Below are 144,179 nucleotides of genomic sequence, written 5' to 3'. Positions count from 1 at the left end.
ACTCTTCATTGCGACGCACGGGCTTCTCACTGCGGTGGCTTCTCTTGCTGTGGAACACGGGCTGTAGGCGCACGGGCTTCAGTAGCTGTGGTGCGTGGGCTCAGTAGTTGTGGCTCGCGGGCTCTAGATCGCAGGCTCGGTAGTGGCGCACGGGCTTCGTTGCTCTGTGGCACGTGGGATCTTCCCGGACCAGGGCTTGAACCCGTGTCCTCTGCAGGGACACAGGGACACAGGAGGATTCTTAACCACTGCGCCACCAGGGAAATCCCTTGGTCACAGTTTTTTTTTTTTTTTTTTTTTTTTTTGTGGTACGCGGGCCTCTCACTGTTGTGGCCTCTCCCATTGCGGAGGACAGGCTCCAGACGCGCAGGCCCAGTGGCCATGGCTCACGGGCCCAGCCGCTCCGCGGCACGTGGGATTCTCCCGGACCGGGGCACGAACCCGTGTCCCCTGCATCGGCAGGCGGGCTCTCAACCACTGCGCCACCAGGGAAGCCTGGTCACAGTTTTTAAAAGGAAAGTGCCCTGTAAACAAATGCAGGGCATTTTCGTACTACAGATGGTGACACTGTTCAGGGCCCTCAAACAGAACAGCTCCTTTTATTGTTTTTGTTTGTTTGTTTTTTTGCTTTTTTATTTGGAAATGATTTCAACCTTACAGAAGAGAAGTCCAGTATATAGGAAGGTCATGAAAGCAAAGATTCACCCATATTCACTGTTAACATTTTGCCACATTTGCTTTGTCATTTTTTTCCTCTCTCCGTATATTATCTATATTTTTTGTTTGAGGTTTAATTGTAAATATCATGCCCAGTACCCCTAAATATGTCAGCAGATATATTCCTAAGAGAGCGACCTTCTCATTCACACCCCCAGTAGAATTATCAGATGCAGGGAGTTTAACGTCCTTAAAGCATTGTTGTCTCATACACAGTCCATTTTCAGATATTCTTTATAGCAACTTCCTCCTGTTCCAGGATCTAATCTAGAATCATGAGCACTGCATGCAGATGTCGTTTCCCTTTAGTCTCCTTTAATCTGGAAAACAGTTTCTCAGTCTTTCTCTGCTTTCATGACCTTGACATTTTTGAAGAGTACAAGCCATAGGGCACCCCCTCTTAAGTGTTTCCAAAGTCACTTACTCAGCCATTGTTTTAAAACCCAAGAAGAGGCATGTGGCTGGTTCATGAGTGCTAAGGGCCAAAGTTAAGCATTTCTGGTTGGCAGAAGAGATTTGATGGAAAGGGAGGCTGCTGGTGTTGAAACAGCCAAGCATCCATCAGATCCTTACTCAGACTCAGTAATCCTTTCAAATGGGAAAGAAGTGCCCATTTGCAAAGCTGGAGATGTTTCCTCTCATATCTTTCCCACATTATCAATATTTTCTATAATTGGTGAAACAATATTTAATCCTATTTCCACTTAATCTTATAGCTTGTTTTTATAGCTTGTTTAGAAATCCCTTTTTAGAGGCTTGCAGAGATTTGACCTAACTGAACATGATAGTGGGATTTAGTGTTTTTAATATGGAGTGCTTTAGAAATAATATAGTCCGACTCCTATTTCCCAGTTGATAAAAATCAGTGCGTGAGATTTTTAAGGGGGTTTTAGATGTTCACTTAAATGCTAGGTGAACCAAGATGTTTCTGTTTCAAGCATAGTTAATTTTTTAAAATATCTCTATAGCTTATAGTCATATTAAAGAGTATCTCAGTCTCTGTAGCCAATGTAGTCACTGCAGAGGTTCTGCACTGCTGAATGTTAGCTCTGGCACAAATGTGTCCAGGCAGAAAATTCTTACTGCGTTACCCATTTTCAGCATCTTGCTTATTCTCAAAAAATATGTCAGTCTGGGCAGAAACCATAGGTTTTAAAAAAACAAAAAAGACGATTATAACTTTTCTGAAACAGGGGATGGGAAGGCCACACCCTGAGTGGAGACTGTCACACAGGGTAGTGAAGCGGGGCAAGTGGCCATTGTTACTCCGTGGCTCCATCCGCCGGAAGCCTGAGTCACCCAGGACTTTGCTTGGAGGTAAAGTAACTCAGCCGTCAGCATGAGTTTTTGGTATTTTCATGTTTGAAAATTATATTGGTTTTCTTCTCATTGCTGTAAGAATACCATCTCCAGAAAAATTCAGTGAGAGATGACAGACCAAGAGACCAAGGTTAACGAATGGAAGCATAAACAATGGTTTGGTCACATGCATGCTGAATATCATATTTTAATTTTGTAACAGGTTTGGCTGACTTTGAAAATCCCTCTTCTACTATTAAACTTTAAAAAAGTCATTTCTGGGCTTCCCTGGTGGCGCAGTGGTTGAGAATCCGCCTACCGATGCAGGGGACACGGGTTCGTGCGCCGGTCCGGGAAGATCCCACATGCCGCGGAGCAGCTGGGCCCGTGAGCCATGGCCGCTGAGCCTGTGCATCCGGAGCCTGTGCTCCGCAACGGGAGAGGCCACAACAGTGAGAGGCCCGCGTACCGCAAAAAAAAAAAAAAAAAAAAAGTCATTTCTGGGGCTTCCCTGGTGGCGCAGTGGTTGCAAGTCCGCCTGCCAATGCAGGGGACACGGGTTCGTGCCCCGGTCCGGGAGGATCCCACGTGCCGCAGAGCGGCTGGGCCCGTGAGACGTGGCCAAAAAAAAAAAAAAAAAAAAAAAGTCATTTCTGTTTTCTTCTAGTCAGTACTAGCTACAAACAACTGCCTGTGACTCTCAGCCAGTTATTAAAACTATCTCTGTGTCCTTGCCTTTTCTCAGCAACCCATGACCCATCGAGAACCTTCGCCTATTCCCCAACCTGAAAACAAACCAGAAAGCAAGCCAGGCCCAGCTGGACCAGATCTCCCTCCGGGACACATCCCGATTCAAGTGATCCGCAAAGAGGTAGATTCTCAACCTGTTTTGCAGAAGCCCCTGCCTCCCTCTGAGAAAGTGGAAGTAAAGTTTCCCTCTGCTGCGGTGCCCTGTCCTCCCAGCCCGGCCCCTTCTGCTGTCCCCTCTCCCCCCAAGAACGTGGCTGCAGAAGAGAGAGCAGCCCCCAGCCCTGCCCCTGCAGAAGCCACACCCCCCAAGCCAGGAGAAGCTGAGGTACCCCCAAAACATCCAGGTGTGCTGAAAGTAGAAGCCATCTTGGAGAAGGTGCAAGGGCTGGAGCAGGCTGTGGACAACTTTGAAGGCAAGAAGACAGACAAAAAGTATCTGATGATAGAAGAGTATTTGACCAAAGAGCTACTGGCCCTGGATTCGGTAGACCCAGAAGGACGAGCTGATGTCCGCCAGGCCAGGAGAGATGGCGTCAGGAAGGTTCAGACCATCCTGGAAAAACTTGAACAGAAAGCAATAGATGTCCCAGGTCAAGTCCAGGTTTATGAACTCCAGCCCAGCTCCCTTGAAACCGATCAGCCACTTCAGGAAATCATGGAGATGGGTGCGGCGACAGCAGACAAGAGCAAGAAAAGTGCTGGAAATGGAGAAGATCCCAATACTGAAACCCAGCAGCCAGAAGCCAAAGAAGCAGCAGCTCCAAACCCCAGCAGCACGACAGACACAGCTGCTAACCCAGCAGCACCATAGTCTCCACTAAATAAAAAAGCAGCCCTGGAGACTGGGAACTGATTGTGTGCTTTAGAGAATTTTCAGTTGCATGCATTTCAGGGACTTAAAAATCAGTTGGTTTTTACTATTCATAGCCGCTTGGTACGCAGTAACTTGGGTGGAGGTAAAACACACTAATAGAAGGGCTAAAAGGAGAATGATGCTTTTCTTCTGTATTCGTATTCTGTACAAATAAAGGAGTTGCTTGTTACAGAAGTTTAATAACCCCATAGCTTGTCGTTCTGGAGCCCTCTGTGTATGGGTCCTACATGTTAGTCATAGATGTGAACTGTCTTTCTGCAGCTCTGGACTGAAGGAGTTTTTGCGGGGGTAGATGGGGAGTCAATTTCTCATCAGTAAATATGAAACCCATTTTTCAGAAGTGTTGCCATTTTAATGGGATGATTTTTGTCATCTCATAGCTAAAATACTTAACTTTAGATAGAATAAAATGTGTAAGGAGCCGTAGGAATATCTGTATGTTGGATGACTTTAATGCTACATTTAAAAAAAGGAAAATAAAGTAATATGTAACTCAAAATGTCTTCTGTGGTTTCTAAATTTTGAAGAGTGACAGCATCAAGATGGTCTTTCACTGGCTTCAGGAAAAATAAACAGACACGTTTACAAGCCTGCTCTGGGGTTTGTAACATCTCTACTGGCCCGACCCCATGAGAAAATGAGTCTTGGTCATTTTTCCTTCTCAGGTTGCAGCTGCAACCTGGGAAGACTCAGAGCTGTGAACCCAGGTAACGGGAACGTGCCCATCACACCTCTTCAGATTGCCCCGGCAGAGGTGCATCTCTGCCCACCTGGCCCCAGGCCATCCACAGGCCTCACCAAAGGGCTGAGTGGGTTCAAAAGTGCACAGTTCCCAGTGTTCTCTGAGGCTGGCCCAAGCGTTCCCTGGAGTCCAGGTCACTGGGGGTTGGGCACATGTTCTATGAGAGACTTGGGGTCATCTTTATCTGACACTCCTCTGAGTCACCAAGCCAGTCCGAGACCAGGTTTATCTTCCCAGATTGGGTTCCTCGAAGTCACTGGGGTCAGGGATCAGATGCACTGCGAAGCCACTGGGGGGAAGAAGATTGTTCTGGGCTAAGGTTTTTTTTTTTTTTTTTTTTTTTTTTGCGGTACGCCGGCCTCTCACTGTTGTGGCCTCTCCCGTTGCGGAGCACGGGCTCCGGACGCGCAGGCTCAGCGGCCACGGCTCACGGGCCCAGCTGCTCCGCGGCACGTGGGATCTTCCCGGACCGGGGCACGAACCCGCGTCCCCCGCATCAGCAGGCGGACTCTCAACCACCGCGCCACCAAGGAAGCCCTGGGCTAAGGTTTTTTAAGAGCTTGGGAAGGACCACCGCCCAGAGTGTGGAGATGTGCAAGATTCTGTTTTCTTAAGTCCTTTGCCAAATAAACCTGAAATTGAGAAGGAAGAGAAAGAGGGGTCTGAGATCTTGGAACTCCAAGGGAGCGGAGCGCTCTGGCTTAAGAGCGCCTGAGCTGAATTCCTCATGACTGTACTGAGTTTAATATTGGTGCCTGACGATGCTGCACAAAAATACACGCCGGTGTGCTTGCCACTCTCAGCTTCGTGAGAAAGGTTGAAGCCATTCCGCTGGGAATCCGCCAACGTCTTTCCGGGGTGAACTCATCTGAAGAGTAAAAGCTGACTGCTAACGACACCACCGATTCTAGAAACGCAAATTTGTAAAGAGGAAAAGCGCTGACTGGACTATTTCTTAGATGAATCAAAGATAAAGAATGTGACCATCCTTTTGGTGACTTGGGCATCTACTCTCAACGGACCTCAACGTTAAGCCTTCTTAAGTGGTTACTGAATCAGGTTGATGTTTTATCACTGAAGATCATCAACAGCTAGCCCTTTAACCTAGTTAGAATGTTTTCAATCATCCAAATTAGATGGTACGTGGATATCGGGCAGGAGTTACCCGACCTGTGTTGGTGGTTCCTGGGCCTCGCATGGCGGCCACCGGCTGGGCGTAGGGCTGGCTGCAAGGCTCTTGTTAATGTGCCTGTCTGCCCCTGTAGGAGTCGGGGGACATATATCCACTGAGTGTCTCCTAGTGTCAGGGGAGTTGGGCTTATTTAATCATCCCAGTGCTCTTTAAGAGAACATTAAAAAAAAAAAAAAAACATTATACTTTAGAACACAGGCTTGATTCAGAACTCCTGGGTTCAAATCAGAGCTTCATGGAAAAGCTCTGGGACGGTGGGCAAGTTACATAGCTTTGTCTTTCCTAGTTTCCTCGGTTGTAAAATGGGGCTGGGGGAGTGGTAATGATTAAATGAAATCAGACATGGGAAGCAGTGAAAGGAGTGCCTTCCGGCACAGTAGCTGTAATTAACGTCCTCGTGTAATGGGCGAAGGAAGTGACGTGCTGGCCGAGCCAGGAGCAGGGGCAGGATTGAATCCAGGCCCAGGAGACACTGAAGTGCACGCTGGTCTCACCATCGTCTTTGCCACCGAGAAGAAAAGGACTCCGTGTGAGGTACCACAGAAATTTGAGAATAACCTCTCACCTCTTCCTTGGTCAGAACGTCGGTTCTTTTTTTTTAACATATTGCGTCCAAATCCTATGAGATTAGTCCTGTCCCTCAGATAAAACAAGTGACTTAGAACTATTTTTTTTCGGCTGCCCCACGCGTCTCATAAAATCTTAGTTCCCCCTCGGCAGTGAGACTGCCAGGGAATTCCCAGCTTGGAACTATCGAGTAATGGCGTCTATACTAGAGTCACCTGCAGACTCAACGCTGGCCACCCAGACCCCTGGGTTTGGTTTCCAGAGGTTCCTGGAGCTCCCCTCCCCCTCTCACCTTGCCTCTGCTCCCCTCCAGCCATTCCCACCTGAGTCTGCGCCCACCCTTGAGGCCTCTGTGTCTCTGAGACCTTCCTGGCTCAGCCAGTACCCTTCTTCTCAAACTTCCATTTCCCGAGATTCACAACAGCCTTCAGTCTGTTTGCCAGGAGACAGTTGTCTTCTAGCTGTTTTAACGCCTTTAGTCACTTCCCAAGCAAGACTGTAAGTCCCCTGAGGGCAGGTCCATTCTGACACCTTTTTCCCACATTGTTGTCCAGACCTGGCACGTGGGCACCCTGGACGGCCAAGGTCCCTTAAAGTTCCTTTGACTTAAGGTCTTCGGATTCCAAGGCAAAATTGACGTTTACTCAGAAATAAACATCAGTATTAGTTGACGAGAGTTTAGAGCCAGCTCTCCCACCAGCTTTCTCTTGTAATCCCCAGAATGTAAGTTTAGGCAAATTGATTCCCTCTCTGGGCCTTTTTCTCCCCATCTATGAAAGGTAGGCGTTGACCCAGGCCCTGATTGGTGGTCTGGATGATTCCGGCAAGTTGGCACTTCTTCCTGTTGTGGTCTCTGTGCCTCCTTTCTCTCCAGCCATGCAGCACGGAGCTCCGTCGTGGGCTGGGCATTCCTGCAGCGCCCGTGTGAGTGTGGCCGCCGCTCTGTAACGTTATACAAACGTAATCATATGCCAAGGGACAGGATCCAGGGGTGCAGTTATTTTGGGACGTGCAGGAGCCTGTGGGAAAATGCTGGAACATGTCTGAGTCACCCAGGCAAATACCTTTCTTTCCATGTTCCAGCATGTTTTGAACTTCCAGGCAGCACAAAAGAAGCCCCAGCAGGGCACACATGCCCTTTGTGTCTTTGTGCCCTTCCTGGGCCGCGCCTCTGTTTCTCGGCTGTGCCCCTACATCCCCTGAGCACTGAGACGTTTGCACGTGGAGGGGTGCGAGGCGGGGCTGGATTAAGCCCTTGGAGGTCCTAAGCGTGGAAGAAATTGTGGTGCCTCACCACAGTGTAATTCAAAATAAAAAACAACCGTAAGCCTCAAAAGAAGAGTAAGGATGATCTGAGTTTGCCCCGCTCTATACTCTTGTCGCTTTTTTAAAAATTAAAAAATTCCTCCAGCTGTGTGTGTCTGAGGTTGGGCGTGTCCCTACTTTCCCGATACTCTAGCTGCATGTTGTCCAGCGCTGCCCACTAGGAACCAGCGGAGACCAGGAAGGGCTGCTTCAGTCCCGGGGGAGAGTCCTGAGCAGGGCGAGGAGGGTCCAGGAGCGGAGGAGAGAGCAGGAGAGGCCAGAGCTGGTGCCATCCGCTCTCAGTGGGAAGGAGGGGAAGGCAGCCACGGGTCATCCGCCCAGGTCCCCATACTCAGGTGCCCCAGGACGGTGGGGGGCAGAGTTCCCAGAGCCTCTGGAAGGCAGTCTTTCTTTTTTTTTTTTTTGTATTGCTTTAATTTTTATAATAATTTATTCTCATGGCAATAATTTGTGTGGCTCAAAAGGCAGTCTTAAGGAGGTGGGGAGGGCATGGGAAAAAGAATTCCAGGCAGACGGGGCCTTTTTCTAGAACACTCCCTTTCCTGTCCTTTCCTGCCCTAGCCAGCGCTCCACCCGAGGTCCTGGGTTGTCCACAGCCCTGTTGCTGAGGGAGCAGGTCTCCTCTGATGCAAAGAGAAATCCTACCATCAGCCCCTCCCTGTTCCTGTCCACCTCACCTCTCTTTCTCTCTCACCTGGCTCCTTCCTTCTCCTGAGCCCACAAAGTGCAAACCAAAAAGAGGCATTTCCTCCTCGATCCCCGGTTTACCCCCCCCCATTATTATTAAATACCTGGAAGGAGCTGCTGAAGTCGCCACCTGGCCTTCCAGGCTCTGCTCCTCCTGCTGCAGTCGGCCCCCTGCCCGCGCCTGTGCCCGGGCTGCAGTCCCGCAGAGCGGCCTGACTCGCCCCCTCCCCTGCGCACTCTTACGGTGAGGTCTCCCAAGCTCCCGTCCTCATTCGCACTGCTCCTATCACTGTGTGACGGTCAGTTTTCTGGGTCGGCTTGGCTTGGTGACGGTACCCGGCTGTTAAGCAGACACTAGTCTAGATGTTGCTGTGCAGGTATTCTGTAGAAGTACAGGACATCACTACCCTCGTTAAGGTGGATGGGCCTCTTAAAATCAGTCGAAGGCCTTAAGACCACTAACAGATTTCTTGGAAAAGAAGACATCCTGCCTCAAGACTGCAGGGTCAGCTGCCGGCCGAGTCTCCAGCCTGGGGACCTGACCCACAGATTCCCCACTTCCCTGTCCCTGTAATCGCCAATTCCTTAAAAATCTCTTTTAAACACACACACACACACACACACACACACACACACTTTCTGGAGAACCCTGACTGATGATACATACTGTTTACATTCTCTCTGGGTCACTGGCTTCTACTCCCCAGACCCCAGTCACCTCTGGGTCTGTGTTTCTGGTACCCACTTTCTCCTGAGCACCAGACTTCTATGCACAGTTGCCTTCAGGGCACTCAGGGAAGTGAGCAGTCACTTGATACCCTCCGGGAACCTAGAATCTAAACTCCAGGGTTCCTTCAGCACCATCAGCGCTGTCACAGCACAAGCCTTCCGTGGGCTCAATGCCAGATGCTCACAGAGGCCACCAGCTGGAGAAGCTGCAGAGCCAGCCATCCCGAGGGCGCGGGGCTGGGGCCAGACACCACCCTCCCCAGTCCCAGCCCATGGTCGCCATGCGAGGACACGGGTCCAGCGTTATAAGAGCTTTCCAATTTTCAAGCAAGACCAGAAATCTGTTTCTGTGAAGTCTCTCAATTTTTAAATATTTTAAAATGTTAAAACCCCCCAGCAGGCCCAACAAAACCCATCTGCATGCCAGATTTGGCCTTCAGCTGCCAATTAGCAAGGCTCAAGTCCAACTGTGCTATAAATACTTAATTCTGTCTCGGTTCCTCCGTCCTTCCATCTGCCCCTGGGAGTTGAGAGAGCAAGGCCTGTGGGCCCAGGTTCTGGGACCACTGTGCCCCGCCTGGGGTGGACCACGTGACCGGGAGAAGCGGCAGCAGGGAGGCAGGGCTCAGCTCCCTGCTCCCCTTCGCCCCGTCTCGTGGAAATCCTGCTTTACCCTCCACCGCATCCACGGCTTTCATCCTGCCCCACAAGACTGCCGGCAGCTCCCTGTGGTGTCTGCTTCAGAGCTGGCCTGCCCGCGAGGTCTCCAGCCCCGACCGCTCTGAGCCAAAGGAGTCGGGGGGCTGTCTCCTGGCCCCCTCGTGCAAGCACATTCAAGGCCCCCCTCTCTTCCTGGCTTGCACTCTTCATGCACGGTTTAAGGGCAGCGGTTGGGAGTCGGCGCTGGCATCAGATAGGCTGAGTCCCAATCCCAGCCTCATCACCCAATAGCTCTGTGGCCTTAGGACAGGTTCGTTAACCTTTTTGAGCCTTGGTTTCTCCCTCAGCTAAATGGTGGCAATAAGAGCACCTCACTCTACGTGCCTTAACACGTTTAATCCTGGGGACAACAATTTGTCCAACTGAGAACATTGTTTCCACCATCCTTCCCTACATACCACCCAGTGACAAGGAGAAGGGGCCAAGGAACAGATCCACAGGTCCTTCTGGTCTCCAACCTCAAGATGGTATCTGGGCAGAGTTCAGGGGAGGGGTAATCATACACACCTCAGTTTCTTCTCTCCCTGCCATCACCATCCATCTCTGCAACCCCCCGCTCAGGCCTGGATTGTGTCATGTTACAGTGCGTTCCAGGCAGGGGTTTTACAGTTGCCAGGAACAGGGGACAGAGACTCCCCTCCCCGCATAAGATCTCAAGCAACAGGGTTTACTGCAAAGATCTTTGATCCCCAGAACCCAGGAAACACCCAGGCCAGGTCTTGAGAGGATCAGGGGCTGAAGGAAGGCTGGGATCCAGAGTGGCCCAGGGTCTGCCATCGGACAAAGCTGCCAGCTCTTCCCGAAATTGCTCTGCTCTTCTCTACCCAACAGCCATTAGGACATAAGAATCAGGGCACATTATGCCATCAGGGAAGCACTCAAGTTGGCAACTACTGGCCATTCCAATTGCCGTGAGATGGAACCTTTGGGGAGAATGACCTTGGCAAAGAGACCAGGCAACAGAGTGGTTCCTGGGAGCTGGAATCTGCTCACAGATTCTGGAATCTACACACAGGAATATAGAAATGGGGGTTGTAAGAGCACACCGACCCTTAATGCCCTTGGCAGTTGGTATCTAACAATGGCAGTCACCTTTCAGGGCCCCTCAACATTATGTATATGGAAGGGTAACGTTTAAGGGGACAGTCCAATTCCAAAACTGAGACACAAAAACGATGCCCCTTTATATATTTCTAAACAAAATGTAAGCAAAGTCAATCCTAGGTGGTGGGATGTTGAGCCAGACAGAGCATGTGTGAGGGCCAGCTCGTGACCTAGATCCTCAAAGGCGTACACGCCCGGCCTCACAAAACCCCCCACGTGCCTTCCTAGCGTCCTCCCACTGATACAGGAAGGGTGTGACAGAATAGACAAACTGCTATTCTGCCCCTTCCCGACAGAGGCAAGAAGGCCTCTGTCGGGAATCAGTCCCATGGAAATTCACAGTGGACAAGCTCCAGGAGGAATACCTACAATGTGGCTCTTTATGACGTATAGATTCTTGGAACTGCTTAGCTTCAAATGACCACGCCAGTGCGGGAATAATGTGAAAAGCAGTGAAATCACGCAGCTTTAGGAGACCTTATCACCTTCCTCCTCCTTCCAGCCCTCCTAGAGATATAGCTTCTATACACCCAGAACTTCAGTTTACATAGGCTCCTCATGGCCACATGGTCTTTCTTCATATCTGAACCATTTAGCCTCCTCTCCCATTGTTCACTGTCTCATTATCTACATGTCTTTTTGTTTTAACTTCAGCCTTATTGAGATATAATTCATATACCATACAATTGACCCATTAAAATGTACAATTCAGTTTTTTTAGTATATTCACAGAGTTGTGCAACCATAACCACAGCCAACATTAGAACATTTGGGACTTCCCTGGTGGCGCAGCGGTTAAGAATCTCCTGCCAGTGCAGGGGACACGGGTTCAATCCCTGGTCCAGGAAGATCCCACATGCCGCAGAGCAGCTAAGCCTGTGCGCCACAACTACTGAGCCCGCAGGCCTAGAGCCCGTGCTCCACAACAAGAGAAGTCACCACAACGAGAAGCCTGCACACCGTAACGAAGAGTAGCCCCTGCTCACGGCAACTAGAGAAAGAGTGTGCGCAGCAATGAAGACCCAACGCAGCCATAAATAAATAAATTAATTAAAACAAACAAACAAACAAACAGCAACATTAGAACATTTTCATCACCCCCTAAACAAAACTCCACAAAACTCCATTAGCATTTGCTCCCCATTTCCTCGTAACCCTCTCCCCACCCCCAGCCCTTGGTAACCATTAATCTACTTTCTGTCTCTACAGATTTACCTGCTCTGGACATTTCATATAAACGGAAGCATTCAGTGTTTGATCTTTTGTGACTGGCTTCTTTCACTTAATGTAATGTTTTCAAGGTCATCCACATTGTAGCATGAATCAGGACTTCACTCCTTTTCAGTGCTGAAAACCATCTATTGTGTGGATACGCCACACTTTTATTTATCCATTCCTCGGTTTATGAGTATTTGGGTTGTTTCCACTTTTTGGCTATTATGCATAATGCTGCTATGAAAATTTGTGTGTAAATTTTTGTGCGGACATATGTTTTCATTTCCCTTGAGTATATACCCAAGTGAATATACTTGCTGGGTCACATGGTAACTCCTACGTGTAACTTTTTGAGGAACTGCCAGACTGGTTTCCAAAGTGGCTGCACCATTTCTACATTCCCACCAGCAGCGTAGGGAGGTTCCAATTTCTCCACAACTCATTCTTTACATATCTTAGTTAAAACGTTTGAGTATAGATTTGGCTGACAGCTCATCTCTTAGCACCAGGAGACACAGTTCACTGACTAGTCCACGGATTGTCTGCCTTGGGTTGGATATTCAGCCTTGGTCAACTCAGCTAGGGCCAGGGTGATGGAGCAGAGAAACACGTTCAAAGCAAGGCTGCAGAACGCCCATACCTTCAGCACAGTCCGTGGGGAGGAGAAGAGGTTTGAATGACGCAATTCCCTAAAGGCAGAGTGCTCGAGGATGAGACCAGCTTCATCTCAGGACCACACACACCCAGAGGGCAGCTGGCTACAGTAACAAAATGGTATTGCTTTGTTCTTGGGACTCTAAACAAGGCAAATTAGGAGACCTTGTAACCAGTTTTATCTGCTTCAACCAATGCTTTGGGGTCCACATAGAGTCAGGTCTCTAATTTTTCCAATTAGTTGCTGGAGCACCTACGTGCCCTCATGGGCAAGGAGGGCACGTGTCTTCATCACAAGGCCTCTCCTTTCCTCCCTGAGTTATCCAAGAACCTCAGGAGGCACTCAGGTCAGTGGGCTCCATCCTGCTGCAGGTATGGAAAGAGAGAGAGAACAGGAGGTGAGCTTTTTTCACCAGCTAGTGCCTCAAAGTCACCCGGTGTTGCCATTGAAAGCAGGCCCTTCCTTGTTGGGTAGACACTTGCTCCTTTTGCAGAGACCTGGCCTGGATCCCTAAGGCCACCACCTTGGGGCCATATTCCAGGCTCCAAGTTCAAGGCTCTAGTGGATCACACGGATACAGCCAACAGTTGGATCCAGAACTTTCTCCTCAGCCATTTCCTGTGCGGGAACCAGCATGTGGTCCCCATGAAGATTCAGCCCAAGCTTGCAGCCTAGGAGTAATGGACATGGACATTTCCAGCTCATTGGGTCACAAAGTCACACACCTGTTAGCATAAGCAGATAAACAGTTTACTTAACATAGAGAATATGGCTGCTGAGAGGGGTTCACAGTTCACCTTCCTTCCCAGGTGTGATGCAGAACAGGTGTTTATATCACCTTAACAAGACTCTTCTGAACACGCGTCTTAGCCAACTTCAACAGAACACGGCTGAAACAGTCAACCAATTTTTACCCATGGACCTCCACCTTTGGGCCTCCAGGTATGTCCTCCTGTGAACCTTCGCTAAGCTCCTTGCTGCCCCCCAACAATCTCCCCACTTTCACACCCCACACCCCTGGTCTCCAGTTCAGATTTCTCTCACAGAATCTCCCTTGGGGCCTTTGGTATCCTTTTCTGTCAGCAACCTTTCATCTATCCCAACAGGTTTTACTGTCTTTGAATCTCAGAGAGAAAGGCCTGGGATCTGGAGATTTTGCCTTGGCCGAACTCCTTAACTGTTAGGCAAGTTTGTATTCTTTCTCCCTGGCAACCGGATTTACTTATCAAGAGGTATTAAGGGAGACACAGGCTTCATCAACCCTTTAAAAAAAGTTTACCTCACCTTCCACTCATGGCAATGAGTGCCTACTTGCACAAAATCTTCATAACTAAAAGAATCTACACGGAGACTCTTGCCTGAACAATGAAAGTTCTAAGATGACTCTGGGTCCACCCTCCGACACAATCATAATTATGGCGTAATTTATAAATTTATCCCAACAGGTGCCCAGTTCGATTTTGAAAAATTTTGAGATAATTTTGGTGAATTATTGGGTCACAAAGTTCTTTCAGACAAAAAGAGACAAAATGGGCTTCCCTGGTGGCGCAGCGGTTGAGAATCCGCCTGCCGATGCAGGGGACACGGGTTCGTGCCCCGGTCCGGGAAGATCCCACATGTCGCAGAGCGGCTGGGCCCATGAACCATGACCACTGAGCCTGCGCATCCGGAGCCTGTGCTCCACCACGGGAGAGGCCACAACAGTGAGAGGCCCGCGTACCACACACACACACACAAAAAAAAAAGAGACAAAATGATCATTATCCCCAATATATTTTTAAACCCTGAGGGTTTAGAAATACTAAAAATATGGTAACTCTTCCATTTTGTTCATTATATTTCACCCTAACGATCAAGATTTTATAAAATACATAGTTTAAAAATAAAGTAACATTTCATAGTCATTTCATGAATGGTTTTAAGGATTAAGTTTCTTCGAATGATAAGAGAAAAGAGGAAGTAGGTGGTAGGGGGAAGGAGGGAGGAGGAAAACGAGGAAGGAAGGGAGGGAGGGAAGGAGGGGTTCCCAAGAATAACATTATCAATTAGTACAAAAGGTATGGCTGAGGTGGTTTATTTTATTATAAATGTGATTTTGTCTGTGATACTTTGGAATGTGAAGCTTGAAATATTTCTTTAGAGCTAAAGCTTTACCAAAAGCTATTTGAAAGTTGGAAATCTCCAGTGGAGTTAATTTATGAGCACAGACTAAAGCTGGCAGCTTCCGGCCTGGGTGCACTGTGGCTATTAAATTAGGCCCTGGGGTCCTGAGATCCTGGCTCTTCATCGCAGCATCCCCAGTAACTCACTGTGTATATTAGCAAGCCGCTTCCCCTTGGACTCACGAAGTACAGCTTCAGTTCCATGATTGCTAACAGAGGACTCGACGCCACAAATAATTAAAATCTGAGGTCAGGGATTTCACCCCATTGAGCGGTAGGGGGCGACTCATGACTGTGCTTTCCGTTTTTACCCCAGCCCGAAGAAATCCTTTCCTGCCTTCTCAGGAAGTCATTCTTGTGACTGTGGGCTGCATTTCAGAATGAACTCCTTCTTTCATTATTTTTTAATTTCTTATAATACAAGTGATACACTAACAGAGGCCAAGGCCTTCCTTGAAAACCAAGTAAAAAAAGCAAGTACAGGATGTGGTGCTGGTCTAAGATTAGAACACAGCCATGCATTCATTCATGCTTTCATCCCATGAATAAAGGAGACACCCCCATTTTCTAAAATTGGGGAGATTTGTGAATCAGAAATAATCTAATTCACAATCTGATTAGAATTCTATTCCAGTCATGGAAACTGACCATGCCCATTGAGATGAGATGATACGGCCCACTCATATCTTGGTTGGTTTCCTAGCAATATGAGCCTGACTTTGGGGGGAAAAGGCAGATGGTCTTAGCACTTAATGCCAGGCTTATTCTTTCATAAGGAGCAGGGTCAAGATAAAATTTCCTCGTACAAGACAGAGCTATTTTATCCCTGTCTGAGAAGGGAAAAATTAATGATGAGTCATGTTTACTTCTTAGATGACTAGTAAGAAACCCCACCACCCTACAGCCCTCTCCCGTTGCTCTTGATGGTGGCGGTAATTATGGGAAATCAGAGCAGCCATCATCAGTCCTGCCACTGGGACTAGAGCTGCCCCTCTCCAGGCAAAATGCGCAGAGAAGAAACTCAGCATCGTAGTAAGGCCTAAAGCCTGCCTTTGAAAGACTTGAGAAAAGAGTCAGAAGCAACTTCCTCCCTCTGTGGAAAGCGGTGGTTCCATAATGGCAGATCGGCAGATCAACCCTCCTATCGAGAACAGCTAGAAAAGCTGAACAAAACATCGAAGACGGGCTTCCCTGGTGGCGCAGTGGTTGAGAATCCGCCTGCCGATGCAGGGGACAGGGGTTCGTGCCCCGGTCCGGGAAGATCCCACGTGCCGCGGAGCGGCTGGGCCCGTGAGCCATGGCCGCTGCGCCTGCGCGTCCGGAGCCTGTGCTCCGCAACGGGAGAGGCCACAACAGTGAGAGGCCCGCGTACCGCAAAAAAAAAAAAAAAACATCGAAGACGTGTGTTTGAAGGTGAGCTACCAAGATGGTGAGGATTTGAGGGCCAAGATCCTAGAGAAAAGGGTTAACAGAGAAGTTAGTTTTGAGATATTTTCCCATTCTTAAGAGGCAGAGAAGTTTCCAGCATCTTATGCTAAGGGGACAAAAATTGGAGCCCAAGTATGAGGAGCCCAAGTAATCACCTTAGGCTTTCAGTTGGGACTTCCAAAGGGCTCCATCAAGGAGTGGGGTGAAAACAGAGAAACCCTCACAAAGACTGAAGTTCAGCTTCCGATCAGCTCTATTTTTGGTTGGCAAGTTTATATTCTTGCAAGGTTTCTCAACCTGAGTGCTATTGTCATTTGGGGGCAGCTAATTCTCTGCTGGGGGGACTGTCCTGTGCTGTAGGATGTTTAGCAGCGTCCCTGGCCTCCACCCACTAGAGGTGCCGGTAGTACCCCCTCTCCCAAGTTCTGACAGCCAGAGCTGTCTCCAGGCATTGCCAGTGTCCCCTGGTGAGCAGGATCACCTCTGGTTTAAAACCAGAGTGTAAGGGTATCTGCCCAGACCCTACTGCCTGCCAGAAGCAAAAATAAATCTTACCATCATCCAGAGCCTCAAATTATACCTGTAAGTTTTCCTACGTGATATCCAGCACCTAATAAAAACATCACTTTAAAATAGATGACAAAGTTGACAGACATAAAAAGAAATAGACACAACCACAATCATAGCGGGAGATTTTAGGACACATTTCTCAGCAATTGATGGAATAAGCAGGAAAAAAAATCAACAAGATTTGGGCAACAGGGTTAATAAACTGTGAAGAAGGGAGAGAGTTTCTAGAAGGAAAGAATAGGGCAGCAGGTCCAGTTCCACAATGGTGGGGTGCGGGGGCTGGAGGAAAGGGAGGCATTAGGGGAGATGGACAGAGATGGGGAGAAAAGGAGTGTCTTTGTGGACGCCCTTATTCTGAAGGCCTAATGCTATAAGACCTCTTCTCTGTGGGTGGTACAAGGGAACTGCCTAAGTGCAGACATTTCTTTTGTTCCTTCCTCTAAAAACTGTACTGGCTGCTCTGTGAGATCTCCCGGCATCTCAGTCCACAACTGTGGCCTCCATCACATTTAGTGATGTTTGTGTTAGCAAAGACTAGTAAGGCAGGCAAAGGAGTGGTAAGCACTTTCTGATCAACTGGGAGTGTGTCTCCAACAGAGGAGAAGCTGCTATTCTCCTCCTCCCGGACCCCTGCCATTGAGGTACCGCTGGATATCACCAGACTTAGAGTGCTATTGTCTGAGAGCAGTTTCCAAATTGGGAGACAGTCGGACTATCTGATTCCTGTTACCACTCTGCCCTCAATATGTTAGCAAGAAAGCACTCCAGGACACAGAAGAGGGGCCTGTCCCGCCTGGGTTACGCAGGTATTGTTGATACCTGCTGTATGGCAGATGTTATTCTAATTGCTGCCAAGACACAGAGAGTATAGTAAGACTGGGATACAGAAATGGATGAGACCGATCCTTTGCCTCCAGGGACCTCCTCCCAATCTAGCAGCAAAACAAGCAAACCAGTAGTTTGCACACGGTGTGCTGGGGCTGTGCATGATAGAACATAGTTTGCTAATAAAATGCAGGTGTAATGGGACTCGAGTGGTTCGTGGAGAGAGAGGACAGTAGATTAGGGGAAGCTGGTTTGAGCATCTTCTGGGGAGCAGGAATAAAGAGAACAAAAGTCTGCAGGTGGAAAAGTATGAGGTTCATTCAGGGAAATTTTTACTCAATAATTATTGAGTGCCTACTCTATACCAGGCATCAGGCTAGGAGCTAGATGTACATCAGCAGGCAAGACTCAGTCCTTCCCTCTCAGGTGCTTAGGGCTGATCCAGTAGGGGAGTTTGAAAAGGAAACAGGTGATTTCTGGGCCTTGCTGGGGAGAAATTCTGCAGTGAGCTGTCTGAAGTAGCTAGAGCATGGAATGTATGCAAAGAAGTAGTGGGAAATAAATACATCTGTCAGGTTACCTAGGGGCCGTATTATGCCTTAAAGCTCAAGGTGAGGCCTTCTTTGCCAAATTTGATTGGTAATAGGGAGCTACTGAAGTCTATTGAGCAGAGAATTGGTGTTTTACACATGTGGACTCATGAGGCAAGATGCTGTCTTGTCCTTTGATTCCTGCCTTCACCAGGGCCAAATCAGAGGTCAAGGTGGAGTGGACAGCAGCATGTGTGTGATTGATAGGATGGATGCTGAGGCCTGAGTTCAAGCTTGTGGGGCATGGAGGTCCCCTGTTAGGATCCATCCTACCCCCACTGCCTGGGCAGATCAGGTGCCTGGCCTGATGGAGGGGGAAGGCTCAGCAGCTGACACCCTCAGTTTTTTTCTGGAAAAAAAATTTTTTTGTTACACTGACTCCTTATAGCTGGAAAGGACATTAGAGATTTTGGGTACAGCCCTGTCATTTTCAGATGTGGACATCAGTGTCCAGAGAGATTGGGTGACCTCCCCACAGGCAAGGCAGAGCTCAGAATAAACCTGATCACCAATACGGGCATCTGACGTTGTTGCCTGCGCTCTGTTTCCCCTTCTGCTAACAGAAGAGCCGCAGTTTTACTTTGGGAAAACTCTGATCCTCCACTCTCAGGCCACCTGGCTCAGCTGGGGCCTCTTTCCTTTCTGTACCATTTCTGAGGCTTGGCTCATCAGGGCCCCAGCATCAGCTCTGTGGCTTTTGCTGAAGCTATGAGAATCTTTTTCTGGAGAACCTGGAGCTTCCAGGGGTCACTACGCAGAGAGAACACGCCACAAAACCGTCAATCAGGGGAAAACAAAACTGAGAGGTGGAGAGAGTGAGACCAAGGTCTCATAACATAGTTTGAACCCCTGGATCCAGCCATGCCTGATGGATATTGACTCCTAGACTTTTCAGTATGTGAACCCATACATTTTCTTATTTGTTTTGTGTTGTGTTTCACTTGCAAGTGTGTCTGAACTAAGACATTCCTGCCTTGCGTTCCTTTTTCCTTTTGAGCCACAAATGCTAATCCTTGGGTTTCTCTGGCAGGGTCACTTAGGTCTGTGACAGAATTACTTTCCCCATCTATTATTGCCTTCTGCTGTGGAGAGTATCCAAGCAAGACAGTGATGGCAGCAAGGAGTGAGTGAGGCAGTTAGCCATGGGCCAGCAACACGGAGAGGAGGCTTGGTTTCTACAGAGTTGGGCCTAAGGAGTTCCCTGGTGGTCCAGTGGTTAGGACTCAACGCTTTCACTGCCGTGGGCCCGGGTTCAATCCCTGGTTGTGGAACTAAGATGCTGCAAGTGACACATGGTATGGCAAAAAAATAAAAATTAAAAAAAAAAATAAATAAAGACTTGAGCCTGCATTTCATTCATCTCAGTGGATTTCTGTAGTAACATCAACGTTAGCAGAAATACAGACAACTTGTTCAAATGAGAAACTAACCAAGATATAGATAATTCATCATTTTTGTCTCTTGTTTTCAAATTATATGTATGTGTGTGCATGTGTGTGCAGGTATACATATTATACATATATTAATATGTGTGTATATATGTATGTTTATATAGATTATACATATATGAGTAAGTGATTATATATATATATATATATACATATTCTTATTTTAGAAGTAATATACTACTTCCATTGAAGAAAATTCAGAAGGCAAAAAACATATGCAATGAAGAAACCCTTCCATAATGTTAACACCCAGGGAATACTGCTATTGGCATTATGTTATATTTCCCTTTACTATTTTTTCTATACATGTATAATTTACAAAATTATCAGGTGTACATTCAGTTTTGAGTATTGTTAAATGAAAAAGCAAGCAGTAACATGTAAAAGAATGAACTTAGAATACTCCCTAACACCATATACAGAAATAAACTCAAAATGGATTAAATACCTAAATGTAAGGCCAGACACTATCAAACTCTTAGAGGAAAACATAGGCAGAACACTCTGTGACATAAATCACAGCAAGATCCTTCGTGATCCACCTCCTAGAGAGATGGAAATAAAACCAAAAATAAACAAATGGGACCTAATGAAACTTCAAAGCTTTTGCACAGCAAAGGAAAACATAAACAAGATGAAAAGACAACCCTCAGAATGGGAGAAAATATTTGCAAATGAAGCAACTGATAAACGATTAATCTCCAAAATTTATAAGCAGCTCATACAGCTCAATATCAAAAAAACAAACAACCCAATCCAAAAATGGGCAGAAGAGACCTAAACAGACATTTCTCCAAAGAAGATATACAGATTGCCAACAAACAATGAAAGGATGCTCAACGTCACTAATCATTAGAGAAATGCAAATCAAAACTACAATGAGGTATCACCTCACACCAGTCAGAATGGCCATCATCAAAAAATCTACAAACAATAAATGCTGGAGAGGGTGTGGAGAAAAGGGAACCCTCTTGCACTGTTGGTGGGAATGTAAATTGATACAGCCACTATGGAGAACAGTATGGAGGTTCCTTAAAAAACTAAAAATAGAACTACCATACGACCAAGCAATCCCACTACTGGGCATATACCCTGAGAAAACCATAATTCAAAAAGAGTCATGTACCACAATGTTCATTGCAGCTCTATTTACAATAGCCAGGACATGGAAGCAACCTAAGTGTCCATCGACAGATGAATGGATAAAGAAGATGTGGCACATATATACAATGGAATATTACTCAGCCATAAAAAGAAACGAAATTAAGTTATTTGTAGTGAGGTGGATGGACCTAGAGTCTGTCCTACAGAGTGAAGTAAGTCAGAAAGGGAAAAACAAATACCGTATGCTAACATATATATGTGGAATCTAAAAAAAAAAAAAAAAAAAAAAAGGTTCTAAAGAACCTAGGAGCAGGACAAGAATAAAGATGCAGACATAGAGAATGGACTTGAGGACATGGGGAGGGGGAAGGGTAAGCTGTGACGAAGTGAGAGAGTGGCATGGACATATATACACTACCAAATGTAAAATAGATAGCTAGTGGGAAGCAGCCTCATAGCACAGGGAGATCAGCTCAGTGCTTTGTGCCCACCTAGAGGGGTGGGATAGGGAGGGTGGGAGGGAGATGCAAGAGGGAGGAGATATGGGGATACATGTATACGTATAACTGATTCACTTTGTTATAAAGCAGAAACTAACACGCCATTGTAAAGCAATTGTACTCTAATAAAGATGTTAAAAAAAAAGAAAAAAAAGCAAGCTGTAGAAGAGAAGGTGAATGGCAGCATTTTGGTTGTATTTATGTGTATATCATATGTTGGTACTCTCAGGTCTGGGAAATATATGTCATATTATTGATATAAATAGATTCTCTCTGGAATTGAAACACAGGAAACTTTTACTTTGTAAGCTCTACATTACTATATTCCCTGAACTTTTGGGAAAAACTATGGGTTTCCCTTTTTTTTTGTTTTTTGGGGTTTTTTTTAAAGCATTTTAAAACAATTAATTATTTATTTTTGGCTGCATTAGGTCTTTGTTGCTGTGAGCGGGCTTTCTCTAGTTGCAGCGAGCGGGGGCTACTCTTCGGTGCAGTGTGCAGGCTTCTCATTGTGGTGGCTTCTCTTGTTGTGGGGCACGGGCTCTAGGCGCTCGGGCTTCAGTAGTTGTGGCTCAAGGGCTCTAGAGTGCAGGTTCAGTAGTTGTGGCATGCAGGCTCAGTAGTTGTGGCGTGCGGGCTCCAGAGCACAGGCTCAGTAGTTGTGGCACATGGGCTTAGATGCTCTGTGGCATGTGGGTTCTTCCCGGACCAGGGCTCGAATCCGTGTTCCCTGCATTGGCAGGCGGATTCTTAACCACTCTGCCACCATGGTAGCCCCTAAGGGTTTCCTTTGTTATCTAAATAAAGGTAAATAGCAATTTCTTTAGCATTAACTCCTCATTCTTTGTTTAATATCATTTATGCAGCTGAACAGTACTATTTATTCCCCAACTCATTTGCTAAAACCAGTGTTTAAGTGAGCTGTATCAAAACAGCCAGAATATAACCAACTCCATCATTTTTTTTTCCTTTGGCTGCGCTGGGTGGCTTGCAGGATCTTAGTTCCCTGACCAGGGATTGAACCCGGGTCACCTGTATTGAAAGCACTGAGTCCTAACCATTGGACCACCAGAGAATTCCAACCAACTTCATCTTTGAAGCTCTTTATTAGATCCGGGTGCTGATAAAGTCCAATGGGAAGCAATCACATACAGCAGTCAAATGTTACCAGGTAGTGTGACTTAGCAAGTCTGTGAGGCATTTGACATGACATATTATACATGGAACCCAAGCTGCTAAAGCCCTGATAGAATGACATGGTGGATTAAGACAGAGCACAAAGTCTTTGTGGCTCCTCCCTTACTAGGAAGCATGATCAGTGGGGCAGCTGAGAAGAGACCCACTCTGACCTGGGGAGCAGATGCAGGTCAGATGTATCAGTGCCAATGACACTGGGCTCATGGGCTCTGTTTGAGGATGATCTCACCACCCACCTCTTCTGAGACCTTGCTTTATCCACTATCTCAGCTCTCCCGAGTGTCCAACTTCTCTCTCTCTCTCTTTTGATTTTCCCATCAGCATTAAAATATCCTTAAGTCATTCTCATCACTCTATCCAGTTAGTGTCCCATCTCTCTCCTCCCTTGCAAAACCAAGGTTCTGGAGGGAGTTGTCTACACTCACCACCTCTACTTCCTCACTTCCTGTTTTGTTCAAGTTCCTTTGGAATAGAGACCCTTCTGGCTGGCACAAGGGAGCTGCCTCTTGCAGGAACACACTAGAAACCATGTGCAAATCTACACATAAGACACTGAAACAAAGCTGGTCCCATAGAAACTTGGAATAAGAATTGCAAGCCCATCAGGATCAGATGCTCCTCATCTTTCCTCCCTTCCCCTCCACTCTTCTACCTGCCCCTTTCCTCCTCTCCTCTCTCTCTGTTTCTCTCTGACCATCTCTTCCATTCTCCCCTCTCTCTACTTCTCACCTAGCACCATCCCATAATGACCACTCCAACTCCAGTCAACCTCAGAATCTTTAACCCAGCTCTCCCACTGTCAACAGACAGATGCCCAAGAGAGATGGAACCTAATTAGCCTGGTAATTTCCTCAATAGAGGAGAGGAGTCAGGTCTCTGACCTCATATTACAGGGTGTGGCTATTTAGGGCCAAAGGATCATGCACAAGGGAGCCTCCCTTACAAGGGGCTGCGGAGGGGGAGAGCAGGCCATTAGAAGCATCTTTGTTTTCCTCCCATTCACTCTTCAACCCAAGGCAATTGGCTTATGTGCTCAGCAGTCCAGAAGCTGCTCTCACCGAGGTCATAAACAAGGGCTTTGTGGTTGAATCCAATGGCTAGTATTCATTTCTTTCTATGAACATTCCGTGGCTTTTAAAACTGTTGACCCTTTTCCTGTTCCTTTGCATACAACTTCCATGACATTTACACTCCTTAATTTCTCCCCCTACCTTTCTGGCTGCTTTCTTCCAGCCTGTCTTGTGGGCTCCTCTTTCTCTAGCTCTCCTTTCTTTTTTTTTTCCTTTTTATTTATTTATTTATTTTTGGCTCCATTGGTCTTCGTTGCTTCGTGCGGGCTTTCTCTAGTTGTGGCGAGCAGGAGCTACTTTTTGTTGCAGTGCGCAGGCTTCTCATTGCGGTGGCTTCTCCTGTGGAGCACAGGCTCTAGGCGCTCGGGCTTCAGTAGTTGTGGCTCAAGGGCTCTAGAGCACAGGCTCAGTAGTTGTGGCACGCAGGCTCAGTACTTGTGGCGCACAGGCTTAGTTGCTCCACGGCATGTGGGATCTTCCCGGACCAGGGCTCAAACCCATGTCCCCTGAATTGGCAGGCAGATTCTTAACCACTGCTCCACCAGGGAAGTCCTAGCTCTCCTTTCGAAGTCAGCCTTCTTCTAGGCTCAGATTTCCTTTCTTCTCCGGAGTCCTTTCTTCCTGCTGGTCCCTCTATAGGCACCCACACGGCCTTAATCACCTGCTCTATACTAATAGCTTTCTCTACCTTCCTAACTTCCTCCCAGACCTCTTAACCAACTGGACAGCTCCACCTGGGTGCCCCAAAGGTACCTCAAAGTCATTGTGTGTACATTTGAACTCACCACCTTCTCCCTCAAACTTTTTCCTCCCTGGATGTTTTCTTTTCTTTTTCTTTGTTTTTCTATTTATTTGGCTGTACCAGGTCTTAGTTGTGCATTCAGGATCTTTAGTTGCAGCATGCAGGATCTACTTCCCTGACCAGGGATCAAACCAGGGCCCCTGCATTGGGAGCACAGTCTTAACCACTGGACCACCGGGGAACTCCCTCCCTGGATGTTTTCTACTTCAGAAGATGGCACCACCCCCTTTCTCAAACCAAGAACTGGGCCTCATACTTTACGCCTCTCTTTCCATCACTCTCCACACCCAACCAAATACCAAACAACAAAGAATTGACAGTAATTCCTTAATATATCAAATACCTGGTGCTCCTCCTTCTAAGTGTCTCTTTGTTTTTTTCTTTTTCCCTCCCGCCATCACCATTACTCCTAGGGTCATTCAAACAGCCTCGGGCTTCCCTGGTGGTGCAGTGGTTGAGAGTCCGCCTGCCGATGCAGGGGACGCGGGTTCGTGCCCCGGTCCGGGAGGATCCCCCATGCCGCGGAGCGGCTGGGCCCGTGAGCCGTGGCCGCTGAGCCTGCGCGTCCGGAGCCCGTGCCCCGCAACGGGAGAGGCCACAGCAGTGAGAGGCCCGCGTACCGCAAAAAAAAAAAAAAAAAAAAGACAAACAGCCTCTAAACCGGGCTCTCCACCTTCAGTTTTCCAACCCCTCCGATCCAGTTACAGCACTATGGCCAGAGTATTCTTTCTTCTTTTTAAAAGAAATATAGTTTTAGTACGTTTACATATACACAAAAACTCAAACCACTACGGAAAATGGAGTCAGGCCTGCTTTCATATAAATATATACTTTTATTACTTTTAACCTTTTTGCAGAATTTTGAATGTGCATTAAAGAAGACAATACCGTGATGTTCCTGTGTTCCTATTCCCCCAGCCCTAAAAACCATCAACCAGACCAGACCTGCTGCGTCCCGATCCCAATCTGCTCCCCACTCACACCATATTTTGAAGCAAATCCCATATGTCCTATGATTTCATTCATACATATTTCAGTACGGATTTCTAAAAGGTAAAGACTTTTAAAATACCATTATCACGATTTAAAATAATTAACAGCATAACTCCTTTTGCATCCCCATGGTGTCATTTCACTACATCCTCAGTCTTCTGTATTTGCTATGTTTTGGTAGTTGGACGTAGGAGATGTTTTAGTCAGGTCAGGCTGCCATAACGAAATACCATAGGTTAATTGGCTTAAACAAGAGAAATCTATTTCTCACAGTTCTGGAGGCTGGGAAGCCCAAGAGTAGGGCGCCAGCTTTGCTGAGTTCTATGAAGGCTCTATTCCTGGCTTGCAGACAACTGCCTTCGTGCTATGTCCTCACAGGGTAGAGAGAGAGCTCTATCTCTTGTCCTCTTCTTATAAGAATATAAATTCCATCATGGGGACCCCACCCTCACGGCCTCACTTAAAACTTAATGGGCCCACCTCCAAATACCATCACATTGGGAGTTAGGGTTTCAACATCTACATTTTGGGGTGGGGGGGGCACAAACATTCAGTCCATAACAGAGAGTATCTTTTTTTATTAACAGCATCATTGCATCAGACTCTTAATATTCGGGTCTTAAGGTTAATTGGTTTTCCTTAGCATCAATAGTTTGAATTTCCTAGACAAGTAGATGTTTCTAAATCCAATTATGAGGACTTCCCAGGTGGTCCAGTGGGTAAGACTCTGCACTCCCAATGCAGGGGGCCTGGGTTCAATCCCTGGTCAGGGAACTAGATCCCACACACTGTAGCTAAGACCCAGCACAGCCAAAATAAATATTTTATAAATGAATCAATCAATCTGATTATGTCCCCCCCTACTTAAAATCCTTCTGCAGTGCTCCCATTTTCCTCAGGCTAAAGGCCAAAGGAGTGATCATGTGATTATTCTCTGGCCACTACAGTTGGCCAAGGGGTGAATATGTGACCCAAGCTAGACCAATCAGAACCCTTTATCAGCTTTTTCTGCCAGAGCTGCTGGGACTCTCTTTCGCTGTCCCCTGACTCTGGGTGAGGCTCAGAGAAGTTCCTCTGGAACTTCTCTTGATTCCATGAAGGGACCTCTGCTAGCACCTGGTTCTTAACCCTGGCTGCACAATCAGAGAGATTTTTTAAAAATACAGTAGCCCATGAAAGAAGCCAGACACTAAAGACCACATATTGTATGATTCCATTTTATGAAATGTCAAGCAAATCCGTAGAGAGAGAAAGTCAATTGGTGGTTATCAGGGGATAGAGATAAGGAGGAATGGGCAGTGACTGCTAATGGATCTGAGGTTTCTTTCTGGGATGATGAAAATGTTCTGGAATTAGACAGCAATCATAGATGCACAACTTTGTGAATATACTACAACCACTGAGTTTTACACTTTTAAAGGTGCGTTTTATGGTTTATGAAGTATTTCTCAAAGAAGCAGTCCACGAGTCCAGACGTCCCCCCAGGCATGGACAATTTTAGAAAGCTCCCCAGGTTATTCTAATGAGTAGCAAGGCTTTCCATCCACTCTTAGACTAACACACCTGCTCCCTCCCTTCCCCACTCCCTCATCTCTAGGAGAAGTGGAGAAACTAGGGAGAGAGCTTTTAGCATGGCTGCTTGACTTGTGTCTCTGTCTCTCTCCCTTTCTCTTTCTATTCCCTCTCTCAGATCAGCTCCACTGGGAAGATATCAAGATGCCCAGTTATGGCCTGAGTCTCTGTTGTGGACTGAATTGTGTTCCCCCCGTTTAAATGCTGGAATTCTAACACCCGGTGTGAATTTCTTTGGGCATAGGGCCTTTACAGAGGTAACCAAGGTAAAATGAGGTCATAAGGGTGGGAACCTGTCCTCATCAGAAGAAGAGGACACACCAGGGATGAGCTCACACAGAGCAAAGGCCATATGAGGAAAGAGAGAGAGTCTCAGGAGAAACCAAAACTGCCAACACCTTGATCTTGGACTTCCAGTCTCCAGAACTGTAAAAAAATAAACTCCTGTTGTTTAAGCCACGAGTCTATAGTATTTTGTTATTGCAGCCCTAGCAGACTAATACAGTCTCCAATCCAGCTGTTCTGGTGGTAGAGCATGAGGTAGGCAATCATATCTGTATATAATGATAATTTTGTCTTACCTTTTCTAAGTGTTATGCCTCTTTATTTTTATTTTTTATTTTTTTGCGGTTCGCGGGCCTCTCACTGTTGTGGCCTCTCCCGTTGCGGAGCACAGGCTCTGGACGCGCAGGCTCAGCGGCCATGGCTCACGGGCCCAGCCGCTCCGCGGCATGTGGGATCCTCCCCGACTGGGGCACGAACCCGCGTCCCCTGCATCGGCAGGCGGACCCTCAACCACTGCGCCACCAGGGAAGCCCGCCTCTTATCTTTAAAAATTGTGTTATTGTGGTGTCTAGAACTTCCAGGAAAAATGCTGAATAATATCAGGAATAACAAACTTCCTTGTGCTGTCCCTTGACTTAATGAGAATGCCTCTAGTATTTCACAGATAATATGATGTTTTCTTTTCATTTCTGATTGCTGAGTCAGGTTGCTATAACAAAATATCACAGACTGGGTAGCTTATAATCAACGGATATTATTTCTCACAGTCCTGGAGGCTGGAAGGTCGGGTGCCAGCATGTTGGTGTGACGTCTCTCTTCTGGGTCACAGACCTCTCGCTGTATTGTGACGTGACAGAAGGGATTAGAGGCCTCTCTGGAGCCTAAGAGCACTAACCCCATTCATGAGGACTCCATCCTCATGACTTAAGCGCTTCCCAAAGGCCTCACCTACTAATGTCATTACATTTGGAGGTTAGGATTTCCACATATGAATTTGGGGAGGTTACAAATATTTAGACTGTAGGAGACACTTTTCTTCAAATTAATCCAGCTTGACAAACCACCTTGTTCCCGCCCAGCTGTCCAAACACTTCTGGCGTCTCCTCTACACACTCACTAGGCTATAAACAAAATGAACTACAGACCATTTTTTGGACTTGCCATTCTCTTTTGTGGCTCCATGCCTTTGTACATCCTCTTCTTCATCCCAGGAACACCCTTCCCAACCTTCAAATATTTGGCAGCTTAAAGAGAACCAGATAAAATTTTAATTCCTCTTTAGCCCCAGGACGTAAGGAATAAGATTTCTCCTTCTCGGGCTTCCCTGGTGGCGCAGTGGCTGAGAGTCCGCCTGCCGATGCAGGGGACGTGGGTTCGTGCCCCGGTCCGGGAAGATCCCACGTGCCGCGGAGCGGCTGGGCCCGTGAGCCATGGCCGCTGAGCCTGCGCATCCGGAGCCTGTGCTCCGCAACGGGAGAGGCCACAACAGTGAGAGGCCCGTGTACCGCAAAAAAAAAAAAAAAAAAAAGATTTCTCCTCTCTTCCCATTTGGGAGAATATCAGAGGACACATTCGTATCACCCTTGCTCTCTCCTATGGCAGAGGTGGGCAGTCTGATTGCACCACTCTCAACAGTGGGTGGGGTGACTGATCTTAAAGGCAGGGCCCACGCTACACCCTTCTTTCGCTTCCTGAGTTCACATATGATGCTGACCACATATGTGTGGTTAGCACTCCTTGACAGGGCCACCCTCCTCAGGGTGGGCCAGGGAAGCAGGGATCTGTCTTTCTCTCTTTTCCAAAATTTCCACTGTGATTGAATGGGTAGATCCCATGACCCTTGCCCTGGGGTCCTGCTCTCTTCAGTTCAGCAGAGAGAGAAGAGGACTACGTCTCCCTTAGGCCTAGGTTTAAGCAAGTTCAAGTCAGCTTTTATTGGAGCTTGGCATGAAGTTTGGTTTTCTATTTCCCATTTAGCTGGAGATCCTCGGACGTGTCTTTAGTTGGTGTATATCCCGGAGTACGGGGAAGGTGAGAGACTCTCACGCTCTCATCAAATGTTTGCCAGGTAAATGAGGGGACTTGTTTATGTACCCAGCCTTTCCCCGCTCTGGTAATAGCTACTGTTTACTGAGTACCTTCCAGGAGCCAGGCCCTTACATGATCTCACTGCATCGTCCCAACGACTCTATCAAGTATGTATCATTATTTCCATTTTATAAAAGAAGATATCCTATATACCACGACCATATTAACTCTCCTGGAGAAAATCTCTGCTTCAAAAAATCGATCCCCATTCCTCACAAAATCCAGCCCCAGTGTGATCAGTCTTCACTTCGGCTGACTCCTTGGGAGCTCAGAACCCACCACACCTCTGTGTTGCCCGTATGTGTTACTGATCTTGCTGAAACATGCACTCTCCTCCCTAGTTCCTGCATTCATTCAATCACACATATTTATTGAGCACCTACTATGTGCTGGGTGCGGAATCAGGGGCTGGGGACATGGCGGCTGATGAAGACAGACATGGTCCCTGCCCTCAGGGGGCTTTCCTGTACCAGGTCAAGACTTGAACAAGCCCAGTGAGTGTTGCAAAGGAGAACTGAGGCCTGAGTGGGTGTGTGAGACAGAGAGATGTAATCTGATTTGGGGAGCCAGGGAAGGCGTTTGTGAAGAAATGATGGATTTAAGCCTACGTTTCTGTGTGGTTGCTCAGGCCGCCCCTTGGGCTGGAACACCCTTCCTGCTGATTTTCTCTGATCCCCTTTCATTATTCAATATCCATGTCCATTGAAATCTCCAGAAGTCTGTCCTTGATCTTTTTGTTAAAATATAAAGTAAGAAGATGATAAGAAGTGAAAAAAAAAACACTTTAGAAATAATTTCATCATAGAAGTGGAGACTGTTCATTGTCTTCCAGTATCTTTTCTCCTCTTCTCTTTGGTAATAGAAACCTAAATTTTAGCTGCAGACTATTTCCCCACCTCCTCTGCAGCTACACTTGTCTGTGGGATGTAAGTGGAAGGGGCAGGTGCTACTAATAGATGTGCCCTGAAAAGGAGGAACGAGCTCCTTTTATTCTCCTTCCCATCCTATTGCTCAGTGGACATGAAGGCTGGATACACATCTTGGACCATGATAATGGGACCACCTCCTCAGGATGGGAGAAAGGAAGCCAGAAGTAGCCTGTGTCCCAGGTGCCTGGAGAAACACTGTTTCCTGTGGCTGCCATAACAAATGACTACTAAGTGTGTGGCTTAAAACAACAGAAATTTATTCTCTAACAGTTCTGGAGGTTAGAAGTCCAAAATCAAGGTGTTCGTAGGGCCAGGCTCCCTCTGAAGCCTCTAGGGAAGAATGCTTCCATGTTTCTTCCACCTTCTGGTGGCCTTAGCTGCTCCTTGGCTTGGGGCCGCATCCTGCCAATCTCTGCTCAGTGTTCACATAGCCTTCTCCTCTGTGTGTCTCTCTGTCTTCTCTTATAAAGACACCCGTCATTGGATTTAGGGCCCACCCTAAATTGAGGATGATTTCATCTTGATATCAACATAATTACATCCACAAGGACCCTATTTACAAATAAGATCACATTCTGAGGTTCCATGTGGACATGAATTTGAGGGAGACACTCTTCCACCCACTATACCCACTATCCATCTCCAGAACTTTTTTCATCTTCCCAAACTGAAATTCCATATCCATTAAACAGTAACTCCCCATTCCCCCTCTCCCCAGCCCCTGACAACCACCATTCTATTTCCTGTCTCTCTAAGTTTGACTCTTCTAGGTACTTCATATACGGGGAATCATACAATATTTGTCCTTTTGTGACTGACTTATTTCACTTATCGTGATGTCTTTGAGTAGGGCAACATCACTCTTAACTGCCTCAGCCTAAAAGTGACATATGTCGCAGTCCATTGGCTAGATTTAGTTACATGACCCCAGAGGAACTACAAGCAAGGCTGGGAAATGTAGAGGAGGACTTGGAATATTTGGTGAGTACTAAGTTCCAGGACATACACCCATGTCACATGATAAATCATCCTTTTACTTAAGCTAGCTTGAGTTGGTTGCTGTTACAACCAGGGAATTCAAATCATACCCATTCTGTACATGCATCTCAATATCTGGTGAATGAGGAAGCTCAAAACTGGGGGTTCTGTAAACAACAAGGTCCTACTGTACAGCACAGGGAACTGTATATTCAATATCCTATGATAAACCATAATAAAAAGAATATATGTATGTATAACTGAATAACTTTGCTGTTCAGCAGAAATTAACACAATGTAACTCAACTGTACCTCAGTAAAATTTTTAAAAATTAAAACAAATTTTAAAACTGGGGACTCTGTTACTAGCTGGTAATATTTTTGTGCTGCTATTCAAAATCAGAGTGATAGGTTGTTGATGTTAAAAGAACCCTGAGTCCAGAGTTAAGGTAATCTTCTAGTTTGACTTTCTGTAGACACGTAGCAATTCGACCAGCATTTATTAGACAAAGTGCATTGAGCACTTATGATGGATGCGTCAAGAACTAAGAGGACTGTGGTGACACCACACCGAATAAAATTTGGCTCTATTCTAGTTAATGGAAAATATTGTCTTTCCTCTGTTGATTATAATTACTTGCTTGACCTCTGACCCACATGTTTTATTATTAGACTGTGCTCTTGAGGGAAATTTATGAGTATACCATGAGTATATTTTTGAGTTGTATAATTTCACTTCCTTCTTCTTTCTCAACACTTTTACTATTGATAATACTGTGTAAAAATTTCCCCTTTTTTCTTTTCTTTGTATTTCTCTTTTTTGTGACGTTAACTAATAACAATGCCACATTTCAGAAACTTTTATGAAATCTTCTGCCATCTAACCAGGAATGACTTCTCAAAAATTTTAAGCAATGGAATAACTTTTCTAAATCTGTACTTGATGACCCAGAGCCTGTGACTTGACATTACTGCACAGCGTAAGAGATCAGCCAGCATGGCAGTGATATGAAAATTTCTTATATGAATGTAGAATTAGGTACAAAGAAGGAATCAGTGATGTGTTGAGGTGATCAAGACACCTGGGTTCTAGTCCTGGGTCTGCCCACAAATTAACTGCATCACTTTGGGCAAATTCCTTGAATTCCCTAGACTTTGGCCCTTCATCTGTAAAACAAAGCTGTTAAACTAACTGGAAGTCCCTTTTCCCCTTCAATTTCTATGCTTTTATGATTCTAGAGAGAACCATAAGGAAGAGGGAGTGAAACAGCTGGGACAATTAGGAAACTGTTTGGAGAAAGAAAAAAGAAAATGAGGGGAAAGGAAAATTCCAAGGACAAAGAAGCAACATAAAATAATTCAGAACAGCAGAAAGCAAAGGAGTAAAGTAAAACAAGGTGAAAAGGAGGAAATAGAAGCTTAAATTTTGGGGGGAATTGCAAAAGATAAATCACGTGAAGTTTTAAGCCAAAGAGGAAGAAGAAATCTGTGTATTTATATTTCTCTTCCATAAAGACGAATTCTTCAGAAGTTACTCTGAATTGCCTCTCTAGGGTTTAGCAATTCTAAAGAAAAAAGAAAAAAAAAAAAAAGAGCTGGACTTCCCTGGGGGTGGTGCAGTGGTTAAGAATCCGCCTGCCAATGCAGGGGACATGGGTTCGAGCTCTGGTATGGGAAGATCAGACATGCCGTGGAGCAACTAAGCCCGTGCGCCACAACTACTGAGCCTGCGTTCTAGAGCCCGCGAGCCACAGCTACTGAAGCCTGCATGCCTAGAGTCCGTGCTCTGCAACAAGAGAAGCCACTGCAGTGAGAAGCCCGCGCACAGCAACAAAGAGTAGCCCCTGCTCGCTGCCACTAGAGAAAGCCCGCGCGCAGCAACGAAGACCCAGTGCAGCCAAAAATAATAAATAAATAAAACAAATAAATTTATTTTCAGAAAAGAGCTGATATCTAGCAGTGACTGTGAGCTATCAGCTTGTTAATACTAGCGCATTGTCATTATTGAGTGAATAAATGCTTTTTAAGGAGAAGGTAGACAGAGAATGTTGTGGGCTAAAGTGAGACAAAGTGGGGTCACCCATGAATGAATCATTCAATTTTGTTGGTTCTCCTCCAGACTAAGAAAGAACGATTACATTTCATGACTTCCTCCAGCCTTCCAACAAAGCACAGTACAGAGGAGGAGAACAATGCTTAGCTCACAGCCACCTGACTCACAGGACAACGGGACCCTGTTGTAAGGTGTTGTATGAGTGGCTTATTCTGATTCTGTTGGTCGGTCAGAGGCAACACTGCACAAACAGAAACAACAGCCCCTAAACAAACCATGGCTTAGTACACTAGGAGGAAGGAAGTGTCTGTTCTTGGCTTTTCCCATCCTCTCTACACCTCTTGCTAGTCTCCGTTGTCTTGCTCTTGTGGTCAAAAGTAGGGTGCATCTGTCCGTCCCCTTTATCCTCTGAGGGCCTCTGAGATGTTGGCAACTTCCTGTGGGCTCCGCCTCTTATCTTCCTCATCCCTAAATAGGGACGATCATGTATGTCATGATAAGTAGACTGATGGTGCCTACTACAGAGTCTCACGCAGAATGAAAGCTCAAAAATGTCAATCATTCTTATAATATGCTTTCCCTCCATGGATAGTCTTTTTCCTTTCCAAAGAGTAGATGAATTGTTGAGAGCAGAATACCACATTTCAGAAGAAGTTTCTTCTGAAAAATGATGTCACGAGCTTTAGGGGTGGGAATGTGACATTTTTGTAATGGAAAAGTCACACAAGATATTACAGATAGAGTCCATGGGACAATAAGTTTTAAGTCATAAAATCATGGATCTCGGAGATGGAAAGAACTCCTAGAGAGCTTATTCAGAAAGGGATTCTGGCCTATTTCACCAATAAACACGTTGTTAATCTCCCTTTTTGCCTGGAGAGTCATGGTTTTTGGTGGTTTTGAGAATATTTACCACTAGGTAGCAATATCCTGTTCTTAAAATGACCATTGCGGATTGAATTGTATCCCCCCAAAAGATATGTTCATATCCTTACCCCTGGTATCTGTGGATGTGACCTTGTTTGGAAATAGGGTCCTTGTAGGTGTGAGGTGTGATTGAGTTAAGATGAGGTCATACTGGAGCCCTAAGCCAATGACTGGTGTCTTCATAAGAAGAGAAAAATTTGCACACAGACATACAGACCCATAGGGAGAACACCACGTGACAATAGAGGCAGAGATTGGAGTGACGCATCTACAACCTGAGGAACGCCAAGGATTGTCGGCCACCAGCAGAAGCTGAAAGAGGCAAAAGGGAAGATTCTCCTGTAGAGCTTTCAGAGAGCATGGCCCTGCCAACACCTTGATTTTGGACTTCTAGCCTTCAGAACTGCGAGAGGATAAATTTCTGTTGTTTTAAGCCACTCAGTTTGTGGTAATTTGTTATGATTAACAAATCGTGTTAGCTACGATTAGCTAATTCCTGTTAGCCCCAGGAAACTAACACATTGACCAAATAACATCTCTTTGTCCCCTCTCTTATCTGTAGAATAGAACTAATTCTTGCTCTCAATAGCTTTGAAATTTCTGATGGAGATAATGATCAATACACAGTATTTTATATTAAAATAATATACATTTGGACTGGGGAAGTTTTCTGATGGCTGAGTTGGTAAGCTCCTAGGAGAAAGAGAGACACTCTCTCTACAAGTCCTCTTCTGTGCTGATCCATCAAGGGCAGGAGATCCTGTTGGGAGAGGCCAGGCCCCACCAAAATCACCTGTGAATGCTACTAATATTTACTCCCTGCTACCTCAAAATAAAAACACGTCTTTTAAGTATTTTGAGCTCTGTAGAGGCTGCTGTGGAAAATTAGAGGTAGCAGTAGCTTCCTTTGCCTCCTTTTTTAAAAAAACTGGATTTCCCTTCCTCAGAGCTTATTATTCATATCTTTTCCCTCAGGACATCTTCTCCTTGGTACCTGATGATAAATAATTCTTGTTCTGATGTCATTGGTGATTCCACGCCTGAGCAAGGTATTATTTTTCCATTCTATCAGGAACTCAGCTATTTATTTCCATGCATTCAGAGACTTGTAGCCGAGAAGTATATTTTGGTTTAATATATTCCCTTACATGTAAGGTTGTAAAAATGAGTTAAATGGAATATGTCCCTAGCACTGTGGGTTGTTTTTTTTTTTTTTTTTTAATATGTGAAACCCTGCTTTAATAGGTAAACCCTGTTGACTTCATGCTTTTTTATTTTACATCTCTCCCTGCTACAGTGAGTAGCAGGAACTGCTACTAAGCAGATGACTGGAACTGCCACTAAGAACCTGGAACTGCCACTAAGCAGATGACTGGAAAAGGATCTGTTTCTTAATTGCATCTTCATTAGTGATAAGCTCTCTGGTCTCATACTTTCTAACTCCAAAAAAGGTTTTGTTCTGGCTGTTGAAAGAGGAATCCTCTGTCCTGGTGTTGGGAATATTTTTCTGTGCTTACTTTCTGGCTTCAGTGTTAATCTTCTTCTAGGGCATTACTAATATTCTTTTTCTTCAAGCCCTAAAGAGAAATACGAATAACTATTTGGTTTTATTTTTTTCTCCAAACACAATCCTTTGGCTCTCATTGTGTCTCTGAAATGTAGGCTTTTTCTTTTGCCCATCATTCACCGTTTTTCGTGTGCTTTAAGAAGAAGACACTTTCTCACATTAGGGGTTGGTTATAGTTGAGGTTTTTATGATTTAAGAAAAAGTGATTATTCTCAGTCGTCTTACTAATTCACACTCTTGATGCTATTTTTAGCATACAGCAAATCTGTTGTTTTAGATTAGATTAATAATGGAACTGAATTTCTCAACTCTGGTTTTTTCCATTTTCTCAGTTAATGAAATACTTGTAATATGTCTCTATAATTTTTTTTTTTTTTTTGGCGGTACGCAGGCCTCTCACCGTTGTGGCCTCTCGCGTTGCGGAGCACAGGCTCCGGACGCGCAGGCTCAGCGGCCACGGCTCACGGGCCCAGCCGCTCCACAGCATGTGGGATCCTCCCGGACCGGGGCACGAACCCGCGTCCCCTGCATCGGCAGGCGGACTCTCAACCGCTGCGCCACCAGGGAAGCCCCTGTAATCATCATTTTTAATAGGTACTTTCGTTTATCCAATAACTTTACGGAACATATCACTCATGGGTAAATTGTGAGTATCTGGTTTATATGTGTCTATATTATTTCATATATTTCACATTATACTTAGATAAACGATTGCACATCTTGTAGGGTGACTGGATGGATGGACCCCAAGAATGGGTAGGGGGTGATGGGAAGAAGAGAGAAGAGTAGGTAAGCTGGTGATCAGCTCTTTGGCTGGTGTTTTTGCCTGAATTGTGTTCCTGCCAAATTCTTACGTTGAAGTCCTCAGACTGACTGTATTTAGAAATAGGGCTTTTTTTTTTTTTTTTTTTTTGGTATGCGGGCCTCTCACTGTTGTGGCCTCTCCCGTTGCGGAGCACAGGCTCCGGACGCGCAGGCTCAGCGGCCATGGCTCACGGGCTTAGTTGCTCCGCGGCATGTGGGATCTTCCCGGACCAGGGCACGAACCCGTGTCTCCTGCATCGGCAGGCGGATTCTCAACCACTGCGCCACCAGGGAAGCCCTAGAAATAGGGCTTTTAAAGAGGCAGCCAAGGTAAAAATGACGTCATCTGGCTGGGCCCTAATCCCATGTGAGTGGTGGTGTCCTTATAAGAAGAGGAGATGAAGACATCTACAGCACACAACAGAGAGAGACTCATGGGAGGACACAGCAAGAAGCTGGCCAATTGCCAATAAGGAGAGAGACCTCAGAAGAAATGAACCCTGAGGACACTTTGATCTTAGCCTTCCAGCCTCCGTAACGGTGAGGAAACAAATTTCTGTTGTTTGAGCCACTTAGTCTGTGGTACTTTGTTAAGGCAGCCTGAGCTGCTAATACAGCTTGGTAACAGCGGCTAGTCCTTCCCTCTAGCAGAGGTCAGCTTGAAGGAGAGTGGGAGGGGCTCGAAGGAGAAGGACGGGTGGCAGAGGTGTCAGTTTGGAGATCTGCTTGGTACAACTCTGAAAGCTCTAAGTATGTCATCGTATGTAGGCTGGCTGGCAGAAATGGGGCCCTTCTTGAGTGTAGGGAAGGGGAAGCAGTGCAAGTAAGAACAACACATACTCAATATACAAATACACACTCCTGGATCTGGGGGGTGCTGGGGAATGGCTCCAAATAGTCACACTTTAATAATTTGGTTGCTGTCATACTCGAGTCCCTGGTGACTGATGTTTTACTTTCCTTAGGAGTAAATAAATCTGGACTTTCTAGAAATAGAAGGAAGCAATACAATTAATTTGTGCAGGCTTCTATTACTCCGTATGGCTTTTTCTTTCTGAGTGACATGAGGAACTGGTGTATTAAAAAGGGTAGTAGGACTTCCCTGGTGGCGCAGTGGTTGAGAGTCCGCCTGCCGATGCAGGGGATGCGGGTTTGTGCCCCGGTCCGGGAGGACCCCACGTGCCGCGGAGCGGCTGGGCCCGTGAGCCATGGCTGCTGAACCTGCGCGTCCGGAGCCTGTGCTCTGCAACGGGAGAGGCCGCAGCAGTGAGAGGCCCGTGTACCGCAAAATATAATAATAATAAAGGGGGGCAGTAAAAGAAAATCAAGCCATCCAAAGAGCCATCCACCTGTAAATCTCCCTTGGGCAAGCGCACTTGGTTGAATAGTATCCATCTCGCCCCCGCAAATTCACATCCATGAGGAACCTGTGAATGTGACCTTATTTGGAAATAGAGTTTTGGCAGATATAATTCGTTGTTAAGATGATGTCATACTGAGTTACAGGGGGCCCTAAATCCAATATGACTGGAGGCCTTATAAGAAGAGAAGAACTGAAAGGGACACACAGAAGCAGAGGGGGAAAAGGCCATGTGACAGAGGAGGCAGAGATTGGAGTAATGCAGCTGCAAGCCAAGAAATGCCAAGGATTGCCAGAAGTCACCAGAAGCTACACAGAGGCAAGGAAGGATCCACCCCTAAGCCTTGAGACGTGTGTAGACCTGCCCGCACCTTGATTTTGGACTTCTAGCATCGGGAGAGAGCGATTTCTGTTGTTTTAAACCACCTAGTTTGTGGGGCCTGGTTACAGCAGCCCCAGGAAACAGATACAGAAAGTGAGCAGGGCAGAGACAAGCACAGTGCTTGACAAGTGCTTGATGGCTTGTAAGTGTCATACAGTAGCTACAGGTCCCAATGAGAGATTTCAAACCTGTGGTGAGTATTACATAAGTGGGAAAGTGCCTAGCAGAGACCCTCAGAAATAGCTCTCCCCTTCCTTTCAACACACGTATTGTAAATGGAAACTGCCGATCGAAGTCCCGTGAGGACATCTTGAGTGTATCCATTGTCTCAAAAAAGATAACACACGTAAAGAGCTTTAAAACCAGGATGCCTCATAAGCTGAGAAGTGATTATTGCAGCTCCAGTGTAAAGAATCTTCTCTACTCTTATATAGAACAGCTGCTTTGGGACATAAAGTCAGCTAACTTTTGAGAGAAATCTTTCCCTTTATGAGAAGAATGATTGTTTAGCAAAAGGTACAGAAAGGGAAGTATTGGAACTGCAGTGTTTTCTTACATCTTTCAGATGTAAACTTGAACTATGAAGCTCTGGTTTTAATGTTTAGTGTATGGTATGCTTGTCTTTTCTGCCCAAACCGACTGTGTGAAGATGAGTGAGGTGTATATCTGAAGCTGATTGGGAATGAAATAGCAGCGTTCCTAGGTAGGGAATTAGAGAGAGGCTATGCACTGTAGTGGGAATCATGCTGGATTAGAAATTCCTCATAGTTGGTTTCTATGAGGCCTGATGTCAATAAAGTGCTGCCTGATCCTGTGGCAGTTTACTCCAGTTTGTGGAGTCTTCTTTAGGCTAGATGATTGCTAGAGTTCTCTGTCGTTCCCCCACTGAGTGGGAGGGCTATGACCCCTGCAGTGGGTTGAACAGTGTCCCCCACAAAAGATAAGTCCAAATCCTAACACTCGGTACTTGTGAATATGACCGTATTTAGAAATAGGGTCTTTGCAGATGTAATTAATTTTTTAGGTTGATTTTTATTTTATTTTATTTAAAACATTTTATTAGAGTATAGTTGATTTAGTGTTGTGTAAGTTTAACGTGTACAGAAGAGTGATTCAGTTATACATATATCCATTCTTTTTCAGATTCTTTTCTCATATAGGTTATCACAGAATATTTCATAGAGTTCCCTGTGCTATACAGCAGGTCCTTGTTGGCCATCTAATGTATAGTAGTGTGTGTATGTTAATCCCAAGCTCCTGATTTATACCACCCCCACCTTTCCCTTTTAGTAGCCATAAGTTTGTTTTTGATATCTGCAGATGGAATTAATTTAAAGATCTCTGGATGAGATCATCTTGGATTAAGGTGGTCCTTAAATCCAGTGACTGGTGTCCTTATAAGAGACAGAAAAGGAAAAGATACACAGAGATACAGGGGAGAAGGCCATGTGAAGATCCACATGAAGACAGAGGCAGAGATTGGAGTTCTGCAGCTACAAGCCAAGGAATGCCAAGGATCATGGAATCTACCAGAAAGTAGGAGAGAGACATGGAAGGGATTCTCCCTCAGAGCCTCCAGAAGGAAACAATCCTGCCAACGCCTTGATTTTGGACTTCTGGCCTCCAGAACGGTGACAGAATAAATTTCTGTTGTTTTAAGCTACCAAGTTTGTGGTAGTTGGTATGGCAACCCCAGGAAATGAATACAGTCCCCTGCAGGTCAGGAGGGGTCCTGGCACTGCAGTCCTCTTCCCTGGTGACCCATGAGGACTCATTGCTGCATCTGATGACTAGAAGCCAGCGCTGCCTGTCTTTGCCAGTCTTTACCAGACCGAACTCCTGCAGAATTCTAATGGAGATTGTATTGGTTTCCTATGACTTAAAACAACACGCCTTTGTTCGCTTATAGTTCTGGCCCTCAGAAGTGCAGAATCAGCCTCACTGGGTCAAAATCAAGTCGTCAGCCGGACCCTGCTCCCTCCTGGAGGCTCTGGGGCAGAATCAGCTCCTTGCCTGTGTAGCTTCTGATGGCTTGGCATTCCTTGGCTGTGGGCATATCTCTTCCATCTTCAAGGCCAACATCTTCAAGTGTCTCTCAGCTCTGTCTTCATATCACCTTCTCCTCTGTGTGTGTAAAATCTCGCTTAGCACCCCCTTTTAAACATTGAGATGTAAATGACGTATAACATTGTATTAGTTTTAGGTGTATAACATAATGATTTGATATCAGTATATATTGTGAAATGATCAGCATAAGTTTAGTTTACATCCATCACCACACAGAGTTACACATTTTTTTTTTCCTTGTGATGAGAACTTTTAAGATCTACCTCAGCCTCCTTCTTGGAAGGTTACATGTGACTGCATTTAGGGCCCACCTGAGTAATCCAGGGTAAGAGACTTAATCACATCTCAAGATATCCCATCGTATTTTCAAAGATGCTTTTTCCATATAAGGTAACATTTACAGGTTCCAGGGATTAGGCTCTGATATCTGTTATCTGTATTCTGCAGGCTACAGGGGTTTAGACTGAGCTTTTATGGAAATGTCAGATAAGCAACCTGAAGCCGTCCAGTAGTGGGGCTGTAAGCTTTGCCTTCATCTAACTTATTCTTGTCCTCCTACCACTCAGGGTTGGGGGTGGGCGAGGCACACCCTCTCAGTTTAGGCCTTCAGGGAATATTCTGGATGGTTACTACCGGTTTCCTCCTTTCCCTCTCTCCCATTCGTGAGGGTCTGTCGCCTGCCTTCCTTTAATTCCCCTCGCAGTCTGATGTCTCCCAGCCCCAATTTTGAAAATTCCAACTCTTCCAACAGGTTAGGACCTGTGCTTTATCTCCCCAAATACCTGTCCCTCCAGGCTTCATCCTGATGTGACTGAGGATGTTCCCCTGCCGGCTCTGGATTGCGTGTGGGAACAGGTGGGGGAGAGAGCCAGGGTTCCTACGAACCGGGGAAGGACTGTGGTGCCTTGCTTGCTTCCAGGGATTTCCTTGACTAGGTGTGGTGTAGCCAGGTTCCTTCTGAATCCCTCAAAGATAAGCACACCTGGTACATGGAGTGCTACTTTTCTTCCAAAGACAGCCTAGTCTAATATCACATGATGAAAACACTTTCTTCCTATTTATAGTACTTTTGAATCCACTCTTGGAACGTGTACAACCTTAGCATTACTGAATGAAAGAATTCTTCCTAGCGCTATTTTCACGATAAGGGCTCCACATTAACCGGAATAGCTCTCTCTGAGTAATTTGGGATGAATGGTGCTATCCTTGAACACACTGTTTCCAGTCTCTAAATTTATCTCTTGATAGAAGTCAGTGTGTGTGTGTGTGTGTGTGTTCACCCAGCTACGTGAGTGTTAGTGGATTAGTGAAGTAGGGGTAACAGAAAGTATATTTGAATTTAGAAAGAGGGGAGGAGCTAAAATGATACAAGAAGATGACCAAAGAGGGAAGGGCAAATCAAGAGAAACAAAGAGTAGGCCCCAAATTCTCCTGGGATGTAGAGCACAGAACATTCTTTCATGCTAGTGTTGGGATCAAGGTTTGTGGCACCTGAAGCTTTTTTAACATATGGCAGGTCCTCTTTAGAAAGAAGAATACAAAATAATGAATACAGAATTATGTACAGGGCTTTGGATGAAATCCAAAAGCCCTGAAGCTTAATGTAAAATAAATAAGCAACAAGGATATATTTATGGCACAGGGAAATATAGCCATTATTTTATAATAACTTTAAATGGAGTATTAAAACAAACAAAACTCCTGAAGCTTAAGTTTCATTAGCCTCAGGGCTAATCCTCTGTCTCTGGTTGGAAATCATATGGTTAGGTCATTCAAGATGGCTGTTCTCTTGCTCCCTGTACATCCCCTGTTCGACCAGGCCCTGCTTCTCTCACATGATTATCCAATCCTCTTAATTGCAGGGCTTAATTAGTTACTGTCTACATGCTTGCCCCCTGCCCCAGCCATTGGTTTCCCTGGTAACTGATGAACCAACCTGACCTCAATCCCCCCTATAAATGGTAGCCGCCTTCTCCCCTGAGTAGCAAAGATTACTGCCTTTCACCACCCACAGGATGGGTGTCCCTCTAGGACCTTTGTTTTGGATGCTTGAGATCTCTTATCCAGTAAATTGTTGATGTCTCTGTCACTGTCTCTGGGTTCTTTCTTCAGTCTCAAGGCTGGGTAACTACAGGGCTTGCAGGCCTGCGGGGTGCAGCCCAAAAGGAATCAAGACTAACATCCTTCTGGTTATATGATTAATATCTATTACTTTTATTTCCCAAGGACGTGATTTGAGGTAAAACATCTGAATCATACATATTAACATATTTCTTCTTTAATATATATTAATATATACGTATTATGTATGTAATATATATGTTAAAAATCTATGTAATATGTTAGACATCCGTCAAATAAGCTGAGAGCTAGAGGGGAAAACTTTACACATACAGTACATTTAAAAAAAATTATACAATAACATTTCTTTAACACTTCATAGTTTGGGACACCCTTTCAAAGACAAGTTTATTTAATCCTGACAATAAACTTGTGAAGAAAGTTTTCTATTTTATCTCCATTTAACATAAGGGAAACTGACCTTGAGAGTTGGAGATTTGCCCAAGTACCTCAGGCTTAGGTAAATAGGGGAAGTGGGCGGGGACCCAAGGCTCTGCCAGCCTCTTGCTGGGAGTGGGGGAGGGGATAGGAAGAATAAGACAAGAGAGTTCATCTAAACTGCCTGCCTCCTGACACTGATCCTTCCTACCTGTCTCTCTTCACCCCCCCCACCGCCCCCCCACGACCCGGATTTCTCAGCTCCAAGCTCGACAGGCAGAACAGTAAGTAATTTGCTCCAAATAGGCCGGGTCAGCAGTAAACAAGGGACTGGTGTTGCTTCGGGGAATGCCTTCAGATCCAGCGCTTGTCCACCTCTGCTGGCAGACACCCGTTCCCCGAAGCTTGCTCTCTTCCTCTGAGCCAGACACTTGGGTTCCAATTGTGAAATCATAAGGGAAGAAAAGTCCAGATAGTAACCTGTGGCCTTTTAAATGTAAGGGCCCCAAATAAAATTGTTTACAGGCCATATTTTTTTTCCCATTCAAAATGAAAATAGTTTTTTTTTGTGGGCCCAGCCGCTCCGCGGCACGTGGGATCCTCCCAGACCGGGGCATGAACCCGTGTCCCCTGCATCGGCAGGCGGACTCTCAACCACTGCGCCACCAGGGAAGCCCTGAAAATAGTTTAACCAAATCCCAAGGGAGAAATAGGCTCATGCTGAAGTGATGGGATAGATTTGTTAATGTCTGAGTGTTCCCAGCCCGTCCCCTTTTCCCCACAGCTGGAGAGCTTTCTGGCCTAGCCTTCCATTTCTTCCCCTCTCCCATCCTCCAAGGAGGGCCAGGCCTCTCCAGGGGAAATGGCCCTGAGTGGTCAGATTTCACAGCAAAGAGCTGAAAAGGGGAAAGGAAGCTGGAGAGGAGGTTGGAGAGGAGACGTATGGGAGTATCTGTGCCATAGGATGATGATGAGCAGAAAAGAAATGAGATTAAAAATAAACAACAAAACAAGAACTTACAGAGGGCTTTATAGTATTTGAGAAATACTCAAAGGACTGGAGCTTTCTCAGATTTGTATGGAATGGATCTTTTTTCAACTTTGATGCTGCCCTGGACTGAACCGCTTGGGTTGTGGCTCTATAAGCATCACCCCTACAACCTAGAATCCCTACTCGATTAAATCATAGAACAGCGATGTGAAAAACCATGAGAAATGGTCCACTGCTCACAGGCAACCTCAATGCTAGTATTTCACCATTTTCGAGAAGCAGCAACTATGAGTGATGGCCAAATTTTGAAGACATATTTGCCACATTTGCAGCTGGTCTCTGGTTACCCATCATGGGCCTCATCATGGAGACTTTGCAAATCACGCTTCATTGCTCTCTTCCCCCACCTACGTAACCCCCACTCCCTATGCTCACCTGGTCACGAGCAGCCCAACACCCTTCCCCCAACACACACCCTTCACTGTGCTTCCTCAGGCTCTTTGAAGAATTGCTGTAAAGGGCTTCCCTGGTGGGGCAGTGGTTAAGAATCTGCCTGCCAATGCAGGGGACACGGGTTCGAGCCCTGGTGTGGGAAGATCCCACATGCCACGGAGCAACTAAGCCCGTGAGCCACAACTACTGAGCCAGTGTGCCACAACTACTGAAGCCCACGTGCCTAGGGCCCGTGCTCCACAGCAATAGAAGCCACCGCAGTGAGAAGCCGGCACTCCACAGTGAAGAGTAGCCCCTGCTGGCTGCAACTAGAGAAAGCCCGTGCGCAGCAGCGAAGACCCAACGCAGCCAAAAATAAATAAAAAGTAAATTTAAGAATTGCTGTAGGGCTTCCCTGGTGGCGCAGTGGTTGAGAATCCGCCTGCCGAGGCAGGGGTCACAGGTTCGTGCCCCGGTCCGGGAAGATCCCACGTGCCGCGGAGCGGCTGGGCCCATGAGCCATGGCCACTGAGCCCGTGCGTCCGGAGCCTGTGCTCCGCAACGGGAGAGACCACAACAGTGAGAGGCTGCGTACCGCCAAAAAAAAAAAGAAAAGGTGTCAGAGAAAAATACTCTTCCTTATATTCCATGTAAAAGAGGATACAGTGCAGAAAAATGGCTTATATACTTAACTATAGCTCACTTTGACAGCATTTAAGGTTTTAGGAAAGCTCAAAAATACTAAGCAGTGTGTGAAGAATAAAAAGAGCTATGCCCTGGACTCCTGGCTTGTCAATGCAAAAGGTTCTAAACCCTTAGGTAATAAGTTACCTAAAAATATATTTTTGTGTGTGGTGGAAGAATGAGTTTTAGACACACACATATTTAACTATTTTTTTTTAAATTTAAAGCAATAAAAGTACACACACACACAAATCAAAACAGCATACAGGAATATAAAGTGAAAAGGAAGTTTCTACCCTCCTTCTTGCCATTCCTGAGTATCCCCCCACCCTCATTTCCATTCCTCAGAGGTAACCCCACTTCCTGTGTTTTGTTTCAGAAATGTTCTGCTTATAAAACCATAATATCTCTCCCATTCTTCCCTTTAAAAACCCAAATGGGGGCTTCCCTAGTGGCGCAGTGGTTGAGAGTCTGCTGCCAATGCAGGGGACGCTGGTTCGTGCCCTGGTCCGGGAGGATCCCACATGCCGCAGAGCGGCTGGGCCCGTGAGCCGTGGCCGCTGAGCCTGCGCGTCCAGAGCCTGCGCTCCGCAACGGGAGACGCCACAGCAGTGAGAGGCCCGTGTACCTACCAAAAAAAAAAAAAAAACCCAAATGGGATACATTAAAATACTACTCTGCAGCTAGGACTTTTGCTATTTAACAGTATACCTTGGACTTTTTTCTTCAAATTAGCTTATTTAGAACTCTCTAATTTTTAAGTTATTTTTAAATTTGAAAAGTAAATACATAACACAGGAAGTGAGAGACAGCTGGCTTTAGACAAATATGAAATTATCACTGTAAAAGGCTAATTATCTTTCCTCTGGAAGGAGAAAGATTAGATGCAGAAAACACAGTTCATTTTCTCTCTCTCTCACACACACACACATGCAAAAGAATTATTATAGCTGGTTTAAACAATTACTTGGGTCCTTGACAATTTTATCAGACTGTACAAGTAAAAAGCCAGTACTTATTAACCCCCAAAATATAACAATGGATGAGAGATGATCTTCTCTATTAAACAAAAGTATCTCTCATTTAGATCAATGCAACAGACTTTTCCCTTTTTGTTCTATGGTGCTTCTCAAATGAACAATCTTACATATGTCAAAGCTCCAAGATGGCTGTTACAATTTCCAGTTGTAACTTCATGAAGTTATGGGAGGAGGTATGGCAGTCAAATCCAGGAGCTATCGGCTGATGATTGGTCAAATGTGAAAATTTGGCCTGTGAGTATCTTGGGCTCTTAACCACTCTGACTGCTGACTGAAGAAATCAGCAGCCTCCTGGCAGGCAGAACATGTATTTAAAAAAATATATCTCCTTTGGAAGATTTCTCATATACAAACAATACTGAAGAAAGTTCTCTTAGACAAACAACATACAAGACTGTAGACAAGTAGACAGGAGATGATGTTAAAGGTCAAATTTCACCACAGGACACTAGAATCTAATCATAACCCCCAAATCTCAGAAACAAATAATAAACGTGACATTGAAGGCCAAATCGATAATCAGAGTTGAGTCATTTACCATCATTGTTTGCCTAAGTTTAACTATGTGGACACCTCTCCTCACATTCACTGATTTCAGGGCTGGAAGAACCATTAGTGATAATCTCTTTTAATAAATAAGGAAAGTGACACTAGAAGAGATTAAGTGACTTGACTAAGATCAGATAGAACAGGCTAGAACCTAACTTCCTAGTGGATACGCTTAAACTAGTATAAATATACGATACATTGTAAAAGAAGATATATAATACACATGATGGTCACTCATGTTTAAAAAACAGAACAGCATCACATGAACTTTCTACCATAAGCTGGGTGGCACCATTCAAGGGCAGGAGGGCCTTGAATTAGGAAGCTGGAAGAGAGTGATGAAGGCTGGCAGATAGCCACAGGCCAAGGATGGGGAGGCCAGCCAGGGAGTAGAGGAGCTGCAGTGTCAGGAGCACCTGGCAGGTAAAGAGTATTTGAGGTTCAGGAAGTCCTTAGCAGGAGCAAGGCAAGGCACCTGTGGCAGGAGACTGAGGATGTGATATCTGCTAGGGACACAGTATTTACTCTTTTCACTCATTCTGCTTGGCCAGGCCAGGGCTCTAGCGTGCATTCAGAGTGAGAGGGAGAGAGCACTGTGCATCTGGGTCAGATAGATTCCAGGTACATCTTCAGGTTTTCTCTCTCCTAAGGGCTCTGCTTGTTAACTCTGGATTTACAGGTCATCAACCGCATACACTGGTCTGAGTTAATGACTGACAGGTGTTTTCTACTAAGCTGCTGTCAGGCAGATTTTTCCATTTAATTTCATTTAAAACAGTGGTGCTTAATCCTGGCTGCACATCAGAATACTCTGGGGAGCTTAGAAAAAAAAATACTGATGCCAGAGCCCATCTCAATTAAATTCTGCTTTAACTGGCCTGAGGTCCAAGTATTGGTATGTTTGAAAAACTCCCTAGGTGAGTCTAATAGGTAGCTACGGTTGGAACCACTGATTTAAAACATCAGGGAAAGTTTCAATCAACTAATCAATTGTTTCAAAAGTTACAATAGCATTATTTTCTTCACATCTGGCAATGTGATTCATTAAAAAATAAAGAAGTAATTTGCAGAACATCCTGTCTTCATAAGACTTTCTCATTATCTATTCATTTTTGCTAAGGAAAGTCAACATATGGCTGAATTCAACAATAAATCCGAAACTGATGGCTCCACTGAATCTTCTTTTCACCATCTTATTGCCATTATCTTCTTTGTCCAACTCACCTCATTTGCCACAGTAATTGCTCCTATTGACCTTTAGGTTGAGATGTCTGGACAGTCCAAAAGGCATAGTACTTATCACAGATTCCAGGACAGTTTGTCATCATGGGACTTCCTGTGCTATGGAAATTCAACTGAGAAACAAGCGCGGGCTGGAATAATTAGTAATGTGGAACTCCTTCCTGCTTTGGGGCCCTCTCACTTTTATCTAGCAGAAGGTTAAAAGCATTGCCTTGCTTTTCTTGTCTTCTACCTCGTTTTTTGGTTTGTTTGTTTGTTTTTTCCTTCTTCCCTTCTAAGGCATTAGAAAAGGCAGGAGATAGTGGTAGAAAGATTCATTTAACTCATAAAACCGGGAGTGTAATTAAAGGTCATTTAGTTCAACCACCATCTGAGACCAAGAGACTTTCCCAGGATCACACAGCTAGATCACCCCTGGTGTGGGGACTGGAACTGAGGTCCTGACTCCCAAGCCCCATTCTGTTTAACATACCACCTGGTCTTTCAAGATATCTCGAAGATACTCGGGAGGGCTTCCTCCTTCCACAAGAGGTTCTCCAGACATCTTATCCTTGTCAAACTAGACCCCTTTTACTTCCTTGACATTTTATTGTCTTCTCACACGCGTCCTGCTTAATTCAGGACATGATAGCTTAAGGACTTTGCTCTCTTTCTTCTCGTTATTTAGAGCCCCGTGCTGGTAATACTTGTTTAATTTCTATTGTTACATGCTTCTCTTTGATGTGCATTTATTGAATGTTTGCTGTTGTCAAATGTCGCAAGGTTCTAAGAGGAAATTCCAAAACAGAAGACGCCCCAGCTCTGTGGGGAGTCTGGCTGGTGACAGACCCCTGCAACCAGCCCCTTAGGTCGCATTTCCCAGCTCTCCTAGTCTGGGTCTCAGCGGGCAGCACAGGCCCGGGGGAAGAAGGGGGGTTTCAGGCTGGATTTAGGGAGTCGACCTGGCTTTTCTCAGGGCTGGTTAAAGTAACGAATAACCTGCTGGCATGGGAGGGGAGGCCCCAGAAGTGGGCTTCTGCTCCAAAGGCCGCAGGGCAGTAAGGCGGCCAGCGGGGCTGGGAAAGCGAGCCCGCCAGGGGCGGGACCTGAAAAGAGCGGGAGGAGGAGGAGGAGGAAGAGCCTTGGGGGAGGAACCAGGAGGAGAAACCCATGAAAAGCTGTAGAAGAAGGCGGCGGGAACGGGCAGGAAGAGGAGCGTAAAGGAGAAAGAAGCAGGGAGGAGACGGGGAGGGGGTGGAGCCTGGGAAAAGTCGGGGGAGAAGCCGGGGAAGGGGTGGGGTAGGGGGAGGAGCCATGAGGAGGAGCGGGGGCGGGGCCTATCTAGGGGCGGAGCCGGGGGAGAGGCCTCCAAGGCCGCTGCCGCCGCCGCCGCCGTCGCTGCCGCTGCCGCCGCCGCCGCCGCCGCAGCGCGTTCTCCTCCCGCGGGTCTGGCAGCCGGGGCGCTCCCTCAGCCGCAGCTCCCCGAAGCGCGGGCTCTGGCGGTCCCGGCCGACGAGGACGCCCCGCGCGAACCGCCGCCTCTGGGGTCGTGGGGTCGCGGGGCTGCGGAGCCGCTGGCGCTCCCGGGCCGCCGCCGCCTCCCTTGGCGTCCGGGGCCGGCATGGAGCTCTTCCAAGCCAAGGACCACTACATCCTGCAGCAGGGCGAACGCGCGCTGTGGTGCAGCCGCCGAGACGGCAGCCTCCATCTCCGACCGGGTGAGGCTGGCGGCACGGGGTCGCCCTGGGCAGGCGGGGGCGAGGAGGGGGCGCGGCCGGGGCCCCTCGGCCGGGGGCTGCGGACCTGGCGCCTCCTGCGGCCCTGGCGGGCGGGGCGGGGCGGGCTGGTGCGAGGGCGCGCGATCTGTCATTATTTCCTGTGAGGAGGGAGCGCTGCCGTCGCCCCTGCCCCTCCGCGGGGGACAAAGGACTGGCGACCCTCGTCCCTCCGAGCGCGCTTCCGCGTCGCGATGTGCTCTGCTTCCCGGGAGAGGGGACGCGAGTCGAGCCGCCCGCAGTCGGGGTCGGGCCGGCGCCCACCAGAAAGTTCGAGCGAGGTGCGCCTGGCCTTAAAGGCCTCTTCCTCTCTGGAGTGGCCTCTGCCCGTCCTTCGGGACAAGTTCTGGGTTCGAATCCCCGTCTCAGGCCAGAGGCGATCACGCCAGTTCAGTGGAACATCCTGCCGGAGCTTCAGTGCCTGTGGACATCTATGTGTTTCTGGTGGTCCTTTATCATTAAAGGCGTGACTTCATTCTGATTCCCTCATTGGCACTCGATTTACAGCGCTTTAAAAAAAAATTTAGTATTACAGTTAAACTGTATCGTAATGTTCAACTTTTAATATTTTTGTGTGACTCGGTATTGTGGGTCCATGTTTGCGTGTCATGTAAGCTGTCCTGAGATGTCTAAGTCTACAACGATTAGTCTGCACTAGGAAAACTAGGTCCCAGTGGTGAGTTAAACAGGGCAGTCGCTGCCCTCAGAGAGCTGACAGCCAAGGGTGGGGCGGTTTCCCTTGAGGGGTCTCAGGAACAACCCCCCTTTGAGTCCTTTTTCCTAATCACCGCAGATCTTTCATTTTAGAAGTACGAGAACAGAGTTCTTGAAAGAAGTAGCCAGAGCATTTCAAGTGTACTTGTAGTTCTTGTGTGTGATCTAGACAAAAGAATTTACGTGGTATGAATTGGAAAGTATGAAAGGCACAAACAAACTTTTCATACACATCACGGCAGTTACCCTTTATAGGAGGGTTTCCAAGGATCTGGTCCCGTAATATATTATTCCCAATCCTCGCAACAACCTTGCGAAGCAGGTGGTGACATCCTCTTTCTCAGGTGAGGAGACAGGTGTGAAAGGTTGAGTAACTTGACTGAGGTCACAGAGAGTAGAAGTGGCCCCCAGCACACTTTCTGGCCCATCCCACTGCTTGCCTAGGAAGGCCTGCGCGTTGATTTGCTAGAGTGTTGAAGGAGAACTTATTTTTTTTTCTAGGTTTTGGATGTATTTTCTTGCTATTACATTTTATTTCCTCTATTCAGAATGGAAGAGAAACTACTGCACCCAGATAAGGTTCTTTGATAATCTTAAGACAGGAGGTGTTGTAGATAGGCTAATTTTGGCCAGTCTCCAGTCATTCTCTTCTCCCTGTTTTTCCTGATTTGATCATTTGCCTGGTCTTTCTCCCCTCGCCCCACCCACAATGTTTGGATAAGGCTTCAAGTGCAGACTGAAGGAAAGTAGATCGCAAAATTCCCCAGGCTGTCAAAGAGCCGACTCTTTGGATTCTAAGAGCTTAAAATTAACTATGGCAGCTGGATGGAGCTTGACATCATCTCTAACTCATTGGACAGAACACTTCTCTGTACTTCATTTCCTCAGCTATAAAATGAGGGTTGGACTTTTTGGTCCTTGTGCATAATGAAATGTTTTTGAAACAGTGCCAATTTAAGTGTTTGTTCAGTGTACCTCTTTGAGGACAAGAATTGATGTGTTTCATGAAAAACACTCAGGAAATCTCTAGGTCACCTGTGTATTGGGACAGTGAATTGAAGCATATGTAGGTAGAGGTGGATGTGGTTGTCTCCATTTCTAGGGCTACTCTCTTCTTTCTCTTAGCCTCTAAGATTGACAGAGATGAACCAAGCTGGTGGAATTACATGGAAGGAGGTAAGGTCCCAGGAGTCCTCTGAATAGATGGCTTTTAATGAATGGTGTGTCATTCTGTTTGGTTTGTGTTCATTTCTTGTACACAGGAACCTGTACAGTCCTAACAGCTTTAGGGATAAGTTGCTCCCCTCAAGAGAAGTAAGTCAACTCTTCTAGGGTGCTGGCTAGTAGCTTACCTTTCAGTGGAAGGATACTTAAACCCATACTTCTGAGCTGAAGCTCAGATGATCATGCTACAGGCTTAAGCCTTTAAGGAATATTCACAGGGAAACCTGGGCCTAGGTTTTGGATTAAGCCATGTGGTTTGAATTACTGTTTATATATCCAAAGTCCATATCAGAAGGCAGCTTAACCTTTTTCTGAATAAAATGGTTGTAGCCTTTGCAATTAAGTTTATCTCACTTCTTAGGTTATAGCCGACCACAGACTAAAGTAGACCAAAAATATAGAGGAAGGAAGAGGCCATTATCTTTCAGAACAGCCTGTTTTTGATCTTCAGGTGTTCAAGTACATATAGCCAATGAATAAAGAATCTCACACACCTGACTTTACCAAATAGTTTATCCTATCCAATACTCAAGAGCCTTTCTAATGAATGCCTATGGAATAATGGCATTTAATTGTTAAATGTTTTGCAGGTCTTTTTCTGTAGACTTATTTAAAATTCTCCATTTTATTGGATCATTTCCCTCTGCTTTTACAGCCAGTTTTGCTATTGTTTGTAAGGAAAGCATTTAAAATCTTTCATAGTTTCTTACTGGTTATTCAACTGAATAAATTACTGGCCAAGTCCTTTTCTTTCTAAAGGGCAGTATCATAAGACCAAAAAACCCTGTGAGCCTTGTGATATTTATGTTTGTGGCAACTTGAAACAGGACTTTTCTTCTAGTGACAGCAGAAGGATATTGATATTGATATTGATATTTAAGTCTAAAGTGACCATTTCCTTGGTCTGGAATGTTTGTTACTGTCAGCCTCTTTTCCTGCCTAGTTTATTTTGTAAGACCCAGTTCAGATGCCACCCCTACTCTGTGCTCACCATAGCCTGCATTCCTGGGGCAGAATTATTGGTCACCTTTTTGTGTTTCCAGGTGCTTTAGACACTTGGTACACACGTTAGTTATAGCCCTGACTGTATCATATAATAATAGTTTGCTTCTTCTTCCCCAGTGGACAGAGCATTCCTCAAGGCAATGACCACGTTCTACTCATCTTGGTATCTCTGAGCTTTAGAGCGCTTAGGACACTGAAGACATTTTTGGTTGAGCTGAGCCGAATTAAATTTAAGTCCAGGTTCTCTCTCAGTACTCTCATTGCCACAAATGTAGGATGTTGTGTTATGCTTATTACTCATTTTAGGCCCTGTTTTAAATGTCTTCTAATTGGGGTGGAAGATCTCCGTCCAGCTGGATAAGGAAATAAATGTGAGGAAAGGTGCATTTCCACTTATGTTGTTTTTCTATCTGATTTGACGTCACTTAAAAAAACATCTTTGTGATAGTATTCCGTATTTTCTTCTTTAACATTGTTTAAATTTTTTCTTCTAAGTAGTTGAGTATTTTTTCTGGGTTAGTGAGTAGTCTGTATTCATACTTAGAACTGCTTTTTTGGTGGATGCTTATATCTCTTGCAGGGTAATGACAACCAGAGGAAAATATTTAGACTGTTTTATTTTCAACCAGGGAAAATGATAAAGCACTGTGTAAACATTCAATAATCTCTTGAGAGTGGAGTTTCACTATCTGAGAATAAGGGCTGTAATTTAAAGACTTAAAAAGCAATATAATATAGTCAGTCCACTGTTGAGCAAGGGTGATATGGTCTTATCTCTTTAATCTTAATACTGCTTCCACTTGTCCTTGTAGCTTTGTCTGATAGGACAGTGTTATATAATTTACTGCTGCGTATTGCTTCATTCTATTCTGAGACTGACCACGAAAAGATGGTAGAGCATCTGTCATACACATAACATTCATAAGCATGTAAACTATTTAGAGAGAGATGAAACACTGAATGATAAATACCAGTGAACAGTTTTTGGAGGGGGATGCTAGTTATCAGAATGTACAGAAACATAAAAATGCATTCCTGTTTTTCGTAGTTTTTGATAACGAAATTATTTTTAATATGTCATAGGAAAACTTTTTTGAATGAGAAATTAGTTACAGAATTGAAATCTAAATAGAACTTTTATCTGTTTTGTGGAATCATATTTTATGAAACTATATCCAGTTTAGACTTTTGTGTTATTTGGCATTGACTTTGAAAAATTTTTTTAACTTTACCTTTTAAAAAAATCATGTTTGCTAAAAATTCACCGCTTACCATGACAAAATGTAATAGGGCATTTTAATTTAAAAATTAGTTATTAAATATATTGTAAAAATCTTTTTAACCATTTTTGTTGCTGTTGAATAACCAGTTTTTTCCCCTAGTGTCTTTAGTTTTCAGTTTCTTTTTAACGGCTTACCAGTTTTATGCCTTGAACACTTCTTACCCCATATTTTATATTTCTAACAGGCTAGCAGTTGGATTGAACAGATCTGTAAACTTATTTTGTGAATATTTATTGTTATGCATGCGAGATACAAAGCACATCTTTCCAAAAAATTTCCCCCTTTCTTTGGCTTAAAAAAAAAGATAGTCTTTGTAGGGTGAATGATGACAATTTTTGGAATCAGGTTTTACAGCTAGAGGGAAGTTTTTGTGCATATTGTCTGCTTTGTCAACTGAGATTAATAGTAGCTAATAACAACAGCTTTTATTTGCTAAGCATTTTTCTGAACCAGACACTGTTCTAAGCCCTTTATGTGTACTGTTTCATGTCATCCCCACAGTAAAACTTAGGCGGAGGGGTTTTATTATTATTTTACAGGCACAGAGAAGTAATTTGTCCAAGTTCAAAGAATAAGAGGGAGAGCCAGACTTCTAACCCCATGTTGACTCCAAAGCCAAGTTTTTCTCAATATTGACAAAAATGTTTCATAAACCTTTCTACCTCTTGACCCCAAAGTTGTAGGATTTATATTTTTATGGGTAATATCTGAAATGTATTTAGCTGTCATAGTCATTATAGTGTAGCCTATGTAGAGAATAAAATAGCCTCTGAAATGTCAAAGTATGCACGCTGAAGAAGGATCTATGTAGAATGAAAAGGCTGATGATGGAACTATTGGTTTGTTCTTTGACCTTTCACCCGTCCTCACTCTTTTCTTGTAAAACTAGTTTATATAGTTACAGGGAATATTGTTATATAATAGGTTGAGTAGTTTTTCCAGTTACGGTCAGTTTGTAAGGTTTCTCTTCTTAAGTTTTTAGAACATTTGCAGGTTGTGGAGGGAATAGATAGAGGGAAGATCTTGGAGCAGAAACACTGATATGTACTGGATGGGAACTATTTCAGCCAGTGATGAGCAACCTGAAGCCTTCTCAGTCTAACTTTGCAAGAGTTCTAGATCCAGTTTCACAGACATCCTTTCAGAGCACGTAAAGCAGAGAGGCAATGGAGGAGAAAACGTCTTCAGGGCAACCACTTCCGAAGAGGGGAGGGACCTTAGTAGCATTGCTGATTCCTAGATGCTTGTGTCCTGGCCATGCCAGCAGAGGCCAGGACTTGCCAAAGGCTGGCTTCAGAGGAGAGGCAGTATCCAGGCCTTTCGGATAGAGCATGCAGGTGCCAGAAACCAAGGCGCCCTGACAGCTTGGTCTTTTGGGAACGTGGCTACTTTGGTGCAGCCCCAGGATGCCCAGCAGCACAGCTTCCCCTTATCCCACCTGCCCAGCCTAACTCAGCCCAGGCAGGGAGAAGGAGAGGTAGATTCGTTACTATATCCCTAGCACATGGCCCACTACAGGTCTTTTGTAAAAATTGTGTTGAATGAATTGAAATAATTCTAGTTTCTGGTTGACTCTGTGTACCTTGAGCAGCAAAGAGGTTTTTGGGAGGATTAAATGGAGAACATAAGAACAGAAGACTAAAACGCTGCGTCTCTTACCAACTTTAAAAAATGTGCTAATTTCTCATTGTCGTTTTATTCAGGAAACGGGGGGGAAATCTAACTTTTAATTCTGTGGGATTCAGTAAATCTTTTCTTTTTTTAATGAAAATAAGTGAGACCCAAAGACATTTTTATTTTTCTCTAACTGGCCCTATGCCCCCCAAAAAAGATTGTTGGCTGATTTTGGTTCTTATGATTTATGACAAAATTAGCTGATGTATTTGCAGATAGATACTAGACTATCAGAAAATCAAACTAATTTGGCTATAGTATTGATTCAGTGCATTCTCAGACCCATAGTCTGACCTTGATGTGGTTTTATGGGGATTTAAATGTGTTAGAGCTTTATAAGCTGCATTACTATCTCTCTGTAAACCTTTTTGTAAACTGTTGTATTCCTGTTCAAATATGTTTTAAAATATAAACTTTTAAAATCTAGTCTTGCAAACACAAACCTGAGAAGTAACAGCAATCTCATAGAACCTGTAACAAATTATTACTCATTAGCTGGGCTAAGTCATAATCATATGTGTCAGACGACTGTAAATGAGCTGAGAAGAATATTTGATTTAGAGTATGTTTACCAAAATAGAGAAATAATATATTACTTTATTATCAGTAGCTGTTGATAATACATTAAGTAATATTTAAGTAGTATTTAAAAAGTGAGGGTGAGCACTGCACATTTAGTATTATAGTACTATCAGAACACATACTGGTAGTACCTTAATTAAATCCCATGCTCTGTTAGGATGACTCATTTTCTGGTTGCTGTGAGACCCTTAAAGGAACTGCTCTCATTCACAAAAAAGCATCCACTCCTGCCAACTTTTTGGTAAGGCTGTTGAGGGAAGTACAGGTTGATTTTAGGTCAGTGTTCCTTGTTGTTTTTTCTTAAGTTACCTCATTTTAATTGCAGATTCTTTCACATTTAACCTTGAATTTCTTTAACTTCATAGTGGGATATTTAAAAATACATTTTGGGCTTCCCTGGTGGCGCAGTGGTTGAGAGTCCGCCTGCCGATGCAGGGGAAATGGGTTCGTGCCCCGGTCCACATGCCGTGGAGCAGCTGGGCTCATGAGCCATGGCCGCTGGGCCTGCGCGTCCGGAGCCTGTGCTCCGCAACGGGAGAGGCCACAACAGTGAGAGGCCCGCGTACCGCAAAAAACAAAACAAACAAACAAAAAACAACATTTAAAGTACATTAATTTTTCTTTATGAAAATTTATGAATCTTATTCTTTGAAACCTCTTTTCACTTACACGAAACTTCAAATTCCAGTTTCTGCAATGGTCAACATATATAATTTGAAATAGTCCTAACATGTAACTGAAATGTTGGGACGTTTTAAACATGCCACAGTGCTCTTAATTTTAGTAGTTTGCGTGTATAATATTAATGATGCTTCATGGTGTCTTTATACATTGCTTTTATGCCAGATATAAACATTCTTCTCGCTATTTCCAGCATAATAACCCTCCCCTCCCCCGGGGAACAGTTGTGGTGGGTAGACCAAAGAGTTTGGCACAGTTTCTAGTTTGCTAGTCTCCCTCTGGGCAGTTGTTCTTCTTGACTTCCAGGATTCACCTCTAGTAGCTATTGCATTTATCCCCCTTTGCACCTTTCAAATACTCTCTTTTCTCAAAGAAGTAGCCCTCTGCCCTGACAACTAATTTAGTATTCTATTCTTTTCTCCTTCCAAATTATATTGTCTGAAATTCTGTGAAGTCATTTATTTATTTCAACAAACATTTATTGAAGATCTGTCTGCGAGGCATTGTGCCAAGGTAAAAAGATGGATAAAATACTGTCTCTACCCTATAGCCCAGGTAGTGGTCCAACAAGGGAAAGACATACACAGGATTCTAGAGTGACAGATACTGTGATAGAGCTGAGTTCTGTGGGATATTTGAGCTGGGTCTTGAAGTTCAAAGTCTCTGTTTTTTCCCAAGATAGTGAAAATCTGTTTTTCTTCCTAATAAAGAAATGGGAAGAGAGGTGTTCTTTTATTTGATTCTCTGAAGTTCCTTCCAGCTGTAAATTGTCTGTGATTGTTTCTGTCTTATTTAAGAGTGGAAAGTCCTGGAAGAAACTGGTTGTGTGACTAGTGGACTTTAATGGATATATATTTTTTTGCCTTGCCTTGCCAGAAATAACTGTACGCACAATGCCTTGGTTCTAATTAAGTACTCAAACAAACAAAAAAAGAAAGAAAAAGAAAAAAGTTTATGAGAATGAATAGTGCCTAACTGGCCAGACTGAAATAGTACAGGTTCTCCCCTGTACCTCCTACCCCACAGGACACTCTGCTGTGGCCCTCGTTTGATCTACAAGCAGTTCTACATTTGAGGGCAATTAAAATGGCAGATCCTAGACCTGATGGTGTGTTTGAAGGTAGAGCTTTTTGTTGGTAAGGACCTATGGTATCAGAATGACTATACAGATGATCCTAGATGAAGGAGAGTGAGTTTTGAACAGAGTTTTCAGGAAAAGCTAGGAAATTATTTAAACGCCAGCAGAGACAAAGGTTCCATCTATTTTATGTTCGAAGTGCTAATTTTATGCATCTCAGTTACCGGCTGTAAAATGAGTTAAGGAAAATACCAACTGTTAGCTCACCTGTGCTCTTATTTAGCTTTCAGAATCCTATTTCTTTTTCTTGGCTTTTTCTAAAGATCTATCTATCTATCTATTTATTTATTTAGGCTGCGTTGGGTCTTTTAAAATAATTAATTAATTAATTTATGGCTGCATTGGGTCTTCGTTGCTGTGCGGGCTTTCTCTAGTTGTGTTGAGCGGCGGCTACTCTTCGTTGCGGTGCGCAGGCCACTCGTTGCAGTGGCTTCTCATGTTGTGGAGCACAGGCTCTAGGCGCGTGGCCTCACTACTTGTGGCTGGCAGGCTCTAGAGTGCAGGCCCGGCAGTTGTGGCGCAAGGGCTCAGTTGCTCCGTGGCATGTGGGATCTTCCCGGACCAGGGATCAAACCCGTGTCCCCTGCGTTGGCAGGCAGATTCTTAACCACTGAGCCACGAGGGAAGTCCCTGCGCTGGGTCTTTGTTGCTGCGCGTGGGCTTTCTCTAGTTGTGGCGAGCGGGGGCTACTCTGTTGCTGTGCACGGGCTTCTCATTGTGGTGGCTTCTCCTGTTGAGAGCACGGGCTCTAGGCACACGGCCTCAGTAGTTGTGGCTCACGGGGTCTGGAGCTCAGGCTCACTAGTTGTGGCGTATGGGCTTAGTTGCTCTGCGGCATGTGGGATCTTCCCCGACCAGGGATTGAACCCGTGTCCCCTGCATTGGCAGACGAATTCTTAACCACTGAGTCACCAGGGAAGCCCTATCACAGGATATTGAATATAGTTCCCTGTGCTATACAGTAGGACCTTGTTGTTTATCCATCTTATGTTTGCATCTGCTAATCGCACACTCCCTATCCTTCCCCTTCTTGGCAACCCCAAGTCTGTTCCCTGTGTCTGTTTCTGTTTCATAGATATGTTTATTTGTGTTGTATTTTAGATTCCATATATGTGATATCATATGGTATTTGTCTTTCTCTTTCTGACTTACTTCAGTTAATATGATAATCTCTTAAGTCCATTCATATTGCTGCAGCTGGCATTATTTCATTTTTATGGCTGAGTAATATTCTGTTATGTATATATATACCACATCTTCTTTATACATTCATCTGTCAATGGACATTCAGGTTGTTTCCATGTCTTAGCTATTGTAGATAGTGCTGCTATGAACATAGGGGTGTATGTATCCTTTTGAATTATAGTTTTGTCTGGGTATATGCCCAAGAGTGGATTGCTAGCTCATATGGCAACTCTATTTTTAGTTTTCTGAGGAACCTCCATACTGTTTGCCATGATGGCTGCACCAATCTACATTCCCATCAACAGTGTAGGAGGGTTCCCTTTTTTCCACACTCTCTCCAACATGTGTTATTTGTAGATTTTTTAATGATGGCCATTCTGACCAGTGTGAGGTCGTACCTCATTGTAGTTTTGATTTGCATTTCTCTCATAATTAGTGATGTTGAGCATCTTTTCATGTGCCTATTGGCCATCTGTATGTCTTCTTTGGAGATATGTCTATTTAGGTCTTCTGCCCAAAAAACAATTTCTAATATCCTTCATGATCAAAATTTTGTGGCCCTCTAGCTGCACTGTAATTAGATCCCAGTTTTAATAGAAAAGTCTAGAAATTCTTAGGATCCCTTTCCTAGGTAGTATATCTCATCTTTTAACTATTCTTAGGGTTTTTTGGTTGTTTTTTTTTTCCCTTAGGGTTATTTTTTTAAACGTATTTTTTTATACTAGCTTACACCAACTTTTTGCGTATTCACTATGTATTATGAGCTATTTATTCAGTTTATGGTTCTTAATTACATGAAAGAGTTTCAAGCTGTCCGCGGCACAGGCATCATCTTTGAATCACTCAGGTAGGATAAAACTAAAGCTACTAATGCAGGTTCCAACTAGTAACCTATAATCACTTTGACCTGTAATTCTCAACCTGGCTGTACATTAGAATCACCTGGAGGAGATTGACAAAATACCTGTGCCTGGATCCCACTGTAACCCAACAGTCAGACTCTCGAGGAGTGGGGCCCAGGTATCAGTATTTGTAAAGCTCCCAGATGGTGATAATGAGCAGCCAGGATCCAGGTCCCTTGAGCTGGAGTTCACAATGGGAAAGCAGCAGCTGCTAGAACTTCTAAAGTGGATTAGCTCTTTAGCTTGCTGAATGCCGGGAAATAATTACTATTAGAGAGTTCAGAGAAACATCAAATTTTGCATTTATAAGATGGCATCTGAATCAAATTATTCCTTAACCTTTTTCTCTGGCCTAAGTAAATTTTGAGAATTTAAGTATGGATGAGCTGATCATTGGAACTTTTAGTTCCTCATTGTAGAACCCTTTTCCTCATCTGTTTGACTTTGGTGTTGGTAATTGTCTTTTCAGAGCAATAATGTCCTTTTGTCTTTAGCAGGAAATGAAACTTGGGTCTGATTATGTATGCATACACTAGCACCTTTTTTTTTTTTTTTTTTTTTTTTTTTTTTGACACGAGTGAAACTGCCTGTAAACTTCAGCAGCTGTGCAAAACCCAGGCTTGTTCTTGGGCTGAAGGAGCGCCATCACTCTGGGCTCTTGGAATGAGTGAGTCATGCTCTCTGCAGGCACACAGTACTTAATCATTTGTTTTCTGTGTACCAGGAAGAAGAGGGCATATGAAAATAGAAGCCATGTACTGCCAAATGGATCTGAAATAAGAGTGGAAATGTTGACCTAATGGGTCAAACAATTGAGCTTATGACAAACTACTTATGTCTTTGGGTGTATGTTACTTTAATGGTTTCACTAATTAAAATTCGGCATTATTTCTAAAATACTGTGCTTTTGTAATTTGTAAGCAGCTCTACTCTTTACTAGATAACCTTGATAATCCTAAATTTTAAAACCTATTTGCAAACTTCAAATGTTTCTCTTTTGAAATTGTGTGCCACATTGGAATATACCTTTCGAAGGAAGGATTAGAAAGCAATATGTTTGTTGGAGCTGATCAATTACATGGCTGTTCTTTGTGGAAGGAAGGGACAAGCCCACTGGCCATTTTCCCTGCCATTCCAATGCCTTCTGCCTCCAGAGTAGGCATTAATAATGGTGACAGAGTGTCCATTACTAAGCATAGTTGCTACATATGCCTAGACCAGTACGGTTCATACATGTCCTCTATACAAACACCCTGCTAATGCTTTTATTTATTTTTATCTCCTTAATGAAGAGTAACAGATTAAAAAATACACACACACATATTTTGAAGTGTCTGTTGTGTGCCAGGAACTGTACCAGGCATAAAGTCATAGCGACTCAAAAAGACACACTCAGCCTCCCTTCTTGTGCTAGTTATATATAGCCTGTTTCAGGCCTTCCTCCACTGGCTTGTTGCTATATTGGTGTGAGAAGCTGTGGGCACCTGCTAGAGATTTTAAGATAATTTAAAGTTTACCAGAATTTTTAGTTAAGTCTTTCATTGTGAGAAATCACATGCTCATCATTTATTATATTTATTGAAAGGGAAATGCTTTTATTACTAAAAGTGCCTATATAGCAAAGACTTGTGTTTTGGGACTTTCTTTAAAAACAATCTTAGTCTTATTAAAAGTCGAAGAGAATAAGCAATTGGTAGGAGAAATTTTCCAGCTTACTCTTTCATGCTTGCTTCTACTCATTTATTGATTTGGTTCAATAACTATTGATGAGTCCTTGTTGTGTGTCAAACACTGTGCTAGGCTGCAGGCATACAGTGGTAAACAGAATAGGCCTAGAATTAAATAAACTGATAGAAGAGTCGAGACTTAATAGTCTGTCTTTTAATTGGTAAGTTGAAATTTTACATTTATTATAATTATTAATATATTATGAGTAATTTCCATATTTTATTCATGTTTTCCATTTATTGCGCTTTTCTCAGTTTTTTTTTTCTCAGTTCTATCACCTTTTACTGTGTTCCATAGAATGGTATGAATTTTATTTTTGTTTTTACTTTAAAATTTTTTTAATTTTCTGGATGGTATGAATTTTTATCAGATGTCTTTCTGTTGCTGATTAAAAGCTACCCATTCTGTTTTTTGTTCTTCTATGGTTTCTCAAAACTTAGGACCCCAGTACTTATTTTCATGTATATAACTAAAGTCTACTGATGTCTGTGTCTTTTTCCCAAGTATATTTTAACCTTCGTTTAGACTCTACTGCTTCTAGATTTCCCCTCTCCAGTGTAGGGGACTTTAGGGGAGGGGAGGAAGCTGGCAGGTATCCTTGATTTGCCATTTGGACCTGAATTGGGTTGCTAGGACTGTTTCTGAGTGCCTAATTTTGAGCTGCATCAGAGCCCTGTATCTATTTCACATTCTGAAGAAACAGAATCTGGGGGGGGCATATCTAAGCATTGAGATATTTTCATAAAACATTTATTACTCTCAGAAGGCTTTTAGGGATTATGACCTTAAGATTTAATGTAAAAAGCAATCGAAGTTGGGTTTTTCCTTTTTTATCCTTTCCTTTTTAAATAAAAAGCCGTATGTAGACCCTTGAAATAAAAATCTATGGAGAGATTTAGTGAGTGCTAGGAACCTGGAATTTTAAATGCGTATACCTTTCCCAACTTGAGGTAAAAGTTATTGAACATTTATGTGCCAGACATTGTGCTGGGTACTTTCACATAATTCTTCCATTTAATCCTCATAAAAATCCTGTAAGTTAGATGGAATTCCCACTTATGAAAGAGGGACCTGAAGTTGAAAGGGGTTCCAAGACTGCAGTAGAGCTGGGACTTTTCACTCAGGACATGGAACGCAGGCTGTGCCCATGTCACTCAGAATCTCTTGACTCTGTCCAGCCTTCCAGTTGCAGATTTGGAACCAGGTCACCCTCGTGCACACTCCTGTCACCTGGATCTCTGCCTTTAGGCTTGCCTTCTCCCATCCATCCTCTGCATACTAGCCCCAATGTTCAATCTCAAATGCAAATCTGCTCTCTCTGGAGGAAATGTCTCCTGAATTTACAGCCTGTGGTCCTCCTGAGTTGGTCCCTGTTTGGTTTTTCAGCCTCATTCTTACAGCTTCCTGCCTTTTACCTTCAGGGCTTACGGTACCAAACCGTTTAGAGTCCTCCTTGCATTCAGTAAATATTTGAATGCCTGTTATGTGTTAAACAGTCTGCTGCATGTGGGCCTTCCCAGGGCTTTTCTCATGATCCAGATGGAGGAGGTCTTGGCCCTGGACAAGGATAGTGGCCGTGGGGATGGAGAGAAGTGAAACATTCATCAGATATGAGGAGGTAGAGTCAACAGGACTTGGTGAGGAAGAAAGCTGTTTTTTTTTTTGGCCGCGTCGTGCAGCTTGTGGGATCTCAGTTCCCCAACCAGGGATTGAACCCACGCCACATCAGTGGAAGTCCAGAATCTTAACCACTAGGTCACCAGGGAACTCCCAGGAAGAAAGCATTTTGAATGTCTCCCAGGTTCTGGCTTGTGTGGCTGGAATGATGGTGGTGAGCTGAAAGCCCCATACGAACTTAAAATGAGAGTATTATATCTGAGTCATTACACATGGTAGGGAAACTTACGGTGTTAGAGGTATGATAGAGCCCTGGACTGAGAGTGGGATATGGGGTTTTGATTTTAACAAGCTGTGTGGTTAGTATTGGACCCTATACCTCTGCCAGCCGTGATATCTTTATTTGAAATAGAGCAGATGACTTTAACTTTGTTACTTCAAATACTGAACCCTTCTAACGTGATTCGGTGCAAATTATCTGACTCCAACCTGCTTCTCCATTCCGTGTCATTCGTTTATTTGTCTGTTCAGCATTTGGAGCCTGCTGTATATCATGCACTTGGTACATAAAGCTAAATGAGATCAGGTCTCAATGAATTTTCTGTTCTTGATGAGCTTCCTGTTCAGTCAGGGAGACAGGCAAGTCAGTAATTAGGTGCATTAAACCAAAATGAGATGCCACGATGCATATACGAGCAGGGTTCAGGGGGACCACAAAAGAGAATCTGATCAGTTCTGCTGGGTGGGTGGAGTGGGGAATGTGTCAGGGAACACCAGTGACCCTTGTTCTGACTCTGGAATGAACAGCAGGCTGAAGTGGGTGGGGAGCGGCATTCCAGGCCCAGCCTGTGCACACTTCTGGATGACTGTAGGAAGAGGAGGATGCTGGGGTGGGGAGGCGGGAAGAGGGCAGACAGGAGCAGCCCCCGCTGGGCCTTGAGAGCCTTTCCAAGGAATTTGGACTTTGTTTTGCAGGCTCTGGGGAGTCGGAGAAGAAATATGACTGGATTAACAATGTTCTATGTTGTATGTATTTTTTCATGCCTAATGTATTTCTTTCACAATATCAACGTTAGACAAACTAGACTTTAGGGCAAAGAGCATTATTTGAAATAAAGGCAGTTGTTACATCCTGATAAGTGGAGCAATTCACCAGGAAGATATAATAATCCTGAATCTGTGTGTGCCTGACAACATAGTCTCAAAAAATACGAGGCAAAAATTAAGAAGGAAGAGTACACAAAGCATGAGATTTAAAAAAAAAAAAAAAAAAAGAACCCTGTCAAAGTATTAGGCCTAAGCAGTCAAAAAATTAGCAAGTACATAGAGCAGTTGAATAAAATAATAAAGTTGATAATGAGCCCTCACCCCAGAGTTTAATAGTGTATTCAAATGTTTGAAGTAAGAAATACTTTTAAAAGCATGACTTGAACAGACACATATATATGTATATACCTATAACTTCAGAAACAAGTTTAGTGAAGTGTTTCCCCTTACATGGTACAGTTTTTCTCTTTTCTGTTTCTTTGCTGTTAGTGCTGATATCGTTGTACAAAACTGATATAATGACCCACCGACGGATTGAACTGACACCCTTTTTCTTGAAAACACTTAAGAAGATATCCGTGCTTTTCAAGTACACACAGAACATTTACAAACTGACTTTCTGGGTTCCCCTCACTACACCAAGCATCTGGTACTCCTCTTGTTCGGCCTCTTGTCCTTCCCCCTGCGAAAGCAAAGATGACTTTGACTCCTATTTTTACTGAGTCAGGGCTACAGGATACATGCATCTGCTTCTCATCTCCATTTCTATATTTAGTCTTTTCATCTTTTCTTCTAGCCTTAGAAGAAAGTAATATCTTTCATTTCCAAGGTTAACTTTTACACCTGTACTTTTTCTTTTTAACATCTTTATTTGAGTATAACTGTTTTACAGTAGTGTGTTAGTTTCTCCTTTACAACAAAGTGAATCAGTTATACATATACATATGTTCCCATATCTCTTCCCTCTTGCATCACCCTTCCTCCCACCCTCCCTATCCCACCCCTCTAGGTGGTCACAAAGCACAGAGGTGAACTCCCTGTGCTATGCAGCAGCTTCCCACTAGCTATCTAATTTACATTTGGTAGTGTGTATATGTCCCTGCCCCTCTCTCACATGTCACTGCTTACCCTTCCCCCTCCCCATATCCTCAAGTCCATGCTCTAGTAGGTCTGTGTTTTATTCCCGTCCTACCACTAATCTCTTCATGACATTTTTTTTTCTTAGATTCCATATATATGTGTTAGCATACGGTATTTGTTTTTTCCTTCTGACTTACTTCACTCTGTATGACAGACTCCAGGTCTATCCTCCTCATTACAAATAACTCAGTTTCATTTCTTTTTATGGCTGAGTAATATTCCATTGTATATATGTGCCACATCTTCCTTATCCATTCATCTGTTGATGGACATTTAGGTTGCTTCCATGTCCTGACTATCGTAAATAGAGCTACAATAAACATTTTGGTACATGACTCTTTTTGAATTATGTACACCTGTACTTTTGATTTAATTTTCTTTTGTTTTCTTTTCCTCCTTAAATAGCTCCTGGTTTTTATGCCCACACATTTCTCCTTGACCACCCTGTCATGAACTCAGTCTTAATGGCCTAACTAGTTGTCTCTCAAATAACCTCAAAGATTATTATTATTATTTTTATTTATTTATTTATATTATTTATTTACTTATTTATTTGACTGTGCCGGGTCTTAGTTGCGGCACGCGGGATCTTTTATAGTTACGGCATGCGGGATCTGCTTCCCTGACCAGGGGTTGAACCCGGGCCCCCTGTATTGGGAGCGCAGAGTCTCAACCACTGGACCACTAGGGAAGTCCCAGTGACTATTATATTTAGTCGTTAGACCGCAAAACTTAGTCATCTTTATAGTTTTTTCTTTTTTTTTTTAAGTGAAATTTTAATTTTCTTGAATGGCTGCTGTAGTCACGTGGTTCAAAATGCCAAAGGTGCAAAAGGGTATTACTGAGTCAAGAGGTTCTCGCCCACCTTTTCTCCTGCTGCTGTATACCCTGCTTTTTCTGCCTTCCTCCTTCTTACTCATCTATGTCCTCATCTTATCCCACTCAAGAGAAGATAGATGTCTCACTGTCATTTTAAAATTTACCCTCTTCCCGTCCTTTGTGTAGCTTCCTTTGGGGTGTTTCATGTTAATCTCCTTTTGTGCATTCTTCACCTACTGCCCACTCTGCTCCCCAAGCTACCATATCCTTGCATGTAATAAATAACCTTCTAGCTCCTTTCCCTACTCACAGTCTCCACCTCCTTTCAGTGCTGTCACCTAATCCCTGGCTGCAGTCTTGTTTTACTTTTGTCATTATCTGCCTGCCAAGGCCTCCAGGAAGTAAGGCTCATTAGTCTTTTATTCAAGTCTCTCCTTATTGGCCTCAGTTTACTTTTTCCAGTCTTATCAATAAAGATCTCCACCATACTCATGATACTCATTGGTCTTCTGATCTATACTGTTTGCTCCTTTATTTTTATATCTTAGCCTGATAACAGTGCCTGGTTCTTGGAAGGTACTTGATAAGTGTTTCCCCAGGGAAGGGACAGTTTGCAAAACAAACCTTGTACTTTCTTTCTGCTGCATTATTTTTCTTTCTGATTTCCTTATGCTTGAAGTTCCACTTCCCCTATGTAACTCTCCATGACTGCTTTAGCTCTAACATTTTCATCCTCCTCCATATTCCTAGAGCTCATCTGAAACCCAAGGGATAGAGTCTTAAAACTGTGGTTGTTCATCTGAAGTCAGGGTGGGGTTATGAGTAGCTGGAGCTATTTCCTGAGCAGGGGCACCTGTGTTGGCAGATGTTGAGATCTGGCCTGCCTGACAGGGATTCTGTTTATTTGAAAAGAAATCAGGGTAATTTTAGTTTGTACACCAACATGAATTCCAGAATTAGAGTTAGATTTTTATAAATTAACAAAGAGGTAAAATTAATAAATACATAATTGATAATGGGTAAGGAACAACTTAGATAATATGATAAGCGAAAAAATAATGAAAAAACGATAGATTTGTATAAAAATTTAAAACTGAAAATATTTACAAACGTCAAAGAGTTGATGTTCTTAATATAAAAAGAACTCGTAAATCAATAAGGAACATAAAGAAAAATTGTTAGAGGATATGAATAAGAAAATCATAGAAGAAGAAACATAGCAGTCAGTTTTATAATTAAATGTTTAATCTTACCAGCAATGAAAAGAAACATCATTTAGGCAATGGATGCCATCAAATTAGCAAAATTTAAAAAGAAATTCTAAATGATGGCAAGCATAAGAAGCATTTTCATATGCTTCTGGCAGAAATCTAACTTGGTGCGTAACCTTTGCAGAAGGCACTTTGCTAATATTTGAAAGCTTTCATTTTTTTTTTTAATGTTTTCACCTATTAATTTCATTCCTAGGAACTGTTCTAAAGCTATAAATTAGGGAGGGAAATAAAGTATTTGCATAATGTTCATCATTGATCACAGTATTGTTTATAATAGGGAAAAACTGGAAATCACTTAAATGTCCAAGAGTGAGGAAGTGCTTCCTTAAGTGGAAAATTAGACAGCCATGAAGTTATAATTTTGGAGAATATTTTAAAGATGTGAGAAAATATGAAATGGTTTAAGAAAAATTAACATATAGTGCTGTGTTTGCAATATTGCAGTTGGATATGCACACAGACATATGTGAAATGTAGCAAAATAATGTTATCTCTGGGTGGCAGGATGGAAGTGATAAAATATTTTTTCCAATTTTATACAGTATAATAAGAATGCATGTTATTTAAAATGTAAACATTGTCTTACTGATTAGTTCCATATATAAATTCTGAAGGAGGCACCGTAGTTGGATGGTTAAGAGCACAGGCCATGAGTTTTGCAGACCTGGCTTTGAATTGCAGTTCTGCCCTTGATCCATTGTATGGCATGGCCACTTTACTTTTCTAAGGCTCCATTTCCTCATCTGTGAATTGCGACTCCTAATACCTAACTCATAGAATTGTTAGGGTTAGAAATGATAATGTGTATAACAGCCTTTAAAAAAATTAATTCCCTATTTTACTTTAATTCTTGAAATAAAAACAGAAGTTAACTTTTTTTGCCTCCCATTGAATGTATCATTAACAACAAAGATGTTCAACATACAATAGTCAAAACTCAAATGAATTTGAAGACAAAACTATTAAGTCTTCAGCAATTACCCATATGTGTTACAGATTGATTATACATTTCATTCAAATAGAATTTAAATGGTAATAATTAAAATGTAATTTAAATTTTCTGCTAAGAGAAATGCTGTTTTCATTCTTGCTAATTTTTTCCTGCTGTTGAACCACCACTAATGTTACCTTTATCTCCATGGATATAACAGCCTTTTGTAGCCTGGGTTCTACAACAGAATTATATCCCTAATGTCCTCAGGCATCCTTTGTCTGTAATGAATTAAGTTCTCTTCTGTGTGTCTAGAATGGTACAAATTATGTACCATCCTTGGGAGAATTGAGAAAACAGTCATCCAAATCATTGTCTTGTTCTGTGGTTCAGATGAGGAACCCTGATTGGATGCCTGGCACATATTAGGCACTCAATATAAATGGAGGCAATTCCTATTGTTTTTTCCATAGAAGTCACATAAAAGAGCACTGGCTTTCTGGGTTTCTTTGCTTGGTGTTAGCTTCTTTGGGAAAGCGTGTTTTCCAGAGTGTGATTCAGTAAGTGGACATCTCTGTGGTGGTTTCTCAGGCCTTGTCTTTGGATCTGGGACTGGCCCTGGCGATAGCACCTTGGATAACTCCTCTTGTTCGCCCTCCTCTTGTAGTGTACCAGCCTCCTTCCTCCACTGCAGGGCGCCAGAGTACTGCCTCCCATCTGAGTAGAGTTTGAGAATTTCAGTTATCTCCCCATAACTGTCCTTATTTTAGAAGACTTATTCAGGTCGGAATTAATACTTGTCCACAAAGTGCTCGACAGTAATGTATTCAGTTCTGGGTGTTGAAAGCTGCTCTTTTGGGGTGCTGATCATTTTTTAATATACTGCTAAAGATACCATTTGTTTGTTTTTTTAATCATCTTGTGACATTCCTGTGACAGTTCTTTTTAAAAATTTTTAAATTTTTATACAATTTAAAAAGTTACTTTCCATTTACAGTTATTAGAAAATATTGGCTATATTCACCGTGTTGTAAACTACATCCTTGAGTCTATCTTACACCCAATAGTTTGTACCTCCCACTCCCTCACCCTTATATTGCCCCTCCTCCCTTCCCTCTCCCTCCTGGTAACCACTAGTTGGTTCTCTATAAAGATACTGTTTTAATATGTTTTCTGATGAATATTTTTTCATGATTGCTTCTTATTTTATTTTAGCTACTGATCTACTTCTTGCCTGGAATCCCATTTGTCTGGGGTTGGTAGAAGGTGTTATTGGCAAAATTCAGCTTCACTCAGGTATGTTTCTGTAAGCTCTTTAAACTTGTCAAATTTCATGTGGCATTCTATGACATTTTCTTCTTTGAGGATAAATGTAGATTCTGTAATGGCTTTGATTCCTTTACCTTAATTTTGGGTCTGCCCAACGTGGGTATATTTCCGTATAAGTGAAACAAAAATATAAGCATACCTCATTTTATTGTCCTTTGCAGATATTGCGTTTTTTTACAAATTGAAGGTTTATGGCAACCTGATGTCAAACAAATATATTGGCGCCGTTTTTCCAGCAGTATTTGCTCACTTCATGTCTCTGTGTCACATTTAGGTAATTCTTGCAATATTTAAACTTTATATTTGTTATGGTGATCTGTGATAAGTGATCTTTGTTACTACTACAATTCACTGAAGGCTCAGATGATGGTTAACATTTTTTAGCAAGAAAGTATCTTGTTGTTGTTGTTTTTTGTTTATTTGTTTTGGCTGTGCTGTGCGGCATGTGGTACCTTAGTTCCCCCACCAGGGATCAAACCTGCGCCCCCTGCAGTGGAAGCATGGAGTCTTAACCACTGGACTGCCAGGAAAGTCCCAAGAAAGTATTTTTTTTAATTGAAGTATAGTTGATTTACAATGTTGTGCTACTTTTTGGTGTACAGCAAAGTTATTCAGTTATACATGTATATATTTATTCTTTTTATATTCCTTTCCATTGTGGTTTATTACAGGATATTGAATATAGTCCTCCGTGCTATACAGTAGGACCTTGTTGGTTATCTGTTTTATATATAGTAGTTTGTATCTGCTAATCCTAAACTCCTAATTTATCCCTCCCCTCCCCCTCTTTCCCTTTGGTAACCATAAGTTTGTTTTCTATGTCTGTGAGTCTTTTTCTGTTTCATAAATAAGTTCTTTTTTTTTTTTCGGCCACGCCACACAACTTGCAGGATCTTAGTTCTCTGACCAGGGATTGAACCTGGGCCCTGGCACTGAAAGCACCGAGTCCTAACCACGGGACCACCAGGGAATTCCCTGTGTCATATTTTAGATTCCACATATAAGTGATATCATATGGTATTTGTCTTTCTCTTTCTGAGTTACTTCACTTAGTATGATAATCTCTAGGTCCGTCCATGTTGCTGCAGATGGCATTATTTCATTCTTTTTTATGGCTGAGTAATATTCCATTGTATTGATTTAAAATATATATATAAATATATGATCATATATGTATATATATATCACATCTTCTTTATCCATTCATCTGTCAATGGACATTCAGGTTGTTTCCATGTTTTAGCTATTGTTAATAGTGCTGCTATGAACACAGGGGTGTATGTATCCTTTTGAATTATAGTTTTGTCTGGGTATATGCCCAAGAGTGGATTGCTAGCTCATATGGCAACTCTATTTTTAGTTTTCTGAGGAACCTCCATACTGTTTTCCATAGTGGCTGCACCAATTTACATTCCCACCAAAAGCATAGGAGGGTTCCCTTTTTTCCACACCCTCTCCAACATTTGTTATTTTATAGAGTTTTTAATGATGGCCATTCTGACCAGTGTGAGATGGTACCTCATTGTAGTTTTGATTTGCATTTCTCTCATGATTAGCGATGATGAGCAGCTTTTCGTGTATCTGTTGGCCGTCTGTTTGTCTTCTTTGGAGAAATGTCTACTTAGGTCTTTTGCCCATTTTTTGATTGGGTTGTTTGTTCTTTTGTTATTGAGTTGTATGAGCTGTTTGTATATTTTGGAGATTAAGGGCTTGTCGGTCACATGGTTTGCAAAGATTTTCTCCTAGTCTGTAGATTGTCTGTTTGTTTGTTTATGGTTTCCTTTGCTGTGCAAAAGTTTATAGGTTTGGATTAGGTCCCATTTGTTTCCTTTTGCTTTTATGTCTCTTGCCTTGGGAGACTGACCTAAGAAAACATTGGTACTATTTATGTCAGAATGTTTTGCCTGTGTTCTCTTCTAGGAGTTTTATGGTGTCATGTCTTATATTTAAGTCTTTAAGCCATTTTGAGTTTATTTTTGTGCGTAGTGTGAGGGAGTGTTCTAACTTCACTGGTTTACGTGGGCTGTTCAGCTTTCCCAGCACCACTTGCTGAAGAGACTGTCTTTTCTCCATTGTATAGTCAGCAGAAAAGTATTTTTAATTAAGGTATGTACATTTTTTAGACATAATGCCAGTCCACTTAATAGACTACAGTTTAGTGTAAACAACTGTACACTGGGAGACCAAAAAATTTTGTGTGACTCATTTTATTTGCTTTATTGCAGTGGTCTGGAACTGAATCCACAGTATCTCCAAGGGATGCCCAAAAAGCTTTAGAGAAAGGGGGGCATAATATTAAAATTCTTTCTTCCTCTTAAAAAAATCCCTCACAAGCTATTAAATGCCTGTTTTAGGAATTGTGTCAGGAACTGTGCTAGTCGGTGGAATACAATAATGAGCAATAACTGACCTGTTCCCACCATGAGCGGAGCTTATGGTTTAAGAGGGAAATTAGACATTAGTGAGTAATCATTGAAATAAATGTATAATTATATGTTAATTGTGTTAGGTGCTCTGACAGAAAGATACACCAACCATACTGATTTTGAGGGAGAGGACAGTAAGAACAAGGCTGGAGAGGTAGGCAGGTGTCAGACCAGGACTGGTTGGCTTTGGGTTAGCTGTCCATTCCTAATATAGTCAACTCTGGCCAGGGAGGAGTATGGGTCTGTTAGTACACAGTGCGGTCCTTTCCGGGAGCTGTATCCAGGGCAGGCAAATTCATGGAAGGTCTAGATCATTCACTAAGCCCTTCCTTTGAAGGACAGGCACCTGTGCTGAGTTCAGAGGGAATTTTGTTTGTAAGAAGGTAGGTGTTGTGTAGGCAGGTCCCAAAAAATCATGAAAAGGACTGAATGAAATATTTTAAGCACTAAATTTAAATATCTGTTTTTCCTTTGGTATCGATTTTAATGTGAGTTAAGAGCTATAGGAAGCTTTGCTGTTATTGCTGTGTTATTGGGAGTGTAGCTACCTCTGTAGTGTGCTTTTAAAAATGCTTTTAAAATAAAATTATTGAGCGTTTGGAAGCTAGGTTGAGTTCTGGATAATATAAAGCACAAATTGCCAGAGACAGTCTAATTTTCTTTTGCTACATTCTTGTGGTTATTTTCTAAAATGTGTTAACTATTTTATAGACACAAAAAGCTATTTATCATGGATACGCAGTATAGCCTGCTGAAAAACAAACACACATTTATCTACCACCTAGATTAACGAATGAAACATGACAAATGTCTTTGGAGCCCTCACTGCCTTTCTCCAAGTACATCCTCTCCTGCCTTCTTCCCTTCAAGAGAGTCTGCGATTTTGAATATTGTACTTATTAGTCCCTTGATTTTCATTATTGCTGTTGTTACATATATATCCCTCGACAATATGTTGCTGAGCCTTGTGTTTGGGGGATTTTATATAAATGATATTAAGCTGTTTGTGTTCTTTCACTTCTCCCCTCCACTCCCACAACTTGATGCTTTGTGATTTATCCACATGGATATAGGAAGCTTTAGTTCTTTATTTTCACTATTGCATGAACATATCATAATTTGTCCTTTTTTCTGTCATTGGGTAATTTTTGTTATTGTTGTTTGTTTTTCTGCCATTAGAAATAATACCACTGTGAGCATTATTGTACGTTCTGTCTTTGGTAGTTTTTAAATTCTTTCAATACAAAGGAGAAAAGCATTAGACATTGTGTAACATGCTAAGTATTTTAGTCACACTCTCCTACCTGTCCACATTTACATACGTATATCTTTAATTCATTTATATGCTGACAGGATAATTTCACAGTTGAATGTTCTGAGCTAAAATTCATTTTCTATTGTTTAAGTGAAGCTTATGAAACTTTGGAGTTATTTTTCTCTAATTTCAGTTACATCTTGAAACAGTGAATAAATCACTGACATGAGTCAAGAGACCTGAATTCAGGCTTTATTTATTAGCTTTGAGATATAGGAGAAGTTACATAACATCTGTGTCATCTGTTGCTGTGTAACAAGCTGTCCCAAAAGTTAACGCCTTAAAACAACAACAATGTATAATAGCTTCTGATGCTGTCGGTTAACCACGCGGCTCTTCTGCCCTTTCCTTCTGTTGGCTGGGGTCATCCAGGTGGGAACATTCAGCTGGGGGTTTGCCTGGGGGCATCTCAGTTTTCCTTCGTGTGGCATCTCTGTCCATGTGTCTCATCTCACAGGGCCTCTCCTTGGGGCCTCTCTCTCTCCTGGATACCTGGGCATCCTTTCAGGGTGCTAAGATGACAAGTTCCAACATATAAGGGCTTATCAAGCCTCTGCTTGTGTCACTGAGCTTGCTAATATCCCGTTGGTCTAAGGAGGTCACACATCCAAACGCAGAAGTAACATGGGAAGGGGCTTCACAAGGGTTTCCATCCAGGAGGCTGGTTCATTGGGGGCCACAACGCCCCGGAGCCTCTACTTCATAAACTGTAAAACAAGAGTGAAACTAACTGCTCGCTTTTTTTCCTTAGGGCATTGTGAGTCTCAAATAAGATAAAATACCTAAAGGTGCTTAGTAAATTATCACTATTTCATCAAATCTTTGGTTGCAAATACAAACCTATCAGTTTATGCAAACAAATTTTTATGAGGAATTCAAGGGAACAAAACCAAGAAATGGATTTGTTCAGGATCTGAGATTACTTTTGCGGCAGGTGTTATCTGACCACCACTTCCCCCTGTACAGCTCCTACAGTCTTCTCTTCTTTTGGTTGTCTCTGTTTGTGTTATGTGGGACAGAATTTATGCATTTATGTGATACTCAAACGAACCTCAGCCCTCAAGCCAACCAACATCTGAAGTTCCCTACAACCCCTGGAGACTGACTAGCTATCTAGCTCAGACCCCTAGGGAAGAGACTTTTTGGCTTACCTTTAGCCAGGGACCTTCCCTGCTCACAAAGTTCAAACGTGCCCGCTGCTCTAAGTGGGACGGGCAAGCAAAGCAGGAGGGTTTGTACTTGGCAGACAACCCAAAGTCATTTCCTACAAGCAATGTACAAATATGTTACTGGCTGATGAGTTTTATGCAGTCAAAGTATGGTCATTAGGAGGTAGCGGAGGTGTGGGCATTTCCTGTGGCCAGCCCCTGTTTACACGCACTTTCTCTCCTTGCACCACGTGCCTCTCTTTGGACCAAAAACCAGAAGTTGGTAGGCAGTGTAGATATCTGTTATATAGGATATTTTGGAAGAGGGAAAGGTGGGGAATAGAGTGAACTAGAGAAAAAAATACTAAAAAGAAGTAAAGAAGGGCAGGGAAGGTGTCTCAGTTTTTCACTCTCCTAACCTGTACCTTTTTTTTTCCCCCCTCCTGCCCCATCACTTCTAAGGTTTGGCTGTTAAGAAAGGGTGTGGGGAGGAAGCAAAGGAAAGTCTTTCCTGGGCCCCCTGCTGTTCTTCTTCCCCTCACCCACAAGAGGACTGCAGCCGCACTCTGTGTATCACCCCACCCCCAGCTCCCACCCCCTGAGCACCCATCTTACTCTTGTCGCCTTCTCTTTCTTCATCCTCTGTCCTGGGCACGCCTCATCTACTCCCCTCCCTGTGCCCCACTAAAGCTCTTGCTCTGATCACACTACCAGCTTGGCCAATGGGAAGTGTGTTCCTGGTATGTGTTATGACCGAGATAGTCACTCCATGTGCATTTTCCTACGGGGGCATCTTACCTTCTGGGGGTAGAAGATGAGGGGAATAAAACGTCTGTACTTAAACTTTTTCTCACTGCTGTTTCCCTCCTACTTAGTCTCTACATATTAATGCACGAATTTTTGTTCTTGCCTAGTGAGAGGGGAACATAAGTTTACTTGAATAGTTGTCATTGACAGTCTAAAAATGGCGTGGGTGAGCCATGGCTGTCATCAGGCTCATGGGGATGTAAGCGGTCGTGACTTAGGAGCCGTTAGCAGTTGGCTAGGGCTGCCGCAGCAAACTTCCACAGACTGGGGGGCTTAAAGAGAAGTGTGTTTTCTTGCAGTTCTGGAGGCTTGAAGTCCGAGAAAGGTTTCATCAGGGTTGATTTCTTCTGAGACCTCTTTCGTTGGCTTGTAGATGGCTGTCTTCTCCTTGTATCTTCACATCATCTTCACGTTGTCTTCTCTCTGTGTAGTGTCTGTCTTCAAATTTCGTCTTATAAGGACACCAGTCATATTGGATTAGAGCCCTCCCTAATGACCTCATTTAGCTTCCTTACATCTTTAAAGGTCCCACTCTTTAGAATAGGGTCACATTCTGAGGCACTGGGGGTTCGGAGTCAAACATATGAATTTTAAGGGAACATAATTCAGCCCTTAACAGGAACCTGACACCCCCTGGAAAGCTCACTGCAAAAGCATGTCAAAGAGAGTTCCCCCATTGCTTCTGACCCTTTATTTTACAGTGGAATAGGCCATTCCCCAAATGTCACTGAGTAGGCACTGGCCCCAGCAGTGGACTAACCTTAAGATCACACAGTTGCCTTGGATCAGATTACTTCATCCAAGCCTCAGTTGCCAACTATAAGACAGAGATGATGACACCTCCTATATAACGTTTATTGTAAGATTTAATAAAACTCACATGAAGTGCTTGGCATAGCTTCTGTGAATAGTAGACATTCAGTAGATGCTGGCTATTACTATTTTTTCCTTAGTTTTAAAGGTAACTTAGAGGTGTCACATATATCACTAGAGAACCACTTAAGTTCTAGCTATACAATTTTGAACAAATTTTAAACTTAGACTTTTTTCCCAATAATATTAATGTTTACTGAAACTAATGATACTAACATGTCACTAAAAGGTGACATGGTGGGGATTATAAAAAGTAATGTTTTTAGAAGTGCAATATTAGTAGCATTAGTGAAGGTTATTTTATTTTATTTTTTTTTGTGGTACACTGGCCTCTCACTGTTGTGGCCTCTCCCATTGCGGAGCACAGGCTCCGGACGTGCAGGCTCAGCGGCCATGGCTCACGGGCCCAGCCGCTCTGCGGCATGTGGGATCTTCCCGGACCGGGGCACGAACCCGCGTCCCCTGCATCGGCAGGCGGACTCTCAACCACTGCACCACCAGGGAAGCCCAGTGAAGGTTACATTTTATAATCCATCTGCCCCTTTAGAAAAATGTGTGGCGGAAGAATTTAAAAGTATTGTTTGGTTGTGGTATCCTTTGCTGATAATTGCCCTTCCTTTTAGCAAGCTCTGTCCCCAAAATTGTTCTGTTAACCCTGGTACCTAGAAAACAACAATTTAGAACCATTAGCCTTTCTTCAGTTTGGAAGGTGTCTTCCCCGGACATTTGCAGGCAGGTTGACTTTCAGCCAGGGTCTAATGCTGGCTATTTTTGACAACCTGAAGGTGTCTGACTTTGGTTTGATCACTTGGGATTTATTAAGATGAGGAACAGAAAGTAGAAGGGACATGTAATGTGCTAAATAGATGAAGGAAAAGTAAAGCTTCATGAAAAATCATTGTCTTCTATTCCTTGTAGTTTCCAGGGGGAAGTAAGGATGATAGTCAAATTCTTACCACAGTTGTAATTACACGTTAATTTTTTGTTTTCTTCTTTTTCGTTTGTCCTCTTCCACCCATCCTCCTTCCCCAGGGTATAAGCTCCAAGACAGGGGCTATGTATGTTTTGCTCACTGCTGTGTCCCCCGTGCAGTGGCTATTCAAAAATATTCAGCAAATAGTTATTTAATAAATATTTATGGAGTGCCTATTATGTGCTGGGGGCTGCAGGATGAACAAAATTCAAAGCTTCCAGGAGCATAGAATCGAAGCCAAGAGATAGACATTAATTACCCCATCAGTATTTTATCGTTAAACATAAGCTTCTGAAGAAGAAAAACGTGGGATGTTGTGAAGCACATAGCAGAGGGGCCTGACTGGTGGTAGCCGGGGGTCCTGGATGGAAGGCATCTCTGAGGAAGTGATGTCTGAGTTGAGGCCTGAAATGTGTTTTCTCAATCACGGGAGTCTTTTCGCACAGCTGCTAACTCTGCCAACGACTACTCTCCTCTCATTCCCCACCCCTCACCTTGGCCTTGTCCAGATTATCTTACTAATATTTCAGGCCTCAACCCAAACACCACTTCCTTAGGGATGCCTTACAACCAGGAGATAGCTGTATCATCACAGAGCCAGGAGGAGAGGCTTTAAATGGATTACAAAAACTCTTTAAATTAAAATCTCCAGTAGTCCCTCCCTTATCCATGGTTTCACTTTCCGAAGTTTCAGTTACCTGCGGTCAACCATGGTCCGAAAATACTAAATGGAAAATTCCAAACAATTCATAAGTTTTAAATTGCTCGCCATCCTGAGCGGTGTGATGAAATCTCACTGTTCTGCTTCCTCCTGCCTGGGATGTGAATCGTCCCTTTGTCCAGCTTATCCACACTGTATGCTATCAGCCCGTTAGTCACTTAGTAATCGTTTCAGTTATCAGATCGACTGTCTGATATCACAGTGCTGTGTTCAAGTAATGCTTATTTTACTTAGTAATGATCCCAGTGTTCAAGAAAGAATGTGTATATAGGGCTCGGTTCTATCTGTGGTTTCAGGCATCCACTTGGGGTCCTGGAACGTATCCCGGGGGGATACGTGTTTTGAAGACTGAGAAGAGGATAAGCTCATTAGGGTAAGAAATGTATGAATATAAAATGCAAAAGTATTTTTCCCACGTTATATTCAGAAATACTTTGAAGAGAATTGTCAGGTATCTTGATTAATTTAGCAATAGAGGCTCTTAGGTTAGTAATTAAGTGAATTACTGCCAGTATTGAGCAGCTACAGATACAGTTCACTCAAGTCGCTCCCATTCATTCAAATAGTACATACCATCTGCTGTTTCTCCACTTTTAAAGTGGTGAGGATATCTTGATCATTAAAATGCTAAAATGTATTATGCGTATGATTTTAAAAGTTTGATTTTAGTCCGTGGCTGTCAGTGGAGACCTTGCTATGACACTCAATGACATGAAATATATTTTAGTGATGAATGAATGGAGTGTCACCAGCATTGCCTTAGTAGTTTCCTAAAAAGCCATTAGAAAACCCCACTGCTCAAGGGCACTGGAAAAAAAGGAAGAGAAGCCTGACAGGGTTGGAGGCCTGCTTCTCAGGCACGGTCTTTAGATAGTGCTTCTGTTTAAATATGAGTTTAATTGCCTGTGTACAATTGCACTTGAGAGAAGTGGATTGTTTTATTGTCTACTGACAACTCATATAATAAAAACATGTAAGGATTGCGATGATGGTTGTACGACTCTAAATTCATCAAAGTCCTTGACTTGTTATACTTAAAATGAGTGAATTTTATGTTATATAAATTATATCTCAATAAAGCCATTGAAAATATTTAAGTCAGAGAATAGCTTTTGTTGTATCCTGTTGTCATTACTTCTGATTTTAACTTAATTTAAAAATTAAGTAATCTACCTTTTGGTAACAAAGGTGACTTCTCTTCATGTACTAAAGTTGATTTGAAGGAAGTATTTTAAAGAAACAGTGTTATTCGGGACTTCCCTGGTGGCGCAGTGGTTAAGAGTCCACCTGCCAATGCAGGGGACACAGGTTCAATCCCGGGTCAGGGAAGATGCCACATGCCGCGGAGCAACTAAGCCCGCGTGCCACAACTACTGAGCCTGCACTCTAGAGCCTGTGAGCCACAACTGCTGAAGCCCACGTGCCACAACTACTGAAGCCCACACGCCTAGAGCCTGTGCTCTGCAACAAGAGAAACCACCACAATGAGAAGACCATGCACCACATTGAAGAGTAGCCCCCACTTGCTGCAACTAGAGAAAGCCTGTGGGCAGCAACGAAGACTCAACTCAGCCAAAAAAAAAAAAAAAGAAACAGTTTTATTTGTAACATAATATTTCTACCAAATAATCTAAAATGTAATTTAAAAAGTCATTTTATATTCACAGTTTTATTCATGAGGGTCTCAGAACTATTTACTTTGGAGGTAAGATTTACATTGGTGACTAGGTTCCTGGTTAATCCTTAAAAGATTCTTTCACTGTAGTTTAGCTGACCTATTCTGTTAATAGCTTTGGGTCTTGGAAGCAGGCAGCTAAGTGGTACAATTGATTCCTTTCTTTGGTATCTTCTTGTCTCTGGTTTTTGCTTCCCTCTTGCTTTTACTCTCTTCCCAGGTACCTCGGGGCTGAATGACCCTTCCCTCCTCTCTTTGCTCCCCTCAGCCTGCTCCATTACTTGATGCTTCAGAATTTTCCATCTCCTCTCTTGTCCCTGGTCTGAGCTCCAGTCTCCTTGGTGCAGATGGTTCCACCTCCCCGGAAGGAGCAGTACTTGAACTAGACACGTGAAGGTGACCCATAGTTCTGAGCTCTCCCAGGGGTCATCAGATAAGCATGCTGCTTAGCTCTGAGCATACCTCTAACTTGCAGATTTGTATATCCTCAGGCAGAGAGAAACTTGAGAGGCAAGCCAACTTTCCTGTTCTGTTTCGTGATCGTTCCATTTTCTAGTTATAAATGAATTTGTTCTTAAACTCTAGTTGTTTCCCTCAGTGATCCCTATGGCAGTGATATTAAAAGTTATTTTGCCCCATAAAGAAAAGAGGCTTGTTAAGGTAAGATTGACTGACTGACTGTATGGGCCAGCTATAAACGTGCTTCCCATATTTATTTCCTCCTTTATATTCTTATTGAACATTTTGAAGTGATTACAGTCAAATTATTATCAGGTCTAATTGTGTTTAAGAAAGAAGATTCTTGGTTCTTGGCTATCAGGTTTGTTACAGCCAGTAGGCTTGGGTCCCGTCATGCACAGGGGCCAATCACCTCCAGCCTTGAAGCATACTTATGTCACCCCCCAAAGCAGTAATTTATCTTCATGATGATAAACCTTCATCGTAAATAAAAATTCCAATTATATTTAGTATGCCTGGGTTTAATAGGTAGGAAAGTATGTAATATATTAACATTTTAAATAAACATGTAAGAAAACATCTTAGCACTTTAGGAAGATAAAGATATAGTTATCTGGAAAATGTACTTTTTAATTTTTATAATGTTGACTTTTTAAGTTTTTATTTTTTTTTATTTTGGCTGCATTGGGTCTTCATTGCTGTGCACGGGCTTTCTCTAGTTGCAGCGAGTGGGGGCTACTCTTCGTTGTGGTGTGCGGGCTTCTCATTATGGTGGCTTCTCTTGTTGCAGAGCACAGGCTCTAGGCACGTGGGCTTCAGTAGTTGTGGCTGGCGGGCTCTAGAGCACAGGCTCAGTAGTTGTGGCTGGCGGGCTTAGTTGCTCCGCGGCATGTGGGATCTTCCCTGACCAGGGCTCAAACCCGTGTCCCCTGCATTGGCAGGCGGATTCTTAACCACTGTGCCACCAGGGAAGTCCCCACTTTTTATTTTTTGTTTGGCCACACCATGCAGCTTGTGGGATCTCAGTTCCCCAAACAGGGATTGAACTCGTGCCCTCAGCAGTGAAAGCATGGAGTCCTAACCAGGACTGTGAGGGAACTCCCTGGAAAATGTACTTTTATATAGAAACTCATTTTGCCCATTGATACTCTGTAAGTTAGTCTTCTATAGTTTTCTAGGACTATTATAAATAGAAAAGACTTTATATTTTTATGGCGTATAATAGATTATTTCATTTTATGGCAGGTCATTATTAAGATGAATTTAAATTCATAGGTTAAGCTGAAGATGCTTCTGATTCCACCATTTGGTACCTTTGAAATGGAGCCTAATAAGTGTACCTCTTGCCTTAGATGCTGTCCTTATGAGTCATCGTCAGTTTTCTATATACCCAGACTTAGGAAACTTTAGTAGGCAACAGAGCAATCCATCAAGAAACACTGAGTAGCTACTATGCTTGGAAGATGAACAAATTAATAATTGGCTCTTTGGTCACTGAGAGTATTAGAAGCCCAATATGATGTACTTAGAAAAATATAGTTCTGGTGTGCTGGTACTGTTACTTGTATTTCTACTTACCTGATGTATAATGGTGTACGTTGCTCCCTGAAATATATTCAAAGATGTCCAGTGCTCTATTTCCATTAGGAAAAGAAAGCATCTTTCTTAATGTCGTTTTTAAAAATAGAAATAACCTTAAATATAAAGCAAAAAATTGTATTAAACTTACCATGAATCCATATCTTTTAGTAGAAATTTAAATTCATGCATAAGTTTGCATAAAACCTATAGACTTATGCTCATATTCATTTAAAAGTACTAAATGGCCAATTAATAGTTTATGCAATAGGTATCAATGAAGTAGGTTTTATGCGCACATTGGACTGAATTTAAATTCCTACCAAAGATTTGTTTTTTAAAAAAAAAGAAGAGCAGGATCCTTCAAATTGGAACATAATTTATCTTGCGATAAGCCGTTAAGACATTACCCAGTTATTAGAGTCTCTTAAAATGCATAGTGTGTTAATATATTATATAACTTTTCATTTAAAGATACTTTGTACATTTTAAAAAATGAAATCAAGAGAAACTAGACAGATTGTTTCTGACAGCAAGAGACTAGCAGTACTTGAAGAGATAATAGCCAAGCATTTTTGAAAACCAACTATAAATACAAGTCACAATGTCAAGAAATACTTTGAACTGCAAGGGAAAAAATACAAAGAAAACCACACTTAGGCACCTTGTAGTAAAACTGATGAAAACTAAAGACAAAGAAAACATCCTAAAGCAGCCAGAGAAAAACCACACATTAAATTCAAGGGCATTCAATCAGCCTTGATAGGCACAATGGAAGCTGGAAGACAGTGGAATGCTGTTTTCGAAGTGCCTGTCTAGAATTTTATACCTTCAAAAATTAAGGAAAAAAAGACATTTTGAACCAAACAAACTGAAAGAATTTGTCATCAGCAGTATCTGCCGTTAAAAAAAAAATACTAAGAATTCTTCAGGTAAAAGGAACATGATTCCAGATGGGAGTGTGGAGTTGTAGGAAGGAGTGAAGTTCAATGGAAAGAGTAAATGTGCTGGTAAATTTAAATAAAGTTGGCTTTATATGAGGTTTAAAATTAACACAGAATGAAAACACACAACAATAATAGTAACAATAGTGAGCTAGAAAGGGCTGGTGTTCTAAGGTCCTTTCACTGTCCAGGAACTGGCAAAAATACGAATTTACATTAGGCTTTTGTAAGTTAGGGCTTGTATTATCAGACCCTACAGTATAACCACTAAAAGCATAATAAAAGATTGTAAAAACCTAATAAAGGGGGAAATGGAATAATAATAATTTTAACACTTAATCCAAAAGAAGGCAAGAAAAGAAAGCGTGTTGAACAGGGGGGGCAAATGGTAAGAGGGTAGAATGATTCTTAAGTTTATCAACAATTACATTACATACGAATGGACTTAGTACTCAGTTAAAAAACAAAGCTTTTCATAATGGAAAAACAATAAAATTCATCTACAAGCTGCTTTTAAGACAAATACCTTAGGTATATGTATATGTATATAGAATGGTCCAAAGTAAAAGGATAGAAAAAAAAAGAGAAACCAAGTAAATGCTAACCTACTGAAAAATAATGTGTCTATCCCAATATCAAAACAGACTTTAAGGCAAGAAGCATAAAGAGATATACATTTCAAAATAGCAAAATTTCAAGTCACCAGAAAGATACAGCAATTTTAAATTTGTACGCACCTAAGCCTTAAAATATAAAAAGAGCAATGAGTCGTTTGGCTTAAATTTATTAGTTAGACTATCAACTTGAAACGGCAGAGAAACATATGAGTATTCTTATTATCAGCTTGACACAGAAGAAAGGAAAGTGAGCCAACTATAATCCCCTTTCCTAATTCTCTTTTTTTCCTTCTTACCAACACACCTCCATTCTCTGATTCATCTGGTGCAAGTGCAGACTCCGAGCATTTATTAGAGGCGTAATCTACAGACGCTCTTCAAGAATTTAAATATGTGGGGCTTCCCTGGTGGCGCGGTGGTTGAGAGTCCGCCTGCCGATGAGGGGAATATGGGTTCGTGCCCCGGTCCGGGAAGATCCCACATGCCACAGAGCGGCTGGGCCCGTGAGCCATGGCCGCTGAGCCTGCGCGTCCAGAGCCTGTGCTCCGCAACGGGGGAGGCCACAACAGTGAGAGGCCCGCGTACCGCAAAAAAAAAAAAAAAAAAAAAGAATTTAAATATTTGTTATTTGAATATTATGTTACAACTTCGGAGTATGTAGTAACCACCTGGGTTAGTATTTATTGGCATGTGGGTATAATTATAAATTCTATTGTGCTAATTTCGAGTGTTAAGGCAGCAGGGTTCCCTCTGCTTTGTCATTTCTCAGCTTCTCCTGGTGGACACTCCAGGTGACGTGGACACTCCAGGTGACGTGGACCTAGGAGAGGTGAAGGAAGTGCTTTGTCCTCAGCAGTATAGTCTGCAGGATCGGGGCAAGCTAAAGGAGGAAAACACATGAGAGTCATTAACAGACCCACCTTCTTTTTTATTTTTGCCTTTGGTCATAATGTGAATGTTTATAGAGAGACACAGAGAAACTGGAAAGTGTCCAAAAGAGCAGTGAAAACAGAACCTTTGTATGCCACAAAAGTAAATAAATAAGTTTTTTTTTTCTCTAAAAGAGTTAAGTCTTAAAAAAAAAAAATCCCACTGAGCCACTTCAAATCAGAACCAGTCTTTGGAAAAGGTGAGCCAGAAGAAAAAAATCAGAAAAGCAAAATCATTTTCACGCAAATATTTCATTCACTTCAAGTGTCTGGCCCACAGAATATGTACTGCCTATGTATTTCTATCACTAGGGGCTCTTTTAGTTGAATCTCACTTAATCTGGCAAACAAACCTGTTTGCCAGATTAACCAACATGCCTCACTGCCTCTGCAGAGTCTGTTGGTAGATGCATTGGATGCTCTGAAGGCCGGTGGAGACTGGGTAGGAAGCCCTCTCTCTTCTGGTGGATCGTGTTTATTTCCAATCCTGTTCATACTTGTTTTACTTGATATTGTAATTACATAATTAAATAAGCCCATCAACTATGAGTATTGATACAAAAAGAAAGACTTCCTGTTTCTATGAAGGCTAAATTGAATGCTTTGGAAAGACTAGATAAAGCTGTGTTGCATCAAAAGAAAAAAAAAAGGTAAATTACACCACCAAATACTTATTAGGGGCTCATTCTCAAAGAATGTGGGAACTTAGTTCCCCGACCAGGACACATCGAACCTGTGCCCCATGTAATGGAAGCGCAGAGTCCTAACCACTGGACCGACAGGGAATTCCCTAAATTATGTATGTTTAAAAGGTCATTGTTAAACTCTCAAGTAAGATTAAAAGGACTAATGCCAACAATGGTAACCAATTGCTCTCCATCTCTGCTAGTCTCCTTATATGAGAGAACTCACAAGGTGGGGTTTGGATTAGATTTAAAGAATTGCCATGGAGTAGGGAACAGTGGTCAAAGGGAACATTAATTGTATATGTAATGTTTACATTTTTAAACAAATGGAATGTATTCCTTTATTTCCTATTGAGTTAACATTAATAAAAATGAAAAGGATTGCTAGATATTCATTGTTGGATCAAATGCTTATCTTTTCTATATGTCAGTAGGATGGATAGCCATGTTGAGAAATATGTAAGATGCAGTACTTCCTAGAGGTGAGGTCATGAGTAGGGAGAAAAGAGTTTCATCCAATTTTAGGAAAAAAAAATTTTTTTAATGAAAATCTTTATCCTGCCATTACTTATCCTCTTTTAACTGAGTCAGTTATTGCATAGGGCAAGCAATTGAATCTTTTCCAGGACTATTGTTTTAGTTTGCCCTAACTGGTCATGCTTTTGAAGATAATCACTTCCTAATCAGTTTTCTTATCTTGCTAGGGAAGTCAGATTTTCCTGTCTGTCTTTTCTGAAGGAGTCAGGGTTACAAAATTGACCTTTTCTCCCATTGTAAAATGTTTAAAAAGTTGAAAAAATATCTTTATGCGGAAAGACCTTGCTAGACTAAATTACCTTTGACACATGGTTGTACCGCATATCCAGATTTCAGTGTGGCAGCTTTAATTGAGCCAAGTTTCTTTTCCTGGTGGGTGATATAAATTAATGCAGTAACCTGCATTTGTGCTTTTAAAAACTTTATTACAAAACTATGCCTGACTGGATACTGGGATTGCTAAACAGTACTGATGCTATATATCAATACTTTTACATTTTTTCTTAGCTTAAAGCATAAACTAGAGAAAATATATTTGGATCATTTAACCCTGTAACTAACATGCTCATTCTTGCGGAACTTCCAGGCTTCTGTGTATTTATTATTGTGTTCTGTTTCACCTAAGGCAAAATAATTACAGGAATACATATTGCTATTTCTCATGAGGTTTTTTGTTTGTTTTGTTTTGTTTTCTAGGGTCAGCCTAGAAATATCTTAGTGTCCAATTCAAATTTTTCATTTTCTTTCCATGATGATTTTAATTGTTCCTTTGAACACTAGTTCAAATACCTGTGTCTCTGTGTTTGGCAGGAAATATACTTTTTAGTTTTTTTTCATATTTATTTATTTATTTATGGCTGCGTTGGGTCTTCATTGCTGAGTGTGGGCTTTCTCTAGTTGCGGTGAGTGGGGGCTGCTTTTCCTTGTGTGCACGGGCTTCTCATTGCAGTGGCTTCTCTTGTTGCGAAGCACAGGTTCTAGGTGCGTGGGCTTCAGTAGTTGTGGCACGTGGGCTCAGTAGTTGTGGCTTACATGCTCTAGAGTGCAGGCTCAGTAGTTGTGGCACATGGGCTCAGTTGCTCCACGGCATGTGAGAATCTTCTTGGACCAGGGCTCGAACCCGTGTCCCCTGCATTGGCAGGAGGATTCTTAACCACTGTGCCACCAAGGAAGCCCACTTTTTAGTTTTTTATTCTCTGCTCTGGTAGGTAAGACTCCTTCTAGAAGTTCTTTTGTTCTTTAGAAGGAGCTTTTTTTTAAAAAAAAGATTGAGACGTAGTTCACACACCATAAAACTCACTTTTTTAAATTACAATTCAGTGGTGCTTAGTATCATCATAAGGTTGTACAAGTATCACCACTGTCTAATTCCAGGACATTTTCATCATACCACCTTACTTAGATTATAACTAGTAAATATCGATTTCCTTATCTCTTACTCTTAGTTTTTTCATTTTGATCAGTGTGTAAGACTGAAAACAGTAAGACAGGAAACTGTATATTAAAGGACTTATGAGATATTAACCCAGTGCAATTTGTAGAGCTGGTTGGAAGTCAACTACAAAAAGACTTTTTTTTTTTTTTTTTTTTGCGGTACGCGGGCCTCTCATTGCTGTGGCCTCTCCCGTTGCGGAGCACAGGCTCCGGACGCGCAGGCTCAACGGCCACGGCTCACGGGCCCAGCCGCTCTGCGGCATGTGGGATCCTCCCCGACTAGGGCACGAACCCACGTCCCCTGCATCGGCAGGCGGACTCTCAACCACTGCGCCACCAGGGAAGCCCCCAAAAGGCATTTTTATTCATGGTCCCCACACTCCCAGCGTCTAAATTATTTCAAAGCAGATTCCAGATATTTTTCTGCAGATACTTCAGTATGTATTTCAACACTAATTGTTGACGCACCATGCTTTCCCCCTCTTTATTATCATTTACTAGATGCCCATATTTATGTGGGTCTGCATCTGTCTTCTCTGTTCTTTTCTATTCACTTGTTCTTTTCTAGTATTCATTTGTCCATTCTTGTACCGGCATCATATTGTTTTATTTACCATAGGTTTATCTTATGTTTTGCTACCTGGTAAACATTAGCTCTTAGTAATAATAACAGGAATTATAAAAATTCTTTATCTTCATAGATACTCTCGTAAATAGGTGGTTTTATCCCATTCTACAGATGAGAAAACCAAGAATTGGAGCACTTAAGTATTAAGCTGAAGTACATGGTAAATAAATAAGGCAGCTAAAATTTGAGTCTGAGTTCTGACCTCAAAGTCCAGGACACTGAGGCTTCTCTGAAAAGGGAAAGCTACTGTTTACAAAATTTTTTCTCTTTTGTTTGAGATCATTTACATGGTATTTTCTTAGATTTAGTCTTCATTATAATCCCTCAGGCATATTGAATTTAAGTCTGTTTTTTTATAGAAGCACCTCAGTTTTTCACAGTTCCTGCATATGAGTAGCTAGCTAAACTCTAAAAATATGCATATTTTATTTTTAAATGTACTTGAGTTTGTAAGTTGAATTTCAGTATTGACAATACCAATGTTTTTGTGGAAAAAGCAAGTGAGTATGTTTGGGGTAAAACCTCTGTGTTTGAAATTTACTATTTTTATATTTTGGGTACGATACCATTAGATGGCTTATTGGAAAGACATTTCATTTGATTGTGCACATTGTGTTTCTGTCATTGCTGTAATTTCTTAAAATCGCTATTCTTAATGTTAATATGAAAGCAAGAAGGCATAAACTGGGAAGAGGGCTTCCTAATGTTGGCTTGTCTGATCATCTGCCAACACTAAATTGTTCAGTGTAAAATAGAAATTATTCCTGTGACGTTAAGAGAACTGTGGTAAGAATTTCTTTTTATTCAGCAGACTGTATTAGCATTCAACAGTTTATTATGTATTATGTGCTTTATTTATTTTCTCTTAGGTTTATTGTGTGTTAGGTGCTTGGTAACCTTAATCTGTGCCTGACGTACTTCCCAGCACATGGAAGGTCCTTGGTTAAAGTTTAATGATATTAATGAAATGACCTGCAAAAGCCTTGAAACTTTAGAGTAGATTTCCACCCTATTTTATAAAGAATTAAGAAACGTTTCCAAATTCTTGCATTTATGAAATGCTTTAAGCACATCTCCAGAGCACTTTCCCTAAAATGAGAGTTGACTAATATTTGGGGGGAAAATGGGGGAAATTAAAATACTATATATCTTTTTAAAAAATATTTTTTCATAAGGGGAATATATATCCATCATGCTATTTTCCTATAGTAAGAAATTCCTGAAACACTGTTTCAGGTATTTTTATTTTGAGTACTAATTAGGTAGTATTTTTAAAGGGTGTAGCCTCATAAAATGCAAAATTGCTTTTGGATGCTGTCTTTCATAGACCATTTCTCAGTTAAATAGAAGTCTTTTGTGAGAAGTAGAAATTTGGATTGGAAAGATAACTGTTGGGCCTCTAGGTGTTTTCTTTCCTTTCTTTCTTGTAATTATTAAATATTTCTTTCATTTGTTTTACACCCCTCCCCCACTTTCTTCAATATATTTGCTTATTTGCTCAGTCCTAGTATATACATAAAGTAGTTTTGGAATTGCTAACTCATACCCTTCTGAAAAATAATTCACTAACCAGAGTACAATATTGTATACAGTTCTTTGTGTCTTTATCCTTGCAAAATACTGTTTTCCAAAGTTATTTAGATTAGTTTATTTCTTCCTTAGCTCCTACATCATGGTTACGTTTTCCATTTGTAACAGAGTTGGGTTACTCTTTGCATTTTGTTTTGGGTTCCCTCCACATTCTGGTTAATTTGAACTACTGGTTTTTGAGGGGATGTGAAACATTACCATGATTATAAGAGTCAGAACTATGTGAAAGGGTATACTTGGAGAGATTGTCACCCCCCTGATCCCTTTTATCCCATTCCTGTTTTCTCTTCCTTCCATGTCATTTCCACCTACTCCTTGTTCAGTAACCAATCTCATTAATTTCTAATTTCTCTTTCTTTTTTTTTTTGTACAAATGAGCAGATTATGTGCATATTTTCTCATCTTTCTTACAGAAAGGGTGGCACACTCTAGATACTCTTTTGTGCTTCGATTTAATACTATATCTTATTATGTAATACCCTTATAATATATTAATAATATCCAGTTTATCCCCTTAATATATCTAGGAATCACTTCTTACCAGTTTACAGAATGCTTCTAATTCTTTTTTTTACAGCTGCATAGTACTCTACTGCATAGATGTGCCATAGTTTATTCAGCCATTCTCCTATGTCTGGGCATTCTAGTTGTTTCCAGTATTTTACAGTTGTAAACTGCTGCAATGAATAGATTTGAGTATGTGTACTTTTGTGTTGCTGAGGTGTGTCTTCAAGGTAAATTCACAAGAGTGGGATTGCTAGGTTAAAGGGTAAGTGTGTATGTTTTATTATTAGTTATCACAAAGTTTCCCTCCAGAAAAGTTGTGTGCGTTTGTGTTCCCACCAGCACTAGGAGAGTGCCTGGTTCCCACAGCCTGGCCAGCGAATGTGCTGTCATACTTTTTTATTATCCCCAAGCTGATGGGTGAGAATGGTATTGCAACATTTTAATTTACATCTCCATTGAACAACTTTTCATACATTTAAGGGTCATTTTTATATCTTTGTTGTGCTCTGAAAGGTACCAGTCCACGGCCTGTTAGGAACCGGGCCACACAAGGGTGAGCGGTGGCGGGGAGGAGGGGGGAGCAGGTAAAGCTTCATCTGCCGCTCCCCATCGCTTGCATTACTGCTTGAACCACACCCCACCCCGCCTCGGCCGTGGAAATATTGTCTTCCACAAAACCGGTCCCTGGCGCCTAAAAGGTTGGGGACCACTGCTTTAAAGGGTTGTATCTTTTGCACACTGTGTTTGATTATTCCCTTTCAGCTTGCCGGGACAGTACCACTTTATAGAAGCCAGACATTAATTATGACTTTCTCTTTCAGATCTACCGTGGTGGCTTATTTTAATTCGGCAGAAAGCTTTGGTGGGCAAACTTCCAGGAGACCATGAGGTCTGTAAAGTTACCAAAATTGCTGTGCTATCACTTTCTGAAATGGAACCTCAGGATCTTGAGCTAGAGGTAAGGTAAAGTCTCAGGAAATGTTATGGAAACTTGATATAGATGTAATGGCAACTATGGGGATTTGGTTTAATAGACCAGAATCATAGACTTTTAGATCTGGATAATATCTTTAGAGTAATTTAATCCTGTGGTTTTCAAGTCTCACTTTGGTAGTGGAACCTTTGTTTTAAAGTCTGTGAAATCCAGTATATAAAATGCATAGAAGCCAGAGCTGCTTTTGTTGAGGTAGTGATGGGAGAAGAGGGGTTCCTTAGGGCCCTGCCTACTTGGCTTCTGCTGGAAAGCCACCTTCTGTTTCTAGGGATCCCTAAGACTCTGCATAGCACAGTTCAAAAACTGGTTTGGGGTAGGGGAAGTCAAGAAGGTGAGATTAACTTTTATTATATCTTTAATCTATATTTCTTGAAATTTCTCTCAGACTTTATTTCTCTTGTAGCTTTTTTTTTTTTCCTTTTTCATTTCTAATTTTATTGATTTGAGTCCTCTCCCTCTTTTTCTTGATGAGTCTGGCTAGTGGTTTATCCATTTTGTTTATCTTCTCAAGGAACCAGCTTTTAGTTTTATTGATCTTTGCTATTGTTTTATTTCTATTTCATTTATTTCTGCTCTGATCTTTATGATTTCTTTCCTTCTGCTAACTTTTGGTTTTGTTTGTTCTTTCTCTAGTTGTTTTTCTCTAGTTTTTTTTTTTTCTTTGTTCTTTCTCTAGTTCCTTTAGGTGTAAGGTTAGATTGTTTATTTGAGATTCTTCTTGTTTCTTGAGGTAGGCTTGTATAGCTATAAACTCCCCTCTTAGAACTGCTTTTGCTGCATCCCATAGGTTTTGGATCATCGTGTTTTCATTGTCATTTGTCTCTAGGTATTTTTAAATTTCCTCTTTGATTTCTTCAGTGATCTCTTGGTTATTTAGTAACATATTGTTTAGCCTCCATGTGTTTGTGTTTTTTACATTTTTTTCCCTGTAATTCATTTCTAATCTCATAGCATTGTGGTCAGAAAAGATGCTTGATATGATTTCAATTTTCTTAAATTTACTGAGGGTTGTTTTGTGACCCAAGATGTGATCTATCCTGGAGGATGTTCCATGTGCAGTTGAGAAGAAAGTGTAATCTGCTGTTTTTGGATGGAAGGTTCTATAAATATCAATTAAATCTATCTGGTCTGTTGTGTCATTTAAAGCTTGTGTTTCCATATTAATTTTCTGTTTGGATGATCTGTCCATTGGCATAAGTGAGGTGTTAAAGTCCCCCATTATTATTGTGTTACTGTCAATTTCTTCTTTTATGGCTGTTAGCAGTTGCCTTATGTATTGAGGTGCTCGTATGTTGGGTGCATATATATTTATAATTGTTATATCTTCTTCTTGGATTGATCCCTTGATCATTATGTAGTGTCCTTCCTTGTCTCTTGTAACATTCTTTATTTTAAAGTCGATTTTATCTGATATGAGTATTGCTACTCCAGCTTTCTTTTGATTTCCATTCGCATGGATTATCTTTTTCCATCCCCTCACTTTCAGTCTGTATGTGTCCCTAGGTCTGAAGTGTGTCTCTTGTAGACAGCATATAGATGGGTCTTGTTTTTGTATCCATTCAGCCAGTCTATGTCTTTTGGTTGGAGCATTTAATCCATTTACATGTAATTATCGATATGTATGTTCCTATGACCATTTTCTTAATTGTTTTGGGTTTGTTTTTGTAGGTCCTTTTCTTCTTGTGTGCTTCCCACTTAGAGAAGTTCCTTATCACTTGTTGTAGAGCTGGATTGGTGGTGCTGAATTCTCTTAGCTTTTGCTTGTCTGTAAAGCTTTTGATTTCTCCATTGAATCTGAATGAGATCCTTGCTGGGTCAAGTAATCTTGGTTGTAAGTTCTTCCCTTTCATCACTTTAAGTATATCATGCCACTCCCTTCTGGCTTATAGAGTGTCTGCTGAGAAATCAGCTGTTAACCTTATGGGAGTTCCCTTGTATGGTATGTGTCATTTTCCCCTTGCTGCTTTCAATAATTTTTCTTTGTTTTTAATTTTTGCCTGTTTGATTACTATGTGTCTCGGCGTGTTTCTCCTTGGGTTTATCCTGCCTGGGACTCGAAGTTTTCGACTATAATCTCTTCAAATATTTTCTTGGGTCCTTTCTCTCTCTCTTCTCCCAGGACCCCTATAATGCAAATGTTGTTGCGTTTAATGTTGTCCCAGAGGTCTCTTAGGCTGTCTTCATTTGTTTTCATTCTTTTTTCTTCATTCTGTTCCGCAGCAGTGAATTCCACCATTCTGTTTTCCAGATCACTTATCCATTCTTCTGCCTCAGTTATTCTGCTATTGACTCCTTCTAGTGTAGTTTTCATTTCAGTTATTGTATTGTTCATCTCTGTTTGTTTGTTCTTTAATTCTTCTAGGTCTTTGTTAAACATTTCTTGCATGTTCTCCGTCTTTGCCTCCATTCTTTTTCTGAGGTCCTGGATCATCTTCACTATCACTATTCTGAATTCTTTTTCTGGAAGGTTGCCTTTCTCTACTTCATTGAGTTGTTTTTCTGGGGTTTATTTTGTTCCTTCATCTGGTACATAGCCCTCTGCCTTTTCATCTTGTCTATCTTTCTCTGAATGTGGTTTTTGTTCCACAGGCCACAGGATTGTAGTTCTTCTTCCTTCTGCTGTCTGCCCTCTGGTAGATGAGGCTGTCTAAGAGGCTTGTGCAAGTTTCCTGATGGGAGGGACTCTTTTTTTTTTTTTTTTTTTTTAAGAAAGAATAAACACTGATCTTGTAAGACTTTTTCATTTTCCAAGAGGAAATCAAGCCTTCAAATGGAGTGACTTAGGGCCAAGATAATGAGATTGCCCAGGGCCAGTGTTTGTCTCCACACTGTGCCTCGCCACCGCCTGGCAGAAGTAACCCATGAAAGCATTTGTATCATGCCTGCTGTCGGTGTGGGGTTGTGGCATCTAGGGATGTCATCACTCTGTCATAGTCCTAGCCTATTTTGGTCACTGTGTGATGTGCCAGACAGGCCCTGAGGGTTAAATGGATTATCATATTTTATCCTTTGGACTATCCTATAAAGTAGGCACTATTACAGTCCATGTTGTACAGGTGAAGAAAGAAGGCTTGGTGAGGAAGTAATCACAGCTGACACATGGTGGTTTCCAGACCTGGACTCAGGCCGTCTGGTCCTGTATCACTCTGCTGAGCTTGCCTCCCTGTTACCTGAATAGCAGGTAACAGGTAACATAGTTCCCACTGCCCCACAACTCAAATTCGTGTTTTTCTAAGCTGAATTCTTAGGAAGAAAGTTTGGGGACAGGGTTAAGTTGTTTAAAAAAAATAAGTACAGGGATACCTCAGAGACATTGTGGGTTTAATTCCAGACCACTGCAATAAAGCAAATATCATAATAACATGATTCACACGAATCTTTTTGTTTCCCAAGCATATAAAAGTTATGTTTATACTATGGTCTATTAAGTGTGCAAGGACATTATGCCTAAAAAAATAATGGACATACCTTAATTTTAAAATACTATTGCTAAAAAAATGCTAACCACCATCTGAGTTTTCATCGAGTCAATCTTTTTGCAATAACATCAAAGATCACTGATCACAGATCACCATAACAAATATAATAATGATAAGAAAGTTTGAAATTGTGAAAATTACCAAAATGTGGCACAGAGACATGAAGTGAGCAAATGCTGTTGGAAAATCCTGCCAGTAGACTTGTTTGATGCAAGGTTGCCACAAACTTTTAATTTGTTAAAAAAAAGAAAAAACAGTATCTGCGAAGCACAGTAAAATGTGTATGGCTGTGACAATATAGTTATTTTTATGCTTCAGGTTTTGCTGGAAGTTTGACAATCTAATTTTAAGAAACCATCATTAAAATGAACTTAGGAGGACATTGATATTCTATTTGTTACAGGTATCAAAAAGAGATTAGAGTACTTATTTCCTTTAATTGGTACTAGAGATGGACTACTATTACTATTGCTGATCTGAGACAAGTACCTTAGGTGGCATTTGGGCCTATTAAAAGCAGGTATTGGCAGGTTTTGTTTGCATTTTATTTTAGTGAACAACAGCCAGACTAAAAAAAATTGTGTCAGTTTGCTAAGCCAATAATCTTGTATCCTTTGGATGACTGCTGACAAATTGAAAGTTCATTGTGGCTTCTTGTCACCAGCCTTTGCCTTGAGGGCGAGCACCCCTTGGGCAGCATGCTGGTTTGAGCATTAAGCCTGGGGGCCCTGGCAGTTAGATTTAGAGCAAGAAACAGCTTAACCAGCACCTTGGTCATCTGCTAGTCACCAGTTTGCGCATCTGGTACTCCCAACCCTGGGGAAATGAGCTGTCTTCATCCGGGAACTGGAGCTGGACTTTTCAGGGAGGTTTTCTTATGCCCTTTGTGGCCACTAATCCTTAACATTTGAGATTAGTAGCTGACTATTGTGTAAATGGCAGGGGTGGAGGGGGAGGTATCTTTAGGAAATAACACTTAATGGAATTTTAAGACACAAAAATGTGAATATGATGAAAGCTTTTAAAATGTCTTTATTCTGAAGACCTTTCCTTCTCTCTCGTGATACTCTTAAGTGAATGAGATTATCTTCAAATACAGGTGAAAATGAGATATTCTCCCACATAGCTGAGTATTTTTACAGCACAGTTGAACAGTCTAAGTTATGGCATTTGCCAGGGTACTAAAAGTACCGTCCCCGTTAAGAGTTGGAAATATGTAATGACCCTTGCTAATTAAGGGTAAACGTGATAATAGATAGAGTATTTCCAGATCCCATTTTAGTGATAGTTTGGCATGCCTTTCTCTCAAGAGAACAGAATTTTAGAAATTTGCATTTAAGCCTTTTTTCCCTTTCCTTTAATCCTATTTTATGGTAATGGAGCTTTATAGTGAACAACAGGAGGAAGGGAAAGAACAGCTATGTTGAAAATCACAAACTGTTTGCTTTTTTTCTGACACATTAATTTAAATCTTTGGTATCTTTAATTCAATTTCCATATAACTCCAGTTAAAAGGTACATTTAGAAGCATGGTAAATTTTTTTAAAAACATCTTTATTGGAGTATAATTGCTTTACAATGGTGTGTTAGTTTCTGCTTTATAACAAAGTGAATCAGCTATACATATACATATATCCCCATATCTCCTCCCTCCCACCCTCCCTATCCCACCCCTCTAGGTGGTCACAAACCACCGAGCTTATCTCCCTGTGCTATGCTGCTGCTTCCCACTAGCTATCTATTTTACGTTTGGTAGTGTATATATGTCCATGCCACTCTCTCACTTTGTCACAGCTTATTACCCTTCCCCCTCCCCATATCCTCAAGTCCATTCTATACATCTGTGTCTTTATTTCTGTCCTGCCCCTAGGTTCTTCAGAACCATTTTTTTGTTGTTAGATTCCATATATGTGTGTTAGCATACAGTATTTTTCTCTTTCTGACTTACTTCACTTTGTATGACAGACTCTAGGTCCATCCACCTCTCTACAAATAACTCAGTTTCGTTTCTTTTTATGGCTGAGTAATTAATATTCCATTGTATATATGTGCCACATCTTCTTTATCCATTCATCTGTCGATGGACACTTAGGTTGCTTCCGTGTCCTGGCTATTGTAAATACAGCTGCAGTGGACAGTTTGGTACATGACTCTTTTTTTTTTTAATTTTATTTTTTTATACAGCAGGTCCTTATTAGTCATCAGTTTTATACACATCAGTGTATACATGTCAATCCCAATCTCCCAATTCATCACACCACCAGCCCCATCCCCCCGATGCTTTCCCCCCTTGGTGTCCATACGTTTGTTCTCTACATCTGTGTCTCAATTTCTGCCCTGCAAACCAGTTCATCTGTATGACTTTTCTAGGTTCCACATATATGCTTTACTATACGATATTTGTTTTTCTCTTTCTGACTTACTTCACTCTGTATGACAGTCTCTAGATTCATCCATGTCTCTACAAATGACCCACTTTCGTTCTGTTTTATGGCTGAGTAATATTCCATTTTATATATGTACTGCATCTTCTTTATCAATTCATCTGTTGATGGGCATTTAGGTTGCTTCCATGTCCTGGCTATTGTAAATAGAGCTGCAATGAACATTTTGGTACATGACTCTTTTTGAATTATGGTTTTCTCAGGGTATATGCCCAGTAGTGGGATTGCTGGGTCGTATGGTAATTCTATTTTTAGTTTTTAAGGAACCTCCATACTGTTCTCCATAGTGGCTGTATCAATTTACATTCCCACCAACAGTTCAATAGGGTTCCCTTTTCTTCACACCCTCTCCAGCATTTGTTGTTCGTAGATTTTCTGATGATGCCCATTCTAACTGGTGTGAGGTGATACCTCATTGTAGTTTTGATTTGCATTTCCCTAATAATTAGTGATGTCGAGCAGCTTTTCATGTGCTTCTTGGCCATCTGTATGTCTTTGGAGAAATGTCTATTTAGGTCTTCCACTCATTTTTGGATTGGGTTGTTTGTTTTTTTAATATTGAGCTGCATGAACTGTTTATATATTTTGAAGATTAATCCTTTGTCTGTTGATTCGTTTGCAAATATTTTCTCCCATTCTGAGGGTTGTCTTTTCGTTTTGTTTGTAGTTTCCTTTGCTTTGCAAAAGCTTTTAAGTTTCATTAGGTCCCATTTGTTTATTTTTGTTTTTATTTCCATTACTCTAGGAGGTGGGTCAAAAAAGATCTTGCTGTGATTTATGTTACAGAGTGTTCTTCCTATGTTTTCCTCTAACAGTTTTATAGTATCTGGTCTTACATTTAGGTCTCTAATCCATTTTGAGTTGATTTTTGTGTGTGGTGTTAGAGAGTGTTCTAATTTCGTTCTTTTACATGTAGCTGTCCAGTTTTCCCAGCACCACTTATTGAAGAGACTGTCTTTTCTCCACTGTATATCCTTGCCTCCTTTGTCATAGATTAGTTGACCATAGGTACGTGGGTTTGTCTCTGGGCTTTCTATCCTGTTCCACTGATCTGTATTTCTGTTTTTGTGCCAGTACCATACTGTCTTTTTTTTTTTTTTTTTTTTTTTTTTTTTTTTTTTTTTTTTTTTTTTTTGCGGTATGCGGGCCTCTCACTGTTGTGGCCTCTCCCGTTGCGGAGCGCAGGCTCCGGACGCGCAGGCGCAGCGGCCATGGCTCACGGGCCCAGCCGCTCCGCGGCACGTGGGATCCTCCCGGACCAGGGCACGAACTCGTGTTTCCTGCATTGGCAGGCGGACTCTCAACCACTGCGCCACCAGGGAAGCCCCATACTGTCTTGATTACTGTAGCTTTGTAGTATAGCCTGAAGTCAGGGAATCTGATTCCTCCAACTCTGTTTTTTTCCCTCAAGACTGCTTTGGCTATTCAGGGTCTTTTGTGTCTCCATACAAATTTTAAGATTTTTTTGTTATAGTTCTGTAAAAAATGTCATTGGTTATTTCATAGGGATTGCATTGAGTCTGTAGATTGCTTTGGGTAATATAGTCATTTTCACAATATTGATTCTTCCAATCCAAGAACATGTTATATCTCTCCATCTGTTTGTAGCGTCTTTAATTTCTTTCATCAGTGTCTTATAGTTTTCTGCATACAGGTCTTTCGTCTCCATAGGTAGGTTTATTCCTAGGTATTTTCTTCTTTTTGTTGCAATGGTAAATGGGAGTGTTTCCTTAATTTCTCTTAAGATTTTTCATCATTAGTGTATAGGAATGCAAGAGAATTCTGTGCATTAATTTTGTATCCTGCAACTTTACCAAATTCATTGATTAGCTCTAGTAGTTTTCTGGTGGTGTCTTTAGGATTCTCTATGTGTAGTATCATGTCATCTGCAAACAGTGACAGCTTTACTTCTTCTTTTCCTATTTGGATTCCTTTTATTTCTTTTCCTTCTCTGAATGCTGTGGCTAAAACTTCCAGAACTATTTTGAATAATAGTGGTGAGAGTGCACAACTTTGTCTTGTTCCTGATCTTATTGGAAATGGTTTCAGTTTTTCACCATTGAGAATGATGTTGGCTGTGGGTTTGTCATATATGGCCTTTATTATGTTGTGGTAGGTTCCCTCTATGCCTACTTTCTCCAGGTTTTTTTTATCATAAATGTGTATTGAATTTTGTCAAAAGCTTTTTATGCATCTATTGAGATTATCATATGGTTTTTCTCCTTCAGTTTGTTAATATGGTGTATCACATTGATTGATTTGCATATATTGAAGAGTCCTTGCATTCCTGGGATAAACCCCACTTGATCATGGTGTATGATCCTTTTAATGTGCTGTTGGATTCTGTTGCGAGTATTTTGTTGAGGATTTTTGCATCTGTGCTCATCAGTGATATTGGCCTATAGTTTTCTTTCTTTGTGACATCTTTGTCTGGTTTTGGTATCAGGGTGATGGTGGCCTCATAGAATGAGTGTGGGAATGTTCCTCCCTCTGCTATATTTTGGAAGAGTTTGAGATGATAGGTGTTAGCTCTATGTTTTGATAGAATTTGCCTGTGAAGCCATCTGGTCCTGGGCTTTTGTTTGTTGGAAGATTTTTGTTGTTGTTGTTACGTGGACCTCTCATTGCTTTGGCCTCTCCCGTTGCAGAGTACAGGCTCCGGACACACAGGCTCCATGGCCATGGCTCATGGGCCCAGCTGCTCCGTGGCATGTGGGAACTTCCCGGGCCGGGGCACGAACCCGTGTCCCCTGCATCGGCAGGTGGATTCTCAACCACTGCGCCACCAGGGAAGCCCCTGTTGGAAGATTTTTAATCACAGTCTCAATTTCAGTGCTTGTAATTGGTCTGTTTATATTTTCTATTTCTTCCTGGTTCAGTCTTGGAAGGTTGTGCTTTTCTAAGAATTTATCCATTTCTTCCAGGTTGTCCATTTTATTGTCATATAGTTGCTTGTAGTAATCTCTCATGATCCTTTATATTTCTGCAGTGTCAGTTGTTACTTCTCCTTTTTCATTTCTAATTCTATTGATTTGAGTCTTCTCACTTTTTTTCTTAATGAGTCTGGCTAATGGTTTATCCATTTTGTTTATCTTCTCAAAGAACCAGCTTTTAGTTTCATTGATCTTTGCTATTTTTTCATTCATTTCTTTTTCATTTATTTCTGATCTGATCTTTGTGATTTCTTTCCTTCTGCTAACTTTGGTTTTTTTTGTTCTTCTTTCTCTGATTGCTTGAGGTGTAAGTTAGGTTGTTTATTTGAGATGTTCTTGTTTCTTGAGGTAGGATTATAAACTTCCCTCTTAGAACTGCTTTTGCTGCATCCCATAGCATTTGGATTGTTGTGTTTTCATTGTCATTTGTTTCTGGGTATTTTTTGATTTCCTCTTTGATTTCTTCAGTGATCTCTTGGTTATTTAGTAGCATATTGTTTAGCCTCCATGTGTTTGTATTTTTTACAGATTTTTTCCTGTAATTGATATCTAGTGTGATAGCACTGTGGTCAGAAAAAGATACTTGATACGATTTCAATTTTCTTAAATTTACCAAGGCTTGGCATGTGACCCAAGATATGATCTATCCTGGAGAATGTTCCATGAGCAGTTGAGAAGAAAGTGTATTCTGTTGTTTTTGGATGGAATGTTCTATAAATATCAATTAAGTCCATCTTGTTTAATGTGTCATTTAAGGCTTGTGTTTCCTTATTTATTTTCATTTTGGATGATCTGTCCATTGGTGAAAGTGGGGTGTTAAAGTCCCCTACTATTTTTGTATTACTGTCGATTTCCCCTTTTATGGCTGTTAGCATTTGTCTTATGTATTGAGGTGCTCCTATGTTGGGTGCATAAATATTTACAATTGTTATATCTTCTTCTTGGCTTGATCCCTTGGTCATTATGTAGTGTCCTTCTTTGTCTCTTGTAATAGTCTTTATTTTAAAGTCTCTTTTGTCTGATATGAGAATTGCTACTCCAGCTTTCTTTTGATTTCCATTTGGATGGATTATCTTTTTCCATCCCCTCACTTTCAGTCTGTATGTGTCCCTAGGTCTGAAGTGGGTCTCTTGTAGACAGCATATAGATGGGTCTTGTTTTTGTATCCATTCAGCCAGTCTGTGTCTTTTGGTTGAAGCATTTAATCCATTTACATTTAAGGTAATTATCGATATGTATGTTCCCATTACCATTTTTTAAATTGTTTTGGGTTTGTTATTGTAGGTCTTTTCCTTGTGTTTCCTGCCTAGGGAGGTTCCTTTAGCATTTGTTGTAAAGCTGGTTTGGTGGTGTTGAATTTTCTTAGCTTTTCCTCATCTGTAAAGGTTTTAATTTCTCCATCAAATCTGAATGAGATCCTTGCTGAGTAGAGTAATCTTGGTTGTAGGTTTTTCCCTTTCATCACTTTAAGTATGTCCTGCTACTCCCTTCTGGCTTGCAGAGTTTCTGCTGAAAGATCAGCTGTTAACCTTATGGGGATTCCCTTGTAAGTTATTTGTTGTTTTTCCCTTGCTGCTTTTAATATTTTTTCTTTGTGTTTAATTTTTGATAGTTTTATTAATATGTGTCTTGACGTGTTTCTCCTTGGATTTATCCTGTATGAGACTCTCTGTGCTTGCTGGACTTCATTGACTCTTTCCTTTCCCATATTAAGGAAGTTTTCAACTCTAATCTCCAAATATTTTCTCAGTCCCTTTCTTTTCCTCCTCTTCTTCTGGGACCCCTATAATGTGAATTTTGGTGCATTTAATGTTGTCGCAGAGGTCTCTACGACTGTCCTCAATTCTTTTCATTCTTTTTTCTTTATTCTGCTCTGCAGTAGTTATTTCCACTATTTTATCTTCCAGGTCACTTATCCATTTTTCCGCCTCAGTTATTCTGCTGTTGATTCTTTCTAGAGAATCTTTAATTTCATTTATTGTGTTGTTCATCATTGTTTGTTTGCTCTTTAGTTCTTCTAGGTCCTTGTTAAACGTTTCTTGTATTTTCTCCATTCTTCTTCCAAGATTTTGGATCATCTTTACTAGCATTATTCTGAATTCTTTTTCAGGTAGAGTGTCTATTTCCTCTTTGTTTGGTCTGGTGGGTTTTTACCTTGCTCCTTCATCTGCTGTGTGTTTCTCTGTCTTCTCATTTTGCTTAACTTACTGTGTTTGGGGTCTCCTTTTCACAGGCTGCAGGTTCATAGTTCCTGTTGTTTTGGTGTCTTCCCTCAGTGGCTAAGGTTGGTTCAGTGGGCTCTGTAGGCTTCCTGTTGGAGTGGACTAGTGCCTGTGTTCTGGTGGAGGAGGCTGGATTTTGTCTTTCTGGTGGGCAAGACCGCATCCAGTGGTGTGTTTTGGGGTGTCTGTGACCTTATTATGATTTTAGGCAGCCTCTCTGCTAATGGATGGGGTTGTGTTCCTGTCTTGCTAGTTGTTTGGCATAAGGTATCCAGTACTGTAGCTTGCTGGTCATTGAGTAGAGCTGGGTCTTAGCATTGAGATGGAGATCTCTGGGAGAGCTTTCACCGTTTGATATTACGTGGAGCCGGGAGGTCTCTGGTGGACCAATGTCTTGAACTCAGCTCTCCCACCTCAGAGTCACAGGCCTGACACCCAGCCGGAGCACCAAGACCCTGTCAGCCACACGGCTGTTTTAGGAAGTCTGAGGTCTTCTGCCAGCGTTCAGTAGGTGTTTTATAGGAGTTGTTCCACATGTAGTTGTATTTCTGATGTATCTGTGGGGAGGAAGGTGATCCCCACATCTTACTCCTCCACCATCTTGAAGGTCCCCCCGCCCCCCAGTTGACTTTTTGCTTTAGTTAATATGCCTTGTTTGCCAGTTTTTAAAATAATTTTCATAGTATACAGTTTACTCATTTAAAGCACATAATTTCAGTGGTTTTTAGTATATTCACAGTTTTGTAACTGTCACCACAATTAATGTTAGAACACTTTCATCGCTCTAAAAATAACCCTGCACTCATTAGTAGTCACTCATTTTCCCCCAAACCCCAGGCAAATCCTAGGCAACCATTAATCTACTTTCTTTCTCTGTAAATTTGCCTATTCTGAATATTTCTGATAAATGGAATCATAAACTATGTGGCCTTTTGTGACTGGCTTCTTTTATTTAGCACCATGTTTTCAAGGTTCATGCTTGTTGTAGCATGTGTCAACACTTAATTCCTTTTTATTCCATTGTATACCACATGTTGTTTATCCATTCATCAGTTGATGGACATTTGGGTTGTTTTCACTTTGGGGCTGTTATGAGTAATACTGCTGTGAACATTGTGTACAAGTTTTTGGGTGGACATTTGTTTTCGTTTCTCTTGGGAGAAAGAGAAATTCCATACCTAGGAATGGAATTGCTGGGTCTTATAGTAACTGTGTCTAACCTCTTGAGGACCTGCTAGACTGTTTTTCAAAGCAATGTGCCATTAAAGAGAAAAAAAAAAAAAAAAAAGATCTAGGGACTTCCTTGGCAGTCCAGTGGTTAAGGCTCTGCACTTCCACTGCAGTGGGTGCAGGTTTGATCCCTGGTCGGGGAACTAAGATCCCACATGCTGTGCAGCATGGAAAAAAAAAAAAAAAGGATCTATACAAGGGTATGAAGAATCTGTGGGTTTCAAATAAATGAGAACATAGATGTTCTTTCTTTTGAAAAAAAAATCCTTTAAAGTTTTATAGGCTTATGTTCCATATCTGCATATCTTATTTGCTGTATCTCATTGCCTTAATAGATAACTGTATCATTTTCCATATTTGGTTTCCCATTAGACATCTGTTTAAAATTTTAGCTCCTGATGGTCATAGATAGCTACCAACCTTTAAAGTAAAATCATTTATTTTCCTTTTCCTATACAGCAGCAACAACAACATCAGCCCTTAATCTTGGTTGTGAAATGTAAGTCGCTCGAGTAGTAGAAAAACTAGGGGAGCACTGTGGCGCTTGCAGTGGTGCTTTTCTTTTTGAGATGGTGTGTTTCGATGTCGTGAGAAGTGCCTAAGCACATATTACACAGGACTGGCTGGGCCTCTGGAAGAGGGAAGGTGACCCCACTGTCCACGCTCTACCTTGTAATCCCTAGAGCTCTGTCTAAACGAAGCATCTTAAGACTGGAAGGGATCCCAAGAAGTAGTTTCCTGTGTACCTGTTTCTTGGTAGGCCTGAATTTAACCTATTTTCAAAGATAGTTGTCTATACTTTCTTTTCTAAAGTTAACTGTATATATGGAAGATTTTAAAATATTCATTGAAAGTGTTTATGTTTAAAGTATTTTAAATTTCTATTTAGAAAACTCAGTTTAAAGAGACAGAGACAGACTTCTGGATAAGATGGTGTGGTGACTTTGTGCTTTGTAATGCAGATCACAGTCCTTATCTGAAATCTTTGGGGCTGTATTTGTTTTAGAATTCAGGTTTTGGGGCCTTTCTAAAAGGTTATTCCATGTACTTGATATATGTGCAGTGAGTCTGGGACATTACCCTACAGATTTACACATTCATACGTCTTAAAGAATCATGTGCATATTCATTCTAAGGAAGGTAAATGATGACTATAAATTGCCTCATATCAGTTCAGGGATTATTTTGTCATTAGATGAGTTTGTAGCAAACTTTTAAAAAACTTTCAGGTTTCAGAGTTTTTTGGATTTTGGAGTTAAGGGATATTGGACCTATATCAACTCTATTCCAAGCCCAGGAAGAGGATAGATTAAAAAAAAGAGAGAAAAGAAAAGAAAAACAAGACATTGCCAGGCCTAGAAGAAAACCACATCTTATCTTCATGGACCATAAATGGAATAGTGGATCAGACAGAGGCCTTCTAGTTTCTGCATCCATAAGCAGGCAGTGGTGGGTGGAGATTTGGTCCCTACACATTAAAGGGAACTAAAAGGGCTATACTGGAGATGAGGGTCTGGAGCCATGTTCAGTACTTTAAGCCTGGTGCTGGAGTGGGACCCCCCAGTTCATAAAAGGAGGCTGTTAGGTTATCTGTTCTAAGTGGGATAATTGTGCCAAAAAGAATTCTCTTGTCTGTTAAGCCAGTAGCACCTCCCTTGAGAAACACTGGTCTTGGCAAAAGATAAGGATCTGAATTAACACAATAACAGCATGAAGTAGTTGGGGTTGATAGGAGAGACTTTAGCAGGTAGAATAATGGAAGATGACTCCAAGGTTTCTTGCTTAAGTAATCCAGTGGGTGATGCAGTCATTGCCTGAGATGCGGCATACCAGAGAAGGAACAAGATTTGCCAGACAGACGTTGGTCAGGTTTGGAGATGCTGAATTTGAGAGACTAGTGTCTCATTAGTGGGGAGATGTATTTTGGGGTCATGAGCTCAGAGCAAAAGGGTAGAGTTAGAAATGTAGAGTTAAATGTAATCATAGTTAAAAATGAGGAAAGAGGATGAAATTTTCTTGGCAGAGCATGAAGAATGGGAAGAGAACTAAGGGTGGCACATTGGGAGCCACATTAGAGATCGAGATGCCAACAAAGAAGACAGAGAAGGAACAGTTGGAGGTGGGGAAGAGCCCAGAGAGACAGGTGTCATAGGGGACAGGTGACGAGATGGCAGAGAGTGATCGTAATGCCACATTCTTAGACAGACATAAGGTTTGTCCTTTTCAGAGCGAGGGGGTCCTTGTTTCACTCTGCCTGAGCAGTTTCATTGGCCTTCACTCTTTGACCACCCCAATCATACTATAGTCCTCACAGCTTCAGTGACATGACACTGTGCCCTGCTAACTTACGGAGATTTCAGGGTTGAGGGATGGATTTTTAAAAAAGATTCTGGTAAACTTGAACAATGTTAAAAGGCGGTAGGAAAGGGGCTGTTAGAGAGAGAGGTTGGAACAGAGGAGAGAGAGGGTGAATGACCGGGCAAGGTCCTGATCCTAGAGGAGACAGCAGGAAACTAGCCTTGCAGAGAAAAACATCTCCCGTCCTTCTGAGAGTGAGCAGAGTGGGTGCAGACTAGGTGTGCTGCTGCAAGATTACTTTAGAATAGCTAGATATTTAGAATCATCTTTGCTATATTCCTGGGGGAAAGTCTTGCTGGCTTGAATGCTCTTAAGGAATAACTGTGTCTGACAGAGGCATAATATCCTGTTTGAATATTAAAATTGCAACAATCTATAACTAGGTTTAAGGCATGTTTTCAGATTTTTTAAAGAAAGTGTTATTAATATGACTAGATGATTACTAACACTCTGCATAAAAATCACTAGCCAGCAATTGCTTAGTGCCGCAAGCAGCAGCAGCGGGGACTAACGGGAGAGCTCCTTTGCTGCCCCAATAATTCTGTACTAACCAAGGCTGGAGGGGTATGAGGTGTATTCATGGAAGAAGGGAAGTGACGGTTTTCTAGGACTACTTTTATGCCCCATGTGTGAATCTGGAGGTTACCACTTACATTTGTAGCGTCAGAGCCCATCCACTCATTTAACAAAGGTTTTTGGAGACCTCCTGTACCAGGTACTGCTAAGGCCCTGGAGATATATGAGTCAGTAAAACAAGAATCTCTGCTATTATGGAACTTACATTTATGGTGGGGGTGCGGCAGACAGTAAACATCAACATAATTATATCATGTCGTATGTTGGAAAGTAGTGAACACTATGGAAAATAAAAGTTGAGTGCAGTAAGGGTGGTGGGTGGAGTGCCCGGGAGCGGAGATTATGGTAAGATATCTGAGGAGAGAATAGCCAGAACACAGGCCCTGAGGTGGAAGTAGTCCTGGCTTGTTGAGGAACAGCAAGGAGGCTGATATGGGTGGAGTGGAGTAATAAGCAAGGGGAGGAGAGCCACAGGAGATGAAGGCAGAGGAGAGAAGATGAGGGTCTAGTTTTGAACATGTTGAGTGTGAGGTACCTGATGGAAATCCAAGTGGAAACGTTAGGATTTGTGATTCTAGAATTTTGGGAAAGAGCGGAGCTGGAAATGTACCTCTGGAAGGGAAGGGTTGGCATGTAGATGGTATTTAAAGCCATGAGACTGGATGAAATTGCTGAGGGAGTGAATGCAGATAGAGAAGGGGGTCAAGGACTGAACCTGAGGTGCCAAGACATTAAGAAGTCAAATGGTCAGGAAGGAACCAGTAAAAGAGGGAAAGAGTGACCACTGGAAGCCAAGTAAGACAGCGTATCAGAGAAGATGAGGGAGAGATGAACTGTGTCAAATGCTACTGAGTGGTTAAGATAAGGACTAGGAATCCACCACTGCATTTAGCCAAGTAGAGACCACTGGTCACACTGAAGATAAGGTTTAGGTAGAGTGGTGGGGGCCAAAGCCAGGTTGGATTGGGCTGGGGAGAGAACAGGAGGAGAGAGATTGGAGGCAGTGAGGAGTACAAAGAAGTAGGACCCTAGCTGGCACAGGAGGAGTGTTAAGAGGAGAGAAATATCAGTGTGTTTCTGTGCTGGTGGGAATGATCAGGCAGAAAGAGGGGAGAGGAGAGAATTGCTGGAGCAACATCCATATGCTTGATTCTTGCTGCTTCCCCATTATCTCAAGATCTGGTTAGTTTTGCTTACTTGAAGGGAAATTAAGTTAACTTGGTTTTGGCAGGATGACTGTAGATTTTTTTTTTACTTCACCTTTGGTTCCCTTGTCTTCACTGGTAGGCCAGGAGGAGTGTAAAGTTTTAATCATGTTGTGAAACCCATGTGAATAGAGTGTTTGGTAGCCATAGCTTTGAAAAGACATAAAACCCATAAGATTGCAGTACATCTGAATTCTTCGTTCAATTATCAGTCTCCACTTCCAATTTGATAAAACAGGAACAGCCCCCTTCCTTTTTTAAAAAAATTAATTAATTTACTTATGTATTTTTGGCTGCATTGGGTTTTCGTTGCAGTGCGTGGGCTTCTCATTGCAGTGGCTACTCTTGTTGCGGAGCATGGGCTCTAGGTGTATGGGCTTCAGTAGTTGTGGCATGCAGGCTCAGTAGTTGTGGCACACGCGCTTAGTTGCTCCGTAGCACATGGGATCCTCTGGGACCAGGGCTTGAACCCATGTCCCCTGCATTGGCAGGAGGATTCCCAACCACTGTGCCACCAGGGAAGTCCAGCCCCCTAACTTAAAAAAAAAATTTATAATCAAAACTCGAACCAGGGGACTTCCCTGGTGGTCCAGTGGTTAAGAATCCATCTTGCAATGCAGAGGACGCCAGTTCGATCCCTGGTCGAGGAACTAAGATCCCACGTGCCACGGGGCAACTGAGCCCGGGTGCCACAACTAGAGAGTCAGTGCACCACAACTACCGAACCCACTTGCTCTGCAGCCCATGTGCCTGCCACAACTAATGAGCCTGTGCTCTCTGGAGCCCGAGCACCGTAATAAAAAAGATACTGTGTGCCGCAACTAAGACCCCAATGCAGCCAAAAAATAAAAAAATAAATATTTAAAAAACCCCCACAATCTTGAATTAGTTTTTTCTCCTCATTAAGTTTTTTAATCCTGTTTATAATCTAGTAATAGTTATTTTATAAGTAAGACACTACTAATGATAACCATTTAGTAACTGTTAGCTCTTAACAGGGATCTACCACTTAGCATAGCAATAAAACCAGTGTATTGAAAAAATGGAATAAGTCTGCGTACGGTTAATAGAATCCTTGTGTCCCTTTCAGAATATTTGCTTTGTGTGTTGAGCCACATGAAATTATATGTAAAACTCTTGACTTTAACCAGGTAGTCCTCTGTAGAACCTCTGTGCCCTTCTCTTGTCTTAACACCTTGCCATCCTCTTCACTTTGTTGGTTGGACAGCACATTTCCTGCAGCCCCTACTTTCTGCTTCAAACTTAATCCCTGGACCCAAAGAGTGTGTTTTTATGCTGATTTCATTAGTGTGTGTGAGGATAGGAGGAGAGAGAGTGGTTGAAACGTCCAGCTTTAAACATTCCCAATAGAGCAGACTCTTGGCAACTTCTCACCCAAAACACTCAATTAACTAGCATGAATATTTAGCACATATTGCTCTAAAGAAATGTGACGAGAGCATAGCATATGTGTATTTTGCACTATTTTTAATCTTTGATGCCAATTTTTAAAGCGTTAATGAATCCCAACCAGAGCATTTTATTCTTCAGTTATATTACATAAGAACTTACTATGATCCTAACCTGAATTTTCTACCCCTAAATCCTAAGTATATCCTGCCCTGTATTCTTTGCTTGTCCTCTACTGTAGCTTTCTAATCCTTGAAACCACAGCTGTGTTTTCTAATATCAGTTGTCTACTGGGTCATTTTAGCTGCTCTTGAGGTTTTAACCACAATGCTTGAGGAGTAGTGACACTTCTGCACTCACACTTGAACATTAAGCAAGCAGATACTAGTAATAATGAATTCTCTTTCTCCTAATTATTTAGCTCTGTAAGAAGCATCATTTTGGAATTAACAAACCAGAGAAGATTATACCATCTCCTGATGACTCAAAGTTTCTACTGAAGACCTTTACGCATATTAAATCCAATGTGTCTGCTCCTAATAAAAAGAAAGTAAGAGTTTAATTGATATGGGCTTGGAATTAATCTTTGATTAGTTTTAAATTGAGGGGTGACTTTCCTGCTAATAAACTTACTTTCAAACTACTTGTCATATTAAAGCACCATCTCTTCATATCCTTGGGATTATTTTTTACTTTGCTCCTAGGGAATTGTGTGGTATCCACACAATGCTTTACATTTAATTCCTGCAGTAATAGTAGATTAATTTCTTACAGGTTAAGGAAAGTAAAGAAAAGGAGAAGTTGGAGAGGAGATTACTTGAGGAGTTGCTGAAGATGTTCATGGACTCAGAATCCTTTTACTATAGCTTGACCTACGACCTGACCAATTCAGTGCAGAGGCAGAGTGCTGGGGAGAGGGACCCCTGTCCTCTTTGGCAAAAGGTACCTCTCACAGCTCAGAGCAGGGTTTGCCACCAGAACAATTCATGGACCTGTTTGGCTTCTACAGGAGAACTGAAACAACATGTTTCTGAACTGTTTGTTTTCTACCTTTTCCAGGTCGATGACCGATTTTTTTGGAATAAACATATGATACAAGACCTTACTGAGATTGGTGTGAGTAGTTGTTTCTGAAATATTCTAAGGTAGTTTATAGTTGTTAGGCAAATATTTTTAAGTTGTACTAAAATAAAAATTTAAAATCTCACGTAATGTTTTCCCCTGTAGAATGAGAATCATTTAGCTAGGGAAAAGGGCACTACTTTAAGGCGGTTCATAATTCGACTGTATAGCCACAGGCTTGTCTTCTTAGCAGGTTTCCATAGAACAGTCATAATTTAAGGCTGTGGAACTAATATCCATAGAGTTCCTGTAAAAGATATTTTGTTTGTACCCATTGGAAGTGTTGAGGCCCAGTTTTCCTTTAGTGATACCAGTCATTTAATGTTCCTGTTTCCTCATATGGAAATTGGAGTAGACAAATCTCTAAGAATGTTCCAGTACTACAAGTATTCGTATCAGGGAAGACGGGATATGATGAGATTATTGCATGAGGTTCCTTCAGGTTTAATGATTACCTTCTTCCTTTACTCTGTCATGTATACTGGAGAATTATGACTGTCCAAAGACAGTTCCTTTATTCGGTCAATCAACCAATATTTATGGAAAGCCTGGCATGTGCCAGTTACTGTTTTGGACACAAATTGGGCAAAAAGTTGAATAGGGTCACAGATTATCTTTTTCTTAACCTTTCAGAAAGTTCAAGCCTTTTTTCTTTCTGTTTCTCCCTATTGGTGGTGGTTAGTATGAATGATTTTGACCTATTTATCTGGTGGTGTCTAAAACTAGGTATCTATCATGGCTCACCTCTCTAAAATGTTCTTGCCTCTCTTTATGATGCTGATCAAACCATGACCACCGAAACTTAATGATAGGGGGAGAAAAGTAAGGGTGTCTGTAATGAGTATTTGTCCTGTTTGCTGACATATTGAGCTCTAATGTGTTTCGCAGAGTTTTTGTCAGACACGTAGCATTACCATTTAAAACTGATGACTTACAGTAAAGGTGGCATTTGGTAGCATACCTTTCTCTGTTCCTGTTGAGAGTTTTGTATTTATTGCTAAAACAAAAATATAAATAATGAGAATGGTGATAAAAGTAATGAATGCAGATAGATCCTTTGCTTCACTATTTTCAACTCTAACCACCTTCCTAAGATCCTATCTGCAGGCTCCATAAAACAAAACTGTGAGATAGGACCTGGAGTATATAAGTAGTATATTTCACAGCTACTTTGGACTGTGAAAGAAGGGGTGGATTTGAAGTTGATGCTGAGATTAAGGCTAGATACAGATACGGAGATAGGAGGGAAAGAGGGACTAAGAACAACTTCTGTGGAGCACTTTGCATCCTTTACTGTCCCTGCATATACAGTCAGTCGAGAAATCTGAGTGTCTTAGTCTGAAAGACTTAAGAGGAAATCTCTAATTAATAGTCTCCTAATTACATTGGATGACTTTTTTTTTTTTTTTTTTTTTGCGGTATGTGGGCCTCTCACTGTCGTGGCCTCTCCCGTTGCTGAGCACAGGCTCCGGACGCGCAGGCTCAGCGGTCACGGCTCACGGGCCCAGCCGCTCCGCGGCACATGGGATCTTCCCGGACCGGGGCACGAACCCACGCCCCCTGCATCGGCAGGCGGACTCCCAACCACTGCGCCACCAGGGAAGCCCGCATGACTTTTTAAAATAAGATATTTATGGAAAGGATTCTTTTTTTGGTTCATTGACTACTTGGATTTTAGCTTGGCAGAGCAAGACTTTTTCTAAACTAGAAAGTAGAATAGACCTCCATGTTTCATAATAAAGTGATCAGAGTTGGTTGTATTTAATTAAAGGCTTAATACAATTGGGAGTTGAAAATCAACCTTTAAGCTTTATTTTCTTCTATCCCAGCAGGAATAACCGTAATAGCCACATCTGTTAAATCCTTACTACTAGGCAGGCACTGTGCCAAACACTTTTTAGATTTTACTCATTTAATGTTCACAGCAACCTTATGAGGCGGTCGTTTTTCTTGTTTCACAAAGCAGAATGCCGAGGCATGGCAAGGTTAAGTGATTCACCTGCGAGAGGAAGTAAGTGGCGGAGCTTGAATTTGTGCCCAGCAGCTGTGGTCCCTTTCAGGCAGCTCTTCTTGAATGACCACCAGAAACAAAAGGAAAGGCTCTCACCTCCGCCCCCCTCCCTGCCTCCATTCCTTAGTGTTCTCCAAAACCCAGAAAATTAAAGGATGGAAGGTTTCTGCTTCTAATAAACTAACACCAAGTATGTGCTAACTGCTGCTTGGGTTTAAGAAAGTAGCAGTGGGGCTTCCCTGGTGGCGCAGTGGTTGAGAGTCCACCTGCCGATGCAGGGGACACGGGTTCGTGCCCCGGTCTGGGAAGATCCCACATGCCGCGGAGCGGCTGGGCCCATGAGGCATGGCTGCTGAGCCTGTGCGTCTGGAGCCTGTGCTCCGCAACGGGAGAGGCCACAACGGTGAGAGGCCCGCGTACCGCAAAAAAAAAAAAAAAGTAGCAGTGCTGTACAGAATAGGAGCAACATGATGTTCATATTATTTTCAGACACCGGATGTGGACTTTTGGATTATCCCCATTATTCAAGGTTTTGTGCAGATTGAAGAACTTGTGGTTAATTATAATGAGTCATCTGACGATGAGAAAAGCAGCCCAGAGACCCCCCCTCAGGAGTCCACCTGCGTAGATGACATTCACCCACGCTTTCTAGTGGCTCTCATTTCACGCCGAAGTAGACACAGAGCAGGTGAGTGGCGGGCTGTAATAGTGTACAAATTAAATCCTGGTGAGGATGGAACATCTGCAGATGTATTGAAATGCTAATGACAATAATGGATTTGGAAACACAGTTGGCTTCCAAGTGCTCAGTGACTCTCAATGGTGTGATCTAATTGGGGACCAAGTTTTTGGAGAGAAGTGAATGGGAGAGAGTTAAAAGGGAAAAGAAAAGGAGGTATATATGTGGAAAAGAGCAGAAAGTCACTTGGGATGTGTTTCTAGATACCATTGTTCCTCCTGACAGCCTGGATCACAGTAATAAATCCTTCCCGAGTGCTAGCACCTTTGGGAAAAACCTCCTCTTTCAGTTCACAGGAACTATCTCAGCTTCAACTTTTAAAAAGCGATGAGTACAGGCCTGATCTGGGGTAAGTTGATACTGTTCTGCCTGACAGTTGCACATTAGATCCCCAAGGCTGTCCTGAAAGACACAGGTTTGGTTAAGAAGCATATCTAGTGAGACTAATTTTTTTTTTCAATGTTGCTGTTTTGTTTTAATTTTCTTTTAGGAATGCGTTATAAACGAAGAGGAGTGGATAAAAATGGAAATGTTGCAAATTATGTGGAGACTGAGCAGTTAATTCATGTGCATAATCATACCTTGTCATTTATTCAAACACGAGGCTCTGTGCCTGTGTTTTGGAGCCAGGTTGGGTATCGATATAATCCAAGACCTCGGCTGGACAGAAGTAAGCCTGTCAGTTATTTGGTTTGCAGATGATGATTTCAGAGGGAGTTTTTTTAAATATTAGATACTTCATAGGTTTGGATTTGTTTTGCCAGATACTTCATTTAAAATAATAACTCATATGGTAAAATTTAATACTGATATAATAATCACAAAAGTAATAATGATTGTTGACAATTTAAGTAATTAACAATAAAAAGATTCCAAAATAGAGCAAAACAGAGCTTAATTCACAGATTTTAATTTGTTGTTTCTTTAAAGAATACTTTATTACATGCTTAATTTTGGAAAAGTGTAAACATGGCCAATATTTATAGAAGCAGGTAATATCTTAAATAAGACAGCATCTACAAGGAATAGATAGGATGCCTTCACTCACATGTGTTGCTGTGAAAGGTTCGTTGTTGTTTTAAATATTAAGGATTTAATTTCTTCCAGTATTTTAACTTTAGCACTGGAATAGCTAAGTCATGTCCGTCTAATTAGATTTCTGAAAGAGGCTGATTTTAAAAATTATTTACAGAATATTTTTCTCTCAGAACAATTTATATTTGTGAGAATTCAGTAAAACTTCAGTTTTTAACATCCTTGTTTTAAAGTGGTTTTTATTAATTTATTGTAAACTACATGAAACCTTTTCTGACAAGTTGGCTGGTTATGTAAATAATAAATGTCATTTCATAGTTGCCACCTTCAGTATTTTAGTTTAGTCTAACTGGGGGAAAAAATCAGAGATCTTCCGCTTAGCATTTCATTTTAAAATATTGGTTTTAGACAATCTTAGTTACATTTGGGCTGTCAATAGATTATGTAAAAGTAAACGAAAAGGTGGAATAGACACTAATTTCTGTGTTACACATGGGAAGGAAAAAACGATTTTGTATCACTTCTTTGTAGGTGAAAAGGACACTGTCGCCTATTTCTGTGCCCATTTTGAAGAACAACTGAAAATTTACAAAAAACAGGTGGGATTTGATCTGTAGTAATAAGTGTTCCTTCATATTTTTAGAAATGGTTATGCATCTGTTTCTTTAAATTTCATGAAAATAATGTGATTCATAATTAAGCAAAATGGCATTTCTCATGAAGTTAAAGAACACATAGCTAAGAGTGTTCTTAATATTCTTTAAGAATTATCATCGAGGGCTTCCCTGATGGCGCAGTCGTTGAGAGTTCGCCTGCCGATGCAGGGGACACAGGTTCGTGCCCCAGTCCAGGAAGATCCCACATGCCATGGAGCGGCTGAGCCTGTGCTCTGCAACGGGAGAGGCCACAACAGTGAGAGGCCTGCGTACTGCACAAAAAAAAAAAAAAAAAAAAAAAAAAAAGAATTATCATCAAGTCAGCTACTTTAGACTGTTTTTAGATGAGATTAATCTGTCAATTACTACAATCTGAGAAGTATCTAGAGTAGGATAGGAAAGGCATATCTCAGTACCACCTATAGGTCCATCTCTTTGAGATAACAATTTGGTATGTATCCTTCAATGTCTTTTTTCTTGGCCCACCGTTCTTATTTATTCATACACTCATATGTAGGTATGTGAACATATAAATCAAAATCAATTGAGAACTGTTAGGTGAAATACAAGTTCAATAAGATGACCAGATTTCATACAGATTAATATAGACTAATCAGTAACTGTCTTATCCATTAGCAATGACCAGTCTGAAGGTGTAATGCCATGGGGTGCATTTTTCTAACAGCAACAAAAATAGGAAGAAATAACCTGAAATCTACTGAACATACAAAAACGATAGCATGTATATGGGGGCAGGGGTGTCAGGAGGGGAGGATTACTGAAGAACATAAAAGAAGACTTGAATAAACGGAGAGAAAATATCATGTTCCTGGAAGGAAAGACTCAATATTGAATAGATTTCAGTTTTTAATATATAAATTTTGTGCAATCTCAAAGAAAGTCCCAGCAGGGAAATAAAAAGCAAACCCTCATATTGAAAAAAAATATAAAGTTTGTAGTAAGAGATAAAGGAGGTAACTGGGGAAATGAGAACACTCACACGTTGCTGGGAGGAGCGTAGGTTGCTATAGCCCTTCTGAATGGTGTTATCCATCAAAATAAAATATGCTTACGCTGTTCATCCAGTAATTTGTCTTTTGATATCTATCCTACATACCATATACAGAAATCAGTTCCAGATGGATGTGGATCTAAAAGTGAAAGGTTAAACAATAAGCCTTTTAAGGGCAAATATAGAACATCTTTTGACCTTGGGTCTTAAACAGGGCTTTAAAAACACTAACCATAATGAAAAAAAAAAAAAATGACTTTACTAAATGTTTAATTTTTACCAAAACTTTATTATTTACTGAAACTTTATTGAATGATCAAATATTTTGAATATTAAAATACTATACATGATAAATATTATTTATTAAAATTAAATAGGACTTAAGCACCAACCATAATGAAAAAATTGATAAATTTGACTTCACTAAAATAAAAGAACTTCTGATTATTAAAAGGCACCATTAAGAGAATGGAAAGGCAATTCACAAAGCGGGAGAAGACATATATAAGACAAAGGACTTTTATCTAGAGTACATTAAAAACTCCTATAAATCCATAAAAACGGTGTACAGCCCCAAAGAAAATTGGACAAAAGACTTGAGCAGATTCTTCATGAAAAATGATGTCCAAAGGCCAATAAACATGAAAAGGTGTTCCACGTCATTAATCATCAGGGAAATGCAAACTAAAACCAACATTCACAAAACCAGAATGACTAAAATAAAAATGGTGGGAAGAACAAGTTCTGTCAAGGATATGGAGCAACTGGAACTCTAATACAAGACCAAAAAATTTAAATCTCCCTGAGAGAAACATGTGTCTAATCAAGGAGGCATGTATAAGCCTCCTTTATTGCAGCATAAAAGAACCCTAATTGTTCATCAGGAGGTCAATGGGTAAATAAAGTACAGCATATCTAAAGTGCTGAATACAAATGCTTAAAAATGATGAGGTACATGTATGTGTACTAATGTGAAAAGATCTTAAACTCATATAGTGGAGTGAGAAAAATTGCATAACAGCATATGGCATGTTACCATTTGAAAACTCCCACGAAACAAAACTGTGTCATATGTAATTCTCTTCCATATATATGTGTGTTCTCACCTACATATGGCATGCACATTTATATAGGAACGCACTTAGATGGCCTGAAAGGGTACACATCAAACTTGTAGTGGGAGTTACCTTCAGGGAAGGCTGTGGACTTAGGTTGTGGTCAGGAAGGATGTGACCTTTATCTACGTTTGAATTTTTTACAATGTAAATCAAGTTCATGTGTTTGCAATATATGTAATTATAAGTAGCACTGAAGAGAATAAACCATAATTTAAATGTAACACATAATCACTGTAAAAATTGAAGTAATAGTGAGGTATGTAAAGGAAGTAGAAGAAATAACCTTCTCTCCACCCTCATTCCTGCTCCCTGTTGACTTTCACAGCCTGTTTGTACACATCATACACATCAACTTTATAGGCGTATGTGTTGAGCAGACACTTGTTCCTTTCTAACAGTACCCCAAGAGTGTTCTTTTATCCACCCTCATCTGTTGGGTAATTGCTCTCTGGGAGGTGGGCTGCGGTCGGTCTGACTCAGTCATGGTGTCACTACTGTTGCTCTTGCCTGTATTTGGTACAGGCGCGGGCCTGTGTATGTTCTTGGCACTTTGGCCAGTGAGGTCTGATGTGAAGGGAAGTCTGCTGGGAGGCTCTGAGCAAGATTTCCTGCTCTGATAAAAAGAGACACAGGAACCCACAGTCAGTCCCTCTGTGGTGGTTGTGTCTGGATTTGATTGGTGCTGCTGCAGCTGTGTCAGGGCTAGGTCAGTAGCCTGAGGATTGACTAATATGGCTAGGATGGCAGAACAAAAAGATAGAGCTGGTTTTGGTCACCATTGAATGAAGCAGTTCTGGAACTTCTGAGGTTCAGAACAGATTTCCGTTCTGAGATTTGAGTTAGTAATTTGTCATTTGCAGCAAAAAACATCTTGACGCATGCATATATACACATTCAAAATTTAAGTCAAAAGAGGGCTATAAGCTATGGGATACACACTATTCTGCAACTGTTTTCACTTACTAGCTCATGGCTATTATTTAACCATTTCTCCATTGGTGGACCTTCAGAATATAGTTTTTGCTATTCTAAAATTCTCCAGAAAACATCCTTTATATATTTTTGAACACTTGTATGGTTTATAAAGTTCTAGAGGTGAAATGGCTGGATCAAACATTACATTTCTTTTAGGTTGATACCTACCACTCAGTTGCTTCCAAACAGATCACACCAGTTTACACCCTCAGTAACACTCAGTGGAGCCAGTGCCCTTCCTTACTCCATATACTCACTAACGCTGTCTGTATTTAGTGTTCAGCTTTTGCCTGTCTATAGGTGAAAACTGGTTTTCTGTTTTAAAATTTACATTTCTTTAAAGTTGTAGTCTCATGTTTATTGGCTATTTGTTTATCTTCTCTTGTGAATATCCTCTGTATCCTTTACCCATTTTTTTCCTTACTGAATTTATAGCACTCTTTATATATTAATGGTTTTTATGTTGCAGGTATATTCCCCTAGGTAGTCCTTTATTTTTTTTTAACCTTTGTTTATACTGTCATTTAGTACACAGAGGTTTTATATTTTTATGTTGTCACATCTGTCCATCTTTTCTTTACGCTCTCTAGTTTTTGTTATGCTTAGAAGGTCACGTGCCATCCTTCAATTGGGAAAAAATCATCCCAACATTTCGTCTAGCTTTTTTATAACTTGAGGAAAAAATATTTAGATCATTAATGCATCTAGAATTTATTTTGTGTACAATGAAGTGTAGAGGGCTAACTTAAGTCCCCCCCCCATGTAAACAGTTATCCCAATACCATTTGTAGTATACCAACTATAGTACAGTCCATATTTCTCTCAGAATGATGTAACCATAGCTTAGATTCCTCAGTGTCCATACGTCTGTCTCTAGGCCACCTGTCCTGTTTTGTTGAGTCATTCATTTTTCTGCACTCGTACCACAGTTTTAATCACTATACATTTAAAGTATGTTTTGCTCTCCAACGGGATGAGTCCTTTGTTATTAGTAGTATTCAAATATTTTCCTGTATTATTCACTTTTCCAGATAAACTTTAGAATTAACTTTCCAAGTCCATAAAAAGATCCTGATTGAATTTTGATTGGGATTGTTGAGTATATAGATTAACCTACGGAGACTTGACATCTTTACAATATTGAATCTTTCCATCTAGCACCATGGTGTGTCTCTCCATTTATTCAGGTTTTCTTTTACATGTTTCAGCAAAGTTTCATAGTGTCCAGTATGTAGGTCTTGTATATTTCTTTAAAAATTATTCTAGAGATTTAAAATACCTGCTATTATAAAGGAATTTGTTTTCATTGTATATTCTAAGAGGTTATTGCAAATGTATAATGTGTAAAAAAGCTATTCATGGGGCTTCCCTGGTGGCGCAGTGGTTGAGAATCCGCCTGCCGATGCAGGGAACACGGGTTCGTGCCCCGGTCCGGGAAGATCCCACGTGCCGCGGAGCGGCTGGGCCCGTGAGCCATGGCCGCTGAGCCTGCGCGTCCGGAGCCTGTGCTCCGCAACGGGAGAGGCCACAACAGTGAGAGGCCCGCATACCGCAAAAAAAATAAAAATAAAAAAAGTAAAAAAAAAAAAAAATAAAAATAAAAGCTATTCATGCCATTGATGTAAATTCTCATAAACCTAAATGTAACAAATGAAAATCTAATTTTATAGGGAAAAAAACGAATGCTTGAGTGGATTAATTTCTGAGTCTGGCTATAAATTATTTCTAAAACATAATTCTAAATAAATTCAGTAAAAATCATGAGTCTAATGTCTGATCAAACTAATTTTTTTCCTTTTCTTTACTCTCACAGGTTATTATTAATTTGGTAGACCAGGCAGGAAGAGAGAAAATAATTGGCGATGCTTACCTGAAACAAGTGTTGCTCTTTAACAACTCACACCTCACTTATGTTTCATTTGACTTCCATGAGCACTGGTAAGATGGCTTCCTGAAATGAGTTTTGATCAGTTCCAATGTTTGTGGTAGACACTGCCACAGGGACCTTAGTTTTTCTTCTCTTTATTGGGAAGAAAATCTTGTTCTCCTCATTGTTAGAAAGGAAAGGACTATCATTTGTTTACTTAGTTCCATTTTCATACGGGTTTTATTTTGCCTAAATAAGTTAATTCTTCCTGAAATATTTATAGTCTTTTTGTTCCAAAATGACTTGGAGACTTAGAGTTCCTTTTTTCCTTTTATCCTTCAGTTAAAGAATTTCTGGAACTTTCCCTTTCTGCTTGAGTTTGAGCCTGGCAGGAGTCATAGTGTTCCCTTACTTAAAACTCATCCTGCTGGCTCATCTTTATACTGTTAGTAATACTGCTCTCCCTGGGGATAACTCCACTGGAGTTTTGCTCTGGAAAAACAACAATCATTTTGACGGTAATTTTAACTTGTGTGTGTTCTGAAAGCAAGTTTCTTCAGTCATAATGCTGACTCTAATGTGGGTTCATTTACCTAGGTATTGAAAATTTTGGTGGGGAAAGAAGCTTCTGATGGCTGTGATATGTTTCAGTGTACTCTTAAGCATATTTTCTTTCATAATGAAGATTAGTTATAAATAATTATATAATTGCCTATTTAAAGTAGTGTTATTCTCATATTTATAGTAATAATTGTCTTTCATTTTTCCAAGTAACCTTAAATATCATATCTTAAGCTTAAAAAAATTACTAAAGTTTTTTTTTTTCCTTTTGGCATGTATTTTAGCCGAGGAATGAAGTTTGAGAATGTTCAAACACTAACAGATGCCATTTATGACATTATTCTTGACATGAAGTGGTGTTGGTAGGTATTTCATAAGAAATCAGTTTGACAGACTCTTAGTCTGTGAAATCATATGTATTTGTCTAGTACCACTAAGTGTTAAAATAATAGCAGGCTGAGAAAGGATTTTTGTTTTTCTTGTTTTGCTTCCCAATTCCTATTCTGTTCAAAAGAGTGTGAGTCATTAGGCATTGTTAGCTTTGAACAGGGAAAAGGTGTCAGGTGGTCAGCAAAATGGAGTGAAGTGCTCTGTGACTATTCTTTAATTCCTTCTAATGCTCCATGAGCTACATTTCTTCTTGGTCCCTAACATGGGAAGGAAGGTTTAGAGGTATTTGGTCCCAGTTTTGAGACATTTAAAAATTATCAGAGAAGGAAGTTGATTCTTCAGGGGAGATGTAGGAAGAAGAAGTTGGCATAAAGACAGGAGAGAACATTTGATTAGATTTTAAGGCCACAGGTGGCTAGAGAAGTTAGATGGGTGAGGCGGCTGCATGACTTCTCACTGGGTGATAGACTGAATTAGTCTGTTCAAGCTAATTTAGATGCATCTCTACTTGAAGTCAAAAAGGAGGAACAGCATGGTGTTTTAAAGTGCCTTCTGGTTTTCAATGTGTAGAAAAGCATAACTAGGGGTTGTGTCAGCTCTGCCTAGTAGTTGTGTGACTCAGGCAAGTCACTCTTTCTGTACCTGGCTTTTTTTTTCCCCAAATGGGGATGATATCTTCCTTGTCGAGTTATTGTGTAAATTAACAATAACGTCTACAAAGGTCTCAGTAATGCCTGCCATATAATAATATTCTAAGCAAATTGATAACCAGTGTTGCTGTTGTTATTATTATACTGTGAAGAATTGTGGTTTTGAAAAATTTAAAGTATTTCATATTGTAAAGTAATTCCATACTGTTTTTGAAAAGGGTTGATCAAGCTGGAGTAATATGTAAACAAGAAGGGATTTTTCGAGTTAATTGCATGGACTGCCTGGATCGCACCAATGTGGTCCAAGCTGCCATTGCACGAGTGGTCATGGAACAGCAGGTAATTTGGAGTCCACTGGATTGTAAATATTCATTTATAATTTTTTTTCACATGTAAACCAGTAACTAAAATCTTTGTTCCGTAGAACATTTACAGCGTGCAAACATCCTTGTTGCTTTAAAACCTGGAAAGTACAGCCTTTCCTAGAAATCAGTTGAATCAAGTGGCCTTTTCTTAAGTATTCATTTCAAAAATGTGAGGCCCAGCATTTAAAATTGTACTGGGTGGCACTGTGTAGTCATTTACCTTTTTCTCTCAGCTCCAAACACTCGCTTCTGTATTTGGGGCATGGGGACTGCACAGCACCTTTCTGCTCAACCAGCTGGTTCCATGTCAGGCTCTGCCAATAGAGGACATTAAAGGAAGACCATGAGGCTGGAGGAGGACAAAGGGACAAATTCCTTCACCTGTGTTATATTCCCATCATCAGCGCCCTCTCTGTGGCTTTGGTTCCTTTGGCACCACAGAACCAGCCTCTTCCCTTTGTGCCCCAACCCTGCTGTTTCCTGGAGGCATTATATCTCTTACCTCAGTGTCCCCTTTTAGATCTTTCCGCCCTGTAACACCTGGGTAATGAATTCCCAAGGTTGACATTCCTAGCATGTTTTTTTCTCCTGATAGAACCTTGTGACTATCCTTTGGGGATGCCTTCTACTGTCGCATTGAAGCAGCCAGGCTTTGGAGATCAAGCCCTGGCCCTAGCACATACAAGGTGTTGACCCCATGCAAAGAATTCGTCCTCTCCAAACTTCCATCTCCTCATCTATAGATGGGGGTAGTAAGAGTATTGATTGCATAGGGTGGTTATGAGGAGTAAATGAGATAATTTATTTTAAAAAGCTCAGACGTCCCTGGTGGCACAGTGGTTAAGAATCCACCTGCCACTGCAGGGGACATGGGTTCAAGCCCTGGTCCGGGAAGATCCCACATGCTGCGGAGCAACTAAGCCCGTGCGCCACAACTACTGAGCCTGCACTCTAGAGCCCACAAACCACAACTACTGAGCCCACGTGCCTAGAGCCTGTGCTCTGCGACAAGAGAAGCCACTGCAGTGAGAAGCCCACGCACAACGAAGAGTAGCCCCTGCTCACCACAACTAGAGAAAGTCCATGCGCAGCAACGAAGACCTAATGCAGCCAAAAATAAAATAAATTTATATATTTAAAAAAAGCTCTTAGAATGTGGTACCAGACTTAACATTTATTGGGCACTTACTGCTCTGCTACTATTAATATTATTGTTTCTATATGATTTTTTGATGGTTAGTTTCACTTCATAGCCAAATTTAAAAGAAAGACAAAATATAATAGTATGAGTCTACACATTAAAAATTACAGCAAAACAGTATAAATTTTTTATTCTATTTATTCAGATGTGGCAATTCATAAAGGTATCTTTCAAGTGGTGCTTAATTTTGAAAAAGTCTGAAAACATCATTTTCTTTTAATTTAAGGGTCCTAAATTGTACATGCATATGCTTCCTTTCTCTGCAGTATACATTTTATGCCATAGTGTCCTGGCTTATATGCAGTTAATCTACCAATGTATTAATTTTAGCTGAAAAAATTAGGTGTGATGCCCCCAGAGCAGCCGCTACCGGTGAAATGCAATCGAATTTATCAGATAATGTGGGCCAACAACGGTGACTCCATTAGCAGACAGTATGCTGGGACAGCTGCCCTGAAGGTAAGTACCTGCAGCCAGCATCTGTGGGTCATTATGTGGGACACAGGGTATAGTTTAAAACCAACTTGGTTTTTGAGAGAAAAGTACATGGGTTTCAGGTGGTAGGTGTATGTAGTTGACTCCTTTCTGGAATGTTGGGGTAAGGCAGGGGTCACACGTTCAAATTCCACAGATGCCAGGTAATGTGACCCATTAGATTAAAGGGAGAGATGGGCTGTGTGGACCTGAGGAAGAGCATATGGTGTCTTAGGAAGGTGCTGTTCTGCTACTTCCTAATGGGGATGGAGGCCCGGTGTTGCTAGATCTCCCAGTTTTCAGGGGAGTTCGGAAAGTTGGAGTTTTATGTATAATGGTTAAAACTTTATACAGACAAAATAAAACATGTCTATGTTGGTGGGATTTGGGTCCCTGGTATAATTTGCCTCCTCTGAACTTGAATCCCAACCCTGCCTCTTACTAGCTCTGTGACTATGGGCAAGTCACTTAACTTCTCTGTGTCTGTCTCTTCATTTGTAAAACAGGAATAATACTAGGCCCACTTCAAAAAATTGGCATGGGGTTATATGAGTTAATAACATGTTAGAGCTTAGACCATTCCCTGACACATAGTAAATGTTGAAGAAAAGTTTTATTATCTTTTTGTGATTGTTATACATAAAGTCTTTTGAGGATCCCACCAAGCTGATCTTCACAGAATTTAATGTAAATATAAACTGTAGTCACTGGTCACTAAATACTCCCTCTGTGGGCAATAGGAAGTGGTTGAATTAGCTTAAATTAGGTTTATGTTAATTTTCCTTCAGGGTAATAGTTCACCCCAGGATATTTGTTATAACAAATTGTACCATCGAGAGCTCAACAAGCATCAGATTATCCATCTTTTAGTTGGGTGATGAATGTCAAAAAGCTTTTTGTTAATTAAGGAAACTGAACTTTAGAAATCCTTGTGCAAGTTATTGTTTAAAGAGAAGTACTACTTATGCACTCAACGTCAGAGCACCTAAATATATAATGCAAATACTAATAAAACTAAAATGAGAAATAAACAGCATTACAATAATAGTAGGGGACTTTAACAGCCCACTCTCAACAATGGATAGATTATCCAGGCAGAAAATCAATAAAGAAACAACGGATTTGAACAATACTATAGACCCTATGGACCTAACAGACATATACAAAACATTCCATCCACCAACAGTAGAATACACGTTTTCCAGAAGCACAAATGAAACATTCTCCAGGATAGATTATATGTTAGGCCACAAAACAAGTCTCAGCAACTTCAAGAAGATAGAAATTATATCAGGTATCTTTTCTGAGCACAGTGGTATGAAACTAGAAATCAGTAACAGGAGGAAAATTGGACAATTCACAAATGTGTGGCAATTAACATACTCCTGAACAACAGATGGATCAAAGAAGAAATCAAAAGGGAAATCAAAAAATAGCTTGAAACAAATTAAACTGGAAACACACCATACCAAAATTTATGGGATGCAGCAAAAGCAGTTCTAAGAGGAAACTTTACAGCTATAAATCCCTATATTAAGAAAAAAGGAAGATCTCAACCTAACAATTAAACCTCAAGGAACTAGAAAAAGAAGAAGAAACTAAGCCTAGGAAGGAAGTAATAAAGATTAGAACAGAAATAAATGAAATAGAAAATAGAAAAACAATAGAAAAGATCAACAAATTAAGAGTTGGCTATTTTGAAGAGATAAACAAAATTGACAAACTCTTAGCTAGGCTAACCAAGGAAAAAAGAGAACTCAAAATTATAAATGAAAGAGATATTACAACTGATACCACAGAAATACATAGGATTATGAGACTACTATGAACAGGCGTATGCCAACAAATTGAACAATTTAGAGGAAATGGATAAATTCCTAGAAACATACAACCTACCAGACTGAATCATGAAGAAACAGAAAATCTGAATAGACCAATGAGTAAGGAGATTGAATCAGTAATCAAAAAGCTCCCAACTAAGAAAAAGCCCAGGACTAGGTGGTTTCACTGGTGAATTCTACAAACATTTAAAGAAGAATTAATACCAGTCCTTTTCTAACTCTTTTCAAAAAATAGAAGAGGGAACACTTCCAAACTGTTTCTATGAAGCCCTGATACATAAACTAGATAAAGACACAACAAGAAAACTCTGAGCCCATGTCCCTGATTATTATAGATACAAAAATTCTCAACAAAATACTAACAAACCAAATTCAGCTCATTAAAGGGATCATGTTCCATGAGGAAGAGGGAGTTATCCCTGGTTCAGAATTTGAAAATCAATAAATGTGTTACACCACATCAGTAGAATGAAGGATAAAAATCATAGGATCATCTCAATAGATGTAAAAAAAAGCATTTGACAAAATTCAACATCCTTTCACCCATTGTTGAAAACTGAAAGCTTTTCTCTCAGATCAGGAACAAGACAAAGGTGTTCACTTTCACCACTCCTATTCATCATAGTGCTGGAAGTCCTAGCCAGAGCAGTCAGGCAAGAGAAAGAAAGAAAAAGCATCCAAATTGGAAGGGAAGAAGTAACATTGTCTTGATTTGCAGGTGGTGTGTTCTTATGCAGTTGACTTTGAACAACATGGGTTTGAATTACATGGGTCCACTTTATATGTGGATATTTTTCAATTGTAAATACTACAATACTACACAGTCTGTGGTTGGTTGAATTCCTGGATGTGGAGGAAATGTGGATACAGAAAGCCGACTATAAGTTATACAGAGATTAACCTCCACATTGTTAAAGGGTCAACCTTATATAGAAAATCCTAAAGACTCCACCAGAAAACTGTTAGAACTAATAAGTGAATTCAGTAAAGTTGCAGGATACAAAATCAACCTGCCAAAATCTGTCGTTTCTATACACTAATTGAGATTATCTAAAAAAATAAAACAATCCCATTTACAGTAGCATCAAAAACAATACAATCGTAAGGAATAAATTTAACCAAGAAGGTGAAAGATCTGTACACTAAAAACTGGAAGACGTTGATGAAAGAAACTGAAGAAGGCACAAATAAATGGAAGATAGCCTAGGTTCATGGCTTGGAAAAATTAACATTAAAATATTACCCAAAGCCATCTCCAGATTCAATATAATCTGTATCAAAATTCCATTGGCATTTTCCACAAAAATAGAAAAAAAAATCCTAAAATTCATGTGGAACCACAAGAGACCCCTAATAGCCAAAGCAATCCTGAGAAAGAACAAAACTGAAGATATCTCACTCCCTGATTTCAAACTATATCACAAAGCTGTAGTAATCAAAACATAGTACTGGCATTAAAAACAGGCACATAGACTAATGGAATAGAACCAAGAGCCCAGAAATAAACTCACGCTATCAGTCGACTAATAATTTGACAAGGGAGCCAAGAATACTCAATGGGGAAATGATAGTCTCTTCACTAATGCTGTTGGGAAACTGGATATTCACAGGCAAAATAATTAAACTGGACCCGTATCTTACACCATTCACAAAAATTAACTCGGAATGGATTAAAGACTGTAAAACCTGAAACTTTAGTTTACTAATACAAGAAAACATAGGGAAAGTTCCATGACATTGATCTTAGCAATGATTTTTTGGACGTGACACCAAAAGCACAAGAAGAAAAGTAAAAATAAACAAGTGGGACTAAATCAAAAAAAAAAAAAAAAAAAAGCTTTTGCATAGTAAAATAAATAATCAACAAAATGAAAAGACAACCCATGGAATGGGAGAAAATATTTGCAAACCATATGTCTGAGAAAGGATTAATATCCAAAATACGTAACAAAGTAATGTAACTCATTAGCATAAAAGAAATAATCTGATTTTACAACAGGCAAAGGACCTGAACAGCCATTTTTCCAAAGAAGATATACAAATGGCCAACAGGTACATAAAAACGTGCTCAACATCAGTAATCATCAGGGAAATGCAAATCAAAACCACAGTGAGCTATCACCTCCCACCTGTTGGGATGGGTGTTATCTAAAAGACAAGATAACAAGTGTTGGGAGAAAAGGTAAACCTTGTACATTGTTGGTGCGAATGTAAATTGGCATAGCCACTGTGGAAAATGGTAAGGAAGTTCCTCAAAAAATTAAAAATGGAGTTACCATATGATCCAGCAATCTTATTTTATGAGTATATATTCCAAAGAAAATGAAATCAGTATGTCACAGAAATACGTGTACTCCTGTGTTCATTGTAGCACTATTCATAATAGTCAAGACCTGGAAACAACCTAAGTATCTGACGGTGGATGAATGGCTAAAGAAAATGTGTGTGTGTGTGTGTGTGTGTGTGTACAAAATGTGTGTGTATATATATAATGGAATATTCAGCCATAAAAATGAAAATCCTGATATTTGCAGCAGCCTGGATGAACCTTGAGGACATTATGTTAAGTGAAATAAGGCAAACAGAGAAAGACAAATACTGCATGATCTCACTTATACATGGAATTTTTAAAAGTCAAACTCATAGAAACATTGAGTAGATTGGTGGTTACCAGAGGATGGGGAAAATGGGGAGATATTGGTCAAAGAGTACAAACTTTCAGTTATAAGTTCTGGGGATCTAACGTACAGCATGGTGACTATAGTTAACAGTACTATATATACACACACACATATATCAAATCATCACATTGTACACCTTAAACGTATACAATGCTACTTGTCAATTATACAAAGCTGGAAAAAAGAACACTTTTTCCTGTGGATGCAGCATTCATGTCTCTCTCTTCTATAATAGATTCATGTTGCTAAATTAATATTTCCTGCAAATGACCTAATTGGCAACGTGTTCTTCCTAAATTGTCAATTTTAGGACCAGGCTTGTTTCCAAGATTGCCTTGGATAGAAATAGTGGGGTTGGGATGGGGGAGAAAGAGACTATGCTTTCCTTGCCTTAAGTTTAAGTCACTACCTCTCTAGGGACTTGCTCTGACACCTTTGTTGTGAAAACCAAGAGAAACAAAACAATTAAATCTTCATTGGATCATTCTACAGGGATTGTAATGTGCAGCAAGGTATGGAAACCTCTGCTCTCTCTATATATATATACACACAACCACATATGCAGGTTAAATTCCATTATAATAAGCTCTAGGGAACTGTCTGCATTTTCCCACATCAGAAATTTGTATGTTTTGAATATCATACCAGTTGGAGGTTTGAAAATCTTTTTGTTGTTTTGTTTATTATATAATGTTTTGACCTGTAAATTCTAGATATTCTACAGATTGCCAAGAATGGCTTTACCTTAAGGCACAATCTAATTGTGGAGACTTTATGCCACCAATAGCATGTTTAATTGTTTGACATGCTTGGATCCGAGTCAAATACTAGTAGATATTTTAATTACATTATTTGGAAATGATAAAACCCTATAGAATTCCAGTCTTGAATCAAAAGCCCATATTGACTTCAGGAACATTTTTGTGTTTGAATAAATTGTTAAAGTGACTTTTTCCTTGACAGGGTGACTTTACAAGGACAGGAGAAAGGAAGTTAGCAGGAGTTATGAAAGATGGTGTTAACTCGGCAAATAGATATTACCTGAATCGATTTAAGGATGCTTATAGGCAAGCCGTTATAGGTAAGGAACATAAATGCCTTTCTCTCTCTCAAATTTGTTATTCTTTCTGTGACTTAACCTTTTATAGTAACCAACTTCATTAACATAGTTCATGTTGTATAATATATTTGTGTCTCTGTACTGACCATCTTACCCAATAAATCAAATTTTTACAAGATTAGAATTTTTTTAAAAATATTTATTTATTTGGCTGAATTGGGTCTTAGTTGCAGTATGTGGGACCTTTGTTGTGGCATGCAGGATCTTTTGTTGCGGTGTACGGGCTTCTCTAGTTGCGGCACGCAGGCTTCTCTCTAGTTGCAGTGGGTGGACTAAGCAGTTGTGGTGTGCAGGCTTAGTTGCCCCATGGCATGTGGGATCTTGGTTCCCCCACCAGGGATTGAACCCACATCCCCTGCATTGGGAGGCGGATTCTTTTTTTTTTTTCTTTTAATATTTGTTTGTTTGTTTGTTTTGCTTACACTGGGTCTTAGTTGTGGCAGGTGGGCTCCTTAGTTGTGGCTTGCAGGCTCCTTAGTTGCAGCAGGTGGGCTTCTTAGTTGCGCCTCGCTGGCTCCTTAGTTGCAGCACACAGGCTCCTTAGTTGTGGAACGCGAACTCTTAGTTGTGGCATGCTTATGGGATCTAGTTCCCTGACCAGGGATCGAACCTGGGCCCCCTGCATTGGGAATGTCTAGTCTTATCCACTGCGCCACCAGGGAAGTCCCTGGAAGGCGGATTCTTAACCACTGGACCACCAGGCAAGTCCCTACAAGATTAGAATTTGACAAATTTTTTAGGCTGGAGCAGCAAAAGAAACTGCTCATTTCCATACGTATTTGTCAATTTCTTATTCATGTAACAGAAGGCAGGGTTGAGGCTCCTGGAGTGTGGAATAAGGCGCCCTAAAACCTCATCAGCTAAAAACTCAATTTTCTATTTGTTTTCCCATTACTCAAGGCTGAGAGAGAAAAACAAGATGATTTTCTTTCTTCGTATAAGAAAGAAAATTTTCTTTCTTTCTTCGTTTATTATGTATTCTTGCTATGGACAAATATAGCATCCTTCTTATAAGCATGATTTAACAGGGTATCAGATTTAGAGATTATCCTAACCAATTCCTATCACTGGAGGGTAGATTGCCCAGTGGAATTCATGCCTTGGCATATTTTAACTTTAATTTTCATGAAAGTATTACCTTTTAGGATTAAAGTAAATGTAGAGTATTCTGGATTAGAATCAAATGTAACAGCTTGTCATACAGTCTCTAAGAATATTTTTTAAATCCTATTTTTTTAACCTGATTATTTATTATACATGAAATAGTAGGACCTATGCATAGGCAATTTAGGAATTTGAGAAGTCTGGTGTAATTACGTTTGGTTCATTTGCCACACATAGGGTGCATGCTGATAGGAAACTTGGATTTTAGCAGTTTATTCAAGGAAAAATAAGATACCTTTCTGTTGATCTAGCGCCTTGGTTATGTCATTGAGGAGGCATGTTCTGTTCCTCTCTCATTTTGACGATCAGCCACATCAGCTTCATCCTAACCCTGAAGCTGGATCTTTTCAAGTTTAAGAGAGAGGGGCCAGTAGCAGTCTGGGGTTACTGCTTCCCTATAAAGGGCCAGTGGTTGGCAGATCTCTCCCAGAAGCCTCCTCCAGTCCTACAGTCCAAAACAAGCATAGGGAATGGGATTACAATGATTTTGTTAAGCCTTGAGCTGCATGCTGTACCAGGAAGAAGTTAGCTTGTCTGTTCAGTTCCTCTGCCCATTTTAAAATTGGCTTATTGGTCTTTATTATTGAGTTGTTGGAATTCTTTATATATTCTTGGATACAGGTCCCTGATCAGATAGATGATTTTTAAATTTCGCTCCTATTCTGTGGGTTGCCTTTTAATTTTCATGACATTGTCCTTTGAGACACAAAAGTTTTTAATTTTGATGGTGTCCAGTTTGACTATGTTTTTTCTTTTGTGGCTTGTGATTTTAGTTTCATATCTAAAAAAACCATGCCTAGTCCAGGGTCACAAAGATTTATGCCTATGTTTTTTCATGAGTCTTATTATTTTAGGTCTTGTATTCTCTTCTGCTTTTAAAAAGTGCATTAGTAAACTAAGAAGATGATAGATATTAACACTTTCTACTCTAGATTTGATGCAAGGCATTCCAGTGACAGAAGATCTTTATTCCATATTTACCAAGGAGAAAGAGCATGAAGCTTTGCATAAGGAAAATCAGAGAAGCCACCAGGAACTAATTAGTCAGCTCTTACAAAGTTACATGAAGTTACTGCTACCTGATAATGAAAAGTTCCATGGGGGCTGGGCCCTCATTGACTGTGACCCCAGGTGAGTTGGAGTGGTGTCCTGGTAACTCACGTGCTTTCTGATGTTGTTAAGTTGTCCTAATCATTGCTAGCAATTGCCCAGAGAGCTGTGGGCATGGATGCATAGTTCATGGCAGTTCTCAAATACACGGCTGGTACTAAGGCAAGCTAAGGCACTCACCTTGGCCATAAAATTCAGGGGGGACTAGCAATATTTGATTTTTTAAAAACCCAAATTGTGAAACTACAGTTCAAAGCTTGTTTCGTGAGTTCTCCCCTGCCCCCAACCCCACTCCATGTCCCAGAATCTAGGTTTATTGTATTAATGCACAAAACTGAGTGTACCAAGAGGTTTAATGATGCTAGTTACTTTGGGTTGTAAAGTGGTCCTGGTCTTTCATAAAATGAATAGGGCAACTAATACTTCATGTTCTTTTTTAAACAAAAACCATCCAGTTTCAAGTGGTTCTTTAAAATATCAACTGAATGGCAGGATCCAAATGTATCCACCAGATTGAATGCTTGCTTTCAGGCTAAAATCTAAAATTATAATTTTCAGTATTACGAATCAGAAACACTTCAGAAAATTCTAGACCAAGCTCTGAGAATAAAAGCCTCTATTTAGGGCTTCCCTGGTGGCCCAGTGGTTGAGAATCCGTCTGCCGATGCAGGGGACATGAGTTCGTGCCCCGGTCTGGGAAGATCCCACACGCCGCGGAGCGGCTGGGCCCATGAGCCATGGCCGCTGAGCCTGTGCGTCCGGAGCCTGTGCTCTGCAACAGGAGAGGCCACGGCAGTGAGAGGCCCATGTACTGCAAAAAAAAAAAAAAAGCCTCTATTTAGATTTTGTTTTACATTTCATATGTTTTTAATAAAAGGGGCATAAAATGAGCTTGAAAGAACAATAGGACGGAAGGTAGTATACATATATTAAAATGAGTAAAAGGCAACATTGAGTGCAGGTTCATAGGGAAACCTTCCATGACTTTAATTCCATGGATTATTTTGCTTTGATAGTATTATATGTATGGATGTAATTTTTGGACTATTAAAAGATGAGGTTTTCCTCACACACAACTTAGCAGAAAATTTCTGTGCTCTTATAAGCCATTCAGTAAAAAATCTTTATTCATGTACGTTAGTTGTTGTTTTTAAAATAGCATTCCAACTTAATGCAGCATGAAACAAACAAAAACTCCCAAAAGGTACTTTTTTTTTTTTTTTTTTTTGGCGGTACGCAGGCCTCTCACTGTTGTGGCCTCTCCCGTTGTGGAGCACAGGCTCCGGACGCGCAGGCTCAGCGGCATGGCTCATGGGCCCAGCCGCTCTGCGGCATATGGGCTCCTCCCGGACCGGGGCACAAACCCGTGCCCCCTGCATTGGCAGGCGGATTCTCAACCACTGCACCACCAGGGAAGCCCCAAAAGGTACCTTTAATTCCCATTCAGAAATAACTGCAGGTATCACATCTGCATTTTGCTTGAGTTTTAATTTTGCACTTCACTTTTTTGAAGGTGTCATGATTGTCAGTATCATTTTCCTTAAATCAAGTTGTTTTTTTAAATTATTTTTATTTTTGGCTGCGTTGGGTCTTCGTTGCTGCGTGCGGGCTCTTCTCTAGTTGCAGCAAGCGAGCGCTACTCTTCATTGCGGTGTGCAGGCTTCTCTTCTCATTGGGTGGCTTCTCTTGTTGCAGAGCATGGGCTCTAGGCGTGTGGGCTTCAGTAGTTGTGGCTCACGGGCTCTAGAGCACAGGCTCAGTAGTTGTGGCACACGGACTTAGTTGCTTTGGGGCATGTGGGATCTTCCCGGACCAGGGTTCGAACCCATGTCCCCTGCATTGGCAGGCAGATTCTTTTTTAAAAAATTAATTAATTTTTTGGCTGCGTTGGGTCTCCGTTGCTGCACGCAGGCTTTCTCTAGTTGTGGAGAGCAGAGGCTATGTGGGCTTCCCACTGGTGGCTTCTCTTGTTGCGGAGCACAGGCTCTAGGTGCACAGGCTTCAGTAGTTGTGGCATGCAGGCTCAGTAGTTGTGGCTCACAGGCTCTAGAGCGCAGGCTCAGTAGTTGTGGCGCACGGGCTTAGTTGCTCTGCGGCATGTGGAATCTTCCCGGACCAGGGCTCGAACACGCATCTCCTGCATTGGCAGGTGGATTCTTAACCACTGCGCCATCAGGGAAGCCCTGGCAGGCAGATTCTTAACCACTGAGTCACCAGGAAGTCTCAAGAACTGTCCTTCTTATTAGAGATACTTTGTGGTCATCATCCTTTCTAACACTGCTAAGATTTCTTTAAATTTGCTACTGGTATTTATCTTCATTTGCAAGCCTTAAAGATTTTCCACATGGTGGATAGTTTTCCCTTTCTCTTGAAGGGAGTTGTTTGGAAACCTGCTCTTTGGCTGAGTTTGCCATAGAGCCTTTGTACAGTCCGTCTACTGAGCCAAAGATGTGGACCCAGAACAGGCAGCCCCTGGTGGAGGACAGCAAGAGGTAGCTCTGGGAATGGCTTTGGGGGCTCAGGTCCCCAGACAGCCAGCGGTGAGTTCAGCCTCTTGGGCTTGGAGGCTTCAGCAGTCAGCACCTGTCTGCCTCAGGCTGTGTGTGTGGTTTTTAAAAACACCTTTATCAAGATGTTATTCATATAGCATACAATTCGTGCATTTAAAGCGTACAATTCAGTGGTTTTTAGAATGTTCACAGGGTTGTGCAACCATCACTTTGGTCAGTTTTAGAACATTTTTATCACCACAAAGAGAATCTGCATACTCTATCCCCACCCTCACCCCCTAAGCAACCACTAGTCTATTGATACTTCTATCTCTCTGGACTCATGTATTCTATACACTTTATATAAATGTAATCATGTAATATGTGGCCTTTGTGACTGGCTTCATTCACTTGGCATAATGTTTTCGTGGCTCATGGGTGTTGTGGCATGTATCAGAACTTCATTCCTTTTTATGGCTGAATAGTATTTCATTGTATGGATAGACCACATTTTGTTTATTCACTCTTCCTTTGGGCATTTATGTTTCCACCTTCTGGCTATTCTGTTGTAAATAGTGATGCTGTGAATACTCATGTACAAGTTTTTGTTTGAGCACCTGTTTTTCTTTTGGGTGTATACCGAGGAGGGGAAATTGCCAGGCCACATATAATTCTATGCTTAACTTCTGAGAAATCACCCAACTATTTTCCACAGTGGCTGCACCATTTTACATTCCTACCAGTAATGTAAGAGGGTTCCAGTTTTTCCATGTCCTCACCAACACTTGTTTTCCATGGTTTTTTATTGTAGTCATCCTAGGGGGTGTGAAGTAGTAGTATCACATTGTGGTTTTGATTTGCATTTCCCTAGTGACACATGATGTTGAGCATTTTTTTTTCTTGTGCTTGGTGGGCATTTGTATGTCTTCCTTAGAAAAAGGTCTGTTCAAATCCTTTGCTCATGTAAAAAGTTGGGTTGTGTGTCCTTGTTGAATTGGGCTACATATTTTTGTAAATAAAGTTTTACAGGAACCAGGGTTGGGATTAGGGTGAGGCAAGAGACAGGGTTGTACAGTTGCAGGGTCAGATCCTATCTTTATTTGAAATGTTGATGTTTTGTTTATCATGATATGTTTGCATTAATTTTGATTTTTTAAAAATATTGCACTAAAAACTTACCTTGGGGCTTCCCTGGTGGCGCAGTGGTTGGGAATCCGCCTGCCGATGCAGGGGACACGGGTTCGTGTCCCGGTCGGGGAAGATTCCCACATGCCGCGGAGCGGCTGGGCCCCGTGAGCCATGGCCGCTGAGCCTGCGCGTCCGGAGCCTGCGCTCCGCAAAGGGAGAGGCCACAACAGTGAGAGGCCCACATACCGAAAAAAAAAAAAAAAAAAAAAACAAACAAAAACTTACCTTGATGGCTGAGTTTTTTTGGCATCCCCTTAAATGTTGCGCCAGGAACCAGTGCCTCACTCACTTCACTGCAATCACCACCCTGTTTAAATACCTGGCAGAAAAAGTTACAAATGCTTCGTCCTGCGCAGCTCAGCAAGAATGGCTGCCGTTCCCTTTTTCTTTACCTCCCAGCACCCCAGCTGGAACTGTCCAGCACAGCTTTGTGCCGTTTGCTTGGTTTCTGCCCTCCTTCGTGCTTACCTGGTGCCCACCCCCGGCCCTGAGCCTTTTTCTGTTAAACACTGAGCACAGCTCAGTTTATTCCCCGCTGACAGCCCCTGGCGCATACAGATCAGACCTCTCAGGCCATTCTGTGTCCTTTCCCTTCCAAGCAGCCGCAGCGGCTGCAAGGAAAGCTGACTTGAATGATAGCTGATAAGCGCCGGATGGCGCGCTGCGGCCGGGGGAGGAATCTTTAATGTGACGGGAAATCGGCGGTACCGTCCAGGTGCTCTTCAGCATCAGCACAAAGCCAACTCTTAATTTTGTCCCACTCGGACTCACTTTTTCTTACACCGAGAGCACATGACCACTCTTACCCACGTTAGTGGACTAGTGAGGCGCGCTGCAGCCCGCCCGCTAGCAGCCCTCCGGCCAGCAGGGATGGCCCTTCTCAAAGGCATGCGTGCGCTCTCACGGGAGCCGGGTTGGGGGACCAGAGCCCGCGGCCACCTCGGTGCCCCTCTCTGCCGGCCCGGGAACCCGCTCTGCTCGCGGCGAGGGCGGTGCCGGACCCGCCGCTCATGCGCATTGGGCGCGCGGCGGAGGCGGGCGGCGGAAGCTGGCTGAGGTTCTGGGCGTGACCCCGCGCGGCAGCGCTGCAGTTGCCGCAGTCAGCACAGTTGTTGCAGGTGTTAGTTCTGCTGCCAGCCGCTCTGATTGAGCTTCGACTCGTGGACAGACGGACGGACTGACGGGATGCCGCGCTCCCACCGGCATCCTCCGACCGCCCAGCGGCAGGCGAACGCCACGGGCAGTGCCGCCGGCAACGCCGCCGAGCCCAAGCCCGAAGGCGGCAGCCTGGCGACGACTTTCAAGATTTTTCTCCTTTTTGCAGGACTTATGGTTAAAGTTCCCGTGGGGTTGTATTTTTCCTGTAAATTACTGCTTTTCCAAAGCCTCCTGTTAATGTCACCTGATGACAGTGGCTTTTACGCGACCATTGTCGCGGTGGTGGGGCTGCATGTGGTGCTGGCGGTATTCGTGTTCATCGTGTGGAAGGAGGGGATGCCTGACTGGTGGGAGGAGAAAAGCGAGTAGCACAGCGCCTGCTTCCCAGCTGCAGGCGCGGGGGCGGGGAGCCCTGAAACGGGGTTTCTTGTTTTTCTTGTCCGTGTTTAAAAAAAAAAAAAGTGGGGGTTTTCTGGGTTTTTTTCTGTTTAAGTGGGGCGGAGGGTGGCGGGGAGGGAAATTAAGTATTTACTGCAGCTTATACGTCGATAAAAATGCGGGGGGGAGGGCTGACATTTTTCTCGACTGCCTGTCACGTGTCAAGTGCTTTTCCTCCGGACAGGATGCTTTTGACCGATGTAAATATTAGTGTCAAAATAGAAGCTAAGATAAAGTAACACTAATTAGTAGGGTTAGAATTTATTTCATATTACAGTACGTGTCGTGACGTAATTTTTATGGCTTGGCTCAAGCGACAGTTTTAAGAGTGCACGTAAGTACTAACGCGCACAACTAAATTACGTTTTACGTCATTATGAGTCTGTGTTCTTCTCAGTGAGCCTGCCAAAATCATAGAATTTATGGTTTTTTCTTTACCGTTGGTTGGTTGGTTATTGCTCATATTTTGGATCAATCTGTGTATTCACTGGGTTCTGGCTTCTGACCTCATTAGTTGTATTTTGGGGGCATATTTTTGGTGAAAATTGAGGTCAGTTTGTTATTTCAGATTAAGACTGTTAGAGTTAACGCTGCAGCAGCGTGCTGCCGAGGTAAAATCCTGCACTTGAAAATCTTGGTAAGGTTGTCTCTGCAGTACCTGTTAAACAGTGACCTCATTCTTACGCAGATTATGTAGGTGACTTAAATTCCATCTACAAGTGATTTTTTCTCCCTATTTTTCATTTGTTTTTCAGTAGCATTTGTAAGTCTTTGCAAATAGCTATGATATTCTAAGGTAGAAATATCCACTCCAACAGTGGAATTTTGAGAAACAATGTAAGAGCGTGGCTTTTCACCTTTTGATTGGAAAAGCTGTTTAAATAGTAGATGAAAGTTTGAGTTTGGATTCTGCCCGTGTTATCTATTGACTATGTGTAGATTTCCTGTGTCGACCTTTTTAAAAAAATTAGTATTTGGTTTAATGGTTAATCCCGTATTCTGATACTTGATTTTAGAGTGGAAGTAAAATATGGCAAAATGGACTTAGAATAAAGAAATGTTTACTCATTCCTTAAAAGCTGAGTAAATCTGTAGTAAGAAAAATGCAAAGTGTAGTTCGGGTTCCATTTTTGCACATAAACATTACATTTATGTAAAGTTCTTTCAAAGGCTGCATTCTACATGAGTGTAAAAATACCCTAAATGTGCAGTGTCATTTTGAAGGTTGGGTCATGTGAGATGATCTAGACAATTTCTTTTCTCAGCCTCACAATTTTCCTTTCTTTCCAACCCTTACCCCCTCTACCATCGTCCAATCCCCCGCCCCTATTATCCCATTTCCCCTGAGCGCTCTCCTCCTTGGCTACCTCTCTGAGAAGGGACCTCTTCTCAGCTCCAGTCCTTTCCTTCACCTATCCCACCTTCCTAAACTGGGTTCCTGGTTTTTCGGGCTTTTTAAATTTCCAGATGGATAGATTGTATATATTTAACTTAAGAAGTAAGACTCATTGATTACTTGATTTTTTTCCCTCACCCCAGCCCCTCCAATCTTTTATCATAAGTGGATCTGCTGTAGAAAACACAGGTAGATGAAAACAATATTTAATTCCATGTCGTGTTTGTTTAGCCTCATTGATGCTACTCACAGAGATGTGGATGTGCTGTTACTGCTTTCTAACTCCGCCTACTACGTGGCCTAGTAAGTTGCTTATTGATTTAAAGCTTTTACTTTTTTTTTTAATGCGAGTAAATTTCATTTTTAGAATTTGTAACACAAAAAAGTTAATCTAGTTTTGTTATGTATTTTAAGAAATTTCACTGAACCCCTTTACCTTACGTAATTGTTACATCACTCTGACTTCAGTTTGAAAATGTGCCTTATAATCAGTGTGTTTATGTGTCTAGTATTATTTCCTATAGATCTCAAGTTTTGATGTATTCCACATATTTTTATTGTGAATGACCATATAGCATTCTTTTTATTACTATACCTTAGTTGAATGTTTCCCCATTATTAGGCATTAAAATACTTCCATCTCTTTTGCTATTATGAATGATACAGCTGTCTATGTGCAGATAATTGTGTGTGCACCGGCACTTCTCTTTTGTGCCTTATTGCAAGATTATCTCCAGAAAGACTACCAGTCAACAATGCCACTAGCAGAAATACAAGTACTTCCTCATAGCCTTACCAGAATTGAGGTTTATTTTTTTCAAATATATATTCACTTTCTTTTTGGCCTTATGTGAACTGTCATTCTTCAGTCATTGGCCCAGGTGTCTATTGGCACTGATCATATGGATTTTTCATTCTTGATTTTGGATATCAGATTTATCTGCTGTATCAGGAATACATAGCAGATTTATCTGCTGTATCAGGAATACATAGCTTCAGTATATGTATGTGTTTTTCTCTCCTTTTAGGTTTGTTGGTTTGATTTCTTTTAGTGTAAGATGTATAAACTGATTTTCCTTTAGGTGTTGAACTACATATTTATGTGTGTGTGTGTGTGTGTGTGTGTGTATATATATATATATAAAATCATTTCATTTCATCTAGTTTTTAAAATATTTTTGTTTAACTCTTTACCCCAGAATGTATTGTGCTGTGGAAGATTTTAACTGCATATAGTTGCTGCTATTATACCTCAGCTGACAAGCCAAATATGCTTTTGATTTTAATCCTTTTCTTACTCTTTCCCTTTGTCTAGTTATGATGATGAAGTTGACAAAGTAAACCAGTATCAACGACTAAGTCTAGAAGACCTGGAAAAAATTGAAATAGGTAAATTTTAACATTACTAACCAAGTCATAGAAAGCAAATATTGTTTCTTCTAAGAGTGGGTCATTATTTAAGCACGTGGTATAACATCTTATTAGAATCAGAAGGGGATAGTCTAAGTAGTACATTTCTTAGGATTCCCTTCTGATTTTGAGAGATTAGTGATGGATATAGTCTAATAATAACTATATTTCTTTCATTACTTGCCTTGTGAAGATTAACCCTGGGATCGAGACAGTTTAAATATTTGAGACTGAAGAATTTTTATTTATAATCTCATGAAACCAAATCATAAGCATGTGCTCTCATTTAGATTATGAAGAAAAAAGTGCTAAATAATTGATGAATGTTTGTCAGTCTTTTGAAGATACAGAAGAAAGTGAATGTTACGTGAAAGGTTTACATGTATTCATTTGGGTCTTTAGGTCCTGAACCCACTCTTTTTGGTAAGGCAAAGTTCTCCTGCATGCGGCTGCACTACAGATACAAAGAAGCAAGTGGCTATTTCCACACCTTGAGAGCTGTCGTGCGCAGCCCAGAAGAGGATGGCAAAGGTAACGGAGAGAGATGAAAGTGTTCAGTGATAACTTTTTCTCTGCTCAGCCCAAGTGGACTTGGGGACTGTACATACCCAGTACCAACTGAATGAACCGGGAAAATAGCTTTGTGATTTGAGATCTTGAAATAGCAGCTTTGTTCCCAGCAGTGCAGGGACATTATTTGAACTGATGATGTAGTCTGGGGCAAGAGAATCTATTATGGGAATTCTCAGTGTGTTTGGCCATATGGGTGTCATGGCTTTTCTTACCACATACGCCTCTCATGGATAGTAGTCAGAGACAATACCTGTCTTGTTCACAGCTGTTGTCTCAGCATCTAGCAGTGTTTGGACCAATGAGGGTTTCAGAATAAACTTTTAATTCCAATCGATTTGGTTCTTTTGTTCTTTAGTCTTCTGTTAAAATTTTAGAACATTTTGAATTAGTGAGGGGAGAGATGAACAAGTAGCATTTTTCTGAAAATTATATTTTTAAATATGTTTTTGGAGAAACTGGCAAGCAATTATATTTGGGTTTCAGATACCCTTCAGTGCATTGCAGAGATGCTGCAGATCACCAAGCAAGCCATGGGATTAGATGTGCCTATAATAGAGAAAAAGCTTGAGAGGTAAGTATTTGGATAGTAATGTCTTTATTCTTCAGAGAAAATTAAAGTTTTACTTCTTGTAAAGTATTTGCAAAAGGGAGAGAAATCACATTATGATACTGTGTCGATATTTAGAGGGAGAAGTATCATACCTTTGTGGATCAGAAAGTAATAATTTTGTTTAAATTATGGCCATGGGACTTCCCTGGCGATCCAGTGGTTAAGAAAGACTCTGTGCCTCCACTGCAAGGGGCCGCTGGTTCGATCCCTGGTCAGGGAACTAAGACCCTGGATGCCGCTCGGCACGGCCAAAATAGTAATAATAAATAAAATAAATTATGGCCACAAGTGATATAACTCTTAAGTGAGGGAATATTCAAATAACTTTTTAGAGAAAATAACCAGCCAATATGTTTTAAACACTAGGTTTTTGAATTTTGGAAAAGAATGCCTGTACACAGATTATTTTACATTTAAAATCTGTGGGTTTTCCATCTACTAAGCAGGTTTTAAAGTCCACATTCCACTAGAAAAGAGCGTCATTTGGTCATCTAGACAAAAATTGTCTTCTGTTAGAAATAATTATTTCAGTAGCTCTTTTTTAAAAATTGAATGAGATTTTTAAAATTTTATAGAATCTATAAAGAGCTACTATAAAGTAGCTCTTCAACATCATAATTTTTGTGAAATATTCTCATGACCAGTGATCTTGCATGCCCAAGTGTGTAACCAGTATACTAAGACGTGTGGTAAATAGCACTGACTTTTTTCTTATTTATAGCAGCCATGAGGGATGCCAGAGAAGAACACACTAAGTGCAGTTATGTTAAATGTCCCAAGTCTTCTAAAATAAATCCAGGTAGCCCACAGGAAACATAAGGAAATGGCGTTCTTTCCCCTCCCCGCTCTACCTGAATTCAGCAAAACTGGAATGTGTAGACACTTTAGTTAAGATGCTGTAGATACCTGTCCATAGTTAGTGTTGCCCTTGCTGGTGGTTTAGATTGTTGACGTGGTGGATCTGTGCTGCCCCAGATTGTAGCCAGTCACCACATATGGCTGTGGAGCCTTTGAAATGGGACTAGGCTAAATTTTGGGCGTGGGGTTTTTCTGGAAACATTTATTCTCAGAATAATGCAAAAGCAGAGGTTGAGGCTACTGTTAGGAGGCTTCCCTCCCCTCCTCCATTACCTCCCTCTCTCCTCCCTGAATGCCAAAGAACTCAACATAATTCATTTAAGTACTGTGAAGCGCTTCATTAAGTAGGATTAAAATATTGCACATGTAGTGTTTCCATAGGGTGGTTCTTCAGTGCACCAGGTGGCCTGCTTGAGAAAGATGACAGCACATGCGGGAGATGTCTATAGCCTGCTTGCTGAACTTGGGGTTAAAGTCACACAACCGGGCTACCCATTCCATTTGGTGCCTGGGGGTGACCTGTCAATGTCACTTACAAAGGCTTCTGCTGCCCTGTTGTAAAATAAAATACTATGCATTGGCTGTTCCAAAGACTTAGTTTAAGAAAGATTAAGATATCTGATTAATTATCTCTTAATACTGATTATATGTTGAAAAGACGATATTTTGTATGTAAAATTGTATATAGCTCACATATTTGTATAGGACATTAATGTTCTTGCATCAAGTCCAAGAGGTTATCTGGGTTTATCATTTAGCAGTGTACTATTTTTAAGAAATTGGGGCCAATTTAAATAAGAGTTTTCACTTACATTAATAATTGGATTCCATGGGAAATTAACTTTTTTCTTTTCTAATTTGTAGGAAGAGCAGTAAACCTCATGAAGACATCATTGGCATCAGATCTCAAAACCAAGGCTCTTTGGCCCAGGGGAAAAAATTTTTAATGAGCAAATTTTCATCTCTCAATCAAAAAGTGAAACAGACCAAATCCAATGTAAATATTGGCAATCTACGAAAGCTAGGAAACTTTACAAAACCTGAAATGAAAGTTAACTTTCTAAAACCAAACTTAAAAGTAAATCTTTGGAAATCAGATAGTAGTCTTGAAACCATGGAAAACACTAGTGTGATGGATAGTAAAGCCCAGGCAGAGTCAGATGGGGAAATGTCTTCAGATAATGACTCATACCACTCGGATGAACTCCTTACAAATTCCAAGTCTGATGAAGACAGGCAGCTAGCTAACTCTTTAGAGAATGTAGGGCCAGTAGACTATGTGCTTCCTAGCTGTGGTATTATTGCTTCAGTACCTCAATTAGGCAGTCGATCCCAGTCTATCAGCAGCACTGATATTAGCATTCATGTTCCTTCAGAGGTTACTCTTGCTCATGAAAGTGGGCTTGGAAAAGGCTCTGCATCTTCTTTGAAGAAAAGTCCTTCTGCTGACAACATATACACACTGACTGGCTTTGCCAAGCCCGTGGATATTTATTGCCACAGATTTGTTCAAGATGCACAAAACAAAATGACCCCGCTGTCAGAAACCAGGTCTGTTTCTCAGCAGGCTAGTGAGGAAGGAAATCAAATGACCAATCAAGTTTCTAACGAAGAAACTCAATTTGAATCAGCGGAACAGATACCTTCTCGACCATCTCAATTAGATGTGTCTTTTTCTGCAGCAGGCCCACAGCTTTTGTCAGTTGAACCAGTGCATTCAGTCCTATCTCAAAAGACCCCCGGCTCTGAATCTGGCACACTTGAACTTGAGAGAGGGCTTCATGTAACTCCTTCTCCTTCAGAGAGCTGTAGCAGCAGAGCAGTCTCTCCCTTTGCAAAGATTCGAAGTTCCATGGTTCAGGTTGCTAGTATTACCCAAGCTGGATTAACCCAGGGGATAAGCTTTGCAGTGGCAAAGGTTCAGAAGAGCCCTGCAGAACCTGAAGGAGTTAATGAAGTCCAGCAGAATGAACTTAAAAATATGTTTACTCAATGCCAGACACGAATAATTCAGATTTAGTTTTAAGTCACACAGAATCCTGTGGCTTTTATTTAATCCCCAAAAAGGTGTCACATAACCTGTACTATCTTTGAATCTAGGGATCACAAATTCTGTTTATTTAGGAAAGGTTTTAAAAGGAGACTGAACCTGAGCAGATTTCCAAATTTGAGAGCTACGACAGTGTAAGTGCATCATCCTAGAATGCGTAGACTAAGTAGCTTATACACTACAGAGCAGTTTGTCTCTTTAAAAGTAATTCAGGAATAGATTACTTTGGGACTTAATAACCTGAACCTTTTTTTGGAGTGGGGTGGGTGGGTAGAATGTATGAAGTAGACACAAAGGGTGGACATGGATCCATTTAGCGTTTTTCATAACTTTTCTGTTTGTCAGTTCATTTCTGTGTGTTTCCTCTACAAGGTAAATACTTAAGTTTTTAGTGACTTCAAAGTGTTACTAGTATGGTGAAGCATTTTAATATAAAAACTGTTGGTTTAAGTTTTTGATGGCTTAACCATTCCCTGTAAAGAGTTAATTGAGGGCTAGTGGCGCTACAGTCAAGAAATAAATGCCCATTTGATCCTAATTTTCCCCACATTCTACTTAAATTTAAAATATTGCTACCTTGTACACCCCAAAGTCCAGGAGCATTGACTTGTCAGTCATAAAACCTGAGCTGTCAGATGTGAACACCAGCACCTATTAATTTTGCTCTCTTTTCAGAAATGTTAAGAATGTATACATACTGGATACTGGTAATGTTTGAAAGAAGTCTTTCAAGTTGTAATTTTTTGCAGGGAGCAGTCCATAACATCCTGTGTAGACGAGCACAACTATTGAAAATTTAGTCTGAAGCACAACTGTGCTAAAACTTTAGGTTTTATGACTGTAACCTTGACCTTGTCTGTAAGCCTATACACTAAGAAAGTTGCACACCTTATTCCAAACAAGTATTGGTTTGTCTGATATCTTTAGAGCCTTACTCTGTTGAAATGATTCTCAGCTAAACATTATGTCTGTTGTAACTTTGATATTTCCACTTTTGTTATTTATTAGTGGTATCTTTTTTGAAGTGTCAGATGTTGTGACTATTTAAAATAAAATATCATTATAATTTAAAGTGACAATGTCTATGAGAATTCCTTGAATATTTTGAAGATAAAGGTTTGAAATTTTATGTCAGACTAAAGAATTTGGAAGCAAGGTAAGTTTTGCTATAACTGAACACTTGGTCCCAGCCTTTCCTAATACTTTACTCTTTTGAAGTGTTTTCACAACTTTAAAAATGATGAAATGGATCACAAACCATCAAATTTTAAAAGCCAAACATCGAAACCGAATGCTTTTTTTCTCTTACCACCTTTTCTTGAAACTATTAGATGTCCTACGACATGAGAGAAAATAAAGTCAAGGTCAGGTGATAAAAGTATGTGTTTTAAACTCAAAAGAAATTAGTTCCAAAGAGACTTTTGAAAACTAAAGTTAAGGAATTAAAATTAAAACTAAATTAATTAAAATTAATTTA

General features: G+C 41.5%; 2 protein-coding genes and 1 long non-coding RNA gene across 6 annotated transcripts in view; 2 read left to right on the top strand and 1 right to left on the bottom strand.

The window, feature by feature from the left end:
* Nucleotides 1-4,141, top strand: part of BAG3 (BAG cochaperone 3) — a 21,859-nt gene extending 17,718 nt beyond the window's left edge. The window contains exon 4 of the mRNA XM_059052470.2: nucleotides 2,762-4,141. Coding sequence (XP_058908453.1) covers nucleotides 2,762-3,577 — 816 coding nt within the window. The 3' untranslated portion in view covers nucleotides 3,578-4,141. The remainder of the gene's footprint in view (nucleotides 1-2,761) is intronic.
* Nucleotides 4,142-49,094: 44,953 nt separating this feature from the next.
* On the top strand, nucleotides 49,095-143,774 carry INPP5F (inositol polyphosphate-5-phosphatase F). 4 transcript variants are annotated; one of them, XM_059052460.2, is made up of 20 exons: nucleotides 49,095-49,412; nucleotides 69,629-69,709; nucleotides 90,411-90,547; nucleotides 108,862-108,990; nucleotides 109,215-109,382; nucleotides 109,500-109,556; nucleotides 112,063-112,261; nucleotides 112,803-112,982; nucleotides 113,879-113,946; nucleotides 118,922-119,046; nucleotides 119,821-119,898; nucleotides 120,795-120,915; nucleotides 122,473-122,601; nucleotides 128,102-128,219; nucleotides 130,355-130,553; nucleotides 137,433-137,504; nucleotides 138,517-138,590; nucleotides 139,014-139,142; nucleotides 139,668-139,755; nucleotides 141,517-143,774. In XM_059052460.2, exons 1-20 carry the CDS (start codon nucleotides 49,316-49,318, stop codon nucleotides 142,670-142,672), a joined length of 3,405 nt encoding a protein of 1,134 aa, XP_058908443.1. In that variant the 5' UTR covers nucleotides 49,095-49,315; the 3' UTR covers nucleotides 142,673-143,774. The 4 variants fall into 4 exon arrangements, with proteins under 4 accessions (XP_058908443.1, XP_066880634.1, XP_058908442.1 ...); XM_067024533.1 differs by lacking the exon at nucleotides 137,433-137,504; XM_059052459.2 differs by having other exon boundaries at nucleotides 109,215-109,556.
* On the bottom strand, nucleotides 114,860-134,528 carry LOC136793496 (uncharacterized). Its single transcript, XR_010838803.1, has 3 exons — nucleotides 134,435-134,528; nucleotides 121,162-121,255; nucleotides 114,860-115,154 (listed from the first exon to the last, which is right to left on the bottom strand). It is a non-coding gene; the product is annotated as an uncharacterized lncRNA (long non-coding RNA).
* Nucleotides 143,775-144,179: the final 405 nt, after the last annotated feature.

The sequence above is a fragment of the Kogia breviceps genome, chromosome 2 (genome assembly GCF_026419965.1).
Source record: "Kogia breviceps isolate mKogBre1 chromosome 2, mKogBre1 haplotype 1, whole genome shotgun sequence".
In the NCBI taxonomy this organism is placed as follows: domain Eukaryota; kingdom Metazoa; phylum Chordata; class Mammalia; order Artiodactyla; family Physeteridae; genus Kogia; species Kogia breviceps.
The sequence above is the reverse complement of the archived record's forward strand: the minus strand, read 5'-3'. Positions and strand labels throughout refer to the sequence as shown.

Excerpts from the sequence above, each read along its gene's own strand:
- INPP5F (XM_059052459.2), top strand. The coding sequence starts at position 49,316 with ATGGAGCTCTTCCAAGCCAAGGACCACTACATCCTGCAGCAGGGCGAA. Across the intron at positions 113,947-118,921 it reads TGAAAATTTACAAAAAACAG|GTTATTATTAATTTGGTAGA; the intron begins GTGGGATTTGAT and ends TTACTCTCACAG. Across the intron at positions 138,591-139,013 it reads CCTGGAAAAAATTGAAATAG|GTCCTGAACCCACTCTTTTT; the intron begins GTAAATTTTAAC and ends TTGGGTCTTTAG.